We start from the raw sequence: 134534 nt of genomic DNA, 5'->3' as shown, positions 1-134534 counted from the left end.
ATTACATTGACATTGTCACGGAAGTAGCTAGGGTTTGTTTTTATCTATATAGAAGCTGCTGCTTTTTAAGCAGAAGGTTTTTTTGTGGAAATATGATTCATGTTTTATAGATTGCATATCTGCCTTTTTGTCTTCTGTGCAAAGTGTGCCTCTATATATGCACAAAGGGTGGTAGGAGATAGGAGACTCGCTGGAGGTTAGACATACAGATATGCATCTCTTTGTAGAACATTGGAATAGGATTTTTGCCACAAGACTTGACATAAGTTAAACCCTAGAAAATGTACATTTTTCTTGTTTTTATATTTTTCACCGTTAGATAGACATGTACTGAATACCATTATAATTGACGAAAGTGTTATAGAAATGGACCCCTTTGCCCTCCTCACTTAACCAAGTAGCTGAACGTGTGGGATTGAAAGTGGTATGTGATTTGGCAGAGGGAAAATCAATTGATATACATTGGTCTTTAGTATTTTGCTAGTATAGGGGGCGACGTTGAGGTAATTGAAGAACTTTTGGCAGTACATAAGTAGAACATTCACATTACAAGTAGAACTTGTGACAGTGGCACAGTTACCTTTGAAGTGGCTGTTAACACTTACACACATGACTGTACATGACTGTCACAACAGGGCGGACATTGCGGAACTTAAGGGCTGAAGCATCAAACTCTTGTAAGTTAATATCTCTCTCTCTTCAGCCCTTAAGGGGAACTTAAGTGCTGAAGGTATGGAGGCAGGTAGCGGACGACTGCTGCGCCCCCTTGGCCTTGCACCCTGGGCGACGGCACCGCCCGCACCACCCTCGTTACGGCCCTGGGTAAAGGTGTATTGAAATGTTTCTAATGTATTGCTGTGTCATACTCAGGGTTTTTGTTAGTAGAAGTGGTATCCCTAGGGTTATAGAAAGTGATAGGGGTATTCATTTTATAGGTAATAACTTTATAATGTATGAGCAGTGATAGCAAGTTACATACTTTTAATCAGCCACAAACCAGTGGAAAATAGAGTAACGGTACTAGCTAGAACAAATTGAATGGAATGAGGGTTGAAACTTCATTGGAGTGGCTGGTAGCTTCGTCCACTAGTCTTCCTCACTATCAAAATCACTCCTAAACTGCCTCTTAACCTGTCATCTTTTGAAATGTTTTTGACTTTTCTTGTGATGAGTTTGTAATGGAGAGACTATTCTAGACCTTGAAAGGAAAAGCAAATAGTGAGACAGCAACCGAGATCTTTCGAAACACTGTCTCCTGAGGTGTTACACTAATGGTTATGATGTTGGACTGGGAGAGTAAGTGGATGAACTGTAATTTCCTACGCTCAGATTGTTTGACAGACAGGTACCAAGTGTTGACGACCAGCATCACGTCCTTAGGGGTAGCAGAGAGACACCGGTACCCATTCCATCCACTACAGAGGAGTCAACACCCAGAGAAGGTTCCAATTACACTCGTGAATCTGTTCTGGGAGACCCCGATTGCAGTTAATAACACCTGAACCAAGGACTTTGCAAACACAGTTGTCCAGCATGAAGTAGTAGTTTTTCCTGTTTTTCCTGTTCTGTGTTTCTCTCTCTCATTCTCTTTTCAGGACAGTCAATTCTTTCAATTTGTGAACGAGTGACAGTGGCTGGTTCAGATAGTGATATTAAGTAGTTGGGGATGAAGGAGAAGGTGTTAGCACAATCGGTCCAGCCAATTACTCTATTCAATTCATGGGGTAAAGGAAAATTTGGTAACCTTGGAGCTTGGAGACAGTGTGAGGGGCTATTGTCTGAAGGAGTATTACGTCCGTAAGAACGTTCACCCCATAGTTGAAGAGAGGTGCATCCAGCGATGACAGTCCAGTAATATTTGCACTTGAGCAGGCATCCTTGAGAATGATTATCATTTTTGGGTGGGTAAGGTTTTAGACCAAACTGAGTAGGACTAGTTCTCTTTCCACTAAATATTCCTGAGATACCCGAATTATGGGGTCCCTTAGTTTGGAGTCTCCCAATATTCGACAGGCTGATCACAGTTTCACGTACAAAGAAACTTGAGTATTGGGAGACTGGGAAGAACGAATAGACAATAGCCCACCCCACAAGTGTTGAAGAAAAGAAGTGTTGATATTATTAAAATGTATATACTAACTCAGGTTGAAGGAGATCGTAAATGACATTGTTGATAGACATAGGATGATGTTATTGGTGAACATGCAGTGTTTAAATGTTGTCTGAGCTAAAAGACATGCTTTGGACAGATGAACATGTTAGACATGAAAAACTGTTGTAGAATATTCTATATTGTTGATACATGTTCTATCGCACCCTTGAAGGGCAAACAAAAGGTTATCTCCGAGCTCCAGAGATATAGGTTCAATAGTACAAGAAAAATTGTTTCTAGAATTGTGACTCTCTTTCATGGTAACCTGACTGATATCTTCAGACAGTGCTGTCATACGCAAAGGGGAACATATATTACTGAACAATGAAACGTACTACTGAGATCCTGCAATAAAATCTTTAAGGTGATAGTTTTGTGTACTATCAAAGGGTGGTGCTGTCAAAGTCAAATAATTGGATGAAAGAAAGTATAATGATCAATATTGTTTTACCAAGTGATTGCGATCAGTACGCTACTTGTCATGGCGCAATTGCATGATAAATAGCGCACGCATACACTCACACTTACACATTCACTTGTATATAGTTTATTTTTTAAAGTTCCTATCCACAGTCATTTATGTACAGATGTTATTTAGTTTATAGTTAGATAATATAAGGTGATATTGACACGTAAGTGAGATCTAAGGTTCAGGTCACAAGAAACATATCATGTCTGGTATCATTCTAATCCCCTATTTATCCGCAGACGTCTGGTTCAATCGCAGAAAGGATCGCACCTTGCGTATGCTAGTTATGGATGATAGGGAATAAATGATTGGAATGAGATTGTCTGTGTAATGCTAATAGACCAGTTTGAACTAGTTCTTGGTGGGAAGATTAAGTATGCATCTTATGGAGAGCTGACCCCCACCCTTGAATGGCATTGTTTGAACTAGCCAATGACCTGCATTACACTGGACCTTCCTGAAGTCTGAACCTATGGAAACATGCCAAGTCATCTGTATTGTTTTCACTGTATCACTGACTGTACATAAGTAGGGGCTCTGGGACCAGCATTTAGTAACTCTGACCACAGTCTTCAGGACTGAAGGACTGTATAGCTGGATCCAGCAGAGCGCAGCACCGCTCAGCATATGTATCGGCTGTACTTATTTATTAAACTGTTATTCTTTTGCTTTTGCTAAATATATTGCTTGTGCTTTGGAACCACACAAATTGCATAGACAATGATTATTGGAAAACAATGAAATAACTTTAATAACCCATTAGAGATAATCTAATCCCATGAGAGGAAGGCCCTTAAAAATCTGATGACGGAAACCACCATTATCATTAAACCAGCCGACAAAGGCGGGGGTGTAGTGGTCCAGGATGGGTCAGACTATTGCATGGAGGCCATGAGACAACTAAACAATGAATGCGTCTATGCAAAATTAGATAGGGATCCCACATTGTCTTACCAGCAGAAGCTCAGACATTTTCTTGATATGGCTCTATTACAAGGTACGGTATCTAAAGAGGCCTTCTGGTTTGTGTATTCCCAATACCCAGTGGTACCCACTTACTATCATTTACCGAAGATACATAAGACTCTTTTTTCACCTCCTGGGAGACCTATTATGTTGGGTGTGGGTTCGATCACGAGTACTTTGTCCTATTTTGTTGATTCCCACCTTCAGCCCTTTGTTACCACATTGAAGTCACGTATCAAAGACACTACCATTTTATTTTTTTTATTCAGGATGTTAATTGGAAACCTACATACCACTTTCTCACTTGTGATGTAGAAGCACTGTGTTTCAATATACCCCATAAATTGGGTTTGGAAGCAGTAAAGTACTTTTTGGATAAACAAAAGGACAGTGATCCAATGTTTTGTGAATTCATTTTGTCATTGATACATTTTATTTTGAATCACAATTATTTTTTAATTGATTCACAATTCTGTTTACAGGTGTTCAACCTGAGCTATGCTAATCTCTATGCGGCTTTTTGAGGAGCAGTTCATATGGGATTCTGAGTTTGGGGCAAACCTGGTCCTTTATGGGAGGTATATTGATGACCTTTTTTTCATTTGGGATGGTAATGCTCACTCTATATGTTCGTTTCTTTTGCACTTAAATTCCAATGGGTTTGGTTTAAGAGTCACTAGTAATTTTTCACCCAGTTACGATTAATTACTTGAATATTACTTTAAAGATAATTCAGGGGACCATAGTGACAGAGAATTACTCTAAGGAAATTGACACCTTAAATTTTTTGCATTATAAAAGTAGCCATTACAGGCCCTGGCGTGATAATAACCCAAAAGGTCAATTCCTCCAGATCAAGAGGAATTGTTCAGATGTAAATTATTTTAAATCACATTCTGGTAAACTGTATAAGTCATACCAGGAACAAGGCTATCCTCAGTATATTTTAGACAAGGCTGATAATGAAGTGGATAAGTCGGATAGATTGAATCTGTTTACTCACCTTCCCAGGCGGAGAGATGTTGAAATGTTTTCTACAACTCAATATAATAGCTGTGCTGGAGAGATTAAACATATTGTAAAGAAAAATGCTGCCTTGCAAGAATTGGATGAATGTTTTGGAGATCTAGGAACCTAGGGAGAGAATAGCGCCCAGTATTTTTAAGAACATCAACACGGCACCTACTTCCTATTTTGTCAACCCGACGGTTGAGAGATGGTTAGGGAGACCAAATGGTTTCTTTAGATGTGGAAAACTTAAATGTACTACCTGTGGTTTTGCAGATTATAAATGCACTGATTTCACTTCATTTATTTGAGGCGAAAGGTTTCCAATTGATAAGTCTTTGGACTGCCAATCTTTGTTAGCTGTTTGATTAATTGCGAGTGTGAAATTCAGTATGTAGGTCGTACAATAAGATCTGTGGGTGTATGATTCCAGGAAGGCCGTCAACTTGTGTCAAGGGGGTCGATTGGCTGGTCTGAAGTTCAGGGCCATTGAACTAATCAGGATCACTATGAGGGGAGGTGACAGGTTTCACTTATTGTGCAAACGTGAGGCATACTGGATTTTCAGACTCAGGACGTTGACACCACAGGGTTTAAATAATAGTATAGAGTTGAATAATATTTGATTGTATGTTTAAGATTACACGTGTTTAGGCCATTTCTAGCCATATGTTTTTTTATAATGTACCACTCTTCTTCTTTTTCCCCTATATCTGCCACCATAACATATATGGGGCTAACGTCTTCCAACTCATTATTATCAAGCCTTGCACTTTGTGTAATTTTCCTGTGTGGTTTTCAGATAAGTTGTTTTACCAATTCAATTGGTGCTTGCTAGTGATCTTGCCCCGCTCCCCTCTTTGGGGGTGAATCCTGACTCCTTCCCTCTGTTAATGTACCGTTTGTTCTTTTGTCGCACGCACCCTTTCCAGATTGTTGTTTCTATATCATAATCCATGTCAGTCTATATTTCTATGGATATGTTACACATCTCAGTTTTACATGGCTGCTCTCTTATCAAGAGTATCTTTATTATTTTATTTAGATTTAGACTTTAATTTGGAATTTGTATTGTATTTTAGTAATTATGTCAATTAGTTCTGAGTAGTCCCTATTTCATGTATTATATACATTGTTAGTTTAGGATGTATTTTGTTATATTATTTTGCATTACATGCATGCAAGTATTTTTTATGGAGAGATATTAGTGAATTTATCACACATTATCAATTTATATTCTAATGTACTTACCTGGTTCTCTTGTTTTTATTATAGTTTTTCATTTCATGTGAAATCTAAGCCTTTCCATACTCTTGTGATTCACTATTCGCTGGTTAATTGATTTTATATGTTCTTTCATGTTTTTATACATACAAATCGATTTGTTAACAGTTTATGTGCTAGCACGGTGCCTTTGATCTTATACACTGTTTTTATATGCTTGTGATTGTATATATATATATATATTACTATATCTGATCTTGACTGGGAATGAGTTATCAGGTGGAATGTGATGATGTAATATATAAACATGACTCTTACTGCTATATATAAATATGACTCTATTTTCATAATTGTATATGATATGCGAATGTACTAGTTCACAATTCTTAAATCCATGATGTGTTTTATGTTAAGAGTTTCTACTCATTTGCTCTGGTAACCATGACCGTGGCATCACTGATTCTATGTGGGCTGCACTTTTCTGATAGTCTGAATGGTGACCTTTTTTCGATTGGCAGCCATGGATCATGTGACCATCGGAAAGGCCATCTGTGGATTCAGAGATTAGGTGACTGCGGCTGGGTGCTATTTATAGTTCCCTGATATGCACTCTAGTCATGCCTTTGATGAAACGGCATGCTATGAGCCGACAAACGCGTCGGCCTATCAGCAAGTCTTTTGGTGTGAATTGTTGTTTCACTAAACCTCAGGGTTAATCTACTCAGCAGCAGCTCCAGGTGCTCTAAGTTACATGTTACCTGACCAACTGAGGAACGGATGTTCTTTCTAATGAAGATCTGTGATATCTGGGCGATACAGCCTATCAGTATTTTCAATTTGATATTTCAAATCCATTATCCCATTTGAATTATAATATCTAAATGAACTTTGTACGTTTCCTAACGAGGTCTTCTATTCCTAATCAAGATTGTCTGGAGTTGGACTGTGTCAATGTGAAAAACATCATGATTTGATTTGTTACATTCCACCAATATATATTTGCCTTTTCATCTATTAAGATTGTGTTTATATGTATTAATTGATTTTTATTAAAGAGATATTTTTTGGTGGGTTTTAAGTTTAGCGCTGTCTTTTTTTTTTCTTTTAAATGAAAGGAAAATACAGTATCTGTTACTTGAGGCCAGTGTCGGACTGGGGCATGAAGGGTCCACCGGGGTACTTCAACGCTAGGGGCCCACCAGAGGGGTGTGGCCAGCCATCATAGAGGCGAGACCAGACACTAGAGGGGGAGTGGTCAGCCCACAACGGACAGCTAGCACCATAGTGTAGTATATAAAGAATGCAGTGTGTATATAAAGAGTACACAGTCTTGATCTGCCCATTAGATTGGGCGTAACAGTCACCAAAAATCGGGATTGTCCCACTAGAATCAGAACATTTGACAGACTGTCCTACCTGTTCTTGTCACTTTCACCACCTGTGGCTGCTGGTTTTTTATAGTTCCGGCTTGTCTGGATCCTGGAATGTTGGGGGCCCTATTTGAAAAAAAAAATGGGTACATTTAGAAAATTACAACCAGTCCCAGCATTAAATCAATAGGACCCACGATTAATACTTGTGCCTTCCCCCTTCTTCTTCATCACTCTGTGCCTCCCTCCCTCCCTCTTCTTCATCACTCTGTGCCTTCCCCCCTCTTCTTCATCACTCTGTGCCCCCCTCATCTTCATTACTCTGTGCTTCCCCTCTCTTCTTCATCACTCTGTGCCTCGACCCCTCTTCTTCATCATCACTGTGTGCCTCCCCCCTCTTCTTCATCACTCTGTGCCATCCCCCCTCTTCTTCATCACTCTGTGCCCCCCTCATCTTCATTACTCTGTGGTTCCCCTCTCTTCTTCATCACTCTGTGCCTCTCCCCTCTTCATCACTCTGTGCCTCGCCCCCCTCTTCTTCTTCATCACTCTATGTCTTCCCCCCTCTTCTTCATCACTCTGTGCCTCGCCCCACCTCTTCTTCTTCATCACTCTGTGCCCCCCCTCTTCTTCATCACTCTATACCTCACTCTCTTCTTCATCACTTTGTCCCTTTCTGTTTCCCTCCCCTTGCCTCCGTTCTTTTATTTACCTTCCTATTGGCTTCTTTCATCTCTTTTCCTCTCTTCTTGTCTTCTGTCTTCTTTCTTCCATGCTGGGTCCCCTCTGCAACAGCCATTACATACTATCAAGCTGGTACAAGTTTTTGAGCGAGTTTGAAAATCCAATCAGATTCTAGCTACCATTCATTTAGTACACTCTACAAAATGATAGCTAGAATCTGATTGGTTGTTCTAGGCAACATCTCCACTTTTCAAACTCGCCGGAAAACTCTCAGCTTGATACATTTACCCCTAGTGTAAGTCCAGTATACAGCATAATCTATTTACAGAAAATATCCTCTGCTGTCATTTAGTAACCAACACATATAATTTAATTCATATTACATACAATCACACAGACAAATCACTACAATTTCATTCATATCACAGACAATCATAAATTATACATATTCCATTCAAACACAGCACTGTATACTACCAACTCCACACAGTTTCTCATAATAGACCCAATCTCCCCAATGTGTATACTATACTATAAACTCTGCAATATCACCTATGCACAGCATGAAACTCTGCAATCCTTTGCTGGTTAACACTCCATTACAAAATCCATAAAGACTTGTATGTCAATGGGCTACAATGTGTGAGAGAGCCCTATGAACCTTATTTTCTCTTTCATCCTATCTGGGGGACACTGCTACCATGGGGTTGTAGTGGGGAGTGAGGGAGTTGGCACTTAACTAGTTAACTTGTTACTTGTGACCTGCTGATAGACCCCTCGACTCTGCAACCCCCCTGTAGCTCCTCAGTGTAGATTAAGTGTCCAAGGAGTTGGGCTTACGTCATTACTACTGGCATAGTGTAGTAAAGTTTATTTTATTTTCTTATCTTTTTCTTGTTTTTACATAGATAAATGACAGCCTGCTTAGTGTAGGATTAGAATCGGCACACTGTGTAAAAAAAGAAAAAAAAAGAAAGGATTGCGAAGCAGCAGGCTGTGTACGGTGGTCACTCTCAACGCGAATATCGTGGATATCGGGAGTGTGACAGGTGGCTCATTAGCCGTTGTCACACTTTGTGGTACCTAATGACCAGCCCTACCTACGGGTATAGTGCGCCGCTATTTGGAGCGATGGCCACTACCTAGTTCCCCCCTCAGAAAGGGGGGGGGGGGGAATTTAGGTAAATAACTATATCAACTATTGTTATACGGCAGCAGATCCGATGGTGCCCTTATATTATGGAAGTGTCACACATTAGGGCTAAGAGTGAGATGGCTGAAACAGAGGAATGCAGCTGGATGAGAGAGCTCTCTCCCCCCCCACAGAAGAGGGTGCGATGGTATCTCCTAAGATCTGCCCGGGAAAAGTATACAGTACACTGCCAGCTTCTGCTTCACTGCTAACCAAGGCTCCTCTCCTGCTGCAGACTTGTACTAGTATAGGAAGGCTATGTACAACTATATCATACTTGCCAACTCTCCCGGAATGTCCGGGAGACTCCCACATTTTGCGAGAGTCTCCCGTGAGTGTGGCAATCTCCCGCATCTGGCAGAATTCTGCCCACTTCCTAGTGAAGTGGGCAGAATTTGGTCCAAGACGCCGCGATTCCCGGTGACCCACCCCCTACTGGCAAATAACGCGTCCGCGTCATTACATCACGGGACCATGGCCAAAATGACGCGGATTTTGGAGCCCCGTCCCCTTCACGCCCACCTCCCCCGGCAGGCTCCCGGAGCAAGTCTTCAGCAATTTGGCAAGTATGAACTATATATATATTTTTACTAATACAGTATTGATATTTGATATTCATTTTTGGATAGTAGCATATTCTAGAGAAAATCACTGCATCTCACAGTTGGCTGGGACACAATATAATATCATACAACATATTCCAAGATACATCTTTTGACTGATAGTCAGAGATTAGATAGTATCTTTCATAACCTTGTTTCTTGTGTTGTATAATTGCTAACTGTGTCTGTATATTCTATTCTGTGACTGTTATTCCTTTTATAATGTCTGATAAAGGGAAAGCACCAAAAGCAAAATACTTTGCTTGCTCAAAATGCAAGGTAAAGTTGCTAAATGCACAGTAGGACCCAGGGGTGCTCTGCATAGATTGTGAGGCAGGGGCGCATGCCCAGGGCAGTATTTTGTTAGACATAGACCTCTTAGACATAGATGAGCCTATCGCTGCGGATCAGGATCTTTTTAAAAAAATAAAAAGACGCACAGTCTGTTTTTCCCCTTCTTTTGAGTTAAGGGAAATTGTGAAGGCAGGTTGATCTCAACCAGACCGCAAGGTAGTACCAAGGGTTGACACTCCAGTAGCATGTCTGACCCGTAACACCACTTTGCCAGTCCCGTGCTCAGCTTCCCTTCAGGACGCTACTGACACTAAAGTGGAACGATTTTTAAAATCCATCTATGTAGCTACAGGAGCTTCTTTTAGACCTATGTTATTCTCAGCATGGGTTGCCAGGGCCGTGGAGTCCTGGGCTGACCAGCTTGCGGCAGCACTTCAGGATTCCGACCTTCTCCCCCTGGCGCTGCATCTTAAAGAGACATCAGGCTATTTATATGAGGTCTTGCGCTGTGTCTGGCTCAGCGATGGCAGCAAGACGAACCCTTTTGCTTAGTTTCTGGGAAGCCGATGCAGAGTCAAAGCGCTCCCTTGAGGCCCTTTCATATTCAGGATCGGTACTGTTTGGCCCCGAGCTGGATAATATAATTTCTCAGGAAACGGAGGGGGAAAGCACGTTCCTTCCAGTAAATGTACCAAACTCTCGGATACCCAGGTTCAGTTCCTTTCGCAAGCGCTTTTGTGGGAACTCGTCCAATAGAGGTCAGGCGAGCAGGGGCAGATCCTATGGCTCCAGAGTGCATTCGCAAAAAAGAAGGTCTTCCTCCTCCTTAGCAAGGCTTGTTGCTCCCAAGCTGCAAGATAAACCTGCAGCCTGACTCGCATGCTCCTCTCCTCACGGCTGCAGGAGTGGGAGGGTGTCTGCAGTTATTCAAGGAACAGTGTATAGCATCCTCCCCAGATCAATGGATTCAGGGGATTATGACAAGGGGCTACATGATCAGGATAGTGGGTCAGGCCCAGCGTCGGTTCTTTCCCACCTCCTTACCGTTAGATTCCATAAGGAGACAAGCAATGTTAGATTACGTCGCTTCTCTTCTTTCCGCAGGGGTCATTCGTGCAGTTCCGGAAGTAAAGAGACCGCAGGGATTCTACTCAAACCTATTCTTTGTCTCAAAACTGGATGGTTCCTTCCGGCCAATTCTCTAAAGTCCCTAAATTTACACCTGCGGGTGGAAATATTTTGCATGGAATCTCTTTGGTCTGTAATAAATGGCCTGGAACCGGAAGAATTCCTGGCGTCCATAGATATTGCGGATGCCTACTTGCACATTCCAATATGGGAGGGACATCAGTCCCTACTTCGTTTCACGATAGGAGCCTCCCACTACCAGTTCAGGGTGCTCCCATTTGGTCTCTCTTCAGCGCCAAGAGTTTTCACAAAGGTCATGTTGGTGATTGCCAGTTGTCTTCATTCCAGGGGGGTCAGAAGAGTGCCCTATCTGGACGATATTTTCTTCAAGGCGGCATCCGCTCATCTCTTGAGTCAACATCTGGATCTTGCAATCAGGGTGTTAGTCTCACGGATGGATCTTAAATCTAAACACGTCCCAGTTAATCCCTTGCCAAAGGATGACATTCTTGGGTCTCATCATGGACACCAGAGAACAGAAGGCGTTCCTTTCCTAGGACAAAGCCCGATCCATTCAAATCTTGATAACCTGGGTCTTGTCTCAACACAGTCCCTCCATGCTCCTATGCATGAAGCTCCTAGGGAAGATGGTCTCGACATATGAGACTATCCCTTATGGAAGATTCCACTCCAGACGGTTTCAGTGGTATCTTCTATCAGAGTGGTCAGGGTCTCACCTCAGATTGGACTCCCGGTCGTCCCTTCACTGTGTTAGGAACAGCAGGTAACTGCTGTTTTCTTTTTTGCTGCTGCAGTGTTGTTTTCAGCTTGGGTGTCATCACCTGCAGCTCTATCTGACACCTGCCCTGATTGGCTACTACTGGTTTAAATACCTGTCAGCTTCACTCTGCCTTTTAAGGTTATATCGTTCAAACGCTTGTTTCTCTGTGCTCCTGGTTCTGTGAATAGTCTGCCTGTTTTTCCTGATTGATACCCTTTGTGACCTCTGCCTGGATACCGACTTTGCTTGTTTGCTCGTGACCCTGACTTCTGCGTGAATACTGACCTTGCTTGTTTGCTCGTGGCCCTGACCTCTGCCTGGATTCCGACTCTGCCTTTTCATCTTAGAGATCTCCTCCCTGCCACAGGATCGTGGTGCCAGCTATCCAATCCATCAGACTCACCTGTGTCGGCAGTGTTTCATAGTACAGAGTTACTGCTCAATCTTGCTCCGGCATTTTCCCTGACACTGTGCTGCTCTCTAGCTGCATGTCACACAGGCCACAGCTGGTACTACACCATCCTCTACTCCACATTGCCAATCTGTTATACTGGTGGAGGTTGGTACTGCATCATGTTACTAACTCAGTATTCCTGCTTTATCTGCTCCAGGAGTATCTCTGCTCAGCATCCCACTGTCAAGTCCTCTGTGGTGCCTACCTACCGGAGTTGAGTTATCACTACTTGAGAATAAGTCCTGGGGCAACCGAGTACCGGCGAACATAACTGGTTCTATGGGAAAGCGGGTTGCTATAGGTGAAGCTCTCGTCAACAACAGGTTCTGATAACTCAACTCGTAGGGTGATTTGTGACACACTGGTGGAGAATTTGGGATCATTTGATTATCGGCAGGTCGTTTGCTCCAGTGTCCAGGATAATCGTCACGACGGACACCAGTCTTCAGGGCTGAGGGGCGGTGACCCTTCATCCTCACCTCCAGGGTCTCTGGTCACAAGCAGTAGCTGCGTTTCCAATGAACATTCTGGAGTTGAAGGCTATGTTAATGGCACTGAGTAGGGCTCAGACTCTTCTTCAGGGATTTCCAGTGCGCCTCCAAACCGACAATGCCACAGCATGGCGTTGAGAAACAACCGTCAGGTTCCCAGTTTCTGCTCAAGGGCCAGGGACCGCCTGGCGGTGGATGTAGTTGCCATGACAATGTGCTGGGAGTTCAGGTTGGGATACTTATTTTCCCCAATCCCAGTTCTTCCATGCGTTCTCAAGAGGGTCAGGCAGGGAGGTCTGCCAGTAATACTAGTGGCGTCCGGATGGCCGTGCAGGGTCTGGTTTGCAGCCATTCTGTCCATGGCGGTCGGTCAGGGGCTGTTTCGACACCAGGACCTTCCTCAGATGCTTTAACGGCATGGCTGTTGAGGCTGCCCTCTAGAGTTCAAAAGGGTTCTCTTTGTCACGGGCACTAGGAGTCTTGCCCAGGAATTCACCAGATGACTGGGCTTACCAGAGTAGTGAAGTTAACACAACGGTCCTCTGGTAGCAGGGTGACTAGCGGAACATATATCACAGCAGATGGAGAGAGAATGTCAATAAAGAATAGGAAAGTCAGTGACTTGCAGCAATCTTGGTCAATGAGTCAGCGACTAGCTGATATTGTGGAAAGGCAGGTTTGAACACGGAGATCAGGATGGACGTGAGCAGATGTGGGGAGGTAGTAGGGAAGTCAGTGGTCTGCGTACAGCAAGTTGTACCACTGCTATGGTGAGAAGACTTGTCCAGGTGCAGGTAGGTAGCGGGGAAGTCAGTGGTCTGCGTACAGCAAGTTGTACCACTGCTTATGGTGAGAAGACTTGTCCAGGTGCAGGTAGATAGCGGGGACGTCAGTGGTCTGCGTACAGCAAGTTGCACCACTGCTTAATAGGTGAGGATGTGTACAGGTGTCGATGAGTGGAGGCATACAAAGGATAATAGGATGCAGACACTGAGAGCACAGAGGAACTTGATCCCAATAGATATGCAGCGTATCCAGCAAAGTCTATAACGGTATGTGGCGCTGCTTGGTAGAGACTTGCTCAGCACAGATATGCAGGCCAATAAAGGATAGTCAATCACAATTATGCATATAACGACTGAGTAGTACGGTTAATTCCAAACAGATATGCAGCAAAACAATAACAGTCTATAGCGGGTATGGATACCGCTGCTGAGAGTGGAAACTTGTCCTAGCGGATATGCAGAGTAAACGTAGAAAGTCAATAACAGATAGGCATACCGCTATTCAGTAGAACAGTCTGTCCACAGGGAGATGCAAGAACTGCAGAGACGCTGGACGGCAGAGACGAGTGTAGGAACCACAGGTGAGTAGATCCGGTAATCAGAGTCCAGCTGAGGACACAGGCAGGAAACAGGAGACTGTAGCAGGTATGGAAACCAGCGATGAGTAGCACAGGGAATCAGCAGGAAACTGAAGACACTAGTAGAACACAGGAGACACCTTCAGAGACTCACAGGGAATGAGACTCAAGATCAGGCAATGAGGTAATGAGCAGAGGTGCCTTAAATAGGGAGCGTTGCCTGATCAACCAATTAGATTAAAAGCAACAGTCACAAGAGTTCTTGGGTGCTGCACATGCGCAGTCCATCAGGATGGCGGACGGCCGCGGTTCAAGATAGGTGCCGGCAGGAAGGCTATGGAGCCACGCACCAGCATAGAGGCACTCACGGTCCAGTGAGTGACACTCTTCCACAGTGGTGATCACTCTTTTGCGGGCTAGGAAATCTGTTTCTGCTCATATCTACCACAAGATTTGGCGAACCTACATTCGTTGGTGTGAGAGTAGATCGCCATACTGCGACTTTTAATCTTCCTCGTCTTATGGCTTTTCTACAGCATGGTCTTGAAATGGGCCTCCGGTTGGGTTCCTTGAAGGTTCAGGTATTGCCCTTATCAGTCTATTTTCAGTTGTGATTGGCAAACATGCCAGACATAAGGACTTTTCTTCAAGGGGTGTTGCACATTCAGCCTCCCTACGTACCACCCACTGCTCCATGGGATCTTAATTTGGTACTTTAAATGCTTAAGTCTCCTCCTTTTGAGCCTTTATAGTCAACAGAACTGAAATTCTTAACATGGAAGGTGGTTTTTCTGCTGGCAATCGCCTCAGCTCGTAGAGTATCTAAACTAGGGGATCTCCATGATAATAGGGAGGTCCTCCGTACTGTTCCGTCTTTTCACCCTAAGGTGGTATCGGGCTTTCACTTAAACCAGGAAATTGTACTTCCAGTTTTTCAAGAACCTTCTATTCCTTCCGGAGATAACAGGATGGAGCTTTTGGATACCATTAGGGCATTACGCATATATGTTCATCGGTCTGCACGCATTAGACGTTCATATTCTCTGTTTGTACTATATGATCCCCATAAATGGGGATGGTCTGCTTCTAAGCAGAGCATTTCCAGATGGCTTATTTCAACTATTAAGTATGCTTACATCAGTGCGAACTGATCTGTGCCCAGTCACATTACTTCCCTTCCACCCGGTCAGTGGGAGCTTCTTGGGCCGCGTGAAATGGGGTCTCAGCGGAGCAGCTATGCCAAGCGGCCACCTGGTCCTCGTGACTCACATTAAGTAAATTATACAAGTTCAATGTGTTTTGAGTCTTCTGACTCTAACTTTGGCCGTAGTGTTTTACAGGCCGGGCAATAAGAGCGGTCCCTCCCTTAGGGGGGCTGCTTTTGTAAGTCGCCATGGTAGCAGTATTTCCCAGTGTTCCCCAGATAAGATGAAAGAGAAAATGGGATTTTTATACTTACGATAAATCCTTTTGTCTGATTCCATCTGGGGGACACTGCATTCTCTCCCTTCTGCTTTTCTGCTGTTTGGTCTTTGGTTGTTTTTCTCCCCTTCTTTGGGGCTTTAGAATTACACTGAGGAGCTACAAGGGGGTTGCAGAGGGGAGGGGTCTGTCAGCAGGTCACAAGTAACAAGTTAACTAGTTAGGTGCCAACTCCCTCGTTCCCCACTACAACCCCATGGTAGCAGTGTGCCCCAGATGGAATCAGAGAAAAGGATTTATCGTGAGTATAAAAAGCCCATTGTTATCTTTTATTTATGAGGCGTCACAAAGAACCTTGTGCAATTATATATAAACTTAGAACAAGAAGTGGTCATTGTGTGATGTGGCTCTGTGCTTCTTTGTCTGAAGTGGCTCATAACATTTGATATGTAAATGAAAGCTACCTTTTCAACATAAAAACTGGTTTAACTAGTTATGTGTGACACAAGGGCAAAATAGCTGATTCTGAAACAGAGGCCCAATTGTCATAAAATCCAATAATCCTAACCGTGCTCTTGTCCTTGTTCCAGAGATTTCACAAAGTGAGATGCGTTAACAGCAACAACCTGTAGTTCATCATTATCATCTATTTATTTATATAGCACCACTAATTATGCAGCGCTGTACAGAGAACTCACACGCATCAGTCCCTGTCCCATTGGAGCTTACAATCTAAATCCCCTAACATACACACCGAGAGAAACTAAGGGCAATTTTAATAGCAGCCAATTAACCTACGAGTATGTTTTTGGAGTGTGGGAATAAACCCATGCAGACACAGGAAGGACATACAAACTCCACACAGATAAGGAAATGGTCGGGAATTGAACTCATGACCCCATTGCTGTAAGGCAGAAGTGCTAACCAGTAAGCCACCATGCTGAAGTTCTAGAGGTATGTGATATTGTGTTGCTGCTCTTGCTGCTTTTAAATATTTGAAATTGCATCTCTTGGAAAACTATTGTAGTGCTGTCTCTGGTAGCCATTATGAGCTTTTCATTGGTTCTATGTTAATGTAGGCGGACAATGACATCTCGCTGGTTTTTCTCTGTGGGCCCAGTCCATGAAACAATCCTCATCAGAGATTTCTGGTCAAATATATTTGAAAAGGGGTTGACGAGTGGAAGCAGAAATAGATTCTGGCACCTTGTGGACTCTGAGGTTATTTCTGCGGGACCAGTTTTCTAGATCCTCCTGTTTATCTTTTACTGTCTCAATTTCATTATACAGTCTGGATGGTTTCTTATGACGCACGTTTTGCGAGTGGTAGAGATCATCTCATACTTGCCAACTCTCCCTAAATGTCAGGGAGACTCCCTGAAATAGGGGTGATCTCCCTCACTCCTTGAAGAGTCTGGCATTCTCCCTGATGCTGAGCCAGTACAAGACATGGTTGGCTTCGCCATCTGTGGCATGATGACACAGTTCAGAAATTGTGTCCTATGTCCATGTATTGATGCCTACGGAGGTGGCCATTTTCATGGAGACCAAGGTTTAATCAAAGACTGACAGGTAAGACAACATGACTTCAGTAATGGAGACAGAAATGTAAAAGACACTTCAGTCTCTAGAGATTCATTAACTGCTTTTCTTTAACGCATAATTGCCTACTCTCCGGGAATGTCGAGGAGACTCTCGCAGAACAGGGCAACCTCCTGGTTCTCGCCCCCTCAATAGATAAGTGGTGGGAGCGGGGCTTAATGACGCAAATATTGTGTCATCTTAGCTCTGCCCCCTGCTGTAATTGGCCAAATTGTGACAATCGTTTAGGGGGCAGGGCAAAAATGATGTGATTCATCAAGCCTCGCCCCCGGGCGTCCACCTCCCCCGGGATCTCCCTGAAGCCAACAAGAAAAAGTTGGCAAGTATGAATCATCTGTTTTAACTTCCAGGGCTTTTGTTCTGGTGCCAAGCAAAGCTCTTCCAGATGTAAAGACTGCTATGGACTTTGAGAGTTCCTGATTAAATGCTTCTTTGACACCTTTTAGGAGGTTAGTCAAGGTTGCCTTAATCTGAGAGTCAATTTCAGCCTCTGGTAAAGACTAGAGAGTTTAAGGATTTGAATTGGTTAGACCAGTGGTTCCCAAACTGTGCGACGCGTCTCCCTGGGGTGCCGCGGCCAGGGCCAGTTGTAAGCAAGTCAGGGGACTACTTGGTAATTATTTTGGCTTAGGGGTGGCTTGAAAAAATTATGGAGACCCTAAGGGTGCCTCGAACTGAGAAAGTTTGGGATCTACTGGGTTAGACTGTTGAATACTAGGTTTCACTTTCGTGGACAGCAAGGTGGCTTAGTGGTTAGCACTTCTGCCTGACAGCACAGGGGTCATGAGTTCGATTCCCGGCCATGGCCTTATCTGTGTGTAGTTTGCACGTTCTCCCCGTGTTTGTGTGGGTTTCCTCCAGGTGCTCCGGTTTTCTCCCACACTCCAAAAACATACTCGTAGCTTAATTGGCTGCTATTAAATTGCCCTTAGTCTCTCTTGGTCTGTATGTTGGGGGATTTGGATTGTAAGCTCCAATGGGACAGTGACTGATGTGAATGAGTTCTCTGTACAGCGCTGCGGAATTGGTGGCGCAATATAAATAAATAGATGATGATGATGACTTTCTCACAAAAGAAGTTAGCAGAGAAACCCTGTGTAGTTTTTTGATGTTGGAAGCAATGCACAGACTTTTAAATGCACGTTAGGGGTCCACACGGACCTGGGCTGAATGTGTATTGTTAATAATTTGTTAGCAGAATCAAATATCTATGAGATTCCTTCCTGTGTCCTTATGATAAGAGGCTAGTGATACAGATAGTTGCTCACTCAAGATATTATGTAATAGAATGAGCAGGAAATCTGCTTTTCAGAAAATTTGAATTTGCTAGATAAGTTATTGCAATATTTGCTGGTGGCCACTGGAGGGCAGCAGTGTCTGAAAAGTACAGTATTTGGTCAATGATGGTATGTTTTAAAAGTGTAGATCTATCAATAATCATGTTATTACGTTATTTTTTAACTTTAACTCACTGCAAAAATCTATGGGGAAGTTGTCCTCTAAAATAGCACAGTGGGGGTCACAGAGCTCTAGGACGGTTATGCGAATGATCAAAATAGCAGTCAGAAAAACAGTCAAGGAGCAGTTTTGGAGGGAAGTCTAAACTATAATCAATGAGTCCCCAGATCTGCATTTTCAGGTAAAATGTGGGGGACCAAACCCTTTAAACATTGGAGAATAGCAAGCTCTCTTTGGGCCAACAAGAAGAACAGGATCACATATCGGGGACTGGTGCTTGGGTGCTGAAGCTAGTAGTAGGCTCTCGCAGTATATAAAGGAGGGCTATTTCGTACCTTTTCAGGGGCTTGTCTGGTTGTGACCAGCAATAGAGAGATGGGATCTGGAGCGTGCAGGAAAAGTGCTGGGTAGATGGTAAACCTACACTGGGAACATTGCAGCTCCTACCTCTGATTATGCTACCTGCTGGGTGTTAATTAGGGGGCTCTGCGAGGCCAGAAGGTGCTGCAGTGCCCCAGATGAGATCCAATGTTGGGTCCTTGGAAGAGGTCACAGGCTGAAGGTGCAGTCTAGATAGTTTTCAGAATTCCTGAGGGTCTCTTTCCTTTAACTTGAGTCATTGAGACCATCACACAAATGGTCGGGCCACTTGTAGAAGACTGCCACCTGGTCACTCAGGACAGTAAAATCTGTTGGGTCTGATCCTAATCTGTAATGTGGAGGACGCGTTTGTCTTGAAGCTGACAACCCAAATTAACACAGGATATGGTTGTCAAGATCTGCCTCTAGTTGCAGTACAGTATCTTCTCTGTGGATGCTGCTTTCCCTATTCCAGATCATGCCTGCTAGTGTTAACTTCTCATCATTGAACTAGGATCCTAATCGCCTGTGTCTAACCTATATAAGACTGCCTGCTCTAGCAAACTATACCAGTTCATCCTTTGTCTCTGCTGCTAGTCTGTCTGAGAAACTCCTGTGATCTAGTCATGATTATCCCCTGGATTCTGACTCCTGTTTGTTACATTGTCTTTCACCTTTTCTTGTGACCCAGACCCAGCTTCATTTGACTTTGCTCCTGTCTTCTCCCTGGTATTGTACCTGGAAACCTGCATCTGTATCTGCAGTTTACCCTTTGTATCTGGTATCCTATGTCTTCATTTCACCCATTTGTCGAAGTCGTATAATTGGATGAACGAAAGTATATTGGTTAATATTGTTTTGTTGTGCGATTACACGTGGCATACTGCGATCGCACGGTAAAATACGCATGCACACACTCGCACTACAACATTTAGTTATTTATATATTTCATATTTATAATGATTCGAATCCACAGTGATTTATGAGCAGATAGTATTTAGTTTATTATTAGTTTATATATTATGATTATATGTACACTTTAGTGTTATTTAAGGTTCAGGTTATAGTAAATGTGTCATGTCTGGTATCATTTTAATCCCCTATTCATCAGCAGTTGTCCGGTTCTTTCGCCGAAGAGATTGCACATTGCATACTCTAGTTCAGGGGTAGGCAACCTGCGGCTCTCCAGGTGTTGTGAAACTACAAGTCCCAGCATGCTTTGCCAGTAGATAACCAGCAGATAGGTGGCAAGGCATGCTGGGATTTGTAGTTTCACAACACCTGGAGAGCCGCAGGTTGCCTACCCCTGCTCTAGTTAGTGATGTTAGGGAATAAATACTTAAAGTTATACTTACTGTAATGTGTAAATAGACTAGCTTAAACTGGTTTCTGGGCGGGAGAATCATCTGGAATGTTAACCCTCAGCCTTAGAGGGGGTTGTTTGATCTAGCCTATGACCTGTTTACACTGGACCCACCTGAAGTCTGGACATATAGAAGCAAGCCACGTCATCTGTATTGTTCTGACTGTAACACTGAGTGTATATAATATAGCTGTACTCCCACTGGCCTCAGTCTCTTCTGACCACAGTATTCTGGAGTTAAATACTGTTCGCTGGTGCCAGTGGGAGCGCAGCGAGCGCGGTATGTATTTATCTTTTGGTATTGGCTGTTCTGTATTATAATCATGTATTGAATTGTTACATTTTGCATCTGCTAAAATAAATTACTTTGTGCCTTGGAAACACAACACAATCGCTTGGGCAATGCTTATTTGAAAACAATAGAATTACTTTAATACATTGTACCTAGAAACCTGCATATCCAGCTTCTGAGCTAAATCCGGCATATCCTGTTATCAGTATATGCAGTTTACCCATTGTACCTGGTATCCAGCCTCTTTTGCTTCTGAGCAAACCTGGTAATCCTGCTATCCCGCAGCTCATCTATTGTACCTGCTACTCTTATGGACTTTTGCTTGCTATTTAACCATTGAATGCATTGAGTATATACCTGTGTGGTTTATGTTTGAAATAAAGACTATTATCATCTCACAACTACTCTCCATGGTATTCATACTGGGAGCCCTGACAGTATGAACTGGCCTAATGATTGGAGCCTGCAGATTGCACGATTCCTGTTCTTGAACTAGGGTTCCTAGTGTGTTGGATTATGAACACAATGTTTGGTATCCCTGAGACCATGTCTGTAATTCCTCCGTTTTGAATGCTCCAAATTGACATTCTACAACTTTGCTCTCAGATGACACAGGTGTCTACGTTATTACTCGAGTTGCTTAAACAGCTTCCTGTTTCCATTCCCTGCAGTTCCTGCTTTACTAGTTCTGGAACAAATAATTTTTCTGGCATTGAGAACGTTAAGACCGCAGTACCCCCTCCAGAATCTTCACTCCATTATAAAAAAGACTTACTGTTCGGCACCTCATCAAATGCATGTGACTGCTGCCACTATGGATTCCAGGCCTGCAGGTCACCCACATCTCTTTTTGTCCAAGGAGGAATGTCTCTACTGTGCCAGCCCAGAACACTTCTTGGTGCAATGCCCGCAGCGCAGTCCCAAGTCACCTTCCACTTACCCCAAGGGTTCTTTGCACTCTGAAAACCAATGCAATTTGGGAGTTTTATAAACTCGTTTCAAAGACCGCTATCCCCCAAGCCTGCTCCCGAGAGGGTTCCTTCTCCCCAAGCCTGCTCCCAAGATGATTCTGTCCCCCCCCCAGCCTACTCCTGAGAGGGTTCCGTCCCTCCAGCTCTAGAGCTGCCTCCTAGAACTGTCCCATCCAAGTTTAGTGCCTAATCCAGGCCTTCTGATATATTCTTTAAAATTTACAACTTTTTACTTATGCAGTGATTAAAGAGTTTGTTCCATCGATTGCAGATCCAACCTGTGGTTCATCTGTGTCATATTCAATATCTCCAGTTACTCCGATCTTGGAGTTGCCGTTATGTTCCACAATCTTTAAGGAAGCATGGTGGCTAAGTGGTTAGCATTTCTGCCTCACAGTGCTGTGGTCATGAGTTCAATTCCTGACCATCCGACCTTATCTGTGTGGAGTTTGCACATTCTCCCCATGTTTGCGTGGGTTTCCTGCAGGTGCTCTGATTTCCTCCCACATTTCAAAAACATACTAGTAGGTTACTTGGTTACTCTCAAAATGTACTTGTCTCTCTCTGTGTATGCTAGGGAATTTAGACTGTAAGCTACAATGGGGCAGGGACTGATGTGAATGAGTTCTTTGTGCAGTGCTGCAGAATCAGTGGTGCTATATAAATAAATGATGATGATATTTCAAGACCTGTAAAAAGAAAGGAAAGTCGATTAGGAGTGGGGTGTTTGGGTCTCAGGTGTGGCCCATAGACAAAGAGTTGTCAGCTACGCCGTGCCAAATTCTAAACTGAATGTTTCAAGCGATCCTAAGTTCCTTATGTTTTGTGCACCTGGTATCCACCCTTAAGAAGGGGGTGTATTGTCACAATCTGCCTCCAGCTGCAGTACAGCATCTTCTCTGTGGATGCTGCTTTGCCTATTCAAGATAATGCCTGCTAGGGGTAAGCTTTTCATCATTGGACTTGGAACCTAATCACCTGTGTCTGTCTTTGATAAGACTGCCTGTTCCAGCAAATTGTACCAGTTCATTATTGTGCTGCTGGTCTTTCTGTGAAAATCCTGTGATCTGGTCCTGATTGTCCCCTTGTTTCTGACTCCTGTTTGTTCCATTGTCTTGCACCTTTTCTGGTATCCTGTGCCTGCACTTCACCCACTGTACTTAGGAACCTGAAGCTGCAGTTTTCCATTTGTATCCAGTATCCAGCATTGCCAGCTTCCAAGTTACACCTGGTAATACTGCTGTCCTGTGCCTTCACTTCACTAATTGTACCTGGGAACCATCTCCAGCTTCTGAACTAAACCTGATATATCCTGTTATCAGTATCTGCAGATAACCCTCTGTACCTGGTATCCAGCCTCTTCAGCTTCTGAGCAAACCTAGTAATCTTGCACCTGCATTTCATCCATTATACCGGCTACTCCTATGGACTTTTGCTTGCTACTTAACCAATGTCTGCATTGAGTTTATACCTGTGTGATCTGTGTTTGAAATAAAGACACTGTTATCATCTCACAACTATTCTCCATGGTATTTATACTGGGAACCTGAAGGTGAATGTTGAGGTGGCGCTGGTATCTGCTCCTGGAGAAGGATTGATCCCGGCACTGCGGTGATTACCACAGAAGGTAGCCCAAAGTATAATTCATGAATTTCTGTTTGGTTAGAATGCAATATTAGCGACAGTGCTTCTATGATGATTTTTAAAACACCCGAGCCAAGCTCTTAAATATGCGTCCACCATCTCAGGTTTCCAAGCCACGCCCCACAAAATATCAGCTTTTTGCCAATGATGTCCTACTATAGATAACTTGTCCAAAAGATTTATCCTAAGTTATTTTGTATCCACAGACATTTCAGCTGGCTTACAGCAGAGACATTGCTTTGTGTCTAGAGCCATATTAACTATGGACATACAACTTCCCAAAATACATATGAATCTTTACTACCTAAACATAACTAAGGCAATAAAAGCCTTATCCATGGGTGGGGCCATTTTTCCAATGTTATGCATTACAACTATGCAGCCATACAACTGTATCTCAGAGACTGGTTGACCGATCAATCATCATATGCAAATACTCCAGTTGAGAGGAGGTTCTTGGCAGGCCTGTACCTTAAAGGTTTCCTCTACCAACATGACCAGGAAATTCCACAACAAATAAGAGAAAATCCTTTATTGTTGATCAAGCGCAGGCAGTGGCACATACTGAGACACAAATCCCTCCATTTGTTATTTATTCAAAGCCCAGAGTTTCAGGATGGGATGGCGACCTACGCCTTTACCATTTGGAAACAAAAAGGCATCACTACAAGTGGCTGCCTCATGGAACATCTAGGAAACAATACACTTTTGCTCAGCCATGGAGAGTCACCTCATGGCTTTTCTGCAAGTCCAACATTACATCTGTGGAATAATCTGAACACTTTCTAATCTCGACTGGTACAATTCCCTTGACACTGCTTTGTCACTTTCTCTCTTAGACCCAAAACATTTACTATTCATTGCCTCTCCTATGGGAACACGTGGGTCATCCTCCTCATCATCATCATCATCATCAACACTTATTTATTCTGGATAATACAGACAAAAAGGTAAGAAGACCCTGCTCCCAAGCTTACAATCTAAGCGATCATGCCAAAATACACATGTTGATGGCACAATGGTTAGTCCACTTGCCAGTATTATCGACTGAAAGTTTATTCCGAGCACAGTCTTGTGTAAATGGTTTCCAGCTAGTACATATAACAAAATATTATTAAATATCTTTAATCAGGCATTTTTATCCCCACATAGACATTTTTGCGGGCCTTTCGAATTACCAAAGATGCCCTAAATGCAATCGGATAGTGGCTGACCGTTAAAATTGTATATGGCCACTTAATCAGAAAATTCTGGTTACAGGTAAAACGGTACCCTTTGAACCAGAACAGGCAATCCTTGGTGTACTCTCGCCACAGCAAAGAAAAAGCAAAAAGGGAAAGAGGCTCTTGTTTGCTATCGGTGGCAAAGCTATCCACCAATCATGGATCCACACCTCCATCTGTATCCTTGTTAAAAGCCAAAATGTTTCATTTTGTGTGACTGGATCATATCACATACTAAGCACTCTTTAACTCTATATTCTATCTGGAACAATATGCAACATCTAGCATCTAACCTCATGTATCAGACTCCCATTGCCCTATAGATTGTAAGCTTGCAGAAAAGGCCCTCTTACCTCTTTGTCTGTCTGTATTACCCAGTATTGTTTTATTACTGTGTGTTTCCAATTGTGAAGCTCTAGGGAATTTGCTGGCGCTATGTAAATGTTGATGATGATTTGTTTAAAGTAGAATGGCTGGAGACTACCTTTGACAGAGAAAATCCCCCCCCCAATAGCCACTACAGCTGGGGACTTTCTGCACGGCCTCCCTCCTTTTTTGACAACTAACCTCATCCCTCTTTCTATGGCAACACACAGTGTCGAGTCATCTGTTATATCCTCTCATTTTCATATCAACCATGTTATTGTGAAATGATTGATAATCTGCTCTTAAAGACAACATATCATGATTATTCTATAGCGATGCTCTTATTTATGTAAGATGATTTTGAAAGTATGTGTTGCATACTTATCTACCGACTTTGTAATGTTACACAATGTACGATAAAATATTGTTTATTTTTAAAGTCCTGTTCAATAACTGTGTTACAGAGTCTTTGGTTATATTAAAATGCTGGGAAATTCTATATTTCAGTCAGACTAGTTATTTCCTTGTTAGCATTTCCTGAATATGCAAAAGCACCATGTTGTTTCCTTATAGAGCAGTCAGGTGAGGATATAGAAAAGTTCTGACTGTTGCAGGAAGAGATTCCTGAGTACTGACAGGGTCCCAAATGAAGGGACTATTGCTTTGTAATAAACATGAGGACAACGAGCCTGATTCATTAAGGATCTTAAATTAAGAAGTTTCTTATTTCAGTCTCCTGGACAAAACCATGTTACAATGCAAGGGGTGAAAATTAGTTTTCTGTTTTGCACATAAGTTAAATACGGACTGTTTTTTCATGAAGCACACAAATATCAACTTTAAATTTCAGTGTGCAAATAAGCTATCAAGTATTTGTGTGCTACATGAAAAAGCAGTCAGTATTTAACTTGTGTGCAAAACAGAATACTAATTTTCACCCCTTGCATTGTAACATGGTTTTGTCCAGGAGACTTAAATAAGAAATTTCTTAACTGAAGTTCCTTAATGAATCAGGCCCAACATTTGTAAAGAAAAAGACTAAAATAAATAATGGGTGCATGCTAAAATACATATAGGATAAAAGGTATTCAGTTATTACTTTGTCTCTAAATCTTTCTTGCATCTGTCTAAGGCTGAGACACATTTTTTTATTGTGTCACATATAGTATACACTTATTTGGTTTATTATGAAGTCACTGCACCTGATTAAGGGCCTCATTTTAAGTATGAAATAAATCCATCTGAAAGGTGCAAATTTGCAGCCTGGTGAAACCATGTTGCATTGTAGGAGGTGGGGGGGGGGGGTGGAGGGAGTGAGGGAGACAGAGTTAGAGTTTGGCAGGTCCTTCAGTCAACTCTAAAGGGCACCCTTTGTTGGATTTACTTTCTCTAAATTATGCCTTAAGTGTCACCAACAGTACCATACCCAACCACACATACAATAACACGTCTACCAAATATTATTGCTGGTTTTTAAAGGGAACTCCATATATATATATTTTTTTAAGTCACGTACCCAAAACGATAGTAATACAATTTGCAAATAGTTACTAATATATCTTTTGTCTTCTGAAAGTAAATATAAATATATGAAAGTGTTTTGCATGAACTGGAAAAATGTGTTCTGACAGTGTAAGACAATGGTAAGATTGTTGTAGCTGGTAGGTGATTCTAAAGCCAACAAGCATTCTACAATGTTCAGGATCATTTGGTCTCTATGGGAGAGGAGGAAGGGGGGGGGGGGGGAAGGGGACGGGGACTGAAGTTTACTGTAATTTATCCATATAGCAGCTCCTGTTCATGATAACCATTATAAACAGACATAGAAATTAGGATCTTGCAACAAAATAATTCACAGCCACGTGCTTTTTCTGAACATCTAAAGAACAATGCAATATAATACAATACACTGCATAAACACATAATATACACACATGTTGTTGCTTTAAATCTTTAAATTACTCTTTTACTAATTAGTTGCTTTAACTAATTAGGCAATGTGTTGGTTTAACTTATATAATAGTAATGTCTGGGTTGTCAGCCACATAAATAGTGAAGTGACAACACTGTATACACCAGTGATGGGCAAACTTTTTCAGGAGCGGGCCAAATAAAAAAAGAAAAGAAAACTTTAAGCGGGCCAATATAATTTATTAAAAAACTCAAATATCGAAATATATAATACAATTTTTTTGAATGGGACGGGAGGGTGTTATATAGCAGTGTTACCTCTATAAGTGCAGCGATCGTACAGACACAGCACTTATTTCAGCAGGTTGTTGCAGATCCGTCTTTCTGGTGAGCCACTAACTGACAACACAGCAGCCAATCGAAATCCGCTTTAGTATATGGCCCAGCCCATCTCTTCTCACATGACTTTCAGCCATTAGGGGGTGGGCAGGTGTTTGAGTGATTGACATATGAAGTGTCCTTTTAGGAAGGAGGATGAAGTGTAATGGAGGAAATAGCTGGGAAGGCATAAAAATGAAGGTTCTGACACACAGAGTCGGTCCTAATAATTTTATGCATATTTTAATGAAATTTTTTAAAGTATTGGCGGGCCGGATAGAACCTCTAAGTTGGCCGGATCTGGCCCGCGGGCCGTATTTTGCCCATCATTGGTATACACCATAGTGTATGTTGTACAGTATGGAACAGAGAGCTCTTGGCAACACAAGACGTAATGATTCTATAGGTTGTGTTCTACATTACTCTTGGCTCTATAGAGAATACGGGGAAATTCAATTAGCTGTCAAGTGTCTCCAGAATGTCCATGAGACACTTTGCGGTGGCGGCGATTTTACAGAAATTTCCGCTCATGTTTCCTTGCACCTCGGAAAATGAGCGGAGATTTCTATCGTAATTGCCGTCAATGTGCGCAGCACAATATCCACTCGCCACATCGGCGGCAATTGAATTTCCCCCTAAGAATTAACTATTAACAGTATTGTTAGGGTTAATTAAATCCTAACAGATACATTGTACAAATAATTCTTGTTTGTCCATTAAGCTGTGTATGTAGCAAAGACTGATTTATGTATTACATTCACTTGATTACCGTGAAACCAGATGTGTATTATTTATTGTATTTAACATAAACAAGAATGTTATATGTTTTTTCAGGAGTTAGCCATGTGGGGCAATAGGCATGTAGTTACATGTATTGCAGTTTTCATTATAGTTATGATGTGTTTCTTTGCTGTGCAAGCTAATTGACATCACAATCTTAAAACACACCTGTATGTTAAAGTGCATACATCCAACTTAATCTATTAAACACATAGCCTACGTCCTACTACAAAAAGAAAAATTATTTCTCTGTGAATGAATAAAGTACAGCATCCTGCTCCCTGTCACACATGAATAATCTCCCTCGCACCTGGTAGCACAATCTTGTGTTGCAGGACAGAACATGTGGAGTTGTGAGGGGGGGAGGGGGTAGTGCTGTGTAAAAAAAGAGCGGATACGAAACTGCATGCAGCAAGCATTATTTGGCAAGTATGCAGAAAAGTTTGCATCTTGAGTTGCAACATGGACTGGCCAGGCCCCTTAGTCTGACCACCTGTCCCCCTCCGCGATACAGCGGCTCCTGATCACTGATAGACTGGGAGCACGCAGCACGATGACGTCATCACTGCGCACCACACTCCGTCTATCAGTGACCGGGAGCCACTACATCGTGTGAACAACAGGTAAGTGAATTGGGCATTTATTATGATTTGGTGGTGGGGGAGCAGAGCATTTATTCTGATAGGGGAGGGGGGACGGAGCATTTATCATCATCTATTTATATAGCGCCGCAGCGCTGTACAGAGAACTCACTCACATCAGTCCCTGCCCCATTGGAGCTTAGTCTAAATTATCGCGATAAGGGAATGAGGGGAGCGGAGCATTTATTGTGATTAGGAGGGTGAGCGGAGCATTTCCTGTGATGAGGGAGTAGGGGGGAGCTGCCAGATTAATTAGTACTGGGCCCCACAGTTTCTGATGGCAGCCCTGCCCTAAATTAGTGCCAATGATTCATAAAAAAAAAATCTAGATACAAATTGTTATAGAAGTTGTATCTTTAATACAACTTCCCTAAGTAAGTGAATGGGACTTGACCTTTTTTTTCATTTGTGTAATGTTATAAAGTTTGTGTTAATAGCCTACTGAGCAAGATTGGTGACTAATAGAGCAATGCCTGAATTCTTTTGCTGACCTAAAGTACCAGGCTTACAATACCAAATAGTGAAAACGCCTTTAGTAACCTTAAAGAGTATGACTTTTCTACCTGGATTATAGTAAATGTCAGAATCTCCATGACGAACAGTTCTATAAATATAAAGCAAAGATAGCATTGCAAAAGTCAAACATAATTGTCTAAATAAATTTCACATTCCTTCAGGAAGTTATTTAAAGTAACTACTCTGTAATTAGCTGGAGTTTCCCTGTTCTGTCAAAGACACATTTTTATGTCTGGGAAACCATCTCTGTGTCAGAGATATTAAACTATTGCTGACTCTATGTGCCCGGGGTAACAAATAATAAACATTATCATTACATTTGTTTTATAATGTGAGGTAACTTATTTACTTTTTCTATCATTATGTGACTTTGTTCACTGCAGAAATGTCCAACTACGTTATAAATAACAACAACAACTGTATAAAACTATTTTATTTTGAGAAAATATATTCTTTAGTCAAATTTCACAGAACAAATATGTAGCAAATAGTGGTAAAATAGTTGGAGAAGGATGGAAAAATAAATTAAAGGAAGGAGTGAGGTTGATTCTTTTTTTTGTCAGTCCAAAGAGTCCACAGTTAATAGATTGACATCTATCCTTCTTAATGGACATCTCTCAAAAGTGGAGCAGAGATAAAACGTTTATTTAAAAATGTACAAGGACAAATATTGAGAACAAAGTTTTAATTCAGCATTGTGAGAACCGTTTTAAAAGAATATCCTTTCTGAATTAAAATAACACTAAAATATATTACTTTTAGAAATGTTATTTGTAGGAAAGACTCTGCATTTAAGGGTCTGCCCCCTACAGAAAACTTTATTGGCTTGTATATGTCATCCTGCAACTATTACTAAATACATGGCATTATCTTGCTGGCTTTTCATCCATGTATTATATTACCTGGCAGAGTTATTTATTTTTGCTGCCCTGGGATATGACACAGATCTGCTGTGCTCTCTGCATTAAATATAATTGTATCCAGGGAGCAGTTTTGTGTCGAAGAAAAAAAACAACTTTACCTTGTGATAAAATGTAGCTGAAAACCACAGTCAGAAAATGAAAGAAAAAGCAATGTATTTATCAAAAGTTTCAATACAGCATATACAAACCACTAAGTCAAAGTTGTCTGAAGGTTGGAATGTACTTAGCACTAAAGCAGTATGTCTGATTTCTATTTGTAATCTCTTTTGCCGTTTAAGAGACGTTTCAAAGATATATTAATGAATAGGTAAATAGAACATGCTCAATTTTTGGAGATTGTTATTTTAGAGAATATAGATTAAAGACCATTAAGATGGCTGTAAATGCTTGGACGTTTTGTATTTGTCGGGATTTGAGTAAATGAGGACATTTTTCTCTGTGCTCCACTTTTGGGGGCAATGGTAAAGTCTAACTACTGAGGACAGCATGACCTTGAGTAGCGTCTTGGTTCAAGAATCTCTTCCGCAGCTTTTTCTCCAGACTGTGCAATTTGGCTTTTTTCAAAATATCCAGAAGGCGTGGAAGCAGTGGATGGTCAGGATCACTGTCTCGGACATATCTTAACAGACCCCGGATCTTTTTATGGCTCATAGGTCTCCTCTCATTAACATCCAGGTAGGTCAAGGTTTGTTCCAGTCGCCGGAAGCTATGATATGACATATTCTGGTCTACAATGAAATCTATCACTGCCCTGTCGCAGTCTGGATCACCTGTGTACAAAATTGGATAATATTAAATGAGACAAAAATCAAAGGAGTTCACCAGAGGAGGTTCAGGAGTAGCAAAGAATATAAAAGTGTAAGGATACTGGGTAAAATAGGGAGTTCAATACAATCTATTTCCAACTCGTCCACACATAAACACAATTATATTCTCTGGAGCTCAAGTAATGCAGTAACATGGTGAAACTGTGTGTGTTCATCATCCAACTGCACTAGTTGAGCCCCACAGGTGTTGACTCCTGTTCTGATCACCAAACCACACTTTGCCAACCCCCAATCAGGGGTTCATTGGAATTGACAGTTGTCTTTAATCTACACATACAGCAATGTCTGGCCAATTTGATCTAAAATGATCAAATCGGCCATCCAAATTGCTTTGCATCTGGGCAGCTTTAAGTTGGCCACAAACATTGGAAGCCTGCTATATGTCCCGAGAACCAAGTATCTGGTTATCTATAAAACTTGGCCACATCCATGCATGGCTTAATTGGGCACCACCTGGCAGTTTAGCAGTCAGGCTGAGTGGCCAGATCACCTCTTGTGGCCTGTTAGTGTGGGTTGAAGATGACCGTGCACATGCCAATAGTCATCTTCTGACCGCATTTATCAATGTGCCTGATAATGAGCCTATCAATGGCTAGAGGATCATTATTAAGCATAACGTTATTGCCGGAAATGTCACACTGTATGGCCAGCATTTGTGGAGGACTATGGACATAATTGTAAAGGTCCAAAGATGCATTTTCAGAAGCTATGTAGTACATGCCATGCGAACTAATGCAAGGCTTTATGTCACTTCATATGTTTATCTTCCTAGTGATGTCACAGGTTAATTTGCATGCAGTTTCAATTGTACTTTATGCTAATTAAGTTTGAATAGACCAGTATTTCTCAGTCAGCCGAGTGTGATTGTAACATTCTATAGAAAGCACAAATCATCTCACTGCCCATATGCCAAAAGAACTGGGACTTTTAACGTTTGAATCATGTGACAGTCTATGGGAACAAAAGACAAGTATAAGAACAGAGGGTTTCACGGTATAGGGACAGTCGTTGCACAGTGCCTAAAATTGTTACCTTGCAGAGCCGAGGCAGTGGCTTCAATTCTGCCAAGGGAGCTATCTGTGTAGGGTATGCACCTGTGATAAACGGTGTAAATGCTATACATAATGCCTATGTCTGGTACAGAGACTCATAGTTCCACCACAGCTGGCATCAAGGTGTGACATGTTGCCCATTTATGATTTATTGTGCTTTACTGAACATTTAAACAAAAAAGGGTTTTTTAAAAAAAAAGCTTTATTTTCCTTCATAATTCCATCACTCACCATTATTGGAGAGGCCAGAGGATTGGCCACACTCTCTGACTTTGACGCAGAAGTGAGAACCACGTTGGTAACCAGGCTGGCATTCGCAGACTCGGTTGTGGGTGGCATTACATTCGTGTTTCATCTCCTCTCTGTCCTGACAGATGATATTGCAGAAGCGGCATTTGTCCAGGTAATTCCAGTACTGAGTATAGTGTTGATCAGGACATGGCTGGCATTCTGTTTTACTTTTGTAGGTGCAGTGTTTTGCTACAAATGTTCCTGGAGGACACTGCTGGCATTGAACCATTATTCCAGTCTCGTGGTCTGTCCATTGGTAGGTAGGAGCAGAACTGGTAGCCTCTCTCACAGTCATGAGGATCAAGGCCAGAAGTAGCTGAAGACAACAGAGAAGGACACATAATTATCTCCCAAATCTCCTTAAACAATATCTTTGAAGAAGAAATATCACTCAAACAATGGAAATTCAGGTTTCCATTATGAATGTACAGCAGATGTAATGTACTATACACATTCACAACACACATATATTCAATAAAACACAATTCACATTGATCTGAAATAGACTTGTAAGGTTAAATTACATATATGACCTGATATTTATTCTGTATCATGAATGTGTAAATTGACAATGCTTTAGCTAATCATACTGCACAGTGTTCACTCATTGCTAGGCTTTCCATATTTCATGCACCTGTCCTTTTTCCAAACGCACTCAGGCTCCTGAGAAAAAGCAAATGAGCAAATGAGCTGAAGACACATCAGCAGGTAGCAAAGCTGCAAGGATAGGCAGGAGAGAGCAGGACAGAATGCCAACTGCCCTGGTTTTGGTGGGGCAGTCCTGATTTCGAGTAACTACCCCACTCAGTCAGGGCTTTGTCTCGACTACAGGGGCAGTCAGGCTGTCCTGCTTCACACTGCTCTGCTCGTGAAGGGGAGCTGGGTGCCATGTACGAAAGTAACATAGTAACATAGTAGATGAGGTTGAAAAAAGACACCAGTCTATTAAGTTCAACCTATTTTGGATCTCCTGCGATCCCTTTTGTATATTTAAAATTGATCCAGATAAAGCAACAGCCAATCTGTTTCAATCAGGAAAAATCCCTTCTGACACAATATTGCAGTCCAATTTCTCTTTGGATCCACTACTGTCCTTCATTTTAATTAACGGTCATAAGCCTGGATACCCTTTTCCGCTACATATTTGTCTAACCATTTATTAATCAGATCAATTGAATCTGCCATCACAACCTTCCCTGGCAGTGAATTCCATATCTTGACTGCCTTTACTGTAAAGAACCCCTTCCTTTACTGGCTGTGAAATTTCCTCTCTTCTAACCTTAGGGGGTGACCACGTGTCCTGTGTACAGTCCTTGGGGTAAAAAGTGTCCATAAGAGCCCTCTGTATTATCCCTTAATGTATTTGTACATAGTAATCATATCCCCTCTTAGACATTTCTTTTCTAAAGTAAACATGCCTAAACTGGATCACCTTTGAGAGTGATCCCTCTAGGCCAGAGGTGTTCAAACCCAGTCACCAAGAGCTACCAACAGGTCATGTTTTCAGGATTTCTGGCTGTAGGAACAGGTGGGGTAATTACTGACCCAGCCAAATAGATTAACTCACCTGTGCATGATTGAAGAAATCCTGATAACATGAACTGTTAGTTCTTGAGGACTGGGTTTGGACACTCCTGCTCTAGGCTTTCTTCCATTCAACCAGTTCCGATGTTAAATCAATAGCACCCATGTTTAATAATCAGGCCTCCTGCACTGTAACCAGCACTTGGCATTAAATTAAAAGCATTTACTTATTAATAAATATAGCTGTTTTCCCACAACCAGCCCACACACTAAATTAATAGAATTCACATTTAATGACTAAACCTATTTTCCCCACATAACAGCCACAACATTAAATAATTAGTATTGACATTCAATAAACAGTCGCCTTCTCCCCAATCTACACCACTCTGTGTCAGATTGACTCTATAATTAATTAATTTATGTTTTGCAATAAATAAAGGATGTTCTGGTCTTGTCTTACTAATTTGCTTGATTGTGAGAATTGGCCAGGTAAATATTACACACCTTATTGATTTTATTTTCTTTATAACTATTATCAATTTCTGTATATTCACTTAAATTTATTTCATTATTTCACCATTGACAATAATTAATTTCATATACATTCATCTCTCTACAGTGTCATTCTATTACTGACACTGTGGGAATATATGACATATTTACTTCATTTTAACTAGTCCTATCAATTTATTTCCCAATCATTTTATGTATGAAAACTGGGTGATCAAAATCTTATTGATTAACATGTTTTACCACCACTAGCCCCCATACAATCCCTTGCGATTTTGAAAGGCTGGTAGCTAACTATCAATTCAAGAGTATATCCTACCATACTCATTTCAATCCAAAAACATATTAGTAGATTAATTGGCTGCTATCAAACTGACCCTAGTCTTTCTCTCTGCTTTTCCCCTCGATCTCTCTCTCTCTCTGTGTGTGTGTGTGTGTGTGTGTGTGTATATATTAGGGAATTTAGACTGTAAGCTCCAATCGGGCAGGGACTGATGTGAGTGAGTTCTCTGTACAGCGCTGCGGAATTAGTGGCGCTATATAAATAGCTGATGATGATACCAACAGCTAAGTATCATTTTTAGTCTGACTAGCTGTAGGAAACTGTGTTTACAGTGCATGCAACACTTCCACACTAGCAAAGTGCATTTGTGAAACCTTTAAGAGTAAATACTGGGGTTGTATTGTTTTCAAATGTTTATGGTAGTTTTGATCATTGAATCGACCAAAAAGGTAAATACCACCGATTTATTTATGAGCGTGAAGAAAATTGGAATTAGTAAAATAAATTCCCTTTTTACTGCTTCTAAACCAGCTGTTTTAGGATGCCTCATTATAGAAAATGATATACTACGTCTTGCGCCTTCCCCGTACCTCCAGCCACTGGGTTGTAATAAAACAAGTGTATTGAGAGAGACACCTAATTGCTGTTGACAAATATCTTTTATTGAGTGTTTTGAGAGAGACTATTCTATTCTTTGAATGTTACATAACTTTACTACTCAGTGTTGATTAATCCATATGTATATCATGTCAGTTTAATACCCTGTTGTATTTGTATATGTTACAAGCTGATATATTGAATTTCACATGTAATTTTACATATACAAAATGTTATTGTGATAATTTTTCTAAATGACATAAAGGATGATAGTGGTGCAGACAGATATGCAGGATTGAAGAAGGGGGCAGTGATGTATAGAAAAGAAGAGGAAAGAGAAATAAATGAGAGTTGAGCAGCAATGGGTGAATGAAGGGAAATTAAAGGCTATAGTAGTGAATGATGGGAGAATGTCAGATATAAAAGGTGGATATTCCTGAAACCTTAAATAAGCAATATTGGCTACAGTGATGACCTCCACACTGCCCTCCCTTTTTCTTTTCTCTTCCACTCTTTCTTTTATAACCCTTTTAGTACATAAAATGTGCATAATTACATGTCAGTCTGTTTGTCTGCATAACTGTTACATTCAATCTAGTTTTCAAAGTAATTGCAACTTGTACATTTAAATATATGTCTAAGTGGCTGAAAGTAAATCAGAATGGGGGGTCTTCTCCTTACCTCGTCTCCGGGAAGGTACATCTTCTTGTTGTCAGTCACTTAGATGTGACTCTTCCTCCCAGATGACAGACAGGATCTTGCCTGAAAAGCAGAGTAACAGTGTTAGCTTGTCCCCATATGTGTGCGGTCTCATAGCCCCTCTCACCACAGTCACACACAACCTCCTTTCACTTTCTGTTTTCCCTGTTCCATGCAGCAGCCCTCCCCTCAATACTCCGAGCTGCCTGTGCAGCACTCACCTTAGCGGAGTACAGTCCCTGTCTCAGCACTGGGGTATTTATTATACAATACCCGGGGGTGACTCATAGCCGGGGCTTCCCCGTCATTTTATAAGCTGTACTACGAAACCAAAGTGCGGATGACTGGTGGGTCACGCTGACAATGACTGGTACAATTGACATTATGTAAACGGTAACATGATATATAGCAGTTCATTTATCTGCTTAATATCGATGACATTTATATATCTGGTACAGAGATAAGGAAACTGGGTCTCTCCAGTCGTCACTGAACTAAATATTCTAGTATTCCCTGCCAGGGTATGGAAAATAATCAGTGATTGTAATGTGTGTATTTAGAGAGAGAGGTCTATTAATTTACCAATCTCTCTAAGGCTCCTCTGAAGGTACATGTAGAATGGGTAAGGATAGTGTTTGTATAAGTAATCATTATTCTTATTCCAAATACTGCACACATTTTTGTTATATGTAGATACACCATTGAATTGATGGGAATGCTCTGAATAAAAATTAATAAATCACTAAAACTTAAACACATTTATGTACTCATTATTACATGCTTCAATAAAAAATAAAAAAGCAGCCCCTAGAGATGAACCAGACTGTGCTGAAAAGGTTGGGGCTCTTGCTGGCACCATTGGACTTTGGGTGCTGGGGAAATAAGCTTTTATTGAAATAAAAACTCCTCCAAATAATCTCATTCACCACTTTATTCATTTTTTTTTTTATTGCTTTTTAATCCAACTGAATCTCCATATCTATTTGTAATCTACATGAATGAAAACCATAAGACACAGCATACTGCTAGCTAGGAACTCCACTGCAGAATGACAAAAGAATGAATTTGGTGAAAGTGCCACTTAACCAACCAGTTTCACACGCTAGCTTTAATGTGATTGACCGAAGGTGAAGAGAGCCTAGGGGACATTGGAACAAGCAGCAGTTATTTTAGTTCCTTCAGACTGGCTATTTGGCAGCACGCGGCTCACAGTGCATGAGTTTGATTCCTAACCTTATCTGTGTGGAGATTGTATTTGTGTGGATTTCCTCCCACACTCCAAAATCATACTGGTAGGTTAATTAGCTGCTGCCAAAGTTAACAGTAGTCTGAGTATGTGTTATGTGGAATTTAGACTGTAAGTTCCAATGGGGCGGGGACTGATGTGAATGACAAATATTCTCTATACAGCACTGCAGAATCTATTGAGGTGCCTCTACTCGGACATTGTCAGCAGGGCCGTAACTAGGGCTGTGCGAAAGGGGCGACCGCCCAGGGCGCAAGCTGCAGGGGGGGCGCAATTTTGGAATATTTTAGGTTCATTTGGTTAAAATTGAGAGCTAGTGGGGCGGCATTTGTCTTTCTCGCCCCAGGCGCTAGAATTCTAAGTTACGGCTCTGATTGTCAGTACCCAGATGATATATTTGCAAGCTCTGGGTGGTCTTTATTGCTGCCAGCACTCTGTGTTGACCTGATTTAGGTGCTGGAATTCTCTAGCCTATAATTCCTGTTAGTTTTATTGATCAGGGTGTTTGTCACTATGGCGCCTATTTAACAAGCTGCTAATCCCCTGAAAACTGCAGTTTTTGTGGGACCACCGCAAATTTAAGTATCCCCTCTATTTATAGCCAATGGATCGCTCCGATATCTGCTGCTTTACAACGGATTTCAAATGCAAAAGCAGTCCCCATAAGTTTCTATGGGTACAGATATTTTGCATGATTTAACAAGTTCCAAAAATCAACGATTTTCTGAACTTGTGCCCGATGGCTAACACCATCTGAAGATGGCTTTAGCATTGCGGTAGAGGGATCTTCGAAACCCTCAACAATTCTTACCTGCTCTCTCTGGTTAGTATTTCAATGGTGGTCACTTTGTGATAATGACCGTAGAAGACAGGAGATAGGTGTTCGCCGGGATAGTCGTTTATCGTGAATGCTGTTCTGGCAGAACACTTTAATAAATGTTCACAAGTTTTACTTCCTTATCATTGCGATAAAGAATGAAAATGATCATGCCAAAAATTAGTTATTGTTAAATATGCCGCTATGTGATATAGCCCCATTTTATATATCATCTCTTTCAGAACCTAAAAAGGTGAATTCAATTTTCCGATCTAATTTGTTTATTGGCTTAAACATGTCACTCTGCCGCTGTTAAAAAAAAAAAAAAAAGCATTGTGTTATCAATATGTCTCTCTGTGCTTTTCAGCCATGTATTTACATCAGTCAGATTATAAGGTATGTCCATTGCCCTGATTTACACCAGGCAGAAAACAGCTTTGCGTTGTATCCCTGGGCTAGGAATACTAACAGTGCTGCCTGATGGTATAAAGATATTGCTGATAATCATAGAGGGCAGACGGCAAGCAAAATCAGCATATTTATTAAACCTTGCAAGAGGGCATGTACAAAACAGTAAAGGCTGGGTACACACTAGAGGTTTGTCACCCGATTTTTACGCCAATCACACAATAAATGAATGTTAGGTCCGATATTGCATTAGTTTGTACGTTCCCACGATCATGTTTTATTGTTCCAAAGCACATTGTATCGTTTCATTTGATTTTTCTAAACGGGCTAAAAATCTCTATAAATGATGGAATGATGCCGGGCAAATTCTGCTGTGTGTATGTACTTACGATCATTATCTCCATAGAGTTTACAGAGTCATGATCTTTGCAGCCAATGGTTATGACAGATGAAGAGCACAGATCTGAAGGTAAATTGTGTAAAACGTGTATAGTGTTTACACATGAATCAGCATCATTAACGGTATTGCACCAGGCAAAATTTTCATAAAGTCAGTACCCAGCCTAAGTCTTCTGAAGGTGTAATCTCCTTAAAGTACTGTATGCCTAAAAGCACAGACTCATTTAATTCTTGTGATGTTGAATCATAAACATTGTTTTTTTTTTAGATTTCTTTCTTTAGTTGTTGGTTTTGGTTTTGTTTGTTGTTTTCTTTGGTTGTTTGGTGCATTCCACTAAGGTGTATGTGACATACACCTTAATGGAATGCACCAAACAACACAAACATGTGATTTCTTTGTAGCTCAAAATGATATTACTTTTTGGAATATGTGGAGTGGTGTACAAACAGAGGGAAGGAAAGGAAGAAAAAGTAACATCATTATATCGACATATTGACATGTTAAAGGCATACAGAGTACACCAATGCTTGTTAATGTATGAACCATTGCTCATAACAGTATGAGCCATCAAAGATGGATCATACTGTATGAGTGTATGCTATCGAAAAAAGGGTAGGGGAGGATATGAGAAAAAGCACAGAAGGTATTTCCTCAATAATTAAATTTATACCTAAGTTCAACAAAAGATTCCATGAAATTTATTTATGTTCTGCATGATCATTGCTGTCAGCATTTCCATCTGAGCTATAAAAACTTTTTGTCAACTAAAATGAGACGATGAGGCATTGGGTAGCAACCAAGACACTACAAGTTCATTTCTGATGTGATTTGGAAATATGGGAAAGCTTATGACCAATGCCCAAGGTCATGCCCCAGCAGGGGGGAAATCTAGAAAACAGGGAACGATCAGAAATGTCCGAGTCATTTTTGGGCAATCCCCCCAGATGGGATGAAAGAACCTATGTGGCCACAATTCCTCCAATACTGCTGGGGGCCAGCAAACTAGCAATTTGTAGGGATTTCACTTTATTGAACTAGCGCTGGCTGCCTCTCAAATGTCTGACCAGTCCTTTATATTATATATTTTCTCTTATTTTATCGTAGAATTCTCTTTAGAAAGAGATTTTAATTTTAAGGACCGATATGTAGTTGAGGGGATACCGTCTTGAATGTTGATCCTAAGACGAAAGTGCTCAAATATTGTGAAGGATTTAGTTGAGAGTATAAAGTAACAAATCTGAAAGTAATGGAAGTGTCCCCAATCTGGTAGAGGACTGGAGAACATTAAAGTTGATCATCTTATTCCAAGTGAGAAAATTTGTTAATTGAGATCAATTGTTGTTTGAGAGCCAAAGTGAAGTCCAGGAACCATAGCAGATGGAAAACCTATTAAACGTTGTTAAGAAAATATCTATGATTTTCTATGAATGGGCTAATATTGGATCAAACAAATGGGTTAGTGGGGGGGGGTTCGGTAGAGCTCTGGATCTTTAATCTATGGCTAAGCTCCAGGTCTCCAATCTTTCATGCTATCAACCCCATGTAGTAAAATAAGAGCCAATGAATAAAGTGACTCAATAGTATTTAATAGATTGATAGTATTAAAGATATTTCTGGACCACTAAACCACCACCAAATGTATGCTGTATTAATATAGAGCATTTGACACATGGGTGTTTTTTATGCCATATAAATCAGAATACTTGGTCTTGGAGAGATGTAATATCCAGTTGAATTATGGGAATCAGAAGTGTGTGAAATAGGTAGGGAATCATGGGGAGAATATTCGTTTCAATCAAGGCTATCCCTCTAATCCATAAAATAAAGTATCTATTCCACTCTGCTACTCTGGTTAGTAACCAGAGTACCAAAATGTTATATATGTTAATAAAATGTCACCTGTAAATAAGGACAGTATATAATCACTTACCATTGTGGAAATAATAAGTGTCTGGGTTCAGGCTAGAAATTCATTTGAAATAACAAAATGTAAAGGGGGGATAACCTTGGTGGGTGTCATTCTTAATATAGATTATGGAATTGGATTTTCCAGGAAGTTTTAAATTTGTATCTAGGACAGATATTCCTTCGAAAATAGTCCTGAAAAACCTTGAGCTGTTAAACAGGTCAGAATAAATGACTGGGAACTTCTATTGAAGTATTGTTTGAAGAACGGACAGAAAGAATTAGTACTTAAAGGGCACTCTTTTGGACAGAAAATTACTTGTAGTATTGTTACAATGTACATTAAAATAAACAATCTTTATTGGTATATATTAAAAATGACTAAAGCGAAATATTAAAAATGAAATGAATCGGTACTGAACCAAAGTAGTAAACAGTTAAAAGGTAGAAAACTACCACACCGGCTTGCTGTTTTTTATGTATATATTATATCACTATTATTGATGGAGAATCTATGTAATATTGGATAAAAAGTGCTTATGTAATATATAGGAATATCAATAAAAAACAGCAAGCCGGTGTGGTAGTTTTCTACCTTTTAACTGTTTACTACTTTGGTTCAGTACCGATTCATTTCATTTTTAATATTTCGCTTTAGTCATTTTTAATATATACCAATAAAGATTGTTTATTTTAATGTACATTGTAACAATACTACAAGTAATTTTCTGTCCAAAAGAGTGCCCTTTAAGTACTAATTCTTTCGGTCCGTTCTTCAAACAATACTGATATAGTAGTACAGGAGCACCTCCCCTGAAACACTAATTAATAATTATAACAAATAAATATATATGGGGGTTTCAGCTTGGTGCAGAGTATAATCCAATTTCTCCTAACTTCTATCGAAGGCCATTTCTGCACATAAAGAGGGGTTTTGTATTGACAAATTAAATGAATAATATGTTTGAATAAAACGGAACTTGTCAGAGTCTATGAAGTATGGAAGTAAAAGTTACAGCCTCTTTTTAATATTTTACAAAAATGTCGAGCTAAATATATGGGGAGGTAAATAGCACATGCATTTGGATTTCAATTTATGTATTAAAGTTGTAGAGTTATAGGGTAGAAAAGATTGAGGCCACCACACAAGTTTTGTCAAGGAAAATATAAACCGGTTCATAAGGTATGGTAAGAGTTTGTGCTGACGTATTTTATAACAAAAAATGGTGAAATCTAATTGACCTTCTGAGATGTGCAGGAGGGAACGGGGAGAACATATTTAAATATTTATGAAGGAGTCCATTTGTTGATAGCCAAAATTATTGGTGCTGAGATTGTATAGGGATTGATAATACTTATTGAAAACTGATTTGATATAATCAGGATCATACATAATACGTCTGTTATATATTTTAAGGGAGTTAGTCTTACTGCTGGAGGTAAGAACGTAGAGGACAACAAATTATCCACTTTATTACTTTAGTTAATTTATAACATTTTGTCCATTTCAGGCATTTTTACAATTTTACCTTTTCTTTTTGCTTTACACCTAGTGGAATTTTGTTTTTGCTTTGCTTCCAAATATGTAAATCTTGAGTGTAACATAATGAGTGGTTCAATTTGTTTCTCATGTGTAGCTATTGCAGTTAGTTTACCTCTTATAACTGCTTTGTGTCCTTCAGAATTTATATTGAGGGAAAAATATTCTAATAAGACTTTGTTGATTTCAGATGACACATTGTTAGGGGCGTATTCAATTGTTCCTCCGGCCGCCGGAAAAACGAGCGCTCTAAAACTATTACTGTTTATACGGTAATTACTCGCTGAATTTCATCTCGCAGCTCCCTGAAATTCAGCGAGTAAACTACCGTATTAACGGTTTTTGCGCACAATATTACCATATAAACGGTAATAGTTTTAGAGCGCTCGTTTTTCCGGCGGCCGGAGGAACAATTGAATACGCCCCTTAATGTCTTATTAACTGACGCCAATACAGAACATAAACCATTTTCAAGAAAACATAACTATGTTTGGAACTATATTTCAGGAGAACATATGCCTAAACCAGCGGTTCCCAAAGTGTGCGCCTCGGCTCCAATGTCACAGAGGTACCGTGGCCAGGAAGAAAAAACCCCCAAAAAACTTACCAATCCAGCAACACCTGGGACCCAGCATCCTCCTCCCTCCTCACTGAATGTCAGGCATGCCGTCATCACGTCCGAAATATTCAGTGAGAAGCGGCGGGAGAGAGGAGGATGCTGGATCCCGGGCGCCGTCAGATTGGTAAGAGGGCAGAAGAGAAGACAGAAGAAATAAAAGAAAGAAGGCCAAGTATGGTAAGTAAAGAAAGGGGAAGGGAAATGGTGATAGGAAACAGCAATGGAGGGGCAAAAGAATGAAGGAGGGCGCAGAGTGTGTGGATGAAGGAGGGCGCAGAGTGTGTGAACGTAGGAGGGCGCAGAGTGTGGATGCAGGAGGGCGAAGAGTGTGTTGATGTAGGAGGGCACAGAGTGTTTGGATGAAGGAGGGCACAGAGTGGGTGGATGAAGGGGGCACAGTGTGATGATTTTTGTACATGTTGTTTTATTTTGTTTGGTCTTATTCCTCTTAGTATTAGCTGTAAATTATTCTTTGACAGAAATATAATTGAAAAAAATATCTAAAAATATTATTTTCCCCTGGATTGATGTGTATTATTTTTTGCAAACAACTTACTAAGTATTTCTGTCCTGACCTAAATACTTATTACGTTATTCTGACCCAACTACTTATAAAACGCTACTGCTCGGTAATTATTTTGGAGACTGGGGCCATGAACTGAAAAAGTTTGGGAACCACTGGCCTAAGCTAAAATCAGGTGTGCAACCAAAGGTGAGGTGACCTGCTTATTAAACCAGACTTGTAACATGCACTGGTCTAATATGTGTGCCAAGGTAAAGATAAATTATAAATAACATGCTTCTGAGAACTTAATGATTGCAATATTGTATAAATGTATCTGCTAACAACTCATAATAAATTAAAAAAGTGTGGGTACCATAACTTGGTTAAATTTCACCAAGTCTCAAAAGCTGATTCTCAGTGTTTGAAAGGCAAAAAAATTGTATATAAAGTCAAACTTATCTGCCAGAGATATGCAAGTCACTTAAACCACTTTTGGATCATGATAAATGAAAACGAAGTCAGGTACATATTTTACAAATGAGCCCAAGAAATGCAACTCAAGCTGTGGGGAGTCTTCAAGTGACAGGATCAGAGCTCCAGCTGGTGACATGGACTTTTGGACCAATCCTGGACCATTCCATGAATTTCTTGTGCGGAGAAGAGGTTGAAAAAACCTGGTCTGAAAGCCCCTCTGATCAAAAAAAAAAGTGAGACTCATCTAGAGAACGTCATGTAGCGCTGATCCACTTTCTGGTGTCTCTCAAATGGAAAGGAAAACCAAATCTATAAATTATATTGTTTGAGGTTGCTGGTTTCAGATCTGTTCTGTATTGTAATATTATATAGGCAAAATCATTAATAAATTGGAGCTTTTTCTTGGCAATTTATATTATTGCTTCTGTAGACTGAAAGAATACTATGTGGACTAGGTCATCAGATTTTTCTATGACCGAGTTGCAACTAGCAGTGGGCCCTGTTTATGTCTTGCACTTCTGAGAGCATATATTTGACAAGCCTAGGGATGCAGTTACTAAGCTTGGCTATATAAATTTTGTCAGGAATGCATCAAAAGCGGATATTATTCCTTCCATTTCTGTTCTCCATATTCTCAGCTTCGCCAAATTGTTTTTTTAATATTTTGTTTGTTGTGCAGAATTGGAGTTTACAATTTATCAACAATTCTATCCTGTCAGTTCTGTCTGTCAATTTAGCAATACATGTCGGCAATTCAGTGACTGCTTTTCTTTAAATTCAGCTTTGAATTCTTGAATGCTACAAAATCTGCTTTGAATCAGAGAGAAAACTGCTCTGGTGATGACTCCCACAAATTGCCAGGGCACAGACTTGTGCAGTATGAATGGGGTCAACCCGGGAAATTCCCGGGTCCGAGGTGCAGTATGAATGGTGTTTCTGAGCTGGGACGCTCCGAGCCCCGGCAAAAACCCGGCTTGAAAAACCCGGGATATTGCCGGGGCGGCAGTATGAAAGCGGTATTACTCACTTGCAAGGGCGTAGGAATTAAAATTTTCATGGGGGTGGTAAAAGGCAAAGGACTACTATAGGGCTTTTAGCCCCTTTTTCTCGCATTTGGCATCTCATTTTAACACAGTCTTTGCCCACTCAACAGAAATCATGGAGGGCAACTGCCTTCTCTCCCCAGAGGACCACTGTGTTATGTGATGGGGACAACCTGCACACATATCCTGTGATGTAGGCACAGGCAGACAGGGGCCTGTGGTGCCACACACACTATTTTATTCCTTCTATTTTGGATTTGCAGGTTTCTTTGTAGGGTCTATTCAGTAGCATTATGCTTTTATTTATATTGCTGGTAAACTCTATCCTACAGGGGCAGGTGTTTTGGGGCAGGGGGTAAGGGGTGCCACACGGGAGTCTATTCTCCTTCACCAGGGCAAATAGCGAATTGGAGAGTGGCGAATTGAGGGGACCCCAAATAGTAACCAAATAAGAGCCTGGGACGGAGTGCTAATGGGAGGTGTCCTCATCACAAGAACAATTCTACTGCTTAAGGAGAGAACTGAAACGGCACCACTGCTAATTCCTTACACAAACTAATATTTGTATTAATGTACACTATAATACCCATATGTTGTCACTTTTATAATTATTGGATCGACAAGGTGCAAACCAAAAGCTGATTATTGTTGCAAATTAAGTATATTGCATTTGATTATTATGAGCAAAATGTAGTAAACTGACAGACACACCTCCGCACATGAATGAACAAAAAAAAAATCCTCTTGCTGCGCTATAAATACAAAGACAATTGTGTGGAGCTACATCATGGAAATAACTCACGTGAGAACTAGAAATGACACATCTACAGACAAACTAGTTTCGATTTCCTAAATTCCAAAGCAGTGTAGTCACAAGTTACTGCCATGCAAAATATGTTATATACAGTGCTCGAAGTACAAATTTAGAAATGGCGGAGTGGAAAAACTAAGTTAATGGAATGTAATAGTCTTACAAGGTAAGGAGTAGCAGTGGTGGTATGGGAAACCACCCTATACCAGACCACTTCAACCACTGATTATATCTGCAGAACATTTATACTAATTTCATTATTTATAATAGTAAGGATATTATGGTGACATAAACGACTGACATTTACAATGAACCCAAGTCATTTAACTGAGTAAATGGTAAATTATTTGGCAATTTATGACACAGACAAGGATTACAGTTGAATAAATAATACACCCTTCCTGGCAAACATTTGTTTCTGTAACAGACGATGTTGTCGCACCAGTTTCGTATAAAGAGACCATTACTCAATATTCAAATTATATTTTATTAGCGACTTATTACTGCTCTCTCACCCATATATATATATATATATATATATATATATATATATATATATATATATATATTAATTATTGAAGTATTAAGGTGCCAATATGTAAATAGCAGATATGATAACTGATCAGGCTGTCAAAACACACAGACAGCAAAGACTAATTAGAATGATTGTGGGACCTTGGGTTTGTGCATTATGTCTCTTTTTTAATGTGACGAAAAGTTGTACTAGCTCCAATTAGCCCCCAATACTGGTGGAGCAAGAATAGGTAGTAAGCAATTCAGTCTATATGCTTCTGACAGACAGTTATTAACAATCTTTGTATCGAATCTGATTAAAGACTGGAGGTAAGGATTGTAACTCCTAGTATACCAATTCAGAAATAAGTGTTGTTCCAATCGGTTACAGTTTAGTCTAAAAAACTAAAGTGCATTCATTTTTAGATCATAACTACTACTGCTACAACAGTGTGAGGTGTGTGAAATTATATCTATGACAGCTCAGTGAGATTAATTTATAAACTAGTTTACCAGGAACCATATAAAAAGGTGGAATAATCTAGCCCAATATCAGAGGCAGTGAATGCAATATGATTCAAACCCAAGAGTTGTTTTAATTTACTGTAACTCATATATTGAGCTTTACAAGAAACTATAGCAGCATTAAGACAATATTTTACACTGCTACAACAGTGAGAACTGTGAGAAAATAGGTCTAGATAGCGGTCATAAATCAAACACGTGAGATAACAGCTAATCTCACTGAGAAATGAAATCAGTAAGAACTATACAAATAATGGGATTACAAGGTTTACTGAGCAGATTTTATTATCACTTTAAAGCTAGGTACACACTGAAGAATATTTCCGACCAAAGTGTTATCTCAAACAATTATACCTACGACTGAAGGTCCGATCAGTCTGGCGATTCATGCATACACACTGACACGATTTACCTTCAGATCTGTGCTCTTCATCTGGTCCTTTATCTGGTCCTCAAGTCCGGAGAATGACAGCACAATATTCATTCATTCACTACTGTCACATTGTCACACTGATTAAAACCACCTTGTTATAACTATCCACATATCCTAAAGAATTTCATTAGCATCTGTGACTCTGAAACAAAATAATCTGTCTCAGAACGAACAAATGAATTATTCCTTCTACAGCACTCTCTACATTTATTCACTCTGACATTCAGTGCTAACATCGGCTGAAAAGAGCCCAATTCTGTAAGCTCTATGGAGATCGTCAGCATGAGAGCATACACACTGCATGATCATTAGGTGATTGATCAGAAAATATTAAACGGTACGACCAAGCAAACGAAACTATGATCGGCACTTTGGGATGACTTTACAACATCGTGTCACTATACACACTCCCATGATATCTGACCAAAAGGTCGGGTGTTGGCTGATTTGTCCAATTATTGGACAAAATCATGTAGTGTGTACCCAGCTTTACTCACAATTTCACCTTGTTATTTCACTGTTTTTAACATGGCAATTTTAACGTTTATAAATAAAAGTTACTTTCTAACAAAACTGGGATTTACAATCAGCAGTCAGAAGGATGATATTTAGAGGGTGTAAAGCCAGTTCTCTCTAATTTCATTCTAAGCATTTGCTTCCCTCTGCATCGTTTTTTAAATTGCTTGCGGTAAGCTTTGGATTAAAGGAAGGGAGGTCCCCGAGCTAAGGGTACTGTGAGCCCCACCCCCCCTCAGTGAGCTTACCTCCTTCCGTTGCTCCACTCCCCGTAGTGCTTCCGCGGTGCACTGTAATCTCTTTACTGTGGAGATCTCGTGAGAGTGGGACTATGACTCATAGTCTCACTCTCACGAGATCTCCTCAGTAAGGAAATTACTGCGCGCTGCGTAAGTACTACAGTGACAGCAGGCAGCTAACAGCATAACATTTGCTGTTAGCTGCTTGCCATTCTCCTTGAACAGATGATAGTCTGAGCTGGATGCGGGAACGCCCCCGACCCGATTAATGCCGGCGGGCCCCCCAGCTGCCCGAGGCCCCTGGGCTGTAGCCCCTTTAGCCCTATTGTTAATCTGGCTCTGCTTGCAGTGTTAAATAGCAGTAAAATCGAGTTCTATGGAAATGCTCAGTAAGTAGATTGCACACTATGCTGGACATGGAGTAGAAATTTAGTTTTTTTCTAGTTGGTCTTTCTGGGAGTTGACCAACCCCTTTAGGTGCTGCATGCTTTACAAAGTAGAGATGGTTTAAAATGTGACACACTGAATATATGTTTCTTTTACTGGCTATGGAGGGACTCACCTACAGGAGATGCCTTGATGTGGCAGGTGAGCTTAATCCCAATATAGCTATATTGTGTGCAAAATTCTCCTTTATGTATATGCTGACACATAGTGATTTAAATATTGTTAGTTTGTGTGCGCCAGAAAACAAATTTTTGTTTTGTTTGCCTATACACATTGGCCTCAATTGTCCTTGGCTGCCGTCTCAAATGATTTTATTCATTTGTACACATTTCATTCATCTAAAAGTAGCGCACGTTTTCCTCTTTCACTAATTTATAGCAATAGAACAAGGGTGAAGGATATGCAGATGTGAGACATGAAGTAGAAAGGGCCCTGCTCATAAGAGCTTACAGCCTAATTGGAGAGGGTAAGGTTAAGATATAGGCGTTAGAGTTGTTTCTCCAGCTTCATCAGAGGAGGGGGGGTGCAGGTCAGAGCAGTTCCGTAACTAGACATTTTAGTGCTATGGACAAGACAGGACAGCGGCGCCCCCCATCTAAGTGGGAGTGACATTTGCCAAGTGGGTGTTGCCAACCTATTGTGGTGGGATTCAAATAAATGAACAACCGGTTCTCTGCCCTAGGACCATTTAAAGTATGCAAAAATATATACCGAAAGGTTTTCTAATATTTCATGCACTTAATACTCAAATAAGAACAGTAAAACTAGATTGTTATAAGAAAGAGTTTTAAAATGTTAAAGGAAAAATATTAAAGAATACCTTAACTGACAAAAATCTGTTATTTAATATTATATTCATATTATGGCACAGTAATGCCCCCAGTTCATATTATGCCATAGTAATGGCTCGCTTCATCACACTCTGCTATGTAACCTTCCTTTGCCCCTCAAAATATTGCGATCCACTTTCCTTTGCCCCTCAAATCACTCTGCGATGCTGCCTTCCTTTGCTACCCCTTGCTCCGTTCCTTCACTTACCTCTTCTATCAGCTTCTTTCTTCTCTTTTCATCCCTTTTTGCCGCCGACTCCTCTCTGCACCACTGCTCAATGACGTCACGCCCGACATTCAGTGAGGGCGAAGTAGGTGCAGACGCCTCAGAGGGGTGATTGTGTTTTTTTCCCCCAACGAGCCTTGAAGCAATGTAATGTGTGTGTGGGGGGGGGGGGGGGGGGGTGAGAGAGAGAGATTGCGCACTACTGTGTGTGTGTGAGACATTACAGAAGGGGTATTGTGTGTGTGACACATTATTCAGTCTTTTGTATGTAACAGCCGCCTCTATAGATTAGAGGTGAGCTCAGGGTGGGCAGGGTCTGGACATTGCCATGGAGGAGGGAGGGAGGGGGAGAGAGGGAGAGAGAGATCGCATGTGCGTTCCACTAACAGGAAGTTTGGCATTTGGAACGCAAGTTTGCGTTCCAAATGCCGAACTTTCTGTCAGTGGAACGCCCATGCGTTCCACTGCGAATGTAGGAGGCCGAATGTACAGAGGCAGGTAGTGGCCGGCTGCTGCGCCCCCTTGGGCTTGCACCCTGGTCGACGGCACCGCACGCACCTGCCTAGTTACAGCTCTGGGTCAGAGGCAGATCTAAGAGTGCGTGAGAGTATGTCATGACGGGGGTTTGTGAAGGTGAAGAGTGTTGTGAGAGCAGTCTAGTCCATATAACTAAAGGTCATAATCCGCTGGATGCCCTATTTCCCTCTAAGCTTGTAGGGGAGAAGGGGTCATTGTATATTTCATGGTGTTCAAAGCAACCCAACTGTTACTGTATATATTTGATTGTATCATATATTAATTTGGTTTTGTATATTCTTTAATGTGGCCAGGTGGGTTCTAGATAATTATCTGGAGGATCCCCGTCACATATCCCACAGACAGGCTGCAATAACCTGTCCCATCAGGAGACAGGAAGTCCTGATTAGCTGGTAGCCAGATTCTGGGGAAAAGTTAAGTAATGAAAAGAGTTAAACTGGGTGTTGCTCAATCTTAATCCAGACCCTTAGTTAACCTAAGTGGGTCCCCATTGTTCCAGGCTGTGGTTAGCTAGACAGTCCCGTCATACCTGCAGGAGGACCTGTGGGTTCGGGAAAACACAGCCTGGTAACAGTACTCTGCCAATCCCTGTTAAGTTCCTTTTTGAAGGCCTAGCCCAGCCCTGTGAGCATGGGAACTAAACTGGAAATAAAAAAGGAGTAGGTCTAGGCTGTGGGGCTGGGTGCTGCTTGGGACAGTCTAAGCATTGAAGTGTAGGCTTCTGCTGGACTGCGCATACAGTTATTGATGTAGGGGATCCTTGTAGCCCCATGTCCTGTTACTTGGTGGGCTTGCTGGAGCAATGAGACTTTGGGTTTAACTCCTATCTCACTGGTAGAGGGGAGGATATCAGGTTTAGGACGAGGACAAAAAGGGGTTAAAAAGGAAAAAAAAACCTAATGTGACTGCAGTCCTTGGGCTTAGAGACGGTGAGTAGGGTAAACCCGCCTTGCATTTAATATTGTATTTTCGAGCATTTGTATTTTGTGGCACACAAGGTACCTCTAGTTTACCAGCCAGTGTTAAGTGGGACAAAACTAAACCTGGTATCTTCACAAGTAGCTTGAATTAGATTCCAGTATGTAACCAATGGATACATTTTAAAAGAATGGGAAACTTTTTTTTGCCTTAATGTCTCTTGAGAATTATCTTCCTTTGCGCTCCTTATTTTATAATGTTAGCACTTCCAACTACTCTTACACTAAAAACAATAGTATATACTGCCTTTTTATCAAGTTTGGATTATTAGCTTTTGCAGACAGCTGCATGAATAATGGATGTTAAATGCATGTATGTATGTATACATACACAGGCCTACTTTTTACAAAACACGTAAGTTGGCAGGTGTATCATGACATGAAAGGGATTTGAAAGCAATGGTTTTCATATATATATATATTTTAGAGGCAAGTCATAACCATCCAGATTTTTGTCAGATAAATATTTCTTAGGTAAATGTACATTTTTTTTTAAATCATATATTTTGTACAAAAACAATTATACAGATATGACAATTGGATATGTAATGCTTCTCAGTTACATCTGGGGGTAAATGTATGAAGCTCCGGGTTCTTCAACCACCCGCGAGTTCGGCGTCTTCAGTGCTTAAATTTAAAGCGGCGCTGCCTTGTAAAGGGAAGTTTCCCTTTACAAGGCAGCGCCGCTTTAAATTTAAGCGCTGAAGACGCCGAACTCGCGGGTGTTGAAGAACCCGGAGCTTCATACATTTACCCCCTGGTCTTTCACGAATAAACAGTTTATGGAGCAATAATTATATTGGCATTAATAAATCTCCCCCCCCAAATATAAGTAACAGCATTTTGGAAGAATAAGATTATGTAGTTCACCACAAGTAACTCTCTATTAGTAGTAAAAGATGTATGTAGCAAAATGTGCTCGAGCAACTGAACATTAGAAAGTACCAAAACAGAATTCCAAACTTTTACACGGAACAAGTCTTCCAATGGGATCCCCTCTCCCCAACCTCCGGCAAATATATTAATCATAGAACACCAAGTTGTTGGAACAAGCTCGGTATCTAGATGTATACCACCTGGATTATCCAGCGCTCTCCACTTATAAAAATCCGGTGGGCCTGGTGCCAACCATGTCCTAGAAATCACCACCTTGGCAAGTGTCATTAAGTTAAAAATATAAGCATCTGCATATTTATTCGTTAAGTCTTCTAACGAAATTCCATAGACAACATTTACGAATCATGGGGGGAGCAAGGGGAACAGTATTAAGAACATAACTCCAGACTTCTGACCAAGGAAGCCGCATTCAAAAAGGAAGCCGAATCCTGGGAGAGACACAGGAGTTTAATGGAATCTAATTATGCTGTTAATTGAGTGTGTGAGCACTGTACCCTAGAGGTATAAACCTCCTTATAATATTGGAAAAAAGTATCGACAATTTAATCTCTCTACATGTTGGTTGTTATAAATTGCTGGGATAGTTCTGCTGGACTGATGCTCCCTTGCTAAGCATGCTAGGTAGCTTCCACCCATATCCGCTTTTGAGTATTGTTGGTGTTATGAGAATAGAAGGCGGTGTTTAGACTTGTTAAACAGAGGACTGGAGAGTGATCCCAAATACCCCTGGACAAATATTCAATAGAGGTAAAGATAAATGTATATTTAAAGGTGCAGCTTTTGCAGGTGGATGATATTTCATCAGTGTCTTCTAAAGGGAAAAGACCCAGACCCTAAATACACAACTCATTTTGTAGCATAATGAACAATCATGGAAGGCAGTGGAAATAGCCCTTAATAGCCAGACCTTCATGAGTTAAAGAGATGTCTTTAGAGATGATAACATTAATACTTGCTTATGTAAGAAATTATGTTATCTAAGATTTTGCTTAATACAGTACACACACTTATACATAGAAAATGTGTAACAAATAAAGGCTAGGCCTCATAATTAGGATGGGTAAGTTTGAACCCCCATGCTCAGATTTGTGTAATAAGCAAGAATAAAGGAATATGCCCTAATAGAATGATTTGTTCAGCAAAATCTTATTATTTAAATTTCTTTTAATTATTTCAAGCTAGAAATATTAGTGTAATTCCCCCCAGAAGGGGAGTATCCTGTAACCTGCATGATGAATCTATGATAGTTTGAATACTCTACAGTTGCATAAAGATTTTTAGATAAACTTTACTCTAGTTATTCTCACTTAAGACCCTTCTTTCGCAAGGTAAATATATACATAGATAAAATGATTACTTCATACAAAAAAAAATCAATTTTCTCACAGTAAAATCCATTTCTCGGACTCCTTTGGAGAACAGTGTAACACATAGGGGTGCAGTAAATGGATCCAGAGTAAAGGCATCTTGAGTGGCTAGCAGGTCTTCCAAGTAATAGTGATTCCCCAGGATCACAGCATGAAGGTCATAATTGTGACAACCCTCAGGGTGGAAGACCAGAGGCTAAAGCCCTAACCTGATAACACTCCTCTTTGACTGCAAAGTGAAGGACACACTGATGCCCTTCCCACATGGGAATATGGAGGTGAACATCTTTCTATTGAGCATGGGCAGCACGGTGGCTTAGACGTCAGCATTTCTGCCTCACAGCACTAAAGTCAATTATTCAATTCCTGACCATGATCCTATCTGTGTGGAGTTTGTATGTTCTCCCTGTGTTTGCATGGATTTCCTACCACGCTCCAAAGACATACTAGTAGGTTTATTGGCTGCTATTAAATCAACCTTAGACTCATTCAGTCTGTGTATGTTAGGGAATTTAGATTATAAGCTCTAATGGGGCAGGGACTGATGTGAGTGAGTTCTCTGTACAGCGATGTGGAATTAGTGGCTCTATATAAATAGATGATGTTGATATCGAGGGACTCCAGGAACCCCCCTTTTTCCATGTCCGTGATCACAGAACGACTCCTTTCCAAAACCCCAGAACCAAACTTGTTTGTTGAGAATTTTGAGACTTAATATCTGCCAAAACAAGCAGTTGGGACCAGAAAGAGGTTAGAGTAAAACCCCAAACCTCGGCCCTGAGATGGGACTGAAGCAATCATAAGGTCAGAAGCTGCCAAATAGAATAGCCCCTTTTAGTGCCATTTGAGACTGCACCTGCGGTGAAGAATCTAAGTGGGGGGTGGGGCACTATGAGGTCTATGGCCTAGCTGCAAAGGATTACAAACCCTGGTATCCAGGCATCTCAAGGCAAAGCTCGCCACTGATACCGAAATCATAGTAGATGGGCCCATAGCACAGAATTGTGGCAGGTTATTCAGTCATGCAGTGGCCTTGTCCGATGGCTTTGGAGCCCCGTGCCAGGCAGAGCACCAGCCCCTATGGGAACCTCCCTTGGAGGAAGAAGATCACAGGGACAAAAGGACCTAAATCTAGGCTGCTTAGGTTTAGCACACCGAACAGGCAGAAAGGAACTCTTCCCACCCATGGCTACCTAAATGATTTGGTCCAGCACCAAACCAAACAAGGCAACCCTGTTAAAAGGCAGACTCCAGTGTGCGTTTTGAGTTTGCATCAGCCGACCAAGCACGCAGTCATAGAGAACACCTGGCTGCATTAATGAAGGCAGAAAGTTAGGAATTGACGGAAACCACATCCAAAGATGCTTGACCTAAAAAGTCAGAAGCTTCTTAAATATGTTCAGCCAAAGTCAACAAATTAGCCCTAGGTCTGTGTTCTTGCAGACCCTTAGAGAGCTGTTACGCCCAGGTCTGAATGGCCTTATTGACCCAAGCTGTAGACCTTTTGGTCTAAACAAACTTCCTGCTGCCATTTATGCAGAATGAAGCACGTCACATTTCTAAACCACAGAGTACTCTCTAATTTAACAGACTCCTCTGAAAGCAAATGGTAAAAAGATTCAAATCTACCCAGCATCTGATACTTCCTGCAAGGCTTCTGCCAGGCCTAACTAAGGCAATTAACTCAAGTAGTTGTGGAGACAGAAGTAAACACTCTACTTCTTCGGTCTTTTAAAAAGGAAGAAGCAGCGAAATGCGCTTCAGCAGTCACCTCGCTATGTGAAATTCAACCACGGACCGTTTCACTACACAGTTGAACTAGACAGTTCAGCATTATGAATAAGTCAGTTACTTAGTGCCAAGTTGGGAAACAATCTATTTACTATCCCCCAAAGAGTAATTCTATAAGGCTGCTGTAATTCAGCAGTATGATAAGCAATCTAACAGCTGCTGCTTTTACCAATGGGCACCATGTGTGGGTCATATTATGGGATGCTTGTAGCACACCAATAGCAGCTGAGTTTGTTATTTGCAAAGTAGCAAATAGTTATTGAGACTGCACATATTACACATTTACAAATCTTACAACAATTGCTGATAACGAACATAAGTTTAAGCGCAATGCGTAGTGGGTAAAATAATCTTCCATACAACGGTAGGCTAAATATTTAAAGGAACATTACATACTTAAGAGATTATGTTCCCATGAATATAACTTTATCGAGATTAAGTGGTATAGTTAAGATCTCTCACAGTGAAGTTGGACTAAATTTTAGAAAAACTGTTACTGTCAATCACCAATCTATTCATAGAACATTTGTCCATATTCTTAACAGTGCACTATTTGGTGCATTATGAACAACTATAGACATCTGAATCCTAGTACTGGTAAATTCTTGACCCAGTTACCCTGTAAGGTTATATTTGTCCGTTGTCCTATAGCAGATCATACAAAGTGTGGATGTTGCATATTGCTATCACACAATATACATAACAAATTGATCTCACGCAGTGAAAGATACTGTCAATATATACTCAAACAATACAAGAGGTGGCAGTCTATATAGCTTTACTACAATTTACAATAAAGAAACAAAAGATAATTGTACTATATTTGACAAAATATTCAATCACATAGCGAGCTTTGGTGGTATATCTACCATTTTAATGGGTTCTTTTTTATTTGCACCTATCTGCTTTCTATGTTTTTAAATATTTCACTACAAGCTATTATTTCAGATTAAGGGAATTTCTTTTAATTAAGATTTAATAAAATATTGTTTTGGTTTTTTTTTAAACATATTTTATTAGGGAGATTTTTCAATTTTTAAACAGTATAAAGGTTAAGTTACATTGAACAGACAACAGATACATTGCGAATGAGAACAAAAATATGATCTTTGTCAATAAAAGTAAGAACAGAGAAAGAAAAAGAAAAGAGAGAGCAGGGGACAGGGGAAGGGAAGGAAAAGGGAAAGGAAAAAATGTTAATGTGGGGAGAGGGGAAAGGAGAAGAGGCGCCTGGCCTGGCATCTAACTGTATAATAGGTACAAACCATATATTGAACATCCTCTGATACTATATTCATCGGTCTCCAAACTAATCAGGCCTTGGCTGTTCTGCCCCATAGGAGGCGAGCCAAGGATCCCAAATCGCACAAAATTTATTGGGACGGTCATTGAGAATGCTTGTAATGTGTTCACAGCTATAGGTCTGCTATACTCTATTGATAATTTCAGTCAGTGAGGGGGACTCCGGATGTTTCCAATTTGCTGCAATTGCACATTTAGTTGCATTGAGTATATGGCCCACAAGCGCCATTGTATATTTGCCAACGTCTGGTATAGGCCTATGTAATAGTGAGTATGAGGGGCAGGGGGGGAGTTTTACTGAGGTGACTATTGATTAAATTGTGAATTTTCCGCCAGAATTCCTCAAGATTTGGACAGGACCACCAAATATGTTGGAATGAGTCTTCCTGTCCACATAGTCTCCAGCATTGACTAGAGGAATCAGGATATATGGCTTTCAAGCGGGTTGGAACCAAATACCATCTATATAAGAGCTTATACGAGTTCTCTTTGGTACGGACACAGATAGAGCTCTTAGCGACTCGTGACCTGATCTTAGCCCATTCCTCTACCTCTAGTTCAACGCCAAGGTCTTCTTCCCACTTCAGCTTTTGAAACAAATAAAGAATTTGTGGTAGGAGGTTCATTTTTACTGCCGCCATGCGGCCGAGCCAAGAGATATATAGTCTATCCCATTTTTCAAGATCACGTTTGAGTGAGTCTAAAAGCCTGGGGAAGTTAGCTGCATATATCTGATTATAATGGGTCATTAGGTAAATTCACAAGTATTTAAGTTTATCTCGTTGCCATCGAAAATTTGTTTGGCTCTTCAGGGTAAATTATTGAGTTTTAATGGCATTATTGGTATTATTATCAATTAATTCACAGAGTGCCCAATACAGAACATATTCTTTTTTTCCTCAAGGCCAATAGTGTTCCCCTAGCAGTCAACCATCCCCCCCAACACATTACCTTACATCTGCTGACTGTGGTCTCCTTTCCAGAGATCTTTGTTGGCATGTGCATGCACAGCTGTCGAGAGCTATAATAGGCTTCTCTGTCCATCCAGCATGGTAGTGTAGCCTCAGCACAGCTGCCAAAGCTGTACTCCTTTTTATGGAGAACTGCCTCTGGAGCTCCGTGGGAGCAGTGCGGTGGCTAATATTTAACACACACAGCTCAAAACAGTGAATGAGCAGACATGCAGTGGGGGGAGTGGGAAGCCCAAAGACTACTCTCCCCCAATTAGGGAACCAGGGTGAAGCGGGCCACAAGGCTCTACTGTAGAAAAAAAAGTTAAATAAATAGAAAAGTTAAAATAAAATAAACACAGGACAAGAGCCCATAGAAAAAATGCCCTACTCCAGATGGCACTTTACAAAAACTGAAGATGGCTCCCATGAGAGGGGCATAGTAGGGGAGGATCTAGTCACTCAAAATGCTTCAGTTAAAGTACCTTTGCTCCAAATCCACCTACTATACCCCAACGTGTTGCAGTGTCCCCCGATAGCAGGACAGAGAAATATTATTTCTCCATTAGCTTGTCATTTACCTATTTTATATCCATCTTTGAGCTTGCTATCACCTGATCTCAGATCTTCCAAAATTTTGATATGTCTCCTGTTCTTTTAATCCATATTGGGCAGCATTGTATCCAAAACTCACTTAAGCCCTGAATAAAATGTTATACCTAAACCCAATTTATATTTTCATAAAGCAATATATAGATGGATGATCCTTTGTGATGGTAGGATAAAGTGAGTGTGTGCTTTGTCATTCCTTTTAGGTATATCAATGTGACAAATACCAAACTTCAGACTAGCATACTTATTGCACTGGCCTGTAGGTGATGCTGGACTGAGTAAAGTCCTTCCTACAACATTCATCATACAAAACAAATACTGTCCCACACACCCTGCGATATCCCAGCATGAGGCATGAAAACATCTATAACAAACAGTAATTCAGTCTAATTTGATTGGTCTGATCACAGCTATTGGTCTGTGTGTTTGGCCAGTCTTCCAATGGTCGTTTGCCACTATAAATGTGGGCAAAATTGGTCATTGTACCTGTTGTCCAGTGCTCACACTGAGTGGCATGACTGGCTTGCTTAATTATGAAGCATGTCCAATCTGACAGCTGTAAGCAGTCACATGATCAGATCCTGTATTGGTAAAGGAATGGGAATGGGAATGGACATGTCACCACCAATGGCGTTCCTTATTTCATCACACTCACTCACCTTCTACAACTCCCCTCAGTGTTTGTTCCTTTCCTGCCAACTGTGCACCTTCCCGGTCTTAACAGTTAGCAGTTTTGTCAAATCAGGTCATCGTTTTGTTTCTGGTCCAAACAAAACGTTGGATCAAAAATATACTTTTAAATGGGTATAAAAAGGTTTATAATTTCAATTTGCTAATTTGATAAAAAGAAAAATATTTGTTAAACATTTTAAAATGACAATTTTGTTCTGAAAGTTTCACAATTGCAAAATTTGCTGAAACAATTATGACATCTTTAATTGCCTTGTGTGAAATCTGGGGCAGCTGGTTGAAATTGAAACAGTGAAATATATCTCAATCTGTACTTAATGGCTTTGTACAAAGTTTGGATGACTTTTTGCACCCTATTTCACTGTATTAGATTATCTCCCTTGGTTGTGTCAACAAGAGTATGGGCCCCTGCTCCCAAAACCCACCACCTTCCCACCCTTAAGTTTTCTCCCTTCTCTATTATTCCATTGTTGTTTTGTTTTATTATGTTGATTTTAATAAGCTGGTTATGTTTTTTTATGAAAATTTTTGCATTGCATTATCAATGTGAGATTTGTGGATTGTTCTTTCTGTATGTTTGCCGATTTTATATATCACTGCCTTTCCTAAAACTTAATAAAGAAATATTATATATAAAAAAATCTTTAATTCTAAAATAGCAAGTTAGAGCAAGTACAATCAAACTGAAAACAAAGTGCCAACAAAATCACATTTATAAAAACTGCAGAAGTGTCACAATTTACAGTGTTCACCTTATTTATGAATTACACTTTTTTTGTATTAAATAATTTATTACAAGTTCACAACCCAATTTACACTTCTAAAACCTAACACTAAAAATAGCTAGCACAACTCAATGTAAATGTACAGTGTGCAGTTGTTATTAATATGGTACAGAATGTGTTCAAATAAATCTCAGTTATATCCGATACCTCCCCAAATTACATTTAAGCTCTTTTACCATAAAGATCTCCAGCATTGAAAACAGGTTCATCAGACCCAGATGAAATTAAACAGTCTCTGCTCATCAGGAATCTAATGCTGTTTCCCCAAACAGCATGAAACCTGACAAGCTGTTCTCAACAATAAGAGCTCCATAAGTACCTATCAAACAATAATTGATCTCATTGGAAGATAGTTCAAGAGCCAAAAATAAATTTCATAAAACTAGCAAAAAATATTTGCCTGAGAGCTTTTGACATCTTACAAACATCTTGATCATGTATGAAACTGCACATATACAAGAGGGCCAGAAATGACTATCCACATGGTACAAAATGCTCTGCTTCTGATTTTCACTTATCTTCCTATTGCAACAACTTTATAAAAAATAAAACAAATGAATTTAGCCTGAGTAACTACAATAGGAAAATAAATGGCATGTTCACCAGAAGAACATTATGTACCAGGTGAAAAGGGTCATAACAGAGGGTAAGGTTTTTATATGAAAAATCTGCACTGAATCTCGGTGAATATACAGCTACTCCACAGAACTGGAAGTGAGGCATTGACACCAGCAAGTACCATAGATCTTTAGGAAAGTATTCTCCAAAGCAGGAGCAGGGAGCAATGTGTGAGTGGAGGACATGACACGGCAGCTTAGTAAATTGTGCATTGTGATGGTCTGATCCTGGAACTTCCCCATTGCGGACCTCAGGATGGCGCTAAGAAGAACATCTGTCCTAGTTGTCGCTTTCTGATGCTAGTTCTGCAGGTGGGGCATAGTTTGATTTTCTGGAGAAAAAAAAGCATGACCAATATAAAAGACAAAGTATTGGAATTTTGTAGACAGGATAATGTAGAAAATTAGAGAACTTGCATATCTAAACCCCTCATCTCCCACCAGACAAAAAACATTGACAAACCTGAAGCAAATGTTCCCAGCATGCTTTGCAACAGTAGAAGTCACATGATGTGCATTTAAAAGGAACGGACCCTTTCATTTTGCAGCGAGGACAGGTCGGGCCTTCTGTAAACAGAAAGGGATGAAAGCTCTACCCTTATTACGTTACATGGCCTAGATGAGGTCTTTCAGTTCATTTCTCACTAAAGAACTAGCTTTGGTGCAGTTATGCAGAGTAACCAGCCCCCCTTTCAACTGACCAGCACACAAAAGGGGCATAACTTATAAGTCAAGGACATGACCTAAGGCCAAGGCCAATAGTGTCATTAGGGATGTTGGTAGGTATGGCTGACTTGTTAAAATGTAAGGCTCATCCAGCTTAATAAAGTATACTAGTTAGTGCAAGGGAATAGAGTTTTCTCATCCACTTCCTTTTGAAAGGCCATATTCTATTTAATAAGCTGGTTATATGTTTTTTTTTATGCAAATTTTTGCATTGTATTATCAATGTGAGATTTATGGATTGTTCTTCTGTATGTTTGCTGATTTTATATAGCACTGCCTGTCCCAAAACTTAAGAAATTATATATAAAAAAAATCTTTAATTCTAAAATAGCAAGTTAGAGCAAGTACAATCAAACTGAAAACAAAGTGCCAACAAAATCACATTTATAAAAATTTGAACAAGTGTCACAATTTACAGTGCTCGCCTTAGTTATGAATTACACTTTTTTTGTATTAAATAATTTATTACGTTAATTAAGTTCACAACCCAATTTACACTTCTAACACTAAAAATAGCTAGCACAATTTGCATACCAAAAATTAATTAAGTATCTGGACTGTAAGATGCTCTGTAATCTATTCCCCCCTCCAACAAACTCAGATGCAATACTTCAAAGTGTCACAGATCTTCAAACATTAGCTTGTACCAACAGCAAATTCGCATTTTACCTTAAGTAAAGAGACATCAAACAAAATTCTCTAGAAACGCACACCTGTTAACAGTATTCAGTTAGTACTCATAATATGTTTAGCACACAGCTCCACCTAACAGCTTTGAAAACATGCCAAGATATTGAGCAGGATCAAGCAAAGTACTCAAAGATGGTTGAACATACACCTTTGCTACAGTGTTTGTGTTCACTGGCAGGTGAGCAAAAAACCCACCTGAAAATAGTGGTCTATAGATGAACTATGAACAATGTATTGTCTATGTCAGACTAAGCGTGATCAATAGGTCAACTTCAGTGACTGTAGCTCAGGGCAACTTACAACAATTGGACTCTAACACTGACCATTAAAGTTACCATGTTATCCATCATCATCATCATCATCATCATCATCACCTATTTATTTATATAGCACCACAAATTCCGCAGCGCTGTACAGAGAACTCACTCACATCAGTCCCTGCCCCATTGGAGCTCACAATCTAAATCCCCTAATAGACAGACCGAGAGAGACTAAGGGCAATTTAATAGCAGCCAATTAACCTACCAGTATGTTTTTGGAGTGTGGGTGGAAACCAGAGGACCTGAAGGAAACCCACGCACACACAGGGAGAACAAACTCCACACAGATAAGGCTGTGGTTGGGAATCCAACTCATGACCCCAGTGCTGTGAGGCAGAAGTGCTAACCACTAAGCCACCATGCTGTTCACTTTAGCACATAAGCATGCCTGCTCACACACACCTTTACTTGGCCAAAAAGCATCCCAAACCATTCCATAATCATCTCATCTCAATATTGTAGATTATTCTTTAATTAGAGCATAACATGTTTGCACCACAAACATTTTATATATTAGTTTTCAATCAACACTAGCCCCCCTTATAGCTAGATTTCACAGTGGGCACATCTCACTCCAGTCCTACATAACCAATTGTTTCTAATTTTTGTATGGTGCATCCCCCCACTATTATGAACACTTGTGATTTAATCACATAGAAGCATTAAGAACACAGGGCCATCGGCTGTGATGTTTTCCAGTACAGTAAAATATTTCTGCTCCTCTTCTGATGTACAGTGAGGAATAGAAAACAAGGTATGAATCCCCTAGAATGAAGAGCGATAAATTATGTAAATATGCTCCTGTCATCTGTGGTTATCAGATGATATTAATAGTATCAGTTCTGCTTTCTGCTAGAGAGACATAGTTCCATTTCCTCACTTGTTACCAAAGAAAAGTCAAAATTGCTTCCCAAGACAGTCCTCTTTACCAGAAGGATCACTCAGTGGGTACTGGGCTTACAAGAATTATCCTAGACATAATTTTTCAGAAATACTTGTCAAGTCAATCATTCCAGCCGTGTTACAACACTTGGAAACTGTAACTTTGAATTAAGAGGAATATAGAATTCCCCGTGCCTGGCATGGCCCAATTTTGGTCTCCTCGATTGTACGTGTAGTGTGTTAATGACTGACAAGGCACTGCCTTCTATGAGTAAAGCTCGGTCTGCAGGAGCGGGAAGACCAACAGATTTCAGGGAATTCAAGACATAAACTGTAAGATTCCAGAATGGTGACACACTGAATTTCTAGCCACTTTGACAATTTGTTTATTTAGCTTAAAACTGACATTGTGTTTCGTGGTAAAGGACCGTGTACTATTTTTGCCAGTCAGGATATAGTGATAAACTGGGCAGTTCAGAACGAATAGAACACACAATTGCAAAACATGCTCCAAACAATATATGTATAGTGTTCTCCCCAGAAAATGTTGCCAGTCAGGTGGAATCAAGTAGTAGACAGGTGGGGACCTTCGCAATAATTAAATGTTGAAATCCTGACCTTATATTGATTTAATCTCGAGATTAACATTTTATATATTAATTCTTCTTAGAGGCCCAGTTGTCTTTGTGAAAGGTATACACTATGCCTAAAATTACCATTACCATGATATATTGTCAGTGGGGAATACTGCGGGTCCCAAGTATAAACTCGTTCCAATATATCTGTATATTACAATGTTTCTATAAATAAGGCTGCTTGTGAACCATGATGATTACACTGTGATAAAACCAGTGTATGTTATTTGGGTTGTTATGTAATGACTGTTCTAAGGACACGTTATCCTCATTACATCGTCGGATAAACAAGTTTTATGCCCAAACGCAGCTGCTGTTTCCATTGTAAAGAAGAATTCTTGCCTCACCTAGACTGAGGTACGGTCTTGTCAACAAACAAGATTGATTTTTTTTCTGAAGGCAGCTGGATACGTTTCCTTATTATCCACATATACTGTGCAACATGGATATTGGAAGGAACAAGGTATTTTTCTGCTTGTCAATATCCACAATCAAGGGCATTCACATAGAAAGTAAATAGCAACAACTAAAGTTGCCATATGAAATGTCAGTGCATCGCAACTTTCGGTCACGTCCGTGCCGGTGGCAGGGGATTTTTGCCGGGCAGAGCACTCCGACAAATAAAGCGTGGGGACAACACTGTATGCAACATATTTTTTTATTTTATTTTTGTCATACTAAAAGCTATGGTTGTTACTCAAAGTGGCATAATCTGTTAAATGTATTAATTGAAAAAGTACTTTTTTTTTTTTTTTTGCAGTGGGAGGAAATATAATTTTATAGTCCCTCTCTATTCTATTAAGACTGGGAGTGCAGATTCAATTGCAAAAATATGTGAAACACTACTTAATGGCAAATACTTTATAAGTAACTTGTAGTAACTATGTAGCATTAGCTCAGCCACTTGCAGAGCAGCGGGACAGCACACTGCCAATGCTGAACGGACCTGCACAGTGTGCAGCCGTAAAAATTAGAAAGGGGGGCGGGGCCTAAATCCCCCTCCCCCCCTAAAATCGCCTCGCCCCCCCCCCCTAAAATCGCCCCGGGTAGAGCAGTAGAGCAGTTGCCTAGATCCGCCGCTGCTACTACAGGGCAAGGTTTGCAGTGACACATCACAGTGTGCATCTTCCTGCAGCCGCTCTGTGAGGAGGATGGTGTCCTACGGCAGGATCCATGTAAGGTAAAGGGTAGGGTACCCATGCTGTGGGGTGACAGATTAGTTATATGTGTCAGTGCCCCCAACCCTGCACTCAGGGAAAGCAATAGCTAGCACTATGGAGGAGAGTTAAGAATGTACTGGAGGTAGATGCCAGCTGGCAAGATAAACCTTGAAATTGTGGTGCCTGGAACTATGTTCTTACCTCATGGCATGAATATTTAGTCACTGACAACACTTCATACACAATGAATAGTATATATAGCACCTATAGTATATGGAAATTCACTGCAACACTTTACGGGAAACATTTAGGCTAGCCAAGCACGGTCCAAATTTTCCAGACTGATTGCTAAAAGCCAGTCTGTACTACTGTGCTTACTTACAGTCATCATAGAAACTAAAGTTTGTTCTGGTCTGGCAGGCACAGTTATGCTGTGAGTGCGGTTAGAAGTGATCAATTAACTCCAAAATAGGTTGTTTATGCACTAGTCTTTTTGATACCAATTTAATATGCGGAATCTTGCCTCTTTTATTTTTAACATGTGGTATATATAATCAGTGCACCGATTTCAAATATTTGTATTTTTTTATTAATAAACTTTGTGGTTTTTATATTACAATATTGCGGATTCAGTTAGTAGGTGATATCAAGTATTACAGCGCTGATATTTGTGTTTTTTTTATGTAGATGTCCATTTTATGACTAATGTAATATATAAATTGTCGCTTTTGCTATAGGAAAAATATTCCAAGAGTGAAAAGAAAGGAGGTTGCTATTAAAAATATATGATTTATTAAAGAAAAAGTAGTACACAGACAACTTTAACATTTTGGGGTCAACAAAAGGTTAGGCAGAAAGCCTAGCAGCAAAAACATGTCATTTAGATGTCACGTTAAAAATAGTTAAGTGTTTGCATGGTATTACCAAATAATTTCTCAAGTATTGCAGTATTCACATGTAACTTGAGAAGAACTCTACTAGCTCAAAATGTTTCCTAAATAGGCCTTTGTTTCTATTATATTATCCTATAAATTTGAAAAACAGATTTAGTAGTTGGCAGATGTGTTGAATGTCGGCTAGATGGTGACTGATTACCAGATTACTAATCCTTCCACTTAATTTCTCATTTATTTCCTCTAAATCCTGTTGATTATCAATGTATGAAAAGTGAACGTCATAAAAATGCTATGTTGTGTCAAGGAGAGGAAACCACCGTTTGCATTGTTTCAACTAGAACACTATATTTACAAGTGATTCCAGGGAACTTCTCACAAATTTTATAAACAATAAAGAGCACATTATACCCTTACAATGTCTGCAGTATGCGATCAGTCCGAAATGAACAAATGCAAACAAAATCTTCTATGCCAATTACCCATAATTTATGACTTTGTGGAGGCTCATATATAACCCTTCTATAATAAGATTTCCATATTTTTTAATTGTGTAAGTCAAATAATTGGATAAATGAATATTGGTTTACCGTACGATTGCAACTAGTACGCCACGTCTCGCCAATCGCACGGATTAACAACACACACACACGTTCACTCTGACACTTAATAAATGTGTACTGTTTATAAGGTTACAATTCACATTCATTTATTAGTAAATGTATTAGATTATTTATACATAGATAATATTACACTAAAGGTAATTATGGTTCAGGTCCACAGAAATGTGTGGATTTTGGTCTCATATTAATCTATATTTTACTAGCTGAAATCCGGTGTCAATAGGGAAGCGATCACAAGTTATGAATGGTATAAGATTAATACTCAGAAAGCACATTGTGTATGGGTCAGCATAAACTGGTTTAGCGGCGGGAAGACACGCAGGCAATAGCTGGAGTAAGTTACCCCCACCTTTGAGAGAAGATTGAACTGGCCTATGACCAGCAGTCTACTGGAACATCGTTAACCCTGGATGAAGACCTCTCAGTGTTATCTGAATTAACATAAACAGTGATGATGTCACAAATATACACAAAGTGCATATAAGCAAGTCCCTGGGCCAGTGTAAAGCTCTCTCTCTTCCTGACTGCAGATTACAAATACAGAATATGGACCTGGGCCCAGGACGTGCTTGCGTAATGTAATGTATTCGGTTTATACTTTCCTTTATATTGTTATACCTTTTATGCATCATCATGGTTTGCCGTTATCCTGCTATCTTTTGCTATTAAATCTCTTTGTGGATTGGAACCACAATAATTGCATTGGACAATGTTTATTGGTAGCGACAAAACGAACATTACATAATATACTTAGTCATACAGGAGATTTAATTGTATAATATGTATGCGGGTAGTAAAAAAGGAGTCCACTATACCGCTCCCTCTTTCTATACGCAGCTAGTATAAAAGGTGACCTCTGTACCGCTCCCTCTTTCTATGTATACAGCTAGTATAAAAGGAGACCTCTGTACTGCTCCCTCTTTCTATGTATACAGCTAGTATAAAAGGAGACCTCTGTACCATTCCCTCTTTCTATGTATACAGCTAGTATAAAAGGAGACCTCTGTACCATTCCCTCTTTCTATGTATACAGTTAGTATAAAAGAAAGCCTGATCAAATTTGCAACATTTTAGCTGTTTGATACAAATATATTAAACTATATATGCATATAATGTAAGCACTATATTTTTTTTTAAATCAGGTAAGACTTTATTGCATTTTTTATCTTTTCTTTACATTCTAAACACTACAACAAAAAAGAAAGCCCATAACAGAAGGCTAAAGCCCCAACTATATCCCACACAGTGATACAGGTATCGTAGTAAGCACTATATTTAGTGTATAACCTTCTTATTTCTAAAGCACTGCAACATTTTGCTTTGCTGCCCAAATTTATTTTTCTGTTTCCTTTGTAACAAACATTTCCCAATGCGATTTTATACAGAGTGATGTAGTAAATAGCACCTAAAGCAGATTGCGTAAAGTGAAAGTGAGGGGAGAACAGGACAGCTATCACTATACAAATTACATTAGTGGGTCAGATGGATGGACTATTGCTGCAAGCAGTACTGAACAAACAAAACAAAACATTTTGTGCAGTAGTCACTTTGCAACGTACCTGACTCAGGCGTGAAAGGAGGTAAATGATGGTTTGTTCTACATTTCAACTGTTCCTCACTGCCCACTGCAGCTGCTTGGTCTTCGCCATTCATAAGGTAGCGGTGAAAAAACGGTGAAGGGAGATAAAAGGGTGTTGAGTAAGAGATAAAGTGGAGACATTATCGTAACATCACCTCAGTGTACCATCAATGCATTTTCTAATGAGTCATTCTTTCCCTTGCAGATGTTGCAATGTTATTTTCTATAATAAAAGGAGAAACCGTAAAGAATCCACTGAAAACAGATGTTGCCTCATTAAAATCACTATGCTTTGTACTATACTATGCCTTACTAGTGGTAAGGCAAAGATAACGTGCGTTGCAAAGATAACTGTGTGGAATGTGTAAATGCATATTAATAATAAGGATGAATTGGAGCCACCTTGGCCAGATGTTGCCACCATTTTCTGTCCATAAGTGGTAGAATAGGATGGCTCTTCATTTTGTCATTTTTATTTATTTATCAATCCAAATCAATAATAATAAATTCCCAATGCTGGTGCGGAAAAAATATGTTATGCTTGTATTGTATGGGCAGCACGGTGGCTAAGTGGTTAGCACCTCTGCCTCACAGCGCTAGAGTCATGAGTTCAACTTCCGACCATGGCCTTATCTGTGTGGAGTTTGTATGTTCTCCCCGTGTTTGCGTGGGTTTCCTCCGGGTGCTCCGGTTTCCTCCCACACTCCAAAAACATTCTAGTAGGTTAATTGGCTGCTATCAAAATTGACCCTAGTCTCTCTGTCTGTGTGTATGTTAGGGAATTTAGACTGTAAGCTCCAATGGGGCAGGGACTGATGTGAATGAGTTCTCTGTACGGCGCTCCAGAACCAGTGGCGCTATATAAATAAATGGTGATGATGATGATGATATTGTAGGTGCAGGAAACTTGTGATTACCAAACGGTCCCTTTTGTTTATGACATCTACAGACCTGTCAGCATACTGTGTGCTATGGTTGATAATTCTTTACAAACTACAACGTCTATCTTGACTCCTATCATCAATACAAATCTGAGCAGTGTCATCATTGTCAATGGTTGCCAGTTCACTGAAGCTTGAAGGTCTGTGTGGAGAGGGCAGGACATTATTGCTGTAATCAACCTTCATTACCCTGCTGCATACAGCTTAAGAACTGTTCTACCAAATAAGAATGGGTAAAATATCGCAAACATCACTGCCTACAAGCATTGTTGCAGCTGTTAACAAATGTCCTCACGTCATTTTCATGGGTGAAAAAAAAAAAAAAAAAAGAAAAATATATTCCACAAAATTTTGATGCAACATATCATAAATCACTAAAGTTTTTCTTTGCCCATGCAGCCTCTCAAGCATAGTAACAATACAATTACATCTAGCTGGAAGATCAAATATAATTTTATTTTGTGACAAATTGTTCCAGCTTTGTTACGTGAAGAGCATTTCTTGCACATTATTATCTGTTAAAATGGGCAAAGATCTCCTTTGATGTGTGTAATATGCATTCAGGGTATTTGTAAGTGCGCAAGAATCTCTGTACAATAAGGTTAACCACATGAGCAAAACACAGGATGTGTGGATTTTGCCCCAATTGCAAGGTGACAGTGATATTGGAGCCAATGTAAAATTTCCTATAATTTAGCTATGCATACTAGCAAGGATTCCATTAGCTATAATATGTTATCAGTTTCACGTTGTCTATGATAAATTTCACATTCTGTTTTATTGGGGGGTGGGGCTGGGGTGGGACTTGGGTCTTAGATGCTATTGTTGGGGCAGACCATATGTGCTTGCAGAATGGCAGCTGCATCTAGCACTGTGACTGGTTCCTCTTCATCAACACCACAGCTGGAATCTGACATCCATAAAGATGCGACTAAAGCCAGCTAATAAAGAGTATGAGGAAAAAGTCACAAGTTTACTTATCATGTGAACAGCCGACATGGGCAATAAAGTTCATACAATATAATTTGACTGACTCACGTCTACACAATTGACATTTTAGCTTAAGTAAAGGTTACTTGGGGTGTATTTTTCTTTACTTTATATGTTTGAAGGGGTAAACAAAGTGCTTGTGCAGACAAGAATTTATCTTGCCAGGTTCCAAACGGAATGCAAAGTGAAACAAATGCTAGGGAACAAGTCAGAGATGTACCGAGGTCTGTGCCACGCCACATACCTATGCTGTACACACAGTCAAAAGTTATACACGCATCAGGGATGGAATAGAATATGCTCAGTCAGTGTAAGAAATGGTCTGCTTATTTTCTTGGGGTAATCTTCTTGAAGATAAGAAAACGGAGTATTCTTACATCGTGGCACTTTAGGGCCAAAATTATGGTAATATTAAAATATTTTAATTCTTAGTTTTTCATAATTAAATAGCATATATCTTTAGGCCTTCATTATATTTTAAGCTGGCTAAATATATTTAAAATAATAGTGATATTAAGAAATTGTGAGAAAGTAGTTAAAAATAATTAAAATAGTATTATCTTGCCCCTATGTAATTTAATTTGGAGAGGTAGATTTTGTGTGTTATAAGTTCTTATTCTAAAAACTTCTAATACAAATTTAGAATAAAGAAGAATCAGTTTAATTCTTCTAAAATTCAAAACAAACTAGCGCACAATGGGCCTGAGTAAATTATGAACGTATCTGCAGGTTTTGTGCTTACCGTTCGCAAAAATCACTCTGCACGTGCTCCGAACCGTACGATACGCAACAGAACACAGCCACGTCCAAGTCATTTTCAAGCACAAACAAAACTTACTACAGCCTACGATTTAGGGGAGTGAGCGGGGTGGGGAGTGGCCGGATTTATGTAGGCAATTTACAGTAACGGCGTTCCCATGCAGCCACGTCCAGTCCACACAGAAGTTCACTGATTTTCTGCCGTATCTCTTGCAACAGTTAGAGGTCTAGTCTTAATCCTGAGTCCTAGCTACATCAGTCAGGTATGCATGCAATAACAGATGTCTGCAATCAGGAGCAACTGTAAAAATGTCTGTTATGTACAGTAGACATTAAGTGCACCCTAATGTCTTTCAAACCAGAAAAACATAAAAAAACAAAAACATTTTTTTGAAAAAAAAAAATGCAAATGTATAAATGACTATAATATTAACATGTAACATTAATTTAATATAAAACATAGGGAGAAAGGACGCTTATGGTGTAGTAATTAAATTACAATCAATGAAACTATTGAATGAAAGTAGCATACATTTTTCAAATATAAATAAAGCTTATCTGTTGGATGCTCAATAGATGTACTGCATGCAGAATATTCAGCTCTCATTTATAACCACTTGATTGTAAAGGTAGCAAATATATATTTTTTGTGCATTCTTTTGAGATTTTATATTTCACATAGGTACATGTCCTGAGGTGTCTGGTCTAGTAGAACAAAGTAAATCTACAATCGCTCACTTTGTGACTGGTCTGTGGATCTCTCACCATGATGGGAAACGAACGATTCTACTCTGCAATGTTTGTCACTGTCACCGGATACTTGTGCGTCTTGTGGTGAAGGTGTTGGTGGCCTCCCATTACAAAAGCTTGGCTGGCCTGCTGCTTTGTCGGGGCCAATACTTCCCCCAGTTAGATCTTCACACAGCTGGTTGAACTTCTTCTTGTGATGGACACGGACAAACCTATGAAATTCTAAAACATGGGAGAGAAATATGAGACAAGTAACATTCCCAGAGGCTGAGCAAACCCAATAAATCTTGATTGAGCGCTCGGTTGTATTAAAATTTAAATACACAACCTTATGGAGATTCAACAACACAGCCCAGAGCCCCAGCCTATAGGCCTTACCTCTCATTAAGGTGTAATGCTCCTGCTTTTCTGTAAGTAATGCGGCAATCTCACAGACCATAGCATCATAGTTGTCTGTTTTCTTGTAGGAGGAGAGGGCTATGGAGAAGCGCTGGAAATTAGAGGATCCCAAGGCCTCTTTCACCTGTTTCAGATATGCAGAAACCTGTGTTTGCTGGTCTTTGTTACTGGGGCCAAGCCCATAGTTACTTGCAGGAGCTGTAAAGAAGAAAACACCATTCAGGCATAATTACTGCTAATGAGTATGCCACAGAGTGTATCGGCATTTACTAACTCATGTTTGTGCCATATGGAACAGGCTTTATTTCCTCTTGTTCATCAGCTGAAGCCTGTTTAGGTCGGGGCAGAGAAGTATTTTATCTTTGACAGGTTTGCAATTCATCATTAGTTTCCAGATTCAATCTTCTACTATTACAATTGTTTTTAATAGTTGAAAATGCTCTTATGTGGTTGTCCTAACCGGAGAGGAAGATTTTAGAGAGAGGGATCATCTACCACAAGCCAGCCTGTTCATAAACCCCGCACACAAATACACACGGCAACTACTGAATCTTTTTTCTTTTATACAAATTTTTAATCACATCTATCAGCAATTCAAACAATGAAGGCTAGTATGTCTTTTCAACTAAAACTGGAGAAAATAAATAAGTAGTAGTTTACTAAGGGATGGACTGGCACCACAAAGTCAAAACATTTAAAGCCACCACCCTAAAAGGATGGCACGAAGGTCTCCATCATTCAATAGTCATTACACTTCTGTGTCACCATCATCATCTATTTATATAGCGCCACCAAATCTGCAGCGCTGTACAGAGAATATTTGTCACTCACATCAGTCCCTGTCCCATTGGAGTTTACAGTCTTAATTCCCTAATACCCACAGACAGACTGAAGGACACACAGACTAGGGTCAATTTGATGACGACAATTAATCTACCAGTATATTTTTGGAGTGTGGGAGGAAACTAGAGGACACCCAAGCAAACACGTGAAGAACATACAAAACTGCTGATTCAGCCTTAGTGAGGTAAAAATAAACTAAGTCATGTGCAGCAATGTCACATAAGTGGAGAGATAAAACCACAAAAGTAATAATGAATTAGCATTTGATAAGTCAGTTCCTGCTTAATATAGCAACCAGACACAATAGCTCATGTGTCAATGGGAAATACCTCATATAAAAAAAATATTTACAAGGGGAAAATTTTGAGATGAACATGAAAATATAAAAAACAAAAATGTTGACTCTTAGCACTTGATGTGTGCTGATAAATTTGTAAAAGCTTTTATTTAAAGTACTGTGAAACAGATACAGACAGCAATAATCTAAGCTATTTAGCCAAGCAGACTCGTTTAGGTCACATACACACTGGTGTTAAACTTCTTCATTTAGGTATCTTTTCCTCTTAGTGTATGAAATTGAAACAAATAAATACAAATATAACTAATGTGGGTAATAATGTTGACAAAATAGAAGAAATTGCCGTAAATATGATTTTACATTAAAATCAATAATAAAGAAAACATCTAAAAAGCTTTTTCTGACTTTTTTTATGATTATGAAGGAGGCAATGAGAAAATCCGAATGAACAGGTGTGTGATGAGTTCAAGTACTGGTGCTAGAACTACCACGGCTGCCAGGTTTTAAGGAATTTATAATAGTGTTGCTAAGGAGCCTTGTGAGGTATTTGCAGGGCCGGATTAACCCGAGGTCTAACTGGGCTACAGACCAGGGGCCTCGGGCATCCGTAGGGCCCTTTCTTGAAAGTATTTTTTTTTATGTTGAGCTGTAGCGAGCCGCCGGCCACGCTACAGCCTGTACCGTGGTCGGGAACTCAGAATCCTGAATGATGGTGACGTCACGTCACTCACCTCCATTGACAGGCTGCAGGCAATGGTCCGTCCGCGGCGTGCACCTATCTCCTTACTAAGGAGATCTCGCGAGAGTGAGATCACTCTCACGAGATCTCCTCAGGAAGGAGATAGGTGCACGCCGCGGAATGGACACTACAGGCAGCAGGGACAGGGTGTGAGCTGACAGAAGAGAAGACCAGCGATGAAGACCGAGGTAAGCTCGCTCTTGGGGGCTGGCTGGCTCAGACAACTGTACATTGTATTTTTGGGTAACAAGATGAGGTACAGGGCTCAAAAGTATGTGCCTAAAGCTGGAATTTATTCTATTATGTGTACATAAATGCAAATAAACATGTTCTGGCCAGAACAAAGACATATAAACAATAAAATGTGCACAATGCAGAGCACGGTATGAGATAATTGCACTGGGCAATACAGTAAACAGTATACTGAATAAGCAAAGAAATGTCCAAATGTAAAAAGGGCAAACTGATCAGAAGTATGAAAAACGACTAAACAGTCTATGAAAAAATGATATAAAATAGATAAAAAAAAAAAAAAAAATGGAAAAGAAAAAATGAAAAACAAAAAAAAGAGTCCAAACACACATGAGTTAGGGCCAAAACCCATAAAATGAAAAGTAAGTAGCTGTTCAATGCACGATACTACCGAAAGTTTGCCCTTTTTACATTTGGACATTTCTTTGCTTATTCAGTATATCCAGCTTTAGGCACATACTTTTGCGCCCTGAACCTCATCTTGTTACCCATCTTTATTTGGGAGGGTGTGGATTTCCCTACGTATACCACGGGTTCTATTTTGTGGCTGCATCCTCACATATAAGGAAGTGCGGGCCCTTCCCACTACCATTTTCTTATTGTATTTTTGGTGCAGAGAATTACAAGGAAGGGGGGCTGGCTGGCACGCATATTGTGCTTTTGGGTTAGATTATTGCAGGGCGGGGTTTGGGGGCTGGCTGGCAAAGTGTGTACTTTTGAGGGAGATATTTGCAGGGGGAGGGGGGGTTTGGGGGCTGGCTGGCACAGTGTGCACTTTTGGGGGAGATATTTGCAGGGCGGGGTTTGGGGGCTGGCTGGCAAAGTGTGCATTTTGAGAATACTGATTTAGTATATTAAAAGGAACACAGCTCAAACTACTTATGCCCAATCCGATATTACTAGGGAGCCCCCAATAATATCGGATTAGGCATAAGTCGCTTGAAAAATGGGGGCCTCACAGTACCCCTAGCCCAGGGGCCTACAGTGTCTTAATCCGGCCCTGGGTATTTGAATGAGATTATGTAGCAAATATGGCTAGTCACTGAAAGCAAAAGTGGGATGGAAGGGTATATAGTGATTTTGAATCTGGCAGCACTGATAATGTGCTTAATTAGTCTATTTAGATGACTGGTTATCTCAGGTAATGTATTTAGAAAAAAAATATTTGTAACAGATGGTAGAGCTTCTTCGGGATCAGGTGCTGTATAATTTCTCTTGGCTATCCAATATCTAAACATCTTGATAAATGGCTGCATTATCAGGAGCGTGGCTTGGCAGCAAAGATGGCCGGTCGAGTCCTCTGACATCACCCTGTCCTAATCTACTTTACCCAGCTGCTGACTAACTTCAAAAGATTGTGGATGCTTTGGGTACCTGCCCGATTGCATCTTTGCCACACTTGGACACGGAGGCTTTCAATTCCTGGAGAGAACTACAGAGTTTCGGTGCAAAAAGCGCTTGTGTGGGTAATCAAGGTTTATTCTCCATTGAACCTTACTATTTGATTCTGCCCGACTCTCCATCAGTGCTCACCCCTAGCAGAGATCGGTTAGCCCTGTCTGCCTCTCAAGTATCATGGCAATAGAGGAGGTGAAGCAGCCATGGAGCAGAGTACCCAATTGTGGCGACGTCCTCCTGCAGGTGTGGCGTACTACCTGTCCTCAAGCTCCATTAAAATGCTGATCTGCACCTATTACACAATCCACGCAGACCGTCTTGGAGCCGACAACATGCGTCATCTCCATATATAATGCTGAAAATGCAACCTGCGATGCATGAACTTCCCTAAGGTCGCATTAACGCTAAATACCAGGCTTTTGTTAGCCTGTTTTGAGATCTTTTAGCCAACACTAGGCTTACAAACAATAGCACCATATTAAAGGGTGCTTGCAACAACAATTTCTTCTGCAATGTATGCACTCCCAAAGGGAGCTTCTCTGTACCCTAAGCTGAGCTGTGTCTGTGGACTCTGTGCTCTTTATTTTGCTCTGCCATTATATGATCCTATGCAGTCAATTGTAAGGAGGAACACTCAGGTGAACTGTATATTGCCACCTAGTGGCTGCAGTTATGATTGCAGATTTGACTTTACCATATTTGCTGTAGGACAAGATTTCTTCCTGGCAACTGTAACCAGCATTTAATTCTACTTGCTCTACGGTACACTCGTATAGTGCTGTATGGTTGTTTAAAAATTTTCCAATGGGGGAATGTGGCCAGTGACAACTCACGCTTTTGCAACCACTTAAATCTCTTCCCACATAAACAGGAATTACTAACCAAACATGACTTTGAATTGTTCGAAGCGAAGCTGCAAAAGAAGAAGTTGACTGATTTACAAGTCTTTTACCTTGATAAGTTGAATTCGAATTACAGTTCCTCATAAGAGAGCATAATTTACTCTTGAAAGTCGATATTGCAGAACCAGTCCCTCACACTTCCTGGCTTGAACTTCGTGTTTAGCTATAATGGTTTATTAGGTGAATAGTGTGGAGATAAATGTAGTTTCAAATGAAGCTTTTCTTTAGTTTTAAAGAACGGGAAAATGGTGTATTTTGTTTAAAACAACTGTGTTGCCCTAAAAACTTTCTGGAGCAGGAGAAGAAGTTTTCTGTGTTTGCACGTCTTGCTAGTATTTTCCAGTTGATTCTAGATTTTTTCCCCCTCTCCATATTAAATGGTTACATGTAGATTGTAGATTTGCAAGAGTTGTGAAAGGAACCTTAATTGTAGTTTTCTTCTTCTGGTGGTTATTCTGTCTGGAATCCTATCTTGCGGTCAGCGAAACTTGGCAAGGAAGGCATTACCTTCTCCTGGATCCTTAATTTAAATAGGACTCTTATACAATTAGACAAAATGGGAAATCCACAGTAATATTTTATGCTCATTGCCCTCAACATCATTGTCTGTAACTGCCCACATATGCTCTTAATTGCATTTTGGTAATGGTTATTGGGGCTAAATTTATTAAGAGTTAGAGTTATAGAGTTATTTGAATAGTACATGTGTCAAAATGTATTTGAAACATGTTCTGGCTTACAAAGCATACCCGTTCTTCCATTTTATAAGGCTGCTGGGGTACAATAAAATCTCGGGAAGGGGTTTCAATAACTTTTGTGCAGTACTTTGGGGTTTTTTGTGCTCTATTCATGGTGAGTTGTTTATCTGTAGCCGTAGGCAAGAGATAATGAGAGCCTTTTTAGAAAGAAAACTAGAATGTCAAAAACTATTGCTGCACAATCTGATGTTTCTGTATCTGTTCTGTAGTACATATTTGCCTTTTTACATGGAATTAACGTGCATTGTGTTATTTTAAACACTTCTTGAAGCATGTCATATGCACCAAATTAGAGCAACACAGTGGAAAACTTGCAGCCTTCTCAATGTTGTACTAGAAAAGAGATGCAGTCGATACGTTAAATAAATATGCATTTCCACCTGCATTTAGATTAATCAAAATAATGACGGAGAGAAGCAGAAAAGGAGAGAACAAAATGGATCTTGAAAAGTTGACAAGCAAAGCGCAGCACACACTTAGATGTGAATGACCTAGAGCAGGACAGGAGGAGACATATGAAAAGAAGTTCTTGTAAGATACAAAAGGCCAGGACTGAGAGCAAAAGCAAATTGTAGACATTTATTATGCAGTTTACAATAACCCATTCTAAAAAAGACATAATTAAGAGAGCAAATAGGAATGTTCCATAAGGGAAAATTAACCTAAAATCATTGGGCAATGAAAATACATTGGGAAATTTTACAGGTGGAGGTATTTGGACATAACCCAATTTAACAAGGAGACATTACTCTGGGGTTATATCTTCCCTCAGCAAAGTATTTTGCTGATGGTTCAGTAACATCAAATTGCTTGACAGGCATCAGAATAAACCCAAATAATGTATCATTCAATTTACTCCATATATTGAAGGGTGAAATGGGCTTTGGTCATTCCCTGAGAAAGCAAAGGATGTACCCAATACCCCCTCCTCCTCCTCTGCGTTCTAACCAAACCTCTTCTGCGATTAAGCAAAACTGCCACAGCTAGAGCTTAACAAGTCAGATTGTCCATTTTCTCTCAGCAATGTCACAGAAAACTAAACTGTGGCTAAACATCTAGGAGTTGGAAGCAATGCATGTTTAAAAGTGAAGCTGAAACGCATTTGTAAAAACACATTTAAACATATTAAATGCGTACATAAACATAATGCGTATCATATCCATTTTCAAATCTTGATCACAATGCATTAAGGTCCACAGATAAAACATCAGATTTAGAAATTTGCTTAGTTTTCTCTATTTTTTTTTTGAGAAATGTAAAGTTAAACACATATTTACATATGTTAATATAAGCGGGAGTTGCATGTTTTAGGTACTAAGGAATATCACCCATAGAAAATGTCTGACAAATTATAACACACATGTCAATGTATGGTTTCCTTCATGCTGAAACAATTCTAGAGGACCCTGCTCCTTCCATCTGTATTTTTCAGTTTGTGGCTTCCTACATACTTCCATTCCCCTCTTCACATCATGATATTGCCCCTGTCACATACAGCCCTGTCCTCAGTAACATAATTACAAGCGTAAACTGGTCACTACCTCCCACAAGATCAGCACACTCATCTGCTGTAATACTCCATGCTGCTGTAGGCATTTTGATGATCTGAATGACTACAGTAGATGAGGAACCTAGTCAAACACCTTAAAAACAATAACATGTGCAAGGGCAAAATTTTCAGTTTGGGGGTTAATATATTTACCCATCATCAAAATATATATATATATATATATATATATATATATATATATATATATATATATATATATATATATATATATATATATATATATATATATATATATATATATACCAAATGCAAATGGCATAAATTTTCTTTTTACAAGGATGAGCCATTGCAAGGGATTCAACTGAGCTTTTCTCCCTTTTATTTTACTCTGTTCCAGATTGCTGTCTGGATATTTATAGCTGCTATAAGATCCAGGTTACACTGAACCTATCACTGCTGACAAGGGTGCACTAATTAATAAAAATAAATATTTATTTAGTTATCCTATAAATTAGGACCAATCTGTCCGGAAAAAATAAATTGTTAAGATCACTTATGTACATATAGTTGTTCAGTTTTCTTTAACTACGCAAAGTCCTGTAATGTGCTCTGGCCACAAAAGTATAAATTAAGCATGATCAAGAAGTGATTAAACAGCCAATTCAATATTTCTGGTGTAAAGGGGAGGCTGTTATCCCCTCTTTCTATGCTTGTTGACAGACACACACACACTGTAATCTAAGTCTATTTGCCTATTTTCTGAACAGCCAATTCAGTGGACAACTTGGCTATATGTACAGGGCTACATTTGTACAGATCCAGGCAAACAATGGGCCACATGACTGGATCACAAACTATTAGACCTGAGATATATACAATGTTATTGGATGTTTCACTTTCTGTTCCAAGCAGTCAAATGGGATTAAACTGGACCTGGAAACGGGATACCATGGATTAGGTACAAATCAACCAAGTTGGATAAAAATATATGTATATGTGGCCAGTTTTAGTGCACGCCATTACCAAACAATCAAGCAGAACTGCTCTCAAGTACAAAAGCACTCATATTAATTTACTATATTTATATTCACAGCACTTAGAACAGGTCTATCAAGACAAAGGGAGGACACAGATGAAAAAGGAAACGGTTAAGTGATTTAATCTACTACTGAAATCAGAAATTGACAATGAAGTGTTCCCTTAATACTTTCCCATTATGAAAGTCTAAAATAACACTGCATTGTTCGTAACAGTTGATGACAAATTAATATAAGGGAAATTACACATATGGGAAAAAGGTCAAACTGCAGCACAATCTTCCCATTATACATCATGTATGAGACACTGTTTATTTTGGAAACAGTCCAATTCCATTTTTTCAAAACAGGAGACAAACTGACACTGACTCAGTGAACTTAATGTTACCTTGACATTCTGCTGCAGTCAGGGAGCATTTGCTCATCACTCTGCTACAAAAAACCTAAAGGTCCTCACACTCTGCACTCCAGTTTTTTTATGTATATAATTCAGCCTTACCACTCTCCAGGCAGATCAGCATTTGCTCCCCTTATTTAAGGCTGGATAACACTTATTTATTTGCCCTGAAGAATGGATGGAGAGCCATCCCCATTAACTATAAAAAGTGTTTTGTTTTTTTATTAAATCAGATTTTTTTTATTTAAAGTTTCAAAAACAATACAAAAAAAGAAAAAAAAAAGAAAAAGAAGATATAGCTCTAATATGTAAAGTGTTCCAAACGTGACAGATAGTACAACATAATAAAGCAGACATATCACCTGGAAGCACGTTAACATCCCCATGGTGTGACGCACCAAACTACCAAGATGGTTCCATTCTGCTCCCTCTCAATGTTGCAGGAGAGGCAGTAAACCATAGGAGAGACAACTAAGTGACCGTCAGTGGCCAAGCATAGGTGCAAGGGCACACGTGGTGTGGCGGGGGGAGCGGGCAATCCAGAGTCAAAGCAGGGGGGAGAGAAAGACTTCTCAGGCAGGATCAAAGTCAGCTGCCAGTGAGGTCAAATAGCGTTTTTACTTGCTCTTTAATAGCTTGCTTATCTCTCAGAATCTTCATAATGTTAATGTATTCATGAGTGATTGTAGAGCCACACTTTCAATGGAAGGTAAATGCAGTGTTAACAGACCTCTGAATAGTAATTAGTAAAAGGAGTACTGAGAGCATAGTTCTCATAATGATCTACTAACTTCAAACACTGAATAGACCCTAGGATACAGCATTTTTGGTTCATTGGACCTTTGAAGTCAGAGCCATTGGTACTAAAAGTTCAAAGCAACATTTCATAAGTGGCTGTAGCGATGCTCTTAAGTATGTATCCTAACAATGGCTGTTTGTCAAATACACATTTAAAAGGCTGTAAAACCTCCAAATATGACCCATGAAGGTATTGCTCATTACTAACTGGACTTTCCACTACAGCTTTGTAAAAATGTAAAGTATTACCTCCTCACCATCTCATTACACACAGTTGAAGCTCCTCCTACATCCCTAGGACAGTGTCCTAATGGAATCAGATACAGGTGAAATATCTATGTGCAGTCTTTTGAGCTGCCGTAATATAATTGGACCTGCCTGTATATATGAATCCACCAGTCCAGACAGCGTATTTGTGCAAAGCCAGCCTCCACTGAATCACTGACTGTCTGTCTGTTTAGAGAATCACCATCCAAATGGTGGAAATAATTAAGTATAAACACTTCACTTATTTCATGTAAATTGATGTCCCTGGTGATGTCACACCAGAGACTAGGGTCTGTATGGTCATTGTCAAGGCAGAGTGGGGACATAAACACTCACTAGAGAAACTAGACATAGAAATTAACCTACAAACAGCAAAAGTAAACACATTAGAGTAATCAAAAACCCACAAGAATGCCAACAATTAATTAGCTCAAAGACCCAAAAAAAACACCTAACAGGAGCGTCTTAGAAACAAAAAAAATAAAAAAAAATTCAAAACAAAAAAACAGCAAGGGACACAGACAACTACACAAAACACAAACTGTAGACACACCAAACTAAACAATGACTATAACAGCTTTTCCAACACATACCACAAATATGACAAACCAGCAAGCACAAATCCACCTGACATACAACTCATCCAAAGACTGAATCATAGAAACGTGCAACACACCCTGCATTGTCCATCTCACTTCTCATTCACAAATATTATCCCCAGTATAACAAACTACAGCACAATATAATAATACTGTACTATAGATTACCATAGTCTTACAACCAAACAATGAATATGACCAAAACATGAAATACCAACCCCTACCCAAGCACACAAGTGCCAGTAATTCACAACCAACAGCATCACAAACACCTTAGCACAACCAAATACCTGCCAACACATGGAAACCGCAACCACAACAGAATAATTTTTTAGAACAGGCCACAGCAATAACAGACAGAGGAGCACCATTACATCTCACTCTTCTGCAACAATACAAAACAAAAAAACACGAGAGGAAGAAATAGAGGCAGACCAAAATAAAAAAAATACAACATGAACTTAACCCAATGAACACAAATCAGGTATTTTCAACCTAAACAGTAGGACCCTAAACACAAACCATTTTACATTACTTAATAAGGGTCTACAGCATACACAAATTTTGATGCATATATTGACACAAGTAAATTCTGTAAGAAACAAACATTAAAAAGATACAGACAACACAAAACATGTCACACTGGCAAATTTGTATAATTATTCATAAGCAAAAAACATAATACCTCAAGAGGCACAACATGTACTCCACATCCTACATGACCATACATGAAAAGATTCATATATGTGGAGCACAATAAATGTAAGGTCATTTGTACACAAGCATCCCACATCATAATGGAAGACATTAGAAAAAGGAGGTAAACATATAGAGAGACCAAATAGATTTCATCTTAAAAAGTATCAATTACACACACAAATATTCCCCATTCCGGGACACATACTACCTACAAGCACACGGGACAGCTATGTGAAATTTAGCCTCAGCTATGCCAACCTTAACATGAACACATTAAGAGAATGCAGTATCTAGAGATAACCCATACAAACAATACATAACAGCACCCCTCTGGAAACTAAACATCAATAATAAACTCTTTATCTGGAAGTGAACAGAACCCACACTTAAGAAATTGATTAAACAAATAAACCAGAACACATCTGCCCATACAACCCACACAAAAAAGCGAACGACCTCCAGAATTTACTAGTATCTAGCAACTTCAAGACCCTAAACACCAAACATAAATCGCAGACAAAACCGAAAAACCTCAAAAGCTGTGGTGAATGAAAGGCTTGCAGAAACCGCACAACGAAAACAGGGAAAAACTTTACATGCGCAACCAGAAAACCAATAGACATGAATAAAGGGAAAACAAGAATCCTAGAAGATAAGAATATACAAAAACACAAAGCCTAGAACAATTCAAAACAATACACAACGGTAACAAAGTACCAGCAACCCTTCTTGCCAAGATCACTCAATATCAGTGCCACATCACTCCTTGTTCTAACGATCACTAAATTTACCCCACATATATAAAAACTAGCCACCCAAAAATTCATAAACACAGACTTGAATTATATTTATCACACCACATGAATACTATGTATGTATGTATGTATGAAGTTTTGTCATTGATTCACAGCCTCAAATTGCCCTCATTATTTCCATAATTATCTTCGTTCATCATACCACTTTTATTATTAATAAATAATCTGCTAAACCCACACCAATATTTTAGTATCCAACAATAACAATAATATTACATTTCCTATTCATCTATTCCCATCTATTAGCGTCGCTTCCCTAAATTTTTCTTTCCCATTCTTTATTTTATTGTATTCCAATTCACATTTTTATTACCACTTCTATTTTTATCTTTATTTTTCATTTTTATTTATATATGGTAATGCCTCACACAGCCACACCCAGAGCCTATACTGTTAGACACACATGAAACATATTGAGCGCCCTGGAAGATATCCTATTGAAAATTTACATTGTATGTAATGAAATCGACGATTGTTTTGAAGTGTCTGACGGTTCAATACAGTTCACAGATAATTTCATATCTTTTAACTTTCATTCTTCACCTCATACCTTTTGCTATGAAAAATTTATAATATATATCTCTTTCATATGCCCAAAAACACAGACTATCATTTATTTATATACTGATCCTAACTGTTACATTGAGCCACACTTTAAATGTACGGCTATCCCACCAATCATTTAAATAAACTCTCACCTTGTTAAAACCACCACGGCAACCCCCTCCCCAATCATCCCCACCTGCCCCTTAGAAACACCCGCTGTTTAAAATATCAGTGCCTCATTTGGGATGCGCGCGGAGCACCATGTCTCTGATGTTATGCAACAGAGATGCACATTCAAATCAGTGCATTGAGAAGTTTATGTCTCTATTGATATAGGATTAGTGGTACTATGGTGGCGGTGGTACTCGCCCGTTAAGTCAATGAACGAGGGAGGTGGTGATTAGATATGAAATCAGGTGTGCACACAGCCCTCAAACCTACATCAACAACTTCACCAGCATTTGAACGGGGCATATCAATAGATGGTATGACCCAGTACAAAAACTATAATGATACACCTTTTTGGTACCGACACAGGTCTAAGGTTAATAGAAAAAACAGCATTCCTTCATTCTTGTAAAAGAACCCACTGAGGAAGTCACAAGCCAGTGGCAACAATGTTTGGAACAGTCTACACAGTTAATGGGCCACTCCTGACAACAGTTTAAATTATTCTTCGCTATTTATTATCCATAATACATTTATCAAATTACCATTTTATAATCACTTACTATCTTAATTCTTTCTTCATGATCTTATTTTTTCCATCTATATTTATCTTTATTATTTGTACCTTTGTTATTTATTACTTTTCGTCTATGTATAGCATACACCTATTTTTATTTACCATTATATGTCTACACATTTTCCTACAATTATCTTATTTGTTATTAGTTTGTGTCTTTTTTATTCATGCCACATTATTCCTACTAATCATATAGCAGTAAAATACTTATATTTTCTCCTTTTGTATACTCTCTACAGACTTCTTCATCCTGATCTTATCTACATTATTTACTCCCTTTGTTTCATATACTACTCATCCAATTTCATCTTCATATTCTATATTTTGTACACATACCTGTTTATATAAAATCACCCAAATACCAAACAATCCCCTTCCTGCTCCCGAATCTTCCCCCATAACCTGTCTACTGCCATTTCTATTCTATGCAACAACTTTTCTCATTATACCATTATATTATTTTTCCTGTTCATTTTAAGACTTTTCCATGTTTATCTCTTGTATTATTTCTTCAGCCCACCAAGGATTCCATTCACATTCTCACAACTCCTCCTTCTCAACAAATACCACACAGACCGCAGGCTCCAAAGTAACAACACCACAGACATCCTACAGAACACCAAGTACACTATGTAGAGGACACTGTATTTTGTAGTGCATACATATTACAGCTCTTACTACGCTAAGTGCACTAGAGTATTCTTTATGCCGTTATTTCATCTATATTATTCAGCTCAGTAATACTATTTTAATATTTATGACAAACAGCGACTTTAATTACTCTTTACAAGCATAACGTCACCTTTAGCAGAGTCATTGCTAAATATGGCCCTTTGTACAGGAATATGAGGAACTGGGAAACCTCTAAATTTCCTGCTTACATACTTTGTCATGAAAAAATAGTTTGTTTTTTGTTCAAATCAGCAGCCTTCACAAAACAATATCCATAGTCCTTTACAATCTGGGTGTCAACCAAAAAGATTTACAGTTCAAGGCTGTTTCCTGGGGCCACTAATGTATGATGAATTTAGAAAGGACTTCACGACAGCCTGTAAATCAGCTTCTATGCACATGTATGCAGTAGTTGACACTATCTTATATGTGCACAGCTCAAACTTCTCTGACAAATGTACTTTAATCTGATTTCTCTCAAGTGAACAATGGATTGTTACCTCAGTTCTACAGAAAGCTCTATCAGACCTGTTTACTGCATCCACTTAGTAAAGCTGGGTACACACTACAGAATTTTCCACCAACTTTTTATGCTGATCGATTTTACATCCGATCGATAGTCCATGGACTGCATACACACTAGCCTTGTTTTAGACGATAAAGGGAAGAGCGGCCGTCCGCGACTTTTTACAGTCATGTTGTCGTGAGCAATAATTTTAATTTTGTACACACTGAAGCATCATTTGCGGGACATGTAACGATATACCAAAAACATTAGCATAAAGGGGCAGAGCTTTCACTATAGTTAACACCCAAAGCCGCATAAAAAGAGAAGGCAACACTGTCTCTTCATTCATTCCTATAAAATAGAAGTTTATTACCATTCATAAAATTTAGAAAAAACATTAAACTGGTCAAGTGCAATGCAATATTTTTTCCCTAATAATAAAATCCCTTCGTATGTAATGCAATGCTCCATTCTCTGCGGGCATCATCGCTGATTGGTCCGCAGCAGAAACGAATGCCCATGTCTGAGTGTATAAAATGACAGGAGCCTGTCTGGCGCTGAGGAGTGTGAGAAGATGGCGGTTTTTAATTTAAAAAAATTAAAAACCTTGAGAAAAATTTTGTTGAAATGTATATGCTGTTTGGAACTGTTCTGCTACAAACCAGTAGCACCTTTAAAGTGTAATACTAATTTTTTCACTTGTCATATTCTGCAATAAAAATATTTGTACTTCTTTTCCTGCAATAGAACTGTTGCATGAACACTGTGTGGTTTATTCTGGGTATTTTACAAATATTAGTTAATAAAGGTTAATATGACTTTATAAGTTTCTAAACTTATACCTTTATAAAACTATTAAAGGGTAAATATGAATAGGTTCCCAACATAGATGCAAAGGGTAATAACACACATGCTTTATACTAGTGTAATGGTCTGCAACCAGACAGGTGCAATACATATCTATAAAAAACACAAGTCAGTGATGTGCGGATACCGCACCACGTGGGACTGGTACAGGCATCACAAATTTACATACACACACACACACCCAGGTCGAGGAAGTATCGGAAGATTGTCGTGGATCGGTCGGAAATGTATACACACTACACATCGGAAAGGAGATTGGAACGAAAATATTGTACGTTATGACCAACCAAATGAGGCGCAAATCGTCCATTTGGGCAGACTTTCGACCATCGTGTCACTACACACACAGACCCGACTTTCGAAGGAGCGGTCATATGTCGGCTGGTTGAGCCGATTATTGGACAAAAACCCTGTAGTGTGTACCCAGCTTAAGGAAGGACATGACATTTAAAGTCATATCAGATACCAAGGGTTGTCAAAATGGAATTTTTATACTTAAATACGTTCATCATCATCATCATTTATTTATATAGCGCCACTAATTCCGCAGCGCTGTTCAGTCCCTGCCCCATTGGGGCTTACAGTCTAAATTCCCTAATACACACACACACACACACACACACAGACATAGACAGACACACAGACTAGGGTCAATTCGTTAGCAGCCAATTAACCTACCAGTATGTTTTTGGAGTGTGGGAGGAAACCGGAGCACCCGGAGGAAACCCACGCAAACACGGGGAGAACATACAAACTCCTCACAGATAAGGCCATGTTCGGGAATTGAACACGTGACCCCGGTGCTGTAAGGCAGATGTGCCAACTACTACGCCACCGTGCTGCCCATTTAAATAATCCTAGCATCAAAAACTGGCATCCCTAGTCTTATAAAAGGTATGCACGGAAGACCATAATGGCTGCCCGAAAGAACCGCTCAGCCGAAACTCAACGCTGCTCCATCCAAAAGGCGATCACCATCTTTATCAGTCTAGTGCCACAACTTCACCTGGACTCCTTCCGCTTTTAACACCCTTTTTTTTTAGGGTGCACGATCATCACCATTTGATAGCACAAGTAATTAACCTAAATTCCACAGGAGTTTTATTTGTGCCTTTCTAATGGTTGATTAACGCCACTGCGGTGGTGTCGTCTAATTGAAGTCATATGTGATTTCCCTGTGACATAAGGTGACATGAACTAGAGCATTTAGCACCACTCTTAATTCTAGAACATTTATCGGAAGCTTTGCTTTCGCTGGGGAGCACAAACCCTGGAACAGACAGTGACAGATGACAGTCCCCCTAGCGCTAGAGGCTAAAGTCCCAATTGTCCAATTCCATATGGCAAGGGTATAGTCCCTGCTAATACTGATGTGTCTCAGCCTACTTCAGCGCAGTGTCCATCTTTGAGCCAAGACACCTTACTAAATAGTATGAATACAAACAGGATGTCCATCTGATCATAGTAAAAGTATTGAGGATCATTTGTGAAACAGGTAGTGAGAAGGCAGCAGTTCAATGTATCCTTGATTTATAACTCCCTTCACTCAGGAACCTGAAGTGAAAATAAACCACTGACCCCTATAAACCAGCAGACAGGCTCCCACCACAGCCGCTGCGAGTGGAAAGAATGCCCATCATGCAGCCTATTTGTCTAAGAACTTGGCTGATGGCTTCTTAGAGGACAAACAGAGGTTAAAATGGGTCTCAGTGAAACATCAGCCACTACTTTTTTTTTTTTAAAGAATGGTCTCAAACATATTTTCTAATTGCGAAAAATAAGGAAGGCAAGCAACAGCGTTTTCTTCCTTTTAAACTGCATACTTTCCAGCCTCTGCTGACGTGTAGTACCTGGCCCCCACTAAATTATCCACCTCACGACGAGTCATTGTGAAAGCGCAAGGAATCCTCAATGTCTGATTGCTCTGCTACCTCACCCTCTAATTAAGGTAAGTACACCCCCCCCCTCCCTGATTATCATACCAATCACAAGATAAACGCCTGCTAGGTCATATATTGCATTAGAGTATACACTCAAGAAAATTTTCTTGGTGTGTGTGCGCCGAACTTTAGGTACACTTAGAATCCAACTCTGTCCTTGATCTAACCAATACAGAACTCTGATTTTTCCACAACTTAGCCAGTGAGGAGTGATCTAGAATCTTCTCTAAGGATGTCTTGCCTCAGACTCTAAAGCTAGCTACACACTAAGATACCCTTAACGATTTTACCAATGACTAAAAGTTCCAATCAGTAGGCAGATTCATGCGTACACACTTACACGATTTTACACAATTTACATTCAGATCTGTGCTCTTCATCTGTCATAACCATCTGCTAAAAACACTCTATAATCTATAGAGATCTGCCTCCACGTATATTCACACTGCAGAATTTGCCCGACATTGTTCCATCGTTTTTAAAGACATTTTTAGTCCGATTATAAAATTAAATGAAACGATACAATGTGGTTTGGAACGATAAAACATGATCATGGGATAGTACACACTAATGCGATATCGGAAAGAACAGCCGTTTATGATGTGATTGGCTTGATAATCAGGGGAACAACCTCTAGTGTGTATGTAGCTTTAGCTATAGACAACAGGCTCTGCTAGCACATTACAATTAAGCTACCTTTTGTTTTACAATGCATGGAAAAGCACCAGCCTTTGAGAGAGAAAAAAGTTAGAGATAACAATGACAGCTTTACAATGCATTTACAAAGTATGTACTTAAGTACTTTAAATAAAAGAAAACAAATTTAGACTTTGTTCTTTATATCCTATTATACATCATTTTGAACATAATGACCTTTTGAAAAGTGTGCTAATTTCTTTACAAGGGCTGAGGGAATAATTTTATAGCCCTAGAGGTTTACTCTACCACTTTATTATTACAGATCTTAAAGAGAAATGGCAGCTATACATGAAAATTACATATTATATATTGTAATACATGTCCAATCAAACGTGGGTTTATTTGGGCATAAATGTGATACTGCAGAAATGTCTTTTGCCGACCATTTCAGTCTACACATCATCATCCCCCTAAAGCTTAAAAACAAAATTTTTGGGGCAGATTCTCATTAATAAGGTAGAACTGAAGGCCCCATTTAAATCTTCAGATGCATTTGCTTAATAATAAGCAGACTTGTGCATTGACGGAAGATTCTACCTTTAAAAGACTGGAGGAAAGCCAACATGGCTTGATAGCCAATAAATCTATTTGATCTGTATGCCAGAAGCAAAGAAGGTGCAGTAAACAGTATTGTGCGTAATGCAGACAATGGTGATGGGTAATTAAGTGTTTTTGAGGAACATTATGTTCCTGAGCTAATGTCTGAAAAAAACAAAAAGGATTTCTCAGAAACCACAACAAATTCTAAGAACCCAAGCACCATAAAAAAAGTAAGTTGATAAAGATGGAAGAAGACACAATGCAAAGAAGAGATACCAGTGTTAGAAAATAGAATCCAAAACACATGTCTGGTTGGATGACAAAGTACTGCAACATATATTTGTCAAGAGATGCATTTATCAATATTTTGACAAGTGTTGAAACTGTGTTTACATTTCACTGATGTCATCACAAGTCAATCTACAATGGGTGGACATTAAAACCTTCCATTAATACTCAAACTTTTTTTATTTTATTTTTTTAAACTTAAAAGTCCACTAAATCTAAAACACCAGTTGCTTTATATAAATATTTATTTATAAGATTGACAAATATATATGTAAAAGATAAGGCTTAGGGGGTATTCAATTGTCCGCGGCTTCGAACGCGGAAAAACAATTACCGTTAATACTGTAATCTCTCGCTGGATTTCAGCTCGCAGCTCCCTGAGCAGACACTAAATGCCCGAAATGTGGTTCGTGTGATAGTGCTTTTTGCCATGTTGTGGGACCAAGATCACCATTGCTCACACCTGGATAGCATTTGACCCACCTGATTTCCAAAAATGGTCGAATTCTGGAGAACGACACCATGGGTCATAAGCGATATATGTACAATAATAGATATGGCAATTCATAAATACCATCAGACATGGTCTCGCTGGTATATTTACAGATATAGAATATGCGCTGAGGCGTCAATGTCACCAGTATAATGACTAGTCATCTAGCCGGCCCGATCCGGCACACCAGGAGTCAACTCACTGGCCTTAGTCGGTTCACTCTATATATGTGACCATCCCCTTTTAACATCGATTACCAAGTATTTTAGTAATTCTAACTGAATGTTTATAAGTTCAGTCATTGCAAGCTTGCTCTATTATACCTGTACTGTATATGAGCATGGATACCCAAGGTTTAATGAAAAAGACATGTGATTCAAAAAGAAAAAAAGAAAAAAAAGTGGCTGGTTGTAGTGTACTTTAATACTACTGCTGACAGGATGTCTGCTAAGTGTAGGAAAATCTCCCCCAACAATCATAACTTTATCGGAAACCTCTTCAATTTGGATAAACTTCTAAAACTTTTACTTCTGTATTTGTGAATGTTATTATTAGCTATACTTTATAAGCTCACTAGTGTTTTAAATGTAACAGTCCTTTAATCTGCCTTCACTTGTACTGCTGCTAGTGCCCCATGATGACTAAGATCAGTCATCTCTGATGCAGTCAGTCCCTACATTCAGAATACTATGCTTTTTAAAACGGACACTTTACAGGCGTCTCACTGTACGAGGGAAAAGTATCCCCCTCAAGCATTACTAGTGCCCATTGAACACCAAAGAATAACCCGACAATAGTTTGGAGGTAGCAATAAGTAGTGGACACTGCTTCAATGAACAAAGTTTGTGTGTCCTTTAAAGTATTTCTATTAATATGGAGTGAGAGGAGGGCAAAGCAACAAGAGAATTACATATAGACAACCGATTCTCTGCACTCACTCTTTCCAAACTTAAAATGCATTACATCTGCTTACATCTGTATTCAGTCATAAATTGTTAGTTTTGTGTATTGCTTTACATGACAGGTTGGCCAACAGATGCTTCTTGTATTCTCTGTATTACCTCTCATAATAACAAACTGAACAGTTATGTCCCTGCAGTAAGGGAGATGGATGCAACAATGATTTAAGACAGCAAAATGTACAGAATTCATAATAAATGTAATTGTTTTTCACTTTTTTCATTGCTGTCCCAAACCGACTAGCAAAAAAAAAACAAAAACAAATGTGGGTTGCAGTTTTCATTTAAAATACTATTTGTAATTTTAGTGTAAATCATAATAAATATTTATTTTAGATAGGATTATATAGAAAACAAAATAAATCCACTAACAAATTAGCTTGTTAGATACTGATAAAACATTTCAGCGATACAAACTGCTTTTTATCCGATCCATCATTTATACAAAGCTTGCTTAGACCCCCACCCCACATTGCGCTGGTAAGTGCCAAGTCGGGATATAAAGGATATGCGCCTTGGCTAAAAAAAAACGACAGCATAACTGATTGATCCTCTTTGTGAACCCACACTCATAAAACCGCATCCCTTACCTTTCAGTGACTCGGAACTCAAGTGACCCCTGCCATGGTTCAGGTGCTCAGTTGAACTCTCGGAGAATGTGAGTTTGGATCCAGCAGTAGCTTGTGCTGTAAAATGTAGTTATAGGAATATTAATAAGTTAGGAATGGTTGCTATTCATTAGAAAGAGTAAAACTGAAAGTGCAGAGATCTTGCCTTCCTCTCGCTCTGTCCGTGGTATGCTGTGCTCTGGTTTGTATCCACACCCATTTCCAGTAAATTCCTTACAGGCCAAGTCAAACTCTTTCTTATGATGGGGTCTGATAAACTGGTAGAAACCTGAAGAGATAAATTTATTGAAGAGATATGAATTTATTGGATTGAAATCAGTTTTTTAAACCCTATCTTCCCTCCTAAAATAAGGGTGCAGGTGGGAGGACTGAGGGTGGGGGCGGCTTGACAGTCATTCTGGGATAGGTACCAGATGTGTGGATGGAACACGTTACTCACCTCGTATCAGGATATGTTTCCCAGGGTCCTGGCAGAATAGAGTGCATAGTTGTGGAATGAGGCTCTGCAAGTCATCGTTTTTCTTGTAGTCAGTCAATGCTGCCATGAACAGTTTGTAGTTCTCCTGACTAAGACATTGCTTCACAGACAACAGGAACATGGATGCACTGCTCATTTTCCTATTAGGAGGGGAACTGTCCTCCAGAACCTTAGAAAAAAATAGAATCTGTGCTGTCTATAGAGCATATAGTGCAACTTAAAACTAGGAGAATATTTTTTTGTATTTGCTCTTTATCCGAAGCTGTAGGAGGATGCAGATAGTGGGTCATGATCCACTCCTCTAAGAAGCAGGGCACCAGAAGAAATTCAATTCAGTCGCTAATAATTCTCCTACTCCTCCTCAGTTTTTCAGGAGCAAAGACAAGCATTCCTGCCTGGGCTACTCTGTGTCCTCCTACAGTCTCAGAATTCCCCTTTTCTCCGTCAGCAGTAGGCATTTCCTAATACCACCCTCAACAGATAGGGAAGAATGCCTAAGCCGTTTGGAGAACCTTCCTGCTAAAGGATGCTTTTGCTAGGGCAATAACGTCTACTTTGCAAAACTTAGAAAACAGGGAGTCCATTTTCTTCCATTGCCCTGCCTCCGAGAGGGTGGAATGCAACCCACAATATCTTTCCCAATACTGCAGGAAGAGATAGAAGATAATAGAGAGGGTTAAGATATAAAAAATGTACCCGGTTATGAACGACCTTTATCTTTTTCTTGCCCCCTCTCTGCTCTTCCGCCAACCTCTTGTCATGCTGCAGAGACAGCGTGGAGAAACGCGTAACCTGGAGTAACACAGGCACATGCTTGAAACAGAAACAGAACAGATTCCAGAGTAAAAGCTGAAAAAAATGCTTGCCACTGTCACCTTCTCGTCTGAGCTAGAATCTCCATGCAGTCTTTTCTCACTATGATCCAATGCATCCAGTAATCCAGCTGGGCGGTGAATGGCAACACCTATATTTTGCTCGTATCCTTCACATAAACCAGACACTGCTCCAGATGGCAAGTCCATGGTGCACCCTATGGTCATGTAATATACAAATTATACATACAATACACCTGTACATGAGACACACACTAAAGAATGTAAAAGCAGGCATCTTTCCACATAATCACCAATTTCTCTTTTCCTCTTCAGACTGGGCACGTGAGAGTCTAGGGTCTTTGCTTTTATTAGAGCATTCCGGATACTACCGGCAGCATAAGAAGGCTGGGATTGTGAAGGAGAGCCAGAGACCGACACAGAAGGACCTCCTTCCTTACGAATACTGCGTGGCACAGGAGGAGGCATCTACAAAGGAGGTAATGGTTCACTATGCACACTTGGATGCAGATCTCAAAACTCTACAGACTTGAAGACCCAAAACTAAGACAAGAGCTTCAGACCACGAGAGAAGCCAACTTATTCATAAAAACTAACCAATGTGGCTCTACTTTCAACCATTGTCATTCCTGGTTCCCTAACTGAACTTACAATTTTCTGTGCCACGCGGAAGAACTGAGAGACATCACGTATGATATGGCCAAAATTGTCATAAACGCGTACGTAGGGACGGACCCAAGAGGGCAGTTGTGCTCGAGAATCGCTTTTACTGAACCTGTGGGAGATAAGAAAATAATATTACAGGACAAGGCAAAAAGACAACAACATCACAAATGCATTTCAAATTGTTTGTCTATTGAACAGTGTTAGACTCTTCTTGTAAAGAGGTATAACAAGCACATTATTATTTTATTTTAAAATTGAAAGTTTACTTTTCTTTTTGAAACCAGATTTTTTTAAGACTGTAGGGGGCATATTTACTAAACTACGAGTTTGAAAAAGTGGAGATGTTGCCCAGAGCAACCAGATTAATTTTGTACAATGTACAAAAATAACTAGAACCCGATTGGTTGCTATAGGCAACATCTGTTTAGTAAATATACCCCCAGGAGTTAGGCAAATTTTAAAACATCTTTATATGGTATGTACTAATAGTTACACACAGCTCACCTCTTAAAGACTCAATATTGAACCTGTCCACCCTTAACTGCATGTTTAGGGATTTCAGGAGCAGTCTGGCTTCTGAACCAGGAAAAGCCTGGAGTAAAAACACAAACCTTTTTCTGGAACACAACTAGCCACTCCTGCTGAAATGAAAGACTGACTGGCCTCTCATAGAGCCATACATTACACCCTGCTTCCTGGAAGACCCATAGGGAAAGCAGCACCTGGAAGGGAATGCCTGGAGACCTGTTATATATCCCCAGCTGACGATGTCTCTCACTCAGGTGTCTGTGGTGGAACTGCACCACTGGTCCATGAAGAGAGGCAGACGGGCTTCAACCACAGGAGTCCCCAGGTGAGAAACACGCCCGTCATGACGCATGTTTCTCAAAGAGCTTCGATGCTGGACGTCTAGTTGTCCAGGCCTGTTTATCTCTCAGCATCCCTCCCCTAGGGGCAAAGGAGTGACCTCTAGCCTTCCTTTCCCTACACAGATTACCCAGAAGGAAGGAGCTCTTCCCAACCTGTGGCCTGACCAATGATTTTATCTAGCTCAGGTCCAAACAGGACATCACATACAGAAGGGGTTATGTGTCTGCCTCCCAGTTCCACAGACATAGGGTCCGACTTGCTAATATGGCGGAAGCAGAAGCCCTAGCCCCAGTGAGCCACATATCAACACCAGGTTCTCCAAGATACTTAGAGCCCTCATGGATATGCTCCACCAAAGTGAGCAAATCTGGCTTGGGACTGTCAGGCTGCAAACCCTCTGCCAACTGTTCTGCCCATCATTCCCCTGCTTTATTGACCAGGACAGACGCCAAACTGAGTCTAAGAAGCCCCTGCTGCTGTGTAAACGGTCTTAAGCGTGACTTCAATTTTCCTATCTGTGCTGTCTCTTAAAAGAGGTCACATTAGAAATAGGAAAGGTGGTTGGGAAATGGGAGCATCCACTGCAGGCTGCAAGTCCCATTTTCCTAGATCTACACTAGGGAGAGGATAATAGTTTGAGGGACATCTGAAATTTACTGTCAAGTCAAGCCCACACTTTACTAAACAAGTCCACCAAATGAGTGTATGAAGACCAAAGAAAAGAAACAACCTGTTTCTTTTGACTCTTAAAAAGAGAAGTTTCTGGAATCGCCGATTCCTCATTGTCCCCGATCTCAATAGTCTGTCTAACAGCATGCACTAAGTCCTCCATACCTTGTTCCGCCTTCTCAGGAAAGGAGGAAACTTCTGGGCATTACACAAACTCCCCTTTCTCCTGGGAAGAGAAATCCAAATTAGGGGAACACCAGAAGCTGACGCTTCAGAGATCCACAAGTGGTGGCAGACATCAGAATCCTCTCCAAAGAAGAGGATACCTGAACTTTAACGTGCACTAACCTAGCAGGTTCTGGCTCCAAACTGGCTAGTAAAGAGCAAAAAAATGCGCACAACCTGAAAGTTCCAGGGAGGTTGGCTAAGGGGCAAGAATTGTGCTTTCCGAGACAGCTCTGAAAAAGCCTGGGCAAACACATGGCTAAGGCTGGCTTTGCCATTTCAGCAGGCGCACACAGGTGAGCGCGGCCGCTAGACCTCCATTTCACACGACACTCGCAAGGCATACTCCCCAGACAAAGCAATTTGGCATGACTACAGGAGCAAGTAAAAACTTTTGCTACTATCCCACCTCTAGGCTTAGCTCTGGATGTACTCCTTTTCTGAGACATGAAAGAAATGAGGGAAGAAAATAGACGGACAGACAAGCAATTGCACAATTCAGGAGGATATGGACATGCACAGACACAGGCCAGAGGGATAGAGACCCCAAAAACCAGCACCCCAATATGTCATCATTATTTCCATTTTGTAGTCAAGAAGGCATACAGAGAGGTGCTTTAGGCACAGTCACAGGTGATGTGTTCCAAAAAAAGCCACAAGTCTCTTTTGGTGGGCTTGCCACACAGGAAAACCACACTATGGAGGAGGTGCTTGAAAATCCTCAACTTAGACACCATTTCTTGCAAATGTGAAATCTACTCCTAGAACACTATTCCTCTGAAACATGGGAATCAATACTAAGGAGTATCTGTTGATGCAATGGAGAGGGGTCTGCTATGACTGGGCATGGTTGGAGGTGGAACTGAAGAGGAAAAGGATGCAGGTTAGCCACCATTGTGACTTGCCAACAGATATTTGTCACGCCTTCAATTTATCCAAGTTTAACTATTCTTTAAAATAAATAAATTATGGGTACAAGGTACTTCCATTATTTTTCAGCTTACTTGTGTGGGATCCGCATACAAATTCCACAGCCATTAGCTACATCAACATGTAAACAATTTAATTTAGAATTTCCAAGCATCTCACAGGAATGGGAAGTACACATGTATTAGGTAAGCAAGACGACTTCTACAGAACATGAATCACATTGTAACAAAGATGTATAAATAAAATTTTTAGACAACTGCCAAGTCAGAACGACTCAACGGGAAGAAGGAAGTGTATTTTCTAGATTAAAAGGACAGACCCACACATTACAGAGAACTTAAAGAAAGCTCAGCTTGTCTTTTACACTTTCCTGTTCATACCATAAAAACCTAAAATTTCCCAGACACCACCAGGGCCCCCAATAAGTGTAATCCCCAAACCAGATAAGGACCCCACAATCTGCTCTAATTAACGCCCTATATCTCTATTGAACATAGATCTCAAAATATTCGCTAAAGTGCTCGCAAACAAACAGATTCTGCTCCTCCCTAGTCTCATCCACCCCGATCAGATGGGCTTCGTCCTGTCCAGGTAGGCACTAGACAACACCCAACAAGTCATTGATTTGATTCATCTTATCAACAAATCGAAGATCCAATCTCTGGTGCTTGCTCTGGACGCAGAGAAGGCCTTTGATAGGGTCTCCTGGTTGTATATACCTTCCAGAGATCCGGTTTTGCGGGGAGATTCTTGAAGGCTCTTGGAGCCCTTTCTTGCAACCCCTCCGCCTCGGTCCTTACTAACGGCCTGGCTTTTACCCCTGCTCCTTAGCGAATGGCACTAGACAGGGCTGCCTCCTTTCACCTCTTCTCTTTGCTCTAGTCAATGAACCCCTAGGCATGCCGAATCTGTGCCCACCCAGATATTTCTGGCATTACCTCTGCTTCCGCTGACGCGCAGTCCTTTCACTTACCCAGCCCTCTTAACCAGCTTCTAAAGCTCAATTTTAACTTTCAATGGAGGACGTACTCAATAACGTATCTGGGGATAAAGATTACAAAGTCCTATGACTTCCTATATAAAGCAAATTTCCCACCTCTGATCCATAAACTTGAGCAAGACCTCCTCTATTAGTGAAAACACATCATATCATGGATCGGCAGAGTTAACGCCATTAAGATGACTGTACTACCTTTTATAGACCATGGCCGTCATGGTGCTGCCTCAGACTATCAGCTCTTCAGGCCTCCTGTACCAATTTTACCTTGGATGACAGCAGGTCCAGAAATTCATTGGGACCTACTGGCTAGACCCTCTGTGTCTAGTGGCCTTGGAGGGACGCACAATTTTAAAATAAACTTTGAAGAAATGAAAATCCAAAACCATTGTTCACCACTTTATTAAAAATAAAATCTTATTTGTTTCTCCTAATTTGTTTCAGTCAAGATTGGAAAAATAAATATTTTTCTTTTTGATCCATCTTAGTCCAAACTGAAAAAAAAACAAAAAACTCCCCAAAAATCCCCATAAAAATAAAACTGAAGAATAGAAAAAAACCACCTACCCGCATAATAACAGTGGACCAACTAAATAAACAAAGCTGGGAGTCCTGGGACACTGCCAGACAATCACAAGTGATCAGCTAGCAGTGAAGCAGAGTCCCAGTTATTCCCAGCTTTGATCTTTTAGGGATGGTTGTTCGTACTTAGCAGAAGAGCCTTTTTTTAAATTGGATTTTTTTTAAATATATTCTTTTATTTTATTTAACTATTTTTTTTTTACTTACTAAAACAAGGGTTTTGGAGAGTTATTTCATTAGAGATAATTTAACAATTGTGTATGTGTTTTTTGTTTTATTCTTTTGGTATAATGGGTAGGTCTCTAAGGGATCCCCTGTCCATTCTACTGCAACCACTTGGTCTACCCTAGCGGTCCCAATCCTGTTAATTACCCGTTTGAACAGCCCAGAGGGTCTGAAGAGCATCAGAGTTTTTAAGCATGGAGTTGGGGACCTCTGAGAGGAACGCTGTTTTTTGTGGTCATTTCCCCATACAGTCATCAGCCCTGCACTGACCAACGGGGGCTGGTTTACAATATAACAGGGGTGATTTCTTAGTTATAAAAAAAATCAGCCCAGGCCGTCAAGCACTGGGGTTCATTGACGATTTCATGAGGGGGAATAATGTTTTTTTTTTTTTATTCTTTATTTAGTACACTGTGCAGCATTTGATAGAAGATAAATCACTCAATCACTAGCATTTATTCAATACGGACATGTTGAATAATTTGCAGATGCTGCAAATTCATTAATTTAAGCTGGGAAGTGAATACAGTAATTTCACAAAGCACAGTACCCATACTGTGGGGTTTTTTTTATCCATTCTTCAGACATGCATTTTACAATGCTCTAAAAGTGTCATCTGATGGCAGAAAAATGTATTGCAGGCAATTTCAATATTACATGTTCCTACAGAGGAACAATAGTAGATTAATAAAATCACCTAACGTTGGAAAACAATGTGACACACGCTACATCTATATCTCATGCTAGTCATTAATTACAGTAATGCTTAATCTGTGAACTATTTACATTTTTTTCTTTTTAAACCTCTTTTGCATTTACTGCTGATATTTTCTGAATAATGCAAGTGATGTCAGTATGCAAATGTAGCATATAACACAATATATTCTAGTTGTGTAAAAAGGCCTTGCTTATTTACCATTATGAAATGAATTACAATTGTTCTCTGTAACATATGTAGCAAGACAAATCCTCGTTCTTTAAAAAAAAGAATAATTAAAAAAAGCTCTGTGGTATACTTAGGATTTCATTTTGGATATTTAACGCAAGTTTGGTGCAAAAAACACTGTTTTTTATTTTATTCTCTAAAAATGCAAACGGTTTTAAAGAAAAACTAGTGCTAGGAAAGTTGCCTATTTTGCTCCAGATTTAGAACACTAGTCAAAAAACGCTGAGAAGTGGACAGGCTTAACTAAATAAATAGCCAGTAAGTCTACGTGCTAATGCAATCCAAATCACATTGCTAAAAGGCAAAATCATAGAAACAATTTAAAGATAAATTCACTGAAACACGAAGTAACATGTAAACCTTATATTACTTCTTGTTACCTGTGGTCACATAAAAAAATAGCTCCATAGTCTTCCCGATGACGGATGACCCTACCAATCGCTTGATTCACCGCTCGGGAAGCTTGCTGACGATACCACTCCTGTCCAGATAAGTACTGAGGAGACAAAATACAGGGTTCCTATAATTGTATAGTCTGTGAAATACAGTAAATTACTAGATTCAGGACCCTATGTAACAACAACAACAACAAAAAAAAAAAAAAAAAAAGTACCTTTCCAGTAGATTCCCCTGTTCTTCTCATCTCATCCAGGAATTGCATCTTCAGTACCACCCGAGGGTCCATTCGTGGGGGATACGGGAGGCCTGTGATTATCACACCACGGCCATTACAATCTGCAAAATCCAACCCCTCGCTAGCCTGGAAAGGGAAAAACCGGTCACAAAAAATAAACACCACATATTTACAGACAGGCAAACAACAAGGGGTAAACACACACCTTTCCCCTACACACTGCCAGAAAACTGGCTCCGCTACCATTAGGAGACTGTATTTTTTCATAATAAGCATCCATCACCTGGGGAAGAACACAGAATATGTAATATAGTTTTGTGTGAAGCAGGAAAACCATTGCTGTATATACTAAAGGATTATAGAAAACGCATATCGATACTGCAGCAATCAATTACTCTTAGGTTGGTCATTTAGGTCTATCCATTGTGGTCAGTAGCAGCAAACTCTTGCCTCTCTCACCTCAGTAAATGATCCTTTGCTTCTTGGCTCCACAAACATTGGTTTTACATCCTCTATTCGGGTGGAGAAGCCATTTTCCTGCAGGATAAACATACATAGGGAGCCCATGACTACCAATGTGCAACGGCAATCAATTTAAGCAAGAAGGTACTATGTCCTCACCTTCCAGAACTCTACACTTTTATCCATAACTGGATAGGAAGGGAAAAAGACCAGCAGACCGTGAGGAACCACACGAGCAATGTTACCTGAGGGTTACATGAGAACACCTGATGAACAGACATAAACATAGAGGAGAACAGACAGTGGAGACACAGAGGGCCAGACATCTTCTCAACTATAAAATAGGAATTTGCAAAGACACCGAGATCTATAGTATGAGTGGCGGAGAGAAAATACAGGATAAACACCGAGATCTATAGTATGAGTGGCGGAGAGAAAATACAGGACAGGCAGTGAGCTGTATACTATGAGTGGCAGAGAGAAAATACAGGACAGGCAGTGAGATGTATACTATGAGTGGCAGAGAGAAAAAAACAAAACAGGGTGAATAACAGAAAAAGGAAATTCGGCAATAATTACAGTATAAATAATGGATAGAACCAACAGAGTTCATAAGAGAATGACAGACAAGATACACAGGTACAGGCACTTTGACCATTACCAATTGTTTTTCCGAGGGATGATAAATAATCCACTGAAAACCTGCAAGAGATAAACTGAATTAGAAAAACATCATAACACCCAGACAAGCTCAAATAACAGAAATTCATCCACATTCACCCGAACTGGAATCCTCAGCAGCTGAGAGGCTGCAATGTTGGTGTACATGAAAAACCGAGTTTACCGTCTATCAAATGCGGAGCTGAGCTGACATCCATCAGGGCCCCGAGGAACAACTCCAACCCAAATCTGGTGTTTTTCAATTACGTGTGGGTTTTCCAAAGACACCGGAAAAGGGCTGAAAATACAGAAGAACAAATAACGGCTATGACGCATGTAAATAGACAAAGGCACTGTGCTCTAATCTTACTATGTGACATTGCATACATTCCCAGCATAGCTAGAACTCACATTTGCATTTCCATAGTGAAGGAGGAAATGGGACACAGGGTCCCACTGGTAAGGATGATGCTTCGTATTCCTTGTCTCACCAAGTCATGCATTGTGTACCCAGGATTGAAACACCAGTAACTGAGCACCTTGCCTGCAAGAGAAAGAGGCAGGGGGGAGAGATGAAGCTGGTAGGATTCACCAGGCTCCACACAGCTTGTCATATCACTGGGTATGCTTAAATAAACAGACAATCAAATGCAATCTGTTTTAGCATTAATGGTCCCCAACTAATTATTACAGGGCAAATGTTACACACCAATACATAAGATGTGGCTATTGGCTATATAAAGAAATGTATTTACATAAATTAAATTAAAATGGCCATCTATTGATCATTACATGGATCACATTGTCATTAATAACATTACTGACATTATAGAGAGTAATAGATTACCTACGGACTAAAGTGCTCATACAAAGACACTCCACAAACTGGTTAAATAAGAGAAAAGTCTTGTGCTGGCGAGTTTTAGATCTAGCACTAACACTACAAACTATACATATGCAGCAGTCTGATACTGAAAAGCAGGAAGTAAAATTGGAAATCATCCACCTCGCAGTGAAAATGGTTAATTTTAACAATAAATGTAAATAGTAACTACATATGACATTCGGCAGTCCCTTATGCTTCTGGAGAGGATTATTTGAATATTTTTTCCAGGGATGTATAGCATGAATTTCTGTCCTCATTGTTATAGAGAGATTCTTCAACATCTTTCACATGCTGATAACAACCTATCCTGCACCGATGAATCCAAACTAGGCCGAAACAGATCTGTCTGCAGAAAGATGTTCTGTGTCAGTACATGCTTGCATTTTGCTCTAAAAAATCCAGTGTCCTGTAATTGCAAACCAGAAGGCTGGGTCTGTGTCACCATAGCACCAATTAATTTTTCTCCTCTGTTATCACTGCACTTTATATGTTTGTGTTTTCTCACAGATGACGGGTGTACAGATAGCAGGAGGGTATTAACAATGCAAACTGATTTACCACTTTGACAGCTTTTATCAAACATATAATGAAGCCACCTCTTGCTGGATCTGTTATTCATTAACAGTGTATGTCCTTATACATGAGTGCATGTTTCTATACAGATTGTGTAATTTCTTCATCCATGTCAGAACAGCCAATGCTCCAAATGTATTGCCCTATTGTCGGATTCCTAACACCCAGAGTTAGTGTTTAGAGTGACAGAAAGACATCTGTATCTACGTCCATGAGCATGTCCCCCGCACAGTGTTTAGCCTGACATTGTGTGGTGCTTAGCATCTCAGTAATCCCATCACATATCGCTCTCACCTCCCTGTTTCCTGCTGTTGCTCCACACATCACCGCGTGGCTTTTTTCTCTGGCTGCTGTCTACATGGAAGTGAACCTGGAAAAGAAATCATACGGTTACATAGGAAGGTTATGTGACAAGTAGTGATAACATCAGACTGGAGAGCTATACAGTATCACAAAGATATTTGGGAAACTTGTCGGATGTTGGGAGACTCACCTTGTAGTATTTTGAGACTTGGGGGCTTCTGGCAGAGCCAGTCGTACCTTCAGGGAGCTCAACATTAAACACAATCTGCAGAAAACACAGGGCACATGATAAGAGATAAGAGTTCGGAATATGTTGGCGCTATATAAATAAATGATGATGATAAGAGGGCAGAAAGCAGACCTATGGGTGTACCTCTCATTAATATATATGTAAAATTGCAAAAGAACATAACGATACATACAAACTCAAATCAGCAGGTAGCTAGTTGAGATACAAATTTATTAGATAAATCTAAAGATTCAGAACAATCTTTCTTACTTGGATAATATCCACAAGCTTCTGTAGCCCTAGAGTGTTCGTGAAGACCCCAGAACCTGAAACAACAGATATTTCATTTATATTGTGAGTACACTTGGGTATAACATCACAGATTAGGCCTAGTCAATATCACTACCAGAGGATTGCTTACTTCCACCCACGTGTTGTATGATTTGCTCCAGTAATTCCAGTAGACCAGACTTTGTTTCATATGTGATACCAGCAGATGCAAACAGCTCAAAGATGTAACTGCATAGAGAGGATGGGATAATCAACTGTCTTTGTAATCTTAGTATTATATGAACGCGAACCACCCCAGCTGGATGAGAATGCAATGATTAAAACCCTGAAGAAACTAAGGCATGCCCCTATCACACAAAGGTACAGAAGACATTGTACTTCGAGGTAGACCCGAGTACATGCAGCAAATACATTCTAGCATTACCAATTCACCACTGAGAATGCTTTACTCTTTTTCTTTCCACTTTTTTGCTTGGCTAAATTAAATTATTAAAATTAAATTAAAATTATACTGTAACACGCACCTTCAGCACAACAAACAGACTGTCAGAATACCTGATAAAATGCCAGAGGAGGTAGGTTTAAATTCAGGTTCTCCGACACTACAGCCCTTTCCAATGTAGAGAGCACTAAACTAATTTGGAGGCAGCCATCCAATCAGAACTCGTCACACAAGAGGTGTAAAAGCGAGCTGAAAATCAAAGTTCTTTGTGTTCTCAGGAGAAATAACTGTTGATTAGGTGCCTGAAGTGGTGGAGTATTGCCCCTTTACTACATGTAGGAAGTGAGTGTAACACTAATATTGTAGTGCTGGGTAGAATTTTTTTTTAGATCAATTGCTTAATTCAACTTAAGCTAATAGGATGGAGAAAGTAGGTGTGGAACAAAGTGTTGAATTGGCCATCTTTCAGAGGAATAGATTTATTAAACTAATATTGTAAGCAGAACAAGTCAAGTCAAGTCATAATTTACAAATGAAACTGTGATTCCAAGTACACACATTACAAATTCCAGTGATGTATAACCCCCAAATCAACCTAAAACCATTCTGTCACAGTTAGAGAGTTAATGTGGACATGTTTAAATTTAGTACACAAAATAGCACTTGCATGTATTTACAAAGGAAGAATTTGATTGTGAACTATAAAGAACACAACTTATTTAATCATAGCTTTAAAGCTACCGTATAGGTATAGATTTAATATAAAAAGGTACAGTGCTCATACTTAAGTTATAGAAATGGCATATTCGAAAACATGCTGCATTACAAAAACGTGTAAGTTACCGTAAACCAATAATTCTGTCCAGTTCTCAAGCCCCAAACTTTTACACTAGTCTCATTTTATCTCTCAATTTTGTAATATATTTATAATCATCAACATTTATTTATATATCAGCATACTCCGAAGCTCTTTACAACTGAAAACAAACACAGTATTAAAACAATACTGGGTAATACAGACAGAGAGATAAGAGGGTCTTGCTTGCACGCTTAGAATCTAAGGGACAAAGGGAGGCTGATACATGAGTTTAGGCGCTACATATTGCATATTGGTCCAGCCAGATTCCAACATTAAGAAGAGCTTAGTGGGCTATATGAGGGACAAACACACAGCAATGTTGGTCAGGGCGTCAGAGGGTTGTTGTGTTGTGGGAACTGTGTAAAGAGGTGGAATAGGGGGGTAACCTAGGGATGTTAAGAGGGTAGTTGAGTAAAATTATAAGCGTGTCTGAAGAGTTGGGTTTTCAGAGAATGCTTGAACGTTTGAGGACTAAAGGAAAGTCTTACTGTGCATGGGAGGAATTTCCACAAAGTGGGTGCAGCCTGAAAATAGTCCTGTAACCAGGAATGGGAGGATGTAATGAGTGGGGATGCGAGACGCAGATCTTGTGCAGAGCAGAGGTGTTGAGTTGTTAGATCTTTTGAGACAAGTGAAGAGATGGGAAACCAGAAAAAAGCTCACATGAAAAAAATAAAAAAAAATAAAAATTGCTCACAGATAGAACCCCACTGACACAAATGCCCACAAGAAAAATACCCACATATAGTAATTTAATAGTACTATATAAGTATATCAATTCATTGCTATACAAAAGTGGCCTGTGTATGAAGAGGGCATGTCCACAAAAAAGCAGCAGCAAACGTTGCCAGAAGCAAAATGAGGCAAGACATGAGAGCAACTCCTCGCAATGTGATAGGAAATGTGTTGTCAGGGTTAAAATAATAATTTATTGGCCCATATGATCAGACAATCTTCTCTCGCAAGAAGTCTTCTCTATCATTGAACACACAGTAATTTGCCCAATTCAAAAAACATAAATTTTGATATTCCTGAACAGTATAGTAAATTGGTTCTTCACAATTCAGGTGTGGATACTCCACATAATTCTTGTATTATGTGACAGATCTCTTATGCTGGAATTGAACAAAGATACCATATATGGAGATGGCACCTTTGATAAAGTGCCAAATATGTTTTACCATCTGTACACGTGGCATGTCAAGGTGGGTAATTCATATCTGCCATGTATATACATCTTACTAGTAAAAAAAAGAACATGGACACCTATAATAGAATGTTTGAAATAATGAAGCTATCAATTCCAAATCTGAAACCTCAGAAGGCTTGTATGTATGCAATTAGGATTGCCTTTCCACATGCTGAGGTCAAAGGGTGTTATTTTCATTTGTGTCAGAGTCTCATTAGGAAAATCAACAATGTTGGCTTGAAGGCTGAATATGAAACCAATACGAACCTTACAATTACACTGAAGTCTATTGCTGCATTAGCCTTTGTTCCAATCTATGATGTCAGAAGGCTTGCTGACACATTTCCAGATGAAAACAGCTATAATGAGGTGCTCACATACTTCTTTTCTACGTATATGCAGTCCTGGAACGATCGTCAAAAACTACACACTGTTGTCAGGGATTTCACAATGCTCTTAATTCCCTATTCCACTCCATGGCATGGTTGTCATTTCTGTGCAGCAATATGAGCAAGTAGAAGACAAACTAAATTACTTAAGAAGACTGGCAAATCTGCAATACAGAATTTTAACCGATTTATTATTTATAACATTATTTAATGTCAGGGCTCCTCTCATTATGGGTTAAAAATGCAGTATTAAATAATTGTTGTTTATATTATTTTTTTTCCCAGTTCTCAATAAAGTTTGTTGATAAAGAACTGTTCACGATTTCATGTATTTACCTTACAAACATTTATACTCAAGAGCATTAAAGCCCTCTTCATACACAGGCCACTTTTGTATAGCAATAAATGAATATACTTATCTAGTAATAACAAGTTGCTATATGTGGGTATTTTTCTGTGTGAGCAATTTTGCGTGTGACCATTTTTCTAGTGGGCATTTAGGTCAGTGGAGTTTTATCATTGAGCTATTTTCCTTGTTTTTTTTTCATAGAACCGAAAAGACGTATGTTGGTATAGTTTTGTTGATGGTCTTGTATATTAGTAGAAGTATTTTACATAGGATTTGGTAAAAAAAAAAAAAAAGACAACCAACGTAGAGATTGACAGAGCAGATCAGCAGTGGAGCGTTATGTAAGGAAAAGTCAATCTAGCCACTATATGCAAAATAGATTGTTGGGGAGAGAGTCTGATTCGGGAAGGCCCAGTAAGGATGGTATTGCAATAGTCAATGCAGGAGATGCATGAATTTAATCTTTTGCAGTGTCTTGTGCAAGATGTGTGTGGAGCACTGTAAAATATAATGTATTTCACATCATTCTCCTTATTGTCTCCCCCTTTTTATATCATTTCTATATAATAACAATCTGCAATTTCTTGTTTCACTAGCCATTAAGATTTTTCTCAAATACAAATTAGTATGTTTCATCTATCATTTGTTATTTTTACTCACCATTCATATTTTTATTTTCTTTACTACCAATCCCCACAATCATCAGCTCCCAAAACCTCTTTGGCACAAGTTCTTTGCAACACCCCACTAGACATCCACATCTAGAAAAGCTAAAGTGGTGTAACTCCACACAGAGTCCAACCAGCGTTCCCCTACAGACAACAGCTAAGTAAACAAACCATACATGACTGGTTGATGACGTTTTAATATATTAAAATCTCCTGAACCATAAACAGGAATACATATGTGTAACTTCTTGTGACAAGTCTTATGGTACTGATAAGTATGCCAGTGTTATACCTGTGTTACAAATTACACCTCTTTTACAATACATTTCTTGCTCTTCATTACCCTACTAAAGAATATTTAATTTATGTACATTGAAAATTTACACCTCACAAAATAAAGCAAAGCATACTGTCACTTAAGTGGCATATCTGATATGCATGTCACTTATAAGTGAGATGCATATCAAGTAATCTATATCCAGAATGCACACGTGAAGGATTACAGTGGCTTGCCTCTTGACATATAAATATTTGTAAAGCAAAACTTCTATGGCAATGCCAACAAACAGCACTTACAGAGCCACCACTGTTCTTGTTGTCATTTCAGAGCAGACCTAATGTAAGTGTGTGTTAAAATTCCTGCACCCTACTTTTCTTGCACAACATTTGTTTTAGGGGAGACTTGTGTTTTCTACACCAAGTGGGTTCTCTCATAAAGTGGTTAATTATGTACAGTTAAACTAACTATCATTCTTCTCTTCTCATCTCCAGGTATGTTCATTAAGTACTACTTATCTTATCCTCGGCTTATCTGAACCTCATTCATTTGTACATCTCATCCATGCAACTGTGTTTAAAAAGTATGTAACAGGAATTTGTTATCTACTGTTTTAACCTATGTTGGCTGTGATTTATTGATGACTAATTTATGATGGGCATCTGTCTCCCCGTTCTTCCAAAGTCCTTCAAATGAAACTTACATCCATACACAACCACTTCCTCTTAAACAACTTCATCCTTCTGGCAATAACTGAAACCTGGCTTACACAATCAGACACTGCCTCACCTGCAGCCTTTCACATGGTGGTCTCCATTTCACCTACACCCCCAGACCTGGAGGCAGATAAGGAGGTGGGGTTGGACTACTTCTCTCCCCACAGTGCACATTCACAGCTCTACAAAATGTCCCGTCACTTATGGCCACATCTTTTGAAGTACATGCTATTCAGATTTTGAATCCATTCTCTATGCATGTTGCTGTGAACCATCGACCCCCTGGAGTGCACCAACAAGGATTTCTCTGCATGGCTCCCTCACTTCTTATCTTCTGACATCCACACCATAATCCTGGGCAATTTTAAAATCCCTATTGCTAATCCAACTTCCAATGCTACTTCTAAACTACTCTCTCTAACCGCCTCTCTTGACCTCTCCCAGTGGGTTGAATCCTCTACTCATTGGGATGGCCATTGCCTTGATCTTGTTTTCTTTAGACTATGCTCAGTTTCTGATTATCTTAACACACCTCCCTCTTGGATCATCACCCTATCAGCTACAAGCTTAACCCAACTAATTTAACCTCTCTGCTGTCAATCTCTACCAAGCCTTTTCATACCAGCAAAAACCTTAACTCCATTAACCTTCAACAGTTTTCCACCACTCTTCAACACCTTCTCTCCCCAATCTCTTCATTCTCCTCCCCTGATATGGCAGTACCTCATTTTCACCATACCTAGCAATAGCCCTCGATCAAGTAGCTCCAGCAACTCTTCATACTACATCTTGGCGGTGGCATACTAAAAATAACATAAAATCTTCAAATACTTTCCCAAACTACTATCAGTGCCCAAGATCTTGCTTTCTACTTCAAGGACAAGATCAGACTTAAAATGGTATAATCTTTCTTCACAAGCAATCAGCTCAATTCCTTCTCAGCACTCTGACACACACTCTTCATTTAATCCCACAAATGAGGAAGTTTCTAGACTCGTTTTATTCTACCTCTAAATCCCTGTCTACTGTGCTCACTCCTCCTTTAACTAAAATCTGTAATCTCTCTCTCTCACTCTCTACTGGTATGATGGTATCTTCCTGTCATTATACAAGCACGCAGTGATTACTCCTATTCTGAAAAAAACAAAATTCTGACCCAATCTCTCTCTCAAATTATAGTCCCATCTCTCAGCCCCCATACCCAAGCTTCTAGAGAGACTCTCCTACACTTGACTCACATGATTCCTTTCCACAAATAACCTATTGGATCCTTTTCAGTCAGGATTTCATTCTCAACACTCAGAGACTGCGTTGACTAAGGTTATCAATGATTTGATCACTGCTAAAACTAAAGGCCTGTTCTAATTCTCCTGAAACTCTCTGCTGCATTTGACACTGTTGACCACTCCCTTCTCATACAAACGCTACAATCCTTAGGTCTTCAAGACACTGTCCTATCCTGGTTCTCATTTACCTTTCTAATCGCTCTTTCACTACTAAATTCTCTGGATCCACCTCTACTCCGCTTCTTCAATCAGTTGGAGTAACACAAGGCTCAGTGCTAGGTCCTCTGCTGTTCTCCATCTATACTACTTTTCTAGGAAAACTAATAAGCTCCTTTGGATTTCAGTATCATCTCTACGCGGATGATACCCAAATGTATCTATCCTCTCGCCATCCGTGTTGTCTTGCGTTACCGACTATCTTTATGCCATTTCATCTTGGATGTCCTCTCGCCAACTCAAACTCAATCTTTCAAAAACCAGAGTTAATAATATTCCCACCCACCAACCTACCTAACATTTTCCTTGCAAACCATTCTTCCTCTGCTGAGTCGCTTTGTCAGTCTCTACATTGGTAGCCTGTTTTTAAACAAATCCAATATAAAATTCTTCTACTAACAAACAACTCATCAACAAACTTGCAATGACATACATCTCCTCACTTGTCTCAAAATATCTCCCAAATAGACACTTCCGTCCTGCACAAGATCTGTGTCTCTCTTCCACTCTTATCACATCCTCCCATTCCCGGTTACAGGACTTTTTTCCAGCTGCACCCACTCTGTGGAATTCCCTCTCCTGTACTGTAAGACTCATCTAGTCTTCAAACCTTCAAAACCCAACTTCTGCAGACAAGCTTATAATATTGGGCAACCACCCTCTTAACTTCCCCAGGTTACCCTATTCCACCTCTTTATGCAATTCACACAACAACCCTCTGACCACCTGACCAACATTGCTTCTGACCACCTGACCAACATTGCTGTGTGACTGGATCATATAGCAAACAAAGCACTTTTTACTTTTGAACTCTAGCTGGACCAATATGCAATATGTAGACTTAACCTCATGTATCTGACTGCCATTGATCCATAGATTGTAAGTTTGCGAGCAGGGCCCTCTTACCCCTGTCTGTATTACCAAGTATTGTCTATTACTATGTTTGTCCCCAATTGTAAGGCGCTACGGAATTTGCTGGCACTATATATATATATATATATATATATATATATATATATATATATATATATATATATATATATATATATATATATATATAAATAAATGATGATGATAAGGGGAAAGGGAGAAGGGGAGGGAAGAAGAGTGGCCACAGAGGACCACTCATGGCTCTCTGCTGTAGTGGTCTTTTTTTTGGTAAGGCACAATGAAATAGGCCCTATATTTATGTAATCCATTCAACTTTTATATAACAACTCTTTGTTTGTGGTGTAGCCCAACTTGGGTATCTTTCCACACTTTACCCTCTCAAGAACACACAATGAACTGTTAAAAACAACAAAAAGGGTGGGAGCGCAGTGTCTCCCAGCTGTGTTTAGAGAAATGGATTTTACGGTAAGTACAAAAATCTTTTTTCTAGCACTACAGTTTGGGGACATTGCAGACCATGGGGACACTCCAAAGTTGCCCCTATGGGTCGGAATGCTCAGACCGAGTGGCACGTAAAATCTTATGGCCTAAACTTGCATCTTTAGAAGCAAAGACGTGAAAACGATACAAATTTCTGAACATGTGGACAGAAGACCAAGTAGCAGCCCAATACACCTGTTCAACAGAGGCCCTGTGCCACGCCGCTCAAGAAGAACGAACCAACCTAGTTGAATGGGCAGTAAGAACCAGCGCACCCTCAGAGACATAAGCCTGATGAATGGTAGCCATAATCCATCTAGAGGTCAACTGCTTTATGGCTGGCCAGCCACACTTTCGTACATCATATAACACCGGCTGACTGACACCAATCTATCCGCATAAATCTGCGGACCAGATCCAAGAGCATAAGCGATCCCTGACCGCTGGACTTAAGCTCTCTAGAAAAAGCAGGAATGACAATATCCTCATTGATGTGAAACCTAGAAACTATTTTAGGTAGAAAGGTACCGGCCTGTCATCATGAAAGGAAAGAAAAGGAGAGCGACATGAAAGAGCTGTCAACTCAAACTCTCCTGGCTGAAAAAAATGACCAGCAAAAAGACCCCTTTTCATGTAAGTAACTTAAGGGAAACCGAGTCCAATGGCTCAAAGGTAGAGTCCAAATTTAGGTCCAACGGCTCCACCGGGGAGACAAAATAAGGTTGCACATGGAGAACCTCTTGCAAAAACGTTTTCACATCCGGTAGTAGAGTCAATCCTCAATGGAAGTAGACAGACAATGTGGAGATTTGAACCTCAAAGGGTGCCAAACGCAATCCCTTATCCATACCCTCCTGAGGATGGCCAACAATCGAGGTACTCTAAAGGAAAAGGTAGGAACTTTTTTGAAATCGCACCAGCCAATATAAGACTTCCGGATTCTGCGATAGTTACTGGAGAAAGACGACTTTTAGCCCTTACCATCGCACAAATAATCTTGAGAAATAAAGGTCTCTCGGATAAAGTTAAGATCTCAACTGCCAGACCGTCAAAGCCAACCATGCCAAGTCTTGGTTGAAGAGCGGACCATGTTGAGCAGATCTCTCATAGTAAGATGCACCATGCTGAGAAGATCCATGTACCAGGACAGTCAATGGCAATCAGGAGCCAGCAAAAATCCTGCACCCGTTCGCGCCTTAAATTTTTCATAAGCCTTAGAAGCATTGAAACTGGAGGAAAGACGTACCAAAGTTTGAAGGGCCAAAGAACAGTCATGGCATCCACCAAAAATGTCCGAGGATCCTGGTACAATACTTGGCCGCTTTGCAGTTCAACCAAGAGACCATTAAATCTATCTCCGGGAGACCCCATCTGTGCACAATCAGGCTGCATATCTTCGGGTGGAGAGACCACTCCTTCGGATGCAAGGCATGGCGACTAAAGTAGTCCTTCTCCCAGTTTTGGACACCTGGGATAAACACAGCTGCAATGAACTCACCACTGCGCCTATTTCAAGATTTATTTTTTTTGCAACCTCCGCATTCGCCAGTGAACTCCTGGTTCCTCCTAGGTGACTTATATAAGCCACCGCGGTGGCATTGTTAAACTAGACCAATGTTGGCTAACCTGTGACACTCCAGGTGTTGTGAAACTACAAGTCCCAGCATGCTTTGCCAATATATAGCAGTTTATTGCTGGAAGGGTATGCTGGGACTTGTAGTTTCACAACACCTGGAGTGCCACAGGTTAGCCAACACTGAACTAGACCTTGACAGGCTGAACCCTCAGAACAGCCTGTGCCTGAGTTAGCTCAATGAGAATGGCTCTCAGCTCGAAGACATTTATAGGTAGCCGAGGTTCCTTGCGGGACCAGGCGCGATTGGAGCGAGTGACCGGCCCCAGCCTGAAAGGGCTGGCATCTGTTGTCACCACTATCCATGTAATCAGGTGGCACCCTTGATTCAGGTTCCCAGACTGGAGCCACCACAGGAGAGAGACACACGCCTCTGCCGACAATAAGAACGCTGACCTAGGCCCTCAGACTCACAAGTAGTGCATAGGCCCACCGGGTCTGACAGTCCACCAGCCATATTAGATTGGCACCTGGAGCAGGTGAAATACATCAATGATTTGAAGCACGTTTGGCAGGCAGGCATGAACCTCGGGCAGCTCCGTCTTCCCTCCACAAAGGAGACCGATAACCTGCAGCCGCAAACCCCAGGATGGTCCGCGACTCTGCCCTGATCAGTGACCGGGTCCCAGAGCCATTCTGATGGCGGGCAACCCTTTTCCTGGGGGGGGTCCGCATCCTCATGGGGGATAGCACTAAAGTGCCAAAAGGTGCTCTCTGTCTGCGTCCGCGGCTTTCACAGATTGAACAACACTAAAAAGAAAAAAATAATGCAGGCAAAAAAAAATAAATAAATAAAGATTAAACTAATAAGTGCCCTACTCCGTTGGACACTAAAAAAAACAAAACCTGAGGATTTCCGGCCAGAGGTGGGGCAAAGAGGGGAGGGAGCAGGCTAGACAAGTTTGTAGTGCATTCACTTCACAGCACCTTCTATACCCCATGGTCCGCAGCTTTCCCCAACTGTTAGTGCTAGAGAAACTAAATTTGCCAAATACCACATTATTGTAAAGTAGGGCTCTCACTAGAACTCCAACATGGCCCATACCTTGCTCAATGACTTACTTTGTGTACTAAAGTTACTACACATTTATATTCACAAATCTAAAATTGTTGGGTTGGTAGATTCTAGCTTAAAAAAATGGCAAAGGAAGAAATATCAGATTCATTCACCGCCAGTTTTCTTGGCTCCAATGATGCTTTCATGTAATAGAAAATGTATTTATTGAAATTACTACACATTAGTACCTCTGCTCAACATTAGTCTCCACTTTCCAGTTTCAAATGTTCATGTCACTATGAAAGACAATTTACTACATTTACTGTATATGCGTTATTAAACCAGAAATTGCACACATTGGGTATTATGGATGTCCTAGTTCATTTGAATATTCTGAGATTAAAGGGGTTCTCCATCTAAAACTAGAAATTAACTGTGCACTGGTTCTGTGCAGTGCATGGTAAAATTGTGGTATCATCCCTGGCTCTGTTGAAACTTTAGCGCCTCCTGGTGTTTGTTCTCTCACTACAGTTGCTCTCAAGAACCAACCAGAGCAAATTACAGTTTGACAACCAACCCACTTCATCATGGTTTTGATTATTGCCAGAGTGGAAAAAGTCACATCTACCTCCATTGGCATTCTGGACAGCCCACCTTTTTAAGCAGCACAGTATAAGCACTGGAGTTTACAATTTCCTTACCATACGCACACAAAAGAAACCCAGAAGCCCACACAAGACAGTCAAATTAGTCAGAAGCCAATAAATCTACTAGTATGTATGCATCCTGTATGATGAAGCCAGATATCTTCAAGATAGATGAGGAGAACATACCACATACATATTGCACCATAATCAGAAACCAACCAAAACCTCAAGTGCTGCGAGGCAGCAATGCTATCAACTATGTCAGCCACAGGCACCTCATTGATGTCAGTGGATCCTAGTGAAGGGACAGGTTGAAGTCTCATGAAGTAACTCAGTGATGTCATTGGTTCATAGTGAATCCATAGGTTGCATTGTGATACATATTAGTAGACTTGAATGTTACCCTTATGCAGTATCAATCAATTATATCCAAAGCTTATGCTGGTTGCTTTTGTAAGACTGAAATGTTGAACAGGTCACTTATTTTTCTCTGTGATTTGGATGGCTGTGTTAACGACTGGAATTTTAGGTTTTGGGAGAAGAAGCTGTCAGTAGGCTTTTGGCACTGTAGTATTTTTTGTTTAAGAATTAAAATGTAATAATACAATTTAAAATAAAAATAAAAAAATCACAGGGTCACTTGCCTCCCTTCTCTGGTGACACCAGCCCCACTGGCTGGAAGTACTATGGCATCAATGGATCTCTCAAGCTGAAGCAGAGCTCCTTAAGAGAGAGAGGGAGAGAGAGAGAGCAAAGCTGTAGTTATCAGCGGTGGAGGGTACCATTCAAAGAAGAAATTAATTGCAGAAACAAAACTCTCTTGCACACTGCAATTCATCAAAGGTAACATATGGAAATATACTGTGTAAATATAAATATAGTTGTTGGGCTTTCAATTTCTGTAGAAGACATTCATATGCATCAGACAATTGTGACAAATATATATTCTATTTTATCTGTAAGAATTTTCTATATACTTTCACTAGTGATTCCTCTATCTACCTCTTTGGATGCCTCACAAACCCGGCGTTATTGACATGTACAGAATAGCAAAACTACATTTATTTTTTGTACTTAACTGGGAGATGCCTCATTATTTGTACTTGTGTGGATTTCTGCAAAATCTTGATTCAGTGGTGCGTAACACTTAAACTAATATAACCTGGAGGGCTCCTTCACATAGAATGGATTTTCTTTGTGTGTAGTGGATTTACCTTTTGACCTATCAGTAAAAACCTAGCCATATAATTCATATAGCATAAGAACAGCCAATAATTCCTTCGATGAGTATTTATCTAAAAGATGTGGCAGTTACATGCAAACAAGACTTATTTTTTTTTAACAGCTCTGTGGTGGCTAAAATTACAAAAAGTGTAACATTTAAAAGTTTTTTTTTCTTAAGATGCATTACAAGGGATTCGTAACAGATCACGCACAAATAACAGGTGTGGCAAGTACTTGAAAACCCCCACAGGATAAACATCCGTGTGAACAAGCAAGGCTTTTTGTACTTACGTTAAATCTCTCTCTCTGAATTCATCTGGGGACACTGCTACCGGTTTGTATGAGAGCGCATGGAAATGGCAATTAAATAGTTAACTACTAACTTTGCTGCTGACTCCTTCCCTCTGCAACCCCTACTAGCATCAGTTTTAGTTTAAGTGCCCAATGAGTTGAATAAAGTATTTTTATTGAGATTTTTAGTTACAAAATACAAACAACATATTTAACTAACATCTACAGCGGGTGAAATAACTATTGGAACAAATCAACATTTTTCTCAGTAAATATATATAAAACGTGGCTATTGTAATGAAATTTACACCAAATGTCAGCAACAACCCTTGCAAAGAAATCAAACCATAGATGTCCATAATTTAAGTTTTGTATAATAATGTGAAATAACACAGGGAAAACGTATTGAACATGATTCCTGAAATTTATTTAATACTTTGTACAAAAGCCTTTGTTGGTTATGGCAGCTTCAAGATGCCTCCTGTATGGAGAAACTAGTCACATGCATTGCTCAGATGCGATTTTGCCAAATTCTAAAACGCAAATAGTCTTTGAAGGTTCCGTGGGCTTTAGTTCCTTCCATAGATTTTCAAGGTTTCAGCTTTATTTTCTTTCTCTGAAACCAATTGAGAGTGTCCTTGGCTGTGTGTTTGGGACCATTGTTTTGCTGAAATGTTCACCCTCATTTCATCTTCAGCATCCTGGTAGATGGCAGTAGATTTTTATCAAGATTGTCTCAGTACATTTTTCCATTCATCCTTCCATTAATTATATGCAATATGCCAAGACCATGTGCAGAAAAACAGCCCACACCATAATATTGACACCTCGTGTTTCTGGGGTAATGTGCAGGGCCATTTCTACTCCAAACATGATGTGTATTACGGCATCCAAAGAGTTCAATTTTGTTCTCATCTGATCACACTATATTATCAGTATTTCACAGGCTTGTCCAAATGTTGTGCAGCAAACTTTAAAGGAGCTTCAACATGTTTTTTCTTCAGCAAAGGAGTCTTGCGTGGCGAGCGTGTATATAGGCCATGGTGGTTGAGTGCATTACTTATTGTTTTCTTTGAAACACTTGTACTAGCTAATTCCAGGTCTTTCTGAAGCTCTCCACAAGTGGTCCTTGGTTCTTGGACAATTCTTCTGATTTTTTTTCACTCCTCTGTCAGAAATCTTGCGAGGTGCCCCTGGCCGTGGGCGGTTTATGGTGAAATGATGTTCTTTCCACTTCCGAATTATGGCCCCAACAGTGCTTACTGGAACATTCAGCAGTTTAAAGATCCTTCTGTAACCAATGCCATCAGTATTTTTTGCAACAATAAGGTAGCAAAGATCTTTAGAGAGCTCTTTGCTTTTACCCATCATGAGATGTTTCTTGTGCGACACCTTCGTAATGAGACACCTTTTTATAGTCCACCAGTTGTGGCTGAACCAGCTGGCAGAATTGCTTTCTAATTACTGATAGATTTCTGCTGGTGTCTTTGCTTTCCATGCCTTCAATACTTTTTCCATGTGTCATTTCACATTATTAAACAAAACTTAATTTATGGACATCCATGGTTTGATTTCTTTGCATGTATGAATTGCAAGTGTTGCTGCTGACATTTGGTGTAAATTTCATTACAATAGCAACATTAAATATATATTTACTGAGAAATATGTTGGTGTTCAATACTTATTTCACCCTCAGTATCTCTGTCTATGTCGCTATAAACATTATACAGCGATATCTTGTAAACTTTTATTACACTACAGGTCAGATCAATTGAAGCTGCACAGTGCTGAGAGCTAACCATTTACCTGGCGATTCCCCAAACCCACCATATCATCCTGAGGGGGGTGACATAACAGGTATAACATAACTTGTTTCATACCAGTGGTGCCATATCTTATGGTATTTATGTATGGACTTTCTACTTTCATACATCAATTGCTCATGCCTCCATACTTCAGTAACCAGATTGATCCAATGAGGTACACCAGGTGGTTCAGTTGCCAGCTGTCCCCTAGCTATAATAACCTTAGCCAGGGAGGTAGGTAAATATAAATTTGAAGAGTGGTTTACTTAAATTTCTGCTAGTGTAGTGCCAAATAGACAGATCTTAGGGCATAACAAAGAGGTCACAGGTAGCGTGGAGGAGATACAGTCCCATATTTGGCCCCAGAAGGACTGGACAGGACCATAAAAGATGCCAAAAAGTTACCTCAGTGATACCGCACCTGGGGCACTCCAAAGAGGTGCGCAGTCCCATCGAGTGCATCTTGGTTGGTGTTATGTTTATTCTGTGTACAATGTAAAAATGGATCTGCTGAAACCTAAGACAAGATGTGGCATGTCTAGTACTGCCCACTACCATATTCCATTCCTCATCAGAAAGAAGAACCCCTAGTACGGTTTCCCATTTTATTTTGAGCAGATCAAAGCCTCGCGGGGACACCTGCGATAACAATAAGGCATAGAGCACAGAAATAGTCTGACCCTACAGATCGCAATATATTTTTAATTGGAGAATCTGACATATTAAGCAAACCTTCGGGAGATTGGACATTCAGTGCACGTCTCAGCTGTAGATACCAGAAGAATTGGTTTTTGGGTAATGGGAAGGTCATTAAGGCCAAGTGCCCAAGGAGTTGGACTTATCTTGTACTGCTCCGCAGTACTTGCTGTTTAGTTAGTGAATTTGTATTTGTTTTCTTGAAGTTTTCTTTATTTCATAGGTTACAGGGAGTATGTGTGCTGGCAGCACACATATCTATAGACTCCGGACAGAAACATCTTTCGTCACTACAAAGAAACCTATACAAATATATACAGGCAGTGACAGCGTTAAGATCTGGGTACATCCTATTCATCCTATCTAGGGGACACTGCTACCATGGGGACTTTCTAAAGCAGCCCCCTAAGGGATTGACCACTCTGACAACCCGGTCACAGAACACTGCGGCTAAAACTGGCGTTCGAGGACGCAAACAAATTTAATTGGTAAAATCTGGTGAAGGTGTGCACAGAGGACCAAGTGGCTGCCCGACAGAGCAGATCCGCAAACACCCCGTGACGAGCAGCCCACGATGCCCCCACCAAACGAATGGAATGGGCCGTGATCCTATCAGGCACAGGCCAGTCTGAGCTTACATAAGCCAGCCTAATTATAGATTTGAGCCAACGAGCTATAGTCTGCTTGATGTGCAATCAGTCCCTTTTATGAGAGTCATATAGCATAAATAGAGAGTCAGTCTTTCTACAAGACGATGTCCTAGCTACATATATATACGCAAGGCTCTGACCACATCTAGAGAAGCCGAAGAGGAAGGCCCCGATGAAGACACCCCCTCCTTAAAAAGCCGGGACCACAATATCCCGATTTATGTGGAACCCCGAGACCACTTTCAGTAAAAAAAGAGTCTGAAGTACTCCCGAATCCTCGTGGAATATAGGTAAGGAGCCCTGCAAGATAGTGCTCCCAGTTCCGACACCCGGCATGCCGATGCTTTAGCCAATAACACCTTCCAAGTCAATAGACGCAGTTCTGCAGAATCCAGAGGTTCAAACGGAGAGCCCTGTAGAACATCAAGTACTAGCTTGAGGTCCCATGGAGCCAAAAGTAGAACATAAGGAGGCTGAACATGTAACACTCCTTGAAGAAAAAAAATTCTCAAATCCGGCAGGGTTGCCAAACGACGTTGGAAGACAAAAAAAAAAAAACAACAGGGCTAAAACTTGCATCTTTAGGGAACTTAGTCGAAGACTAGCCTTCAAACCATCCTGCAGAAATGCAAGAAACCGGGACATCCTGAAGGGTAATGGAAAGCAAATGCGATGCTCACAGAACTTGATATAAGCGAACCACACTCTATGATATATACGAGCCGAAACCAGTTTCCTGCCCCGCATTACTGTATCCACTACTTTGAAAGAAAAACCCTTGGACCGCCAGAAGTCGGTTACAACAGCCATGCCGTTAATTCCAGCCAAGGTAATTCCTGATGAAGAAACAGCCACCAAGGGATCGCTAGATCTTGCACAAAATCTTGGGACCTGGTGGTTGTGACTCGACACCACGAGGTCTAGATCTGGGTGCCTCTATCTTTGGACCAGATCTTGAAAGACTTAAGGATGAAGTGACCACTTTCCCAGAAGGATTGAATGCCTGCTGAGATAATTTGCTTCCCAGTTTTCCACTCCCGGGATGAATACTGCTGAAATAGCCGGAACAAATGTTTCTGTCAATGACAGAATCTGAGTCGCCATCTGCATGGCACCTACACTTTTTGTTCCACCCCAACGGTTTATATATACCACAGTCGTTGCATTTTCCAATTGGAGACGAACCATGGCTTTCAGTTCCAGAACATTGATTGGCAGGGAAGCCTCCCTGTTAGACCAAAGACCCTGCAGCCATATTCGAGTTTCTGAGGAGAGCTGAATCCGTTGCGAGTCGAAACGGAGGTGGGATCCCGACCATTGGCGGAGGAGATCCCACTGGAAAGTTCTGGAATTAAACAATTCATAGGGAAGCGTTTCGAAAATAGATACCACGTGTCCTAGAAGCTTCATGCCCAAGAGCATGGATGGTCGAGCATGACAGAGTATGCTCTGCACAAAAGCCTGTAGTGAACAGGCCTTGATCTCCGGAAGAAAAATCCTCTGTCGATCAGTTGTCATGAGAAGACACAGAAAATTCATCGACTGGCAAGGAGTTAACTGGGATTTGGGATAATTTATATTCCACCCATGTAATTCCAGGATCTCATCACGAGAGCCAGATGCTGGTTCAGAAGCGGACTTGACGAGCTTTTAACCAGTAAGGGACGATGTTGACCCCTAGAGTCTGCAGACATGCTGCCAGGACTGCCATAATTTTAAAAACACCCTCCGTGCTGTGGAGAGGCTGAAAGGGAGCACTCGGAATTGGTAATGGGAGCTCCCAACCGTAAAGCATAGAAGAGCTTCCCAAATGTGAACATGGAGGTATGCATCCTTGATATCAATCTATGGATGCTAGGAACTCCCACAGTTTCAACCCTTTGATTACAGACGAAAGCGATTCAACCCGGAACTTGTCCACTCAAAGGTGTTGGTTGAGGCCTTTGAGATTCAGGATGGGTCAAAAGGAACAGTCTGGTTTTGGAACTAAAAATGGAATAAAATCCCCTGCATTTCTGTATCTCCGGAACCTTGCAGATAACTCTGGCAAAAAGAAGAGAAGTGACCGAGTGAAGCAGAGCACTTCTCTTCACCAAAACCGGTGACAAAGAACCAAGGAGGAGCCAGTCCTACCAGATCTATGATGTATCCTCTCCCCACTGCTCCTGGAATAACTGTAGGCGACCCCTAAACCCCCTTTCTGAGAGGAGAGGAGGAGTCCCGTCACGCGGTTGGTTTGTCCGGGGCTTTGGAAACTGAACGTCTCTTGGAATAGGAACCTCTCCCCTTGAGGGATTGTCCCCTGAAGGATTTATTGGATTCCACATCCGTGTCCCAAGACCAAAGCCAGAGGGTCCTCCTCGCAGCAACCGCCAAGGCAGACACCGAAGATGAAACGGAGGCTGCTTTCTGTGCAGCCTCATACAGGTAACCTGAAGCTTCCTTAAAATACACTAGTTAGAGAAAAGTAATTCAGAGTCCTGCAAACCTTCCTCCAGCTGGTCCGCCCAGGTTTTGATGGCTTTGGGGACCCGTGCTGATGAGAACATGGGTCTGAACAAGGTACCAGCTAAAGGAAAATAGCCTTGAGGAACTCCTCAATCTTACGGTCCATTTAATCGCGAAGAGCCGCCGAGCCAGGTACTGGTAATGTGGTATGGAGAGCCAACTGAGCCACGGGTGTGTCAACTCTAAGGACTTGCTCCCAGCGTACGACCTCCTGTTCCTGCAGGGGATAAAGTTTAGCAAATCTGAGAGGAAATGAAAATTTACGATCCGGTTGTTTCCAAGCTGATTCAGCTATATCTGTAAAGTTTTCCGTTTCTTACGTTTGAAAAGACGTTGGTCCGCATAACTGGTCTTCCATTTCTACTAAGTCCAGGGCTTGACGAACCACCAGAACCAAGTCCTGTACACCCTAGCTAATGACAGAGTCATCCCAGTCTCCAACTGGGGTAGAATCAGAGTCCTCCACTAGTTCCCCTTCCTTTTCTAAAGGCTCAGATGAGTCCGAGACAGAGAGAAGGGGGTGTGAAGACCGATGACGCTTGGCTCTAGGAGGTAAGTGTCTGGGGGTGTCTAGGAACCGATTTAACCAGTCGAGGTACCTCTCCAAGGAGGAAGTGCCATGCTGGTTCCTCCTGCATAACCTGAGGAGAGAAAATATGTGATCCAAAAGCCTAACCCATATCTAAAGTTGGCGTCACCAGTATCTCGAAAGAGTCTGCTGATGTAGAACCGGTCATTGAGGCTGCAGAGAAAACTTGGTTTTCTGCTTGGTGGTTAGTTAGCTGTGTAAGCATAGTTACTGACTGCTAGAGAGGATACACACACTGGTTCCTCCACCGTCCATACGGTGCTAACCTGTGCCTGCTTCTCTGAGCACCAATTTCACACTGTGTGCAGAGTGCCTCCGGTTCTGCTGCCCCGCATGTAATTTTGCTGTACTTTTAGCACAAGTATAAAATTTCACAAGTGCACCCTTCCCTTTGCCTGGCTTTATAGGAAATTGCTGACAGGGTATTACAGTTGAAATAAAGAGAAAACAGGCAATCACACAACAGAACAGAACTGGCAGTATACTACGCGTTAATAACCCTGGCATATAGCCCCAAAACAATAACATACAGTGTCCCAACTATTTTATGTTTCACAGAGATGAACCTTGAACACCAACAGATATGAACATATACTTAGTGTGGATATAGAATTCAATTTTTGGTATATTTCAGGTGAAGCAACACCTGACACAGAGTTGTATCCTATGCGCAGTATGGAACTAGTTTGAAAATATTGTCAAACGTCCACTATGGAGTACTTAGCTTTATGAAGCGTCAATATATAGGAAGGAGCGAATTATGGAGGGGGGGGGGGGGGTAGAGCCAGCAACAGTGTATGCTCCTTCAGTTTGTCCCATTGATGCTGCACTGAAGTTCCTGTCTCTCAATGTGTACTACGTATGTTCCCACTCTGGAGCATACTAAGTCAGCGGGAGGAGTCTTCCAGTGCACTCCCCACACTAAACTGCCCAACTCGCCATGCCTGCATTGCGCTCCTCCTAAAACAGCCTAAGGAAAGACCCAAGATCCCCCTCTGCCACAGCGGGGGACTTGGGATCTTCCGCTTGTGTGACCATTCTCCTGACAGAGTCCCAGCGCTCTCTGCTTAATGGCAGCGCCGGGCTTGCAGCGAGAGATGCAGTGACAGCTTCTTAATTAAGCGCTGTCACTGCCTATATCTATTTGGATATGTTTCTTCTGTGTAGTGACAAAAGATGTTTCTGTCCAGAGTCTATGGGTACCTGTGCGACTGGCAGCATACATACCCCCTGTAACCTATGAAATAAAGAAAACTTTCAAGAAAATAAAAATTCACTAATTAAACACAGCAACTACTGCAGAGCAGTACAGCATTAGCCCAACTCCTTGGGCACTTAAACTAAAACGGAGGCTAGCAGGGGTTGAAGAGGGGACTTGTCAGCAGCAAGTTAGTAGTTAACTATTTAAGTGTCAACTCCATGCTCCCTCATACAACCCCATGGTAGCAGTGCCCCCCCAGATAGGAGGAATGAGAAATAAGCCAATGATTTATAGTTAAGATAATAATTTTTCTTTCTAAAGATATTGGCATCAACAGAGGGAAACTAACCTTCATTTCTTTATACTTATGTTAGATTGTAATTTCTTGAATGCATGGATATGTTCTGTCTGTTTTGCATTCATTCTGAAAGCACTTGTTTACATTCATTTTACGTCACATCTGAAAGATCTATACACCAATCTCCATCTAGAGCCAGCATTAGGAAATTAATACTAGACAGACCATCTCAAATCGAGTGTGTTTGGTAAAAGCACGTTTTCCCTCTGCTGTATATAATACAATACGAACACTGATACTCACCCTTTATCTTGGCCAAGTCCTCCAGCTCTATGTTCAAAGCTATAAACAGATAAAAAGTTTAGTTGGTTAAAATACTATGAGCAACTCTGTTGCGACAGTCAACATTTGATGTGTTCCAGTTCAAATAAAAGTAGGAAAAATGGATTTAAAGTTACATAATTAACTTAATTTTTTCTGATATTACTGGTTGTCACAGTCCAACCCTCTGCTTCTGGTCCAAAATTAAAAAACACAAGAAAAAAAAAGCTGACAAAGCTCACAGGGGCTTGGGGACTCCATGTTGAACTCTGCACTGATTTGTTTCTGCTCCAAGTTCTCTGCATGCTCCTTTATCACCAGGTCTAAAGCATCAATCCCGGAGGCCAGGTCATATGGGGTCAGGTCAAAAGATGCGGACTCCTCACACATTCTCTCCTAGAAAGGCGAGACACAAGTGTCACAGGGTAGTCACACTGAGATACTGACAGCACACAGAGAAAACAGAGGACTCACCACATTGTGAGCTTCATCAAATATCACAATTGTGCCTTTAAGATCGATGTTATGGGCTTTACGACTCTGGAACACAAACAGAATTTACTTCATACACCGAAAACTCAAAGATTGCTCCATCCTTAGGAGTCAACGCTCAAAGCCCTCCCCTTTTCCATAAAATAAAATGCTTTGATCCCAAAAAATTAACAAAATATAATCAATTTCGTGTAGCAATTTTTTCAAATACAACACAAACTGGAAGCATCATAGAGTCCGTTTGGTGACAGTATACATAGCCAGGCTACCTCACGTCATAAGTACCTTTGGGTCCAGTAGATAATTATATGGCATGAATATGATGTCTGCTTGTTGTTTCAGATTTCTAGACAGATAATAGGGACAGGCCCTGTACAGGAGAGATTAGACATTTAGCATAACAGAGCTTTGTTGAAATAGTAGCAGATGCCTGACTCAGACATACAGCCCAGGCTGGGAAAACCATTTGCGGGAGACTACTGTACTACCTGTGCCTGGTTCCACTCTTCACCAGATCCTCAATGTCCAGTATCTGAGTGGTGAGGTCCTTCTCTGTGCTCTTTTCTTGGGGAGAGAAGGGTTGTTAGCCAGTAAGCATTTTTATGATCGACTCCTGTCATATAAGCCAGCTGAAAATGTAAAACTCTCTTGACATGTCTGTCAGTCTGTCCTGCTCCCACCTCTTTCTTTACAGCTAGGTCCATGCAACAATTTCTCCTCAGATCCCTCCCCAATCTAATATGGTGAAGTTAATTTACTAGTCCCTTTTATCACCAACCCTAGTGCGCTGTCTGTGAAGCACTTACCCTCCACATTGTTATAGAAGTGACAGGAGCGGTTGGACACTTTAGAGCGGCACATATGAACCTGAAAAAATAGGAGCAGATCCCGATGTAATTTGTGGAAGGAGCTATAAGACAGGTACTGGGAATACACATCTGAAACAAAACAAGTTTCATAGATAGAGAGTTCCAGGAGAAACTAAAAAAATCTCAACTTTATTCCATTCTAAGGTGGATTTGTAATCATAAATTATCTGAACCAATACTACAGAAATATCCACCTACAGTAAACACTTGTCAAACTAATACAGAAATGCGTATGTTTTTTGCCAGTGATATTCTGCAGAGAAGAAGCCCGTTGTACAAAAATAAAAAGAGGACTCCAATCCCTATAAGGTGTGGAGGGATGGAAAGGTAATTGTGAATTTTTAAAGGGGGATAAAAAAAAGGAGTGTGAGCTGTCCTATTTTAAGTTATTTACGAACATATTTCTGTGAAAATATTATGCAAACGGGTGGAGTGGACAGGTAAGGTGGATGCAGAGCTTTTATTCTGTTAGTATGTCACACAGCTTTTTTTTTTTTCTTTTCTATAAATATAATAAGAAACCACAAATAGAAGCAGGAGAAAACATCACAAACTGTGCCCCAATACCTTGACGTGGTTATTCTCCTGCTTCTTTACCTCTGGATGTATACACAGCTGTTCCCGGGAGCCCAGGACACTGACTCTGGGCCTGTGGAAAGAAAACAAGTGGTAGATTACACACATTGCACTGTGATATAAGGGTGTGCTGTGCTATTTATCCAAGGCTTACATGACAATTGCAAATCATTGTATAATAAAATAGGTCAGGCTACTGTCGGCTGTTAAAAATGGGATATTTTCGCTTACGCCAAATCAATTTCTCTAAATCCAATGCGGTACATTGAAAACTGTGGGGGTACAGAGTGTGGTGATGAAGCCTGGGCGCTTTCAAGTTTAGCGCTAAATTTGAAGCGCTATACCTCATTGGCTTAAATCCCTCAGTACTTGTCTAATAAAGCACTGCGAGACAGAAACAAGGGTACAGAACAAGAGGAAGAGTAGCAAAAACATGCTCCCATAAAAAACAAAACCCTAACAAGGATAACAGTGAGAGACCAAGAACAAGAATGGAATGGAGGGTGTCCAGTGTCCCCCCCATTGAATTTAGAGAAAGGATTTATCGTTAGTACACAAATCATATTTTCTATGACATCCATAGGGGACACTGGATACTGTGGGGACGTCCCAAGCTGTCTCTAAGGAAGCGTATGCTCAGTAGTCACGGTAGGCAGCACCTTACGTTCAAAACTGGTATTCTGGAGCACAAAAATATTAAACCTGTAAAATTCAGTGAAGGTGAGCACAGACGACTAGATGACCGCCCAGCACAGTTGCTCAGCGGAGGCACCATGCCGTCCTATCCAATAACCTGGTGGAATGCGATCTCACATTTCAAGGAAGGCTGTTCCTCTCAGAGGTAATCCACTGGACAATCTTCTGTTTAGAGGCTGGCCTGCCTCTCTTATGAACATTCTATCCACATATGTTCTTAAGAGACCAAACCACATCCAGAGATTAAGGAAACTCTCTTCCTCTGGACACTTATCCCAATTCAAAACTCTAATCACAATCTCCTGATTCAAGTGGAACCTTGAGACTACCTTGGGCTGAAACGAAGTCTTAGGTCCAAGCACTGCTTTGTCCTTGTGAAAAATGAGGAACGGAGATCTATAAGACAAAGTCCCCAGCTCAGAAACACTCAACAAAGTGAATGCCTGTTTGGAAAAGGGCTGGTGGGACTTATTCCACTTCGATATTAAATACAGCTGGAACACCTGTGAATTACACTGTGCAAATGGCATCACTTCAAAAGGTGGACACTACCTTTCCCAGAACCTTCATCCCCTGATGAACAGACACCCTCCTGCGAGATAACAGGGACTTCAGCAGTCCATGTAGCAGGTACACCTGTTGCCGTTGGGTGTCAAACAGAAGGTCCAGAAAGATCATCTTCAGGTTAGACTTCCTGGAAATGATGATAAACCCGTGGGATTCTAACACCCGTGTGGTTTACTCAACATGGGACTGAGACAAGGCCAGGGAACTTGCTTTAATCATAGATCGAAGTATAGAATGATAATTATCACTCAGGGCCACAGAAGGGCCGCCACTACAGATATGATCTTGGTGGACACCCTAGGTGCTATTGTCAGGCCATACGGTAGGGTTCAAAACTGAAAATGGAAAAATTGAACAATGAATCCGAGAAGGGACTGATGACCTTCCCGGAACATGGATATACGTGTCCTTGATGTCCAAGGACACTATGAACTCATCTTGCTCCATGCTGTTGATAACGGACCGTAAAGAAATCTTGAACCATCCACCCTCACCTACATATTTAGGGATTTCAGGTTCAGAATAGGTTAGAAGGAGCCGTCTGGCTTCTTGACCATAAAGAAGTTTGAGTAAAAACCCAAACTGTTCTTTTTTCGGAACAGGAATCACCACCCCCGGTGAAATTAGGGACCGAATAGCCTCTTGAAGATCCACCCCACTTCACCCTGCTTCCTGGAAGACCCATGGTAAAAAAAAAAAAGTAGCCCCATATCTTACCAAGGCATCTGTGGTTGAACAAAACCGCTGGTTCCTGAAGATAAACTGACGGACTCCCACCACTGGAGTCTCCGGTTGAGCAACCTGTCCATCATGCTGATGTCAGAGTGCTTAGACACTGGACATCTTGCCGTCTAAGGGAGTTGGGGGTAGGCGGTTGCTAGAGGACTGACCTCTAGCAATCCTGTAGGGAGAAAAGAACGAAACCTAGGTCCAGATAGGTAGGAAGGAAGGAAGGATGGAATATCTTCCCCCATTGCAGACTGAGCAATGATTTTATCTAGCTCAGGACCAAATAGGCCCTTAGCAGACTACAGAAGGAACTCCAAAGTCCTCTTGGACTCAGAGTTCTCCTCCTGGCCATAGGTTACGGCATGCTGCAATGGTGTGGGCTGAAATCCTTGAACCACTGAGATCCATATTAGTGGCCACTTCCCCCCAAGATACTCCGAGGCTACACAGATATGCTCCAAGGTGAGAAAATCTGATTTGGGTCATCGGACTCAGAGCCTTAATCCAATTTTTCCACCAACACTTACACATTCTAACTGACCCATGTAGAAGCCAAACTGGCTCTAAGGGAAGCTCTTTCCCACTATGTAGATGGACTTAAAGGTGGCTTTGATATTTCTATCCGTGCAGTCAGTGGCAACATAAGGAAAGGGAGGCTATGGGTGCATCCACCCTAGGCATGTACTCCTATTTTTACTATATCGTCACTAGGGAGTGAATAAAGTACATGTGGCCTGTGGAAAACAAACTTATCTTCAGGTCTAGCCCAAGCCTCACTAAACAGGTCCTCCAATTGTGCGCATGAAGAATTGGAACCAGCAATTTCTTTGTCCTCTTGAAGGGAAGTGTCTGCAAACTCTGATTTCTCACTGTCCCTACTCTCAATTGTGTGTCTAACACCACTTCCGGAAGGTCCAATTCAGATTTCTTTCTTTCGAGGGGGAAGGGGAGGTGGCAGGAGGCTCTGAGGTTTCTCTCCATGTTTCTTGAGGAGTATTCCTACAAGAAACAGTGTGTGGATAACTTGGTGCAGCACCAGAAGTAGTGGCAGAGATAAGAATCCTCTCAACAGAAGAGAATAACTAAACTAAACCCTACACTGACCTGGCCAAGTCCTGCATCCAAGTCAGCTGTTCAGGCAACGAGAAGGGCAGAACCCAAATGTTCCACGGCGAGTTGCTCAGGGGAGAGAATTGCTACATAAGGGGCAGGGTGGGTGCAAGTCAGGCTCACTCACACACACGAGTATGTGTCACAAAATGGCTGCTGTGTCTCTTTAGGTCGGCTTACCTAAGAGGAATTTCACACAAGGGATGACGTGCTGGAGAAAGCTCTCTTCAGTCTGAGGGCCCAGTACACTGCATGATACAGCGCTGTCATGTCCGATGGCGCTGGCTGCACGAGGCAACCGAGCATCAGATGCGGCACCTCCACGTCACAATACAGGCATCCCAAGTGACGATGTTTTACAGAAATTATTGTGGCAGAATTGTAGAACAAAAAAAAAAAAAATAGGTAAAAACATAAAAGTGCACAGGCTGCCATAGGCAAATATTAAAATAGCACCCGGCTCTGATAAGCTCTAAGCAAGACTCAGGGATTGAAAAAAAATTCCCGAATTGGCCCAGACGTGTTTGGTACGCCAACATTCTACAAATGCGGACGGTCCGAGTTGGGCCCTTCCTCGTCGTCCCGATCTGCTAAGTCAGGCACCATTTTATTATCAAGATTCTCATCGTCTGGCTTTAATGGCATGGATGTTGAGGCTGGCATCTGGAGATCCAAGGATTTCTCGCAAAGGGTTGTACAAACCTTGATGCGAGCATGTTAACCTTCCTCAGCTCGTATATATCACAGGGTGTGGCGGGTTTACATTAGAAGGTGTGTACGGCATTCTTCCAGAGCGGACTTTTTCAAATTATCCCGTCTGTTGGCTTTCCTACAAACAGGTTTGGAAGCAGGACTTCAACTGGCTTCTCTGAAAGTTCAAGTATCTGCTCTATCTGTATTCTTTCAGAGAAGATTGTCAATTATTCCGGATGTTCATACTTTTTTCCAGGGAGTGTTACGGGTTCAATCGCCTTATGTTCCGCCCATAGCTCCCTGGGATCTGAATTTGGTGCTGGAAGTTCGTCAGAAGGCTCCTTTTGAGCCTTTACGTTTGATTGATTTGAGACTTTTAACATGGAAAGTTGTCTTTTTGCTGGCCATGGCGTCTGCATGTGGGGAGTCAGAGTTCAGTGCATTGTCATGCAGGGCCCCATATCTAGTTTTTCATGAAGACAAAGCTGTACCAAGGACGGTTACTTCGTTCTTGCCCAAGGTTGTGTCAGGGTTCATCTACATCTGAGCCTTCTTTCCCTGCATCCTTGGATGTCGTTAGGGCATTGCGGATTTATGTGGCTAGAACATCGTCTTCTAGGAAAACGGATTTGCTCTTTGGTCTATATGATTCCCAAAAGAGGGGTTGGGCAGCCTCCAAACAAACCATTGCTCAGTGGATCAAGTCTATGATTAAGCAGGCTTATGTGAGCTTGAACAGGCCTGTGCCAGCGAGGATCACTGCTCATTCCACTCGTTCTGTGGGGGCATCTTGTGCCGCGTGTCATGGGGCTTCTGCGGATCAACTGTGTCGGGCGGCCACCTGGTCCTCTGTGCATACCTTAATGAGGTTTTATCAGTTTAATGTGATTCGCGCCAGCCGATGCAGGGTTCGGCCGCAGTGTTTTGGGGGCCGGGCTATCAGAGTGTTCCCTCCCTTAGGGGGTTGCTTTGGTATGTCCCTATTGTAGCAGTGTCCCCCCAGAGTGGATGGAGAAAAAGGGAATTTATGTACTTATGTTAAATCTTTTTCTCTGAATTCATCTGGGGGACACTGCATTCCCTCCCTTTTGCTCTTCTGTATGCTGTATGGTCTTGGCTGATTGCTCTTTTCCTTGTGGCTTTTGTATTACACTGAGGCTGGTAGGGGTTGCATAGGGGAGGAGTCGGCAGCAAGTTTTAGTTAACTGTTTGAGTGCAGACTCCTGCGCCCTCCACAACCCCATTGTAGCAGTGTCCCCCAGAGTGGATGAAGGAGAAAATATCATATTACCCATCAGTTGGTCTCTAGCAGCAGTATTAGAGGTTTGAGATAGAGTAGTAAGATGTACTTCATCACATTTTACTTTGTAAGCACAGCTGCAGTGGAAAGTCAGAGGAAGACAAGCATATTTGATATTCAAAAATCATATGAAAAGCAGTACAAGAACTTAAATGCCATTCAAATTATAAATTGGATGAAGTACCTTCTCTCTCCAATAGATGGCACTTTATGCTAATAGAGTTTATAGAGAGCATAACTAAGTATTGTTATCACAATATGATGGCTCATATAGACTCCTATTACACTACCTGTACAGTGACCTCCCCTTAGCACAATTACCTGTATGAGGTGTGCTTCAGCTCACTTATAACTTGCGTCAGCTGAGAGTGAGTTCTGGATGCATAAATAATTTTGGGAATGTCGCTGTAGTATGCTGTGAAAAAGATAAATAATTTCTTTTAGTTGCAGATATTTGTAACTCTTAAGACCTATACTGCCAACAGATGTCTCCAAAATGTACTACCATTCACACAACCTAGAAATGACAGACTTTGGGGGAGGTATTTCACCTGGGTCTGCTGAGACTCATTAGGTCTCCCTTCAAACTGATTACTGGTGAAATCACGATCATGTTATCATGCTCCACAGTGGAGTGCAGTTCACAAAAAATATAACATAACGAGCAAAGAAGAATATGTTCAAGCAGACATTGGATGGTTCCACATTGGATGGTTCCACATCCATCAGATCCTGGCCCCTTTCCTGTAACCACTAACAGCTCTGTTTCAACTACAGCAGCGCCTAAACTAGGACACTGCGGCTGTCATCTTTGATTGTCGCGAATAGATCACACAAACCTAGATCACATACGTGAGCACCAGACTGCTATGAAAAAAACATTTTTTGTTTTACAACAAATTTATACCTGAGCCATGTGCATTTGTCTCATCATTTCCCCAGGCTGCAGTCGGACGGTCTGGGAACAACTGTGCTCCATTCATGCGTTCCTCAATCTTGCGCACTGTGATCCCATCTTTAAAATGTTGTCGCCAGGCTAACGTGGCACAAAGTAAACACAGTGTTTTCCCGGTGCCTGTGGGACTCTCCAGAACACCATTCACCCCCTGAAAGAAACAGATTTAAACAATATGACAAAACGACAAATACAGTACATTGGAATTGTTATATTGTTCATTTTACTTACAGAAAAGGGGAGAAAATAAACTTTTTGTAATGACATGAGCTAAAAAGAATGTACTGTGTGAACCAATAGAAAAAGTGTATTATCTTTGTGTCATGAAATTTTAAAAAAATAAAATAAAAAAAAAATAAGCATTAGTTTTATAAATAAAGGAAGTACTTTTAATACTTAAAAATTTTAATGCCAACTTTCAGGACACAGAGAACCCATAAGTTAAATTTACAAACCAATCATTTCTAAAATTGCCTGATAATGGGAACTCATTGTCTTGTAACCTGTGTGAGGATACCGGGGTAATGTTTATGCCACTTATGCTCTGCCAGGCAACTGGTTTGTCTATAGGTCAACCTTATGAGTCACCTTGCCCTTCCCGTTATCTCAACAAGTCACCTGGGCAAATAGTGGTGAAATATGCACCCTTTTATTAGAAATGATATGATAAATAAGCTTCTGCAAAAAATATATTGTGCATGCCTGATATAGTGTGCACATCACACTCTCCAGCCCAAAGTTACAGAACATGGTCAGCATAACAACTGTAAGCACATAACATTCAACATTAGGATGGCACCACATGTCCAGAGCAGTACTCAAATTCAACTCCCTCATCGAAACGCAAGTCAAACTGCCAATGACAGATCCTTTCCAATGCATTTGCAAGGTCACAGAATCAGTTCTCAACATTAAGAGCTTCCAGTCACAGCACTATAAAGTATAGCATTATTACTGCAGCTAAAGGCGCTCTTAATGGCAAGCTGGTATTTTCAGATAACAAGAAGTATGGCTACAGTAACAAAATAGGATTTTTAAACACCTCTAAATTCAAACCTCTGAATGCCAGGAATGTATACAGCATTGGCATCAGGTATATAAATAAAAATAAGTCAGTTATATTGAATGTATAATGTTTTGCAGAGTCCCCCACATCTGATGCCTGTCACTTGTTCTGTGAAAGACCCGCCCCAGCTGTATTTTGCCTGCAGCAAGACCCGCCCTAGCTGTATTTTGCCTGCAGCAAGTCCCGCCCCAGCTGTATTTTGCCCGCTGCAAGCCACTCCGACTTCCACATCCATGCAATTCTTCGGGGGTAGCGAAATAGTTTAATGGTGGCCCTCATACTGGCCATACCTTCTGCAGACACTCTAGCACCCTGACCATGTAGTCTTCCTGACATTTGTACGGCGTGAACGGGAAGTCAACGGTGACACCGGAGATCTGGATCTGAGGCATGTCCGGGGAACAGTGTTGCACACCTTCCAGCACTTCAGTCCAGCTGCTGCCAGCTTCACATTTCGCGCTCCAACGTCATGACGTCACACCGGAGCAGTACGATCTTCCCGTCTATGTGACGTCTGCTAGTGAAGAGAATGATTACACAGCAAGGCCAGTTCTCTCATCAAGTTCCCTGTCACAAGCGTAGTGTTATTGGCACAAGGAGGGTATATTATGTTTGCTGAAAAAAGTTGTCTGACGTTTGAAGACACGTTGTGTTACCGCTAAAGTAATCCTCACCGAGGTAACCTGTGTTGTGCGCTAACCTGAGGCTCCACAAAAATGGCTTATTTAATGGAAGGAGTCTTATCTCCAGCAAGAAGAAGTCAGGGACTGACAGTGCATTCTGGGAGTGGTAGTTCCACTGCAGCTGGAGGTCCCAGGCTTCCTAACTAGGTTTAGAAGGCTGGCTAAGGTTTAGTACATATATGATATATATAGTACTAAAGAACAATAGATATATGATTCATATATCTATTGTTCTTTAGTACTTATGTATACAGGATGTATGTATGAGACTTGTGGGTCCTGTTTTCATAATCTCCCTGGCTCCCAATCATCTGAAATACACTAAATTTCATTTAGGAGAAAAAAAATCTATTTGTAGTAAACATTATTATTAAAAATATTGCATTATAAAATAATCCTAGACCACTCCCTCTATCCTTTCCAAACCACTTACATTTCATTTCATTTAATGTCTTAGTTTTATGTCGACTTGTTATTTCTAACAGTTTTATTATATAGTTATACAACATGTTTTTGTTCTATTATTTTGATTTTATTTTTTTATTCAATTGTTTTTTATTTATTTTTTCCATCAATAATTTTTATGACATTTTTAAAAGCATATATACAGAAATCAAAAAGGGGCAAAACAAGGGGAGGACATAGGGGTAGGGTAGTCACTTAAGTGGGATAATACAATTGTAACCATAGCCAATGATGGTAAAGAAACAAAAAAACAGCATTGCACTGTGCCATCAGCGAGTAGAACAGAGGAGCTAGTGTGACATATTAATAGGGACAATAAGGCTCAGTTGGGCATATTCAATTAGCTTTCCATACCGCGATTACTCGCATCCGCACAAGTCCCAATACTGCAACATTGCGGATTTCTGTGCGCACCCAATAGGGTTGCGAAGGGAAATCCACGAAGTTGCGGTACCATATTGACACTTTACACGCGCTGCCGTGGACAGGAAATCTAAGTGAATATGCCCCAGTGTGACAATCGTATTGAGATTTGAATAGAGACAATTGTATTTTATTATATGTTTGTCTATTGCCGACTGTATCCAATTACTGTTCAATAAAAAGTCTAAAACAAACAAAAATAATAATACACTTTGTATAACCTTACATACATCTACACAGTACTGGATTAATTTCGTGTGTTTTGCATTCATAGACATATAGACAACTACAAATAACACTATAATACTGAGGGTGACGTAGGGGACAATTTTTAAAAATGATGGGGGTGATCTTGTTAGCGGTAGCACAAATATTGGGGGTGTTCATCCACCACAGTACTGGAAATTATGCAATGTTATAGTAAATTTTGAAGAGAAACAGGCAATCT

At 40.4% G+C, this 134534-nt stretch overlaps 2 protein-coding genes across 2 annotated transcripts; both read right to left on the bottom strand.

The window, feature by feature from the left end:
* Positions 1-29523: 29523 nt before the first annotated feature.
* On the bottom strand, positions 29524-36116 carry TNFRSF6B (TNF receptor superfamily member 6b). The gene is made up of 4 exons (XM_075176623.1): positions 36036-36116; positions 35797-35877; positions 32139-32514; positions 29524-30798 (listed from the first exon to the last, which is right to left on the bottom strand). The coding sequence occupies exons 2-4, from the start codon at positions 35815-35817 to the stop codon at positions 30497-30499; spliced, it is 699 nt and encodes a 232-aa protein (XP_075032724.1). The 5' UTR covers positions 35818-35877; positions 36036-36116; the 3' UTR covers positions 29524-30496.
* Positions 36117-59100: 22984 nt separating this feature from the next.
* Positions 59101-133230, bottom strand: RTEL1 (regulator of telomere elongation helicase 1). Its single transcript, XM_075176621.1, has 35 exons — positions 132806-133230; positions 131402-131600; positions 130816-130909; positions 125391-125472; positions 124761-124821; positions 124443-124518; positions 124240-124324; positions 123937-124002; positions 123705-123858; positions 123445-123483; positions 114524-114602; positions 102971-103068; positions 102820-102875; positions 102511-102585; positions 102312-102387; positions 100970-101102; positions 100743-100856; positions 100560-100600; positions 100058-100143; positions 99896-99973; positions 99642-99719; positions 99416-99562; positions 99183-99298; positions 93344-93467; positions 92986-93160; positions 92735-92889; positions 92556-92651; positions 91821-92028; positions 91527-91649; positions 91343-91438; positions 71163-71381; positions 70773-71006; positions 67325-67405; positions 60300-60403; positions 59101-60168 (listed from the first exon to the last, which is right to left on the bottom strand). The coding sequence occupies exons 1-35, from the start codon at positions 132905-132907 to the stop codon at positions 60088-60090; spliced, it is 3831 nt and encodes a 1276-aa protein (XP_075032722.1). The 5' UTR covers positions 132908-133230; the 3' UTR covers positions 59101-60087.
* Positions 133231-134534: the final 1304 nt, after the last annotated feature.

The sequence above is a fragment of the Mixophyes fleayi genome, chromosome 6 (assembly GCF_038048845.1).
Source record: "Mixophyes fleayi isolate aMixFle1 chromosome 6, aMixFle1.hap1, whole genome shotgun sequence".
Taxonomy (NCBI): domain Eukaryota; kingdom Metazoa; phylum Chordata; class Amphibia; order Anura; family Limnodynastidae; genus Mixophyes; species Mixophyes fleayi.
This window is presented reverse-complemented; position numbering and strand designations above follow the sequence as displayed.

What these genes read in the sequence shown, in the direction of transcription:
- TNFRSF6B (XM_075176623.1), bottom strand. Translation starts at nt 35,817, where the DNA reads ATGTACCTTCCCGGAGACGAG. An exon ending in TGTACCTTCCCGGAGACGAG is followed by an intron (nt 32,515 to 35,796) that starts GTAAGGAGAAGA and finishes TGTTGTCTTCAG; the next exon opens with CTACTTCTGGCCTTGATCCT. An exon ending in CTCTGGCCTCTCCAATAATG is followed by an intron (nt 30,799 to 32,138) that starts GTGAGTGATGGA and finishes TTTTGTACACAG; the next exon opens with GTGATCCAGACTGCGACAGG.
- RTEL1 (XM_075176621.1), bottom strand. Translation starts at nt 132,907, where the DNA reads ATGCCTCAGATCCAGATCTCCGGTGTCACCGTTGACTTCCCGTTCACG. An exon ending in TGGCAGTGTGTAGGGGAAAG is followed by an intron (nt 99,563 to 99,641) that starts GTGTGTGTTTAC and finishes TTCCCTTTCCAG; the next exon opens with GCTAGCGAGGGGTTGGATTT. An exon ending in GAAACATATCCTGATACGAG is followed by an intron (nt 91,650 to 91,820) that starts GTGAGTAACGTG and finishes TTATCTCTTCAG; the next exon opens with GTTTCTACCAGTTTATCAGA.